Source organism: Vigna angularis, chromosome 1 (genome assembly GCF_016808095.1).
Source record: "Vigna angularis cultivar LongXiaoDou No.4 chromosome 1, ASM1680809v1, whole genome shotgun sequence".
Classification (NCBI taxonomy): domain Eukaryota; kingdom Viridiplantae; phylum Streptophyta; class Magnoliopsida; order Fabales; family Fabaceae; genus Vigna; species Vigna angularis.
This window is the reverse complement of record NC_068970.1, coordinates 14539951-14643419: the sequence shown is the minus strand read 5'-3', so window position 1 is coordinate 14643419 and position 103469 is coordinate 14539951. Positions and strand designations below refer to the sequence as shown.

General features: G+C 31.9%; 9 protein-coding genes, 1 long non-coding RNA gene and 1 pseudogene across 10 annotated transcripts; 4 read left to right on the top strand and 7 right to left on the bottom strand.

The window, feature by feature from the left end:
- The first annotated feature begins 3058 nt into the window (after positions 1 to 3058).
- On the top strand, positions 3059 to 5859 carry LOC108333675 (uncharacterized). The gene is made up of 8 exons (XM_017569156.2): positions 3059 to 3442; positions 3530 to 3589; positions 3686 to 3768; positions 3988 to 4052; positions 4151 to 4184; positions 5197 to 5267; positions 5420 to 5545; positions 5656 to 5859. Exons 1-7 carry the CDS (start codon positions 3151 to 3153, stop codon positions 5508 to 5510), a joined length of 696 nt encoding a protein of 231 aa, XP_017424645.1. The 5' UTR covers positions 3059 to 3150; the 3' UTR covers positions 5511 to 5545; positions 5656 to 5859.
- A 1604-nt stretch (positions 5860 to 7463) lies between these two features.
- LOC108337141 (uncharacterized) lies at positions 7464 to 8651 on the bottom strand. Its single transcript, XM_017573602.2, has 2 exons — positions 8393 to 8651; positions 7464 to 8311 (listed from the first exon to the last, which is right to left on the bottom strand). The coding sequence occupies exons 1-2, from the start codon at positions 8450 to 8452 to the stop codon at positions 7718 to 7720; spliced, it is 654 nt and encodes a 217-aa protein (XP_017429091.1). The 5' UTR covers positions 8453 to 8651; the 3' UTR covers positions 7464 to 7717.
- Positions 8652 to 24850: 16199 nt separating this feature from the next.
- On the bottom strand, positions 24851 to 27924 carry LOC108333484 (LRR receptor-like serine/threonine-protein kinase RGI5). The gene is made up of 4 exons (XM_017568951.2): positions 27181 to 27924; positions 26473 to 26733; positions 25515 to 26387; positions 24851 to 25431 (listed from the first exon to the last, which is right to left on the bottom strand). The coding sequence occupies exons 1-4, from the start codon at positions 27605 to 27607 to the stop codon at positions 24947 to 24949; spliced, it is 2046 nt and encodes a 681-aa protein (XP_017424440.1). The 5' UTR covers positions 27608 to 27924; the 3' UTR covers positions 24851 to 24946.
- A 9458-nt stretch (positions 27925 to 37382) lies between these two features.
- Positions 37383 to 40169, bottom strand: LOC128195205 (uncharacterized). The gene is made up of 2 exons (XR_008246773.1): positions 39888 to 40169; positions 37383 to 39804 (listed from the first exon to the last, which is right to left on the bottom strand). It is a non-coding gene; the product is annotated as an uncharacterized LOC128195205 (long non-coding RNA).
- Positions 40170 to 46478: 6309 nt separating this feature from the next.
- On the top strand, positions 46479 to 47120 carry LOC108341500 (probable calcium-binding protein CML13). The gene has a single exon (XM_017579178.2). It carries the CDS (start codon positions 46499 to 46501, stop codon positions 46940 to 46942), a length of 444 nt encoding a protein of 147 aa, XP_017434667.1. The 5' UTR covers positions 46479 to 46498; the 3' UTR covers positions 46943 to 47120.
- Positions 47121 to 52248: 5128 nt separating this feature from the next.
- LOC108333035 (40S ribosomal protein S13) lies at positions 52249 to 54131 on the top strand. Its single transcript, XM_017568357.2, has 5 exons — positions 52249 to 52403; positions 52494 to 52566; positions 52691 to 52829; positions 53097 to 53283; positions 53810 to 54131. Exons 1-5 carry the CDS (start codon positions 52381 to 52383, stop codon positions 53841 to 53843), a joined length of 456 nt encoding a protein of 151 aa, XP_017423846.1. The 5' UTR covers positions 52249 to 52380; the 3' UTR covers positions 53844 to 54131.
- A 1643-nt stretch (positions 54132 to 55774) lies between these two features.
- LOC108323899 (uncharacterized) lies at positions 55775 to 61334 on the bottom strand. Its single transcript, XM_017556713.2, has 8 exons — positions 61078 to 61334; positions 60812 to 60937; positions 59249 to 59347; positions 57920 to 58062; positions 57330 to 57438; positions 56990 to 57097; positions 56466 to 56606; positions 55775 to 56363 (listed from the first exon to the last, which is right to left on the bottom strand). The coding sequence occupies exons 1-8, from the start codon at positions 61147 to 61149 to the stop codon at positions 55950 to 55952; spliced, it is 1212 nt and encodes a 403-aa protein (XP_017412202.1). The 5' UTR covers positions 61150 to 61334; the 3' UTR covers positions 55775 to 55949.
- A 2026-nt stretch (positions 61335 to 63360) lies between these two features.
- LOC108323883 (UDP-glucuronate 4-epimerase 5) lies at positions 63361 to 65086 on the bottom strand. The gene has a single exon (XM_017556694.2). It carries the CDS (start codon positions 64957 to 64959, stop codon positions 63670 to 63672), a length of 1290 nt encoding a protein of 429 aa, XP_017412183.1. The 5' UTR covers positions 64960 to 65086; the 3' UTR covers positions 63361 to 63669.
- A 5906-nt stretch (positions 65087 to 70992) lies between these two features.
- On the top strand, positions 70993 to 71578 carry LOC108329191 (bZIP transcription factor 11-like; annotated as a pseudogene).
- A 1031-nt stretch (positions 71579 to 72609) lies between these two features.
- Positions 72610 to 76137, bottom strand: LOC108335612 (geraniol 8-hydroxylase). The gene is made up of 2 exons (XM_017571640.2): positions 75146 to 76137; positions 72610 to 73330 (listed from the first exon to the last, which is right to left on the bottom strand). The coding sequence occupies exons 1-2, from the start codon at positions 76049 to 76051 to the stop codon at positions 72704 to 72706; spliced, it is 1533 nt and encodes a 510-aa protein (XP_017427129.1). The 5' UTR covers positions 76052 to 76137; the 3' UTR covers positions 72610 to 72703.
- Positions 76138 to 86483: 10346 nt separating this feature from the next.
- LOC108331597 (geraniol 8-hydroxylase) lies at positions 86484 to 89432 on the bottom strand. Its single transcript, XM_017566401.2, has 2 exons — positions 88326 to 89432; positions 86484 to 87172 (listed from the first exon to the last, which is right to left on the bottom strand). Exons 1-2 carry the CDS (start codon positions 89298 to 89300, stop codon positions 86552 to 86554), a joined length of 1596 nt encoding a protein of 531 aa, XP_017421890.1. The 5' UTR covers positions 89301 to 89432; the 3' UTR covers positions 86484 to 86551.
- Positions 89433 to 103469: the final 14037 nt, after the last annotated feature.

Sequence of the window (103469 nt, the reverse complement as noted above, 5' to 3'; positions counted from 1 at the left end):
ACACTAAGTTCCAACTTTCATATTCCTCTAATGATTTTTTTCCCAAAACAAAGTTTATCATTGTTGTGTATTAATGAAATGTATGTTATCATTACGACTAATAAATTATTATGTTTCTACCATTTCAAAAAATTAATTACTATGTTAACTATCATTTGATCCTTAAAATATAAAAATTTTGCATCATTCAAATAGTTTATACATTTGTATTATGAAAAGTCAGAAGCATGAACTTAACAATGTGAACATGTACTATGTAAGTAATATGTTTTATTTATTTTTCTTACCAAACTTTTATAATTGATTTGTTATGTTCTAATCAAATGCAACTTAAAAATAATCGATGAATTATGAGCATGAAGGTATTGAACTATGAATTATGATGTTTTGGTGATTATCTCTTTCATTTTTAAGATTATTTCTTCAAGTTATATATGAGTTAGAAATAATCATGTATGAGTTAGAAAAATCTAACTTTATAAAAAGAAAAATCTAATAGGGAAAAAGTACTTCTCGTTACCCGTATTAACTATAATAAAACTTTAAATAAATTGTGTTTCGAATATGATTTCTCTAAATACATGTCAATCAATACACATTTGTAACTATCTCTACTATTAAATAGTATAGATTTTTCTCAAGATATTAATTTAATGTGTTTTGATGTTATACAAATATTTTTCATACTAAAAAAAATATTAGAGTTGGTGTACAAGATACAAATAATTAATTGGTTGAACTAGATGATAAATTTAGTTATTTCATGTATAGATCTTTTAATTTATTAAACTGGAATAACAATAATAGTAATAATAATGATGATAAATTTTGTAAGAATAACAACAATAATGTTGAAATGTTGTTATTTAATTAATCAAACATATTAGTTTTGCGTTTTGCTTTTTCAAATAGTTTAAAGTCTTGCCTTTTTAAATAAATAAGTTAAGAAATATATTAGACTATTTTGATTGAGAAGAAACAATTATGAAATATTTGTTGGCTTTGAACGGATATCACCGTATTATATTACTTTAAACAGTCCTAACCCTTTTGTATCAAGTATAATTGAAGAGGAAGGAAATGCACCAATGAATGTCATTTGGATAAATTGGTGAGTAAGGAAAGTGTAAAAAGAAGAAGATAAATTATAAATTAAACAAACATTCACTAAATTATATAATTGTGTAATGATTATTCATTATATATATATATATATATATATGTATATATATATATATATGTATATATATATATATATGTATATATATATATATGTGTGTGTGTGTGTAATAATAATAATAATAATAATAATAATAAAGTAGGAATAATTTAACTTTTAGTATTCCGTGAAATAATTTTAATTTGTTGTTGTAAAATATAATTTTTTTCTTAATATTTTACAATGATTTTTCTTTATTTTAATTATAATTTATATTTCTACATTAAATTATTTTATAAAGTTATGAACATTAACATATATAAATTATTACCATTTTTTTTTCTTTTCTTTCCTTTCTTTACTCCATCATTTCCATTCCTTAATCTAAATAAAACAATATATCTCCAATAGATGCATCTTAGTGAAATATCTGAAACTTAAAATTAGAATATATCGAATAAATTGTTTAACGCTTAAAAAGAATCTATTATTGGAGAGATTTTACATAACACACATCCAATTTCGTCGACCTAACAAAAGTTTAATATATAAGAAACAATTTTCTTAAGAGCAAGATTAAACAAATTCTTAAAAAACGATTTAAAACATGACTAAGTAAAAGCTAAAAATATGAATTTATTCAGATATGTAAATATATAGAAAATAGTTTAGAAGTAATAGAAATTTTAATGATAACATTCAATTATTTTATTAATAAAATATCAAATTATAAATAGAATTTATGATAATTAATTTTCATTTTATAAAATTACTATCTTTCTAAGTACTTTTTTTAAAATCATTATTTATCTTCTATACTCATTGTCTCATTCTTGATCTATTTGAAGATTTTAAAATTTAAGAGTAATCATTGTTTATAACTTTACAAATCCAATAAATTGGAGTTAAGAGAAAAGTAAGTTCATTTTTATTTTCTTTTCTAAGTTTGTCACTATTTTTAGTTGCATGTGTTGTTTAATGTATGTGATTCAAAATAGCTCAAAATGAATATCTGATTATCTATGGTCAGAGGGATGCGTTTAGATTTCTAATCACGATTTTATTTGCATAATTTAAGTATATTATGAGAACTATAATTTTGTGAGGAGAATTAAGTAAGGTGTTTTTTTTACGCGGTAAGAGAAATTAATAGTGTTATATGTATGATATTGTTTATGTGTTATAATATTAATGATTGAACCTGAGTAAATATATCTTTGGTTGATTACTAATCTAGTTTGGTTTTAAAGATTGAAATTTGTGTTAACAGTTTGTGAATGATAACGTTAATGTCACGTGTTAATATCTTATATTTAATTTATTTTTAATTTTCGTTAATTTTGTTCAATCTATATTAATTTTTATTAATTTTATTCAATTAAATCTCAATTCTATTCCTTTATAAATTCATATTAAATTTAATTTTTATTAAAATTTACATTTTTATTAAATATTTTTTTCATTGTTTTTAAACTAACTCTGGTTACATTATTAGAATATAATAATTATATTTATGTTTGATTTTTTATTTTTAAAAGTAGGGTTAGAGTTGGTTTAAAAATAATGGAGAATTTTTTTATCTAATTATAAAAATAATAAATAATTTTCATTCTAATTTTGAAAATAAATTATCATTTTCTTCTAATTTTAGATATAAATTAAAATTTTCCTTATAATTTTAAAAATATTATTTATAATTTAAAAAATAATGAAGAAATTTCTTTAAAAATGATGAAAAATTATCCTTTTAATTTTAAAAATATTTTTTTTAATTTTAAAAATAATAAAGAATTTTTTATCTAATTTTAAAAGTCATAGACAGTTAATAAATGTAAAATGAATGACATATAAGTCTCTTTTTCACTTACAATAAATAAATGTAAAAGGTCAAAAAAAAAAAAAAGCTGTAGCATAACGCAAATTGAAGAGCAAGAGCAACCACAATATGGGAAAGACAAAAACTGGGGAAGGTTAAGGTTGTGGTTTGATCTATGGCTACAGGCGCTACTAGAATGGTATTGGTGGTGAAGGAGATGTTGCAACTCTCTTCTTCCACACTTCCCTTTACATCACTTCGTCTTCGCGGGGTTTATCCTCCTTCGCACTTCTCACTATCACATCAATTAGGACGCTCGTTGAACCCTGCAATTCGATGCGCTTCCTCAGACTCCCATGGCGCCAACAGAGTTTCGGCTCGGCTGTCGCAGGTCAATCAACTTCTTCAACAAGCCGAACACCGTGCTCTCTCCGCCGACCAAACCCCTCCTCCTAAAATCACCATAGGTTCCTTATCCATTTGTCAATTTAAAACAAAAATAAGCAAAGAGATAGAAAGTTAATAGCTTTTGTCTTTTTTTTTTTTGGTTTCAGATCATGTTACAGTGAGCTTTGCTAGAAGTGGAGGACCCGGTGGTCAGAATGTCAATAAAGGTTGTGTTCCATGAATGTTTTGTTTGTTCCTATTTCGTTGTATTATATCTCTTTGTGCCACATTGGGGCTCATTAAGTTGATTATTGATTGGACAGTGAACACCAAGGTGGACATGCGCTTCAACGTTAAAAATGCACATTGGTTGAGTGACAGGGTTAGGGACAAGATTTTGCAAACGGTATTTTCTGCCGCAACATTTTCTCGTAATCTGTTTACAAAAGCCATAGATGTTGTGTATTAAAATTTGATGTGTACATCTAGTAGTGTACAAATTGCATACTGTGTATCTTGTCTGGTCACCTGTTTTTAGCCTTAAATATTGTTGTTCTACTCTTGGTTTGAATGATCATCTACCTTGTCTTTTTGAATAATTTTTAGTTTTGTTGGTTCTGGGTAGGAGAAGAACCGTATTAACAAGGATGGGGAGCTCGTGATTTCTTCAACCAAAACTAGAACGCAGAAGTTTGTTTCTTCCCTTTTCTAGTATGTGTTGGTTGCCTCTTTCCGTTTATGTTGCAAGATTGGTTTTCTTATTCTACCATTTTTGTTTTTCTCCTCAGGGGTAACATTGAGGATGCTTTGGCAAAGCTTCAGGTAACATAGGAAAGTTTAGATATAATTTTTTTATTGAAATTGTTAAAAAAATGTTTTGGCAAAGCATCAGGTGTTATTGTCAAAGTGTATTTTACTATAATTCCTTTCTGTTCTTCCCTATTACTTATTGGCTTTTTTCCCTTCATTGTTGAGTTTGTTGATTTTCATTTCCACATTTTGGAACTTTCATTCCAATTGTCACTTGTTTGTGACCCAAAATACCCATTGTAGCGAATAGCCTCGCAGTATTGAGGCCTTGTGGAACATAGGACAGTGTCTTTACTCTGCTTCTGCATATGTGAGGCTTCCTGCTTCTGTGTTTGGGAAGGCTCTGCAATCTGTATCCGAAGGAGTTGGCCACTAGGAGATACATAATAACTGGATGATTCTTTTAAAATAAAGTATGACTGATGCATTGTGCAAACAAAGTGCACAACATCACTTGAAGTCAGTGTTCAAATAATGTACCTAGTGCTAGCACAAAAACTTTCTTGCGTCATATGTTGTTAATTTTAGTATCTATTAACTTTAGTATGTATTAGTAGAGTTAAATTTAATGACTTGCACTTCCATATGAAATAGCAAACCAAATGGGTTTACCCCTCTGTTCCACATATCTAGAAAAGTCTCGTCCCACGTACCAAATTGTACTGCGAATCATGTATACCATTAGTCCATGGTATAATTATTTGCATCCAGTATAAAGACTAGTGAGGAACACGAAATGGGAAGAGAAATTTCTTAGTTTTATTGCAGTGTATGCAAAATATTTTGAGAGAACATGAATGCAAGTGTCTCCCTTTAAAAGTATTATTATGCTGGATCCCTCCTGGTTAGCGTCATCTTTGATATGATGTGCTTATTTGGATGTTAGACTTAAGTTATGTAATCTCCCCCTCCCCCTCTCCTTTTAAACAACACAGATTGATTCTATTCACATCTTTTCTTGTTCCTGAAAGCTGGGTTTTACTTAGCAATGGTGCTTTTCTGAATATTTACTGGCAAAAAATAGGAAATCATTGATGCAGCATCATATGTCCCGCCACCTCCCTCAGAAGAGCAAAAAAAGAAAATTGCCAAGATGTAATGCACTTCGCTTTCTATGTTTTCTATTTCTTCCGTTCAATACAATTTCTTATTTTGGGTACAATTTTGCTTGTCTTCTATTACACTAGAATCACTTGGTGGTGAAGAATATGTAACTGACCGCTGTTAATCAATTTGCAATTTTGAAGGGCTGCTATAGGTGAACAGAAACGCCTTAAAAGCAAGAAGGTGCTTTCAGATAAGAAAGCATTTAGGAGGAGTAAAAATAGCTGGGACTAGCATGACAAGAATCTTGAGACTGTTATATCAAATTAGTATGTTCTCCACTATTTTATGATTTAGATTCATTTGTCAAACATCATATTGTGAATTTCATTATGTCTATATCCTCAATTGGTACCATTTCTGAATCTCTGGGCTGCAGGTTGCTGAATCACAATCCTATTACACTATCATACTGGATACACACATTAGATTAATGGTTGAAATATAACCATGAATTCGCGGAACAATTGGAAAGACTTTACAAATGGTTTGTAGCTGCTTACTGGTAGTTAGCCAACATTGTGATGTAGCTAGGATTTGGACGGTTACTATTTTGAAATAGAAATACCATATATTGGTTGAATCCATAATGTTTTCTGTGAGCTTTTTGTCATTTTTGTTCGCCTTTGGCAAGTGTCATCTATTTACATTGAAAGTCAACCTTGGAAACGTGCTTCTCTTGAGAACATGTCATAAAGGTAAGCTGGAAGGTTGGTTCCTTCGAAGATTCGTTTTGATACATTTCCGTGACAGAATTCTTTATTTTATGGAAGTGGTTGGAAGAACAGGGCCATTTGTATTACATATGCAATTTGCTAAAGATTGGATGCATTGTTCTCAATTGGTTTAAAACAAATACACGGTAAACATCATATCGTTGTTTTTTTGTTGCTTTGAACCACAACTCGTAGCGGTCCTATAAACTACAAGATTCGGAATGTCGTTGCTAAAATGCGTTTAGGGGCTAGGCCCAATTGCCATGATCTGACAGGAAGTTGGATTCTCTCTTCCATTGCCATAGCCCAAAGACATTGTTAAAGTAAAAATTATGAAGCACAAAATAAGTAAATAACAGAGGAAAAATAATTAGAGAGATAGAGGATGCAGAGGGTATGCCGTAAATGATTCAAAAGATATATTGGGTGTTATCCTTCCCCTTCCGAAAATTTTGAACTTGTCAAAGCCAGTTTCTAGGAGAATAATTTTGAAATTTATTTAGTAAAAAAAGGTTAAAATTTTCTTATAAAATGAAACTATTGTGCCCATGTGCCAAAAGGCTTTTTGCTTGGAAAGTATAGTCGGTCTTATGGTTACATAAACAAAGAAAAACTGATTTTGAATTTAAATTCATGATTAACTACTAACCAAAACAAGTTTGTATAACTAGAGTTCACACTCATTAAATATCTATACTAACTCTCTTATTTAACTGTCTACTAGTAGAAACTTTGTTCATAGTTTTTTCATTGATACTTAAGATTATGTGATTATGTCATTGTAGATATTTTATCAACATGGATATTGTCAAATTCATACCTCTTCACACAATTGGACATTTGGACAATCACAAAATCTTGACATTTCACATGAGATTTATGGACCGCCCCACGTAAGTCTGATATTTAAGAACATGTGAATTATAACTCATTGAAAGATGTATCATTGTCAGCAAACACCTTTATGAAACAAACTTGGTTGTAAGTTCTTCATAGTGGTTTATTTTGCAAGACCATTATCTATACAAAATATCCTAACATAATCATTTTATTATAGAACTTATAAATAATTTTTAGACTTGTCTTTTGGGGATTTCACATTATAACTTTATGATTTGAGCCACAAACTTTTTGCTACAACATTTTGACAAGACCCATTATTCATAGAGAGAAATTGACATAAGTCTGGTAAAAATTATTTATAGATTATTGAGATCACCATTTGAAGATATCATATTGAATATTTTAAAGTATAAAGTTTTTTTTTACAAAACAATTTGATGAAGATAATATTTTCATACTTTCTTGATATATTAGAGAAGATAAATTAAATCTACTTATTGTTTAAAATTTGAGAAATAAAACTCAACGACCTTGACCACATTAGAGTGAAAAAATCAGGCTAAATCTGTTCTTTAAGAGTAGAATTTGAAAAAAAAAAACTTGGGTTAAAATAGGGGGCATTTACAAATATGAAAGTAACGTGTTACATAATGAAATATAAAATAAAAGAACACATAATTTGGTGGTGTATGCATGTATGTGTGAGTATATTTACAAAAGAAAAAGCAAAATTGAATACTGGGAACAGGCCCTTTTCATATTATCACAGAAAAAGAGAAGAGTAGGTATCTAGAGACCTATGCTAAGGTTTTTTGTGGTAGTTTGTATCCTAACGGTAAGAGCAGGCAAAACTAATAAGAAGATGAGCAGAGGGAGGCGAATTCATCGTCTAATAACGTGCATCTCCCCTGACAGTTGGTCAACATGTTTAATCCATTTCTTTGTAGCACCAGAACTTCCAATGGCGGACACGTGTGCTATGTCAAGTCCCTTCCCCACAGGAAGAAACACGGAACGTACAAGACGACGCGACCCTTCTTCCAGAACACTGCGCCATCGAAAACCAGCAGAAGGAATAGAGCTATTGCTCGTGTGGCACGCGTTCTTGCATATCAGCACTGCGCCTTTGTTGCTCAGCTTAGCCACCTTCAGTACCCTGGAGAAGTTGGAGCGCCTGGAGTCCACCACCATAAAGTCTATCCCCGCCAAACCCTCCATCACCTCCTCCGCATCCCCCACCACGATCTCCGGCCACATCCCCGCCTCTCCCATCCGCTCCGCGTATTCCGATCTCGACCTCTCATCCGGCACCACGCACACGTGCCTCCCGCACGTGTGACTCTTGGCCACGGCCAACCCTACGCTCGTCGCTATCATTCCCCCCTCCGACCAAGTCTCCACGATCAGCTGCGCGTTCCACCCCGCCGCCATCGCCGACACCAGCTCCGCCACCCCCGATTCCTGGAAAATTCGGCACTGCACACAATAAATAAACGGTTAGGGAGGGATAGAAGACGAAATTAGGTTGTGGCAAACACAAAGTGCATGCGTGCTCACTGATTTCACTGTCTCGATGTATGCCTTGGATGCCTTCTCTGGGGACCAAACAAGTTTCATTCTCGTTCCGGTTGGTCTGGGTCTCTGTCTGGGATTGTGAATAACTGAATATGGCAGAAAATGGGTCACGAGGGATTATTATATATGAATATCGGTGGCGTGACAAATTGATGGAGAAAGGAAGGCTTAGAGAGAGAGAGAAAAAGGAGAGCGTTGACATTTATTCCGCGCCAATCTGACGTGTGTTGTTAGATTCGGATAACTCCTGTTTTGTTTCACCAGTGTGTTTTTCTTGTCTCTCTGTCTGTCTTACCATTTACAATGTTTTCCCTGTCATGTCTTACGTGTACTGTGCCAAAGGAATTTTTAGTCGCACATTCCTAAACCATGAATGGACAGACATATACAAAATATTTTTCTACTTCAATATTGTTAACCTATAAACATACTTTTGAATCGTTCACACGACCATACGTTAATTTCACCACACATGCACTTCAAAAACAATTTCAATTTTGGACATATATTTCAAGTTTTAACAAGATAAAATATGATCCCAGTCATCTTTATCCAATAATTATTATTAGCTAATGATCTGAATGCATAAATTTAGAATAACTGTGCATCCTTCTATTGCTTTTTAGGAAAATTATTAATACATATTTACTTCTTATCCAATATTATCTATGGCAACGGAAGTTTTATATTATAAATAAAACAGTCTTATAATGGTAAATTAAAAACAAACTTATCCTGAAACAAGAATTATTTTCCTGTATGTTATAGTGGTTTAAACTGAACTGATATTTGAGTGGAGATTGTAAGACCCTGAAAAATTAAAGGAAAATGTGAATCTCGGGTCATTAGTAGAGTAAGAAAACCAAAAATGTATCAAGTTGTAACAAAAGTTAAAGTTTATATGCAAAATACAATGCTGTCAACTTTGACATGGTTTGGTATTTTAATTATAATTAATTGTACAAATTAGATATTAAGTTGATTCTTTTTCCATTAGAAAGTAGACTCGAATAGTTTCGATTCGAGTACTTATACGCGTAATTCCGACATCGGGAAGGGGTTCAACCGGACTGGCAAAGTTGTCAAAATCAGACTCACTCGCTGTACGCGTTTTGGACGCGTTTTGAACGCGTTTTGGACGCGTTTTGAACGCGTTTTGACTCAGTAAACGCGTTTTACTATTTAAACACGTTTTTCTGGTTATTTAAGAGGATTTTGGGGCTGAGAGAATTCCTAAGTTGAATCTGAGAACTGTTACCTAAAAGCATTGGACCAGAGAAGTTTTAGAGCTAAGTTTGGAGCCACGAGAAGGAATTCTAAGGCAGAGGAACGTCGGGGAACCGTTTGAAAGCAAGCTTAGGAGAAAACCGTAAGGGGAGCTAACCTTGAGTCTTTTTGTTTCTGTATGATTTTAAATTTGGTATATGTTTAGGATTTTGATTCTCTTTATGATTTTAGAATGAAATTCTACTTCTATTGTATCTTTTGAATTGATGTACGGTTTGGAATTGGGATATGTTTCTGTTTTGATGGTTTTGAAGAGATCTTGTTCATATTAAGCATTTTGAATCGGTGGAAGTTTTTAGGTATACGTATAGATCGAAGATTTTGAATCTGTTTATGGATTTAAAAGGAGACTAGGTCTTGATCGGAAATTTTGGATTGTACTAATTATCCGCTGCCTTTTTAATTATATGTTTAGTTTAGATGTTTATAAGATTTGGATGAATATGGGTTGTTGATGGGAGATAAGTTTTTGGATGTCTAGAAAATCTGTATGATGGAAGGAATAGTCGTTATAGTCCGGGAAGTGAATTTTCGTAATTTTGGAATAGTAAATTCGCTTGAGTGAATGAGTTAACTCGCTGAAGCGAGTTATGCGTAACAAATTTAGTGTTTTGATATTTTTGACGTTTTGGGAGTTTTGGATGTCCGTTTTAGACGTTCTTTAGGTCGATATGGGGGGTTTTTGACCCTTCCAGAGTCATTGGTGAGGGTATCCAAGCTGTTTGAACTACTTAATGGTTCAAATTAATAGACCATAAAGAGTTATGTGTTAATAAGTGATGTTTCTGTGAGGATGTGGAATGTCTGAGTATGTGAGAATTATTTTCTTGAGATATGACTAAAGATGATAATATGTTGACATGTGTATTTATGAATGGAAAGTGTATACTAGAGTTCCAAGGAGGAACTCCTTATTGATTTTGTGTCAAGTACTGTACGTATGAATATAGGAACTCCGACTTAGGGGTTCATTCTTATGCTCTCAATAGTCTCGATCTCACTTAGAGAGAAAGCTATGTGGTGGAGAGTGGAAAATCCTTACCGAAGATCCACAGTGTGAGTGGACAGAGTAGGAAGGATGTAGCTTCAGTGGTGATATTCATATCCGAAGATCCAGTTTGGAGGACAGAGTAGGATAGAATAATTGAGCTAGCGAATAAGTACATCCATGTCCGAAGATCCAGTTTGGGGACAGAGTAGGATAGGATGTAGTTGAGTAAAAGTACCACTGCAAGTGTAGAACTAGCTAAGAGTTCAATATTCATACGATTGTCCGAATGAATGGAGTTTACGAATGATAATGGTATGTTTATTATATTATTGAGTAATTTAACTTATAAGATGGAAGTTTGGTTATTAATTTAATTTACCATGATGTTTTGTATTGCATTAGCTCACCCTTGCTTTGTCTGTTGTTTGGTTGTTATTTGATGTTATGTATTTGATTGGCGATGATCATCCGGTGGATGGGAGCAGAAGTCGGTGATATGCCGGTGGAGCAAGCCTTAGATGGAGGATCGACTGAAGAATAGTTTTAATAATGAAACCTATGTTTTTATTTCTGTTTTAAGGTGTGGAGTGTAATTAGTTTGAATTAACAGTGAAGGTTTGTATAATAATGAGGAAAAACTCTTATTCCTCCTTCTATCAACTGTTCTATTGTATCAATGATGTAAGAACTCTATTATAGTTTGATGCTATAATTATGGGGATGTTACATTAATGGTATCAGAGCAGTTCTTTCACTAGGAATTTTGTAGGTGATGAAAATACCATGTCTTAGTTGTGTGATCTTAGTTGCGTATTCCTATTATAGGAATTGAATTTTAGACTAATGGTTCTTCTCTTTGGGCCAGAACCATGGCACGCAGATCACCTCCTCCTCCTCCTTCTCCTTCACCGGCACAGTCTGATGTTTCTAACTTGGTGAGAGTAATGGAATCTTTTGTGGTGGCGATGCAACAGCAGAATGCATCATTGATACAACAAAACACAGTTGCATTACAACAATTGGAGGCTGCTAGGGTGTCAGCTGAGGCACACCAGAGGCAATTTGTGGAACTAATAAACGGTGGTGCAAGAGCTCCCGCTGACCCATTCTATATTCCGCCCACTCCTATTCAAGAGTGGAGTCTAGAGAATTTTCTTCAACATCATCCAGCTAAATTTTGTGGCAATACCAGTGCCGACGAAGCAGACCAATGGTTTAGAGATATGGAGAGAATTTTCAATGCCAAAAACTGCCCAGACGATAATAGATTGGCTTATACTGAATATTTGTTGTCAGGAGAAGCCAGTCATTGGTGGACCAGTACGAGAACACTGTTGGAAAGGAGTGGTAAACCGATCACTTGGAACTTATTCCAGAATAAGTTCTATGCTGAGTACTTTCCGGACAGTGTAAGGTATACCAAGGAAGTAGAATTTCTCCAGTTAGTGCAAAGGGGAATGATTGTGACAGAATATGCCGATAAATTAAGCATCTTAGTCGCTTCCATACTCTGGATATGGATGAAGAATGGCAGTGTAGGAAGTTTGAAAATGGACTGAGAGGAGATATCAAATTGCTGGTCAAAGGTTTATGTATCAAGGAGTTTCCTACATTGGTGGAGAGAGCTAAAGTGTTAGAAAAGACAAAGAATGAAATGCAATTTCAGCAGAGACCACCCCAGAGGATTGGTGGACCATCTGGGTCCAAATTCCGGCATGGAGACAGGAGAAAGCCCTATTCTAAACCTCCTTTCCAGGGGCTTAAAGGACCTTCATTTCATCAATCTGGCCAAGCAGGACAACCTGGAGTGGTGAAGTGCTTTAATTGTGGAGGACCACATTATAGGTCCGTTTGCCCTCAGTTAGTTGGTCATATGAAGTGTAATGCCTGCGGGAAGGAGGGACACTTTGCCAGGAATTGTCCCACATCTGGAAGACCAAGGGTTCAGCAACCGACTACTCAGTCTCAACAGACGGCAGATGTCAAACCGCAGGCTGTGGGCAGAGTATATGCAATGACCGGAGCAGAGGCAACTGGGCCAGGTAATCTTATCATCGGCAATTGTTTATTGTTTGGGAAAGCTTGTTGTGTTTTGTTTGATTCTGGAGCTACACACTCCTTTGTGTCTGATGTTTGTGTGCGAGAGTTGGGATTGCCTGTGAGTGAGCTACAGTATGACCTAATAGTGTCTACTCCGGCTTCGGGTTTAGTTAAGACATCTCTAGCATGTACTAGATGTCCTGTAGTAGTAGAAGGACGTCAGTTTAAAGTTAATCTCATCTGCTTACCTCTACAAGGTTTAGAGGTAATTTTAGGAATGGATTGGCTAACTTCCAATCACATTCTCTTAGACTGTGGTGCAAAGAAATTGTTATTTCCTCAAGAGGAAGAATCGAAGATATTATCTTCGAGGAATCTGTTGCGCGAAGTACAGGAAGGGTCGTGTTGCTTCATTGTGTTGACACACATGGAGATTAACCAGAGTGGAAGGAGCATAGATCACTCAGTGGTAAGTGATTTCATGGATGTGTTTCCTGAAGAAGTACCGGGACTGCCTCCTCAAAGAGAGATCGAGTTCTCAATTGATCTCGTACCAGGCACAGGACCAGTATCAATTGCTCCGTATCGGATGGCTCCAGCTGAATTAGTAGAATTGAAAAAGCAGATAGAAGACTTGCTTGAAAAACAATTTATCAGACCAAGTGTTTCACCTTGGGGTGCGCCAGTGTTGTTGGTCAAGAAGAAGGATGGGAGTTCCAGATTGTGTGTGGATTACAGGCAGCTGAATAAGTTGACTATCAAGAACAAATATCCGTTGCCAAGAATCGACGACTTGATGGATCAGTTATATGGAGCAAAAGTGTTTTCGAAAATTGATCTACGATCAGGTTATCATCAGATTTTAGTAAAGGCAGAGGATGTACAAAAGACTGCTTTCAGGTCCAGATATGGACATTATGAATACGTGGTTATGCCTTTTGGTGTAACCAACGCTCCCGCTGTATTCATGGACTACATGAATAGGATATTCAGACCTTTCTTAGATAAGTTTGTCGTGGTCTTCATAGACGACATTCTTATATACTCCAAGACTCGGGAAGAACACGTGGATCACCTTCGATCAGTTCTTGAGGTGTTAAGAAATAAGAAGTTATACGCCAAGTTGTCCAAATGTGAGTTTTGGATGAAAGAGGTGCAATTTTTGGGACATGTCATATCAGCTGGTGGAATATCTATGGATCCGTCTAAGGTCGAAGCTGTGCTTCAATGGGAGAGACCCAAGTCCGTAACGGAGATTAGGAGCTTCGTAGGATTAGCAGGGTACTACCGTAGATTCATAGAAGGATTCTCCAAGATTGTGTCACCATTGACGCAATTAACTCGTAAAGATCGTCCCTTTGCTTGGACAGACCGATGTGAAGCTAGTTTTCAAGAACTAAAGCAGAGGTTGACAAGTGCTCCTGTATTAGTGATCCCTGACCCAAGAAGACCTTTCGAAGTATATTGTGATGCTTCATATCAAGGACTGGGATGTGTACTTATGCAGGAAAAGAAAGCGGTAGCTTATGCTTCGAGACAACTTAAGAATCATGAGAAGAATTACCCCACTCATGATTTAGAGTTGGCAGCCGTCGTTTTTGCTTTGAAGATTTGGAGGCATTACCTTTATGGCGCACAGTTCCAAGTGTTCAGCGATCATAAAAGTTTGAAATATCTTTTTGATCAAAAGGAATTGAACATGAGACAGAGAAGATGGATGGAGTTTTTGAAGGATTATGAGTTTGAACTTCTATATCATCCCGGTAAGGCTAATGTAGTAGCAGATGCTCTGAGTAGAAAGACGGTGCATGTATCCACTATGATGGTAAGGGAGTTAGAATTGATCGAGAAATTCAGGGATATGAAGTTGTATGTTGAGTTGAAGTCCGATTTCATCAGTTGTAATAACTTAGTGATATCAAGTGATTTGTTGAGTTTGGTCAGAGATAAACAATTATTAGATGTCGAGCTACAAAAGACGGTGGGTTTATTGGGTACAGATCAAGCCAGAGAATTTATGTTAGGAGCTGATGGTATTTTGAGATTTAGAGGTAGAGTCTGTATTCCAGATGATATTGAGCTGAAAAAGTTGATTCTCGAAGAAGGACATAAAAGTCGTCTTAGCATGCATCCTGGTATGACCAAGATGTATCAAGATCTCAAGGAGTCTTTCTGGTGGTCTGGAATGAAGAGAGATGTGGCACAATTTGTATCAACATGTTTGACATGTCAAAAGGCTAAAGTGGAACATCAACGACCTGGGGGTATATTGCAACCGCTTGAGGTACCTGAGTGGAAATGGGATAGTATTGCCATGGATTTTGTAACACATTTACCACGGACAGGAAAGGGGCATGATGCTATCTGGGTTGTGATAGATAGGTTGACAAAGAGCGCTCACTTCTTGGCGATGAATCTGAGGATGTCTATGGTGAAGCTTGCCCAACTGTATATAAAAGAAGTGGTGAGACTACATGGAATACCATCGAGCATAGTGTCAGACAGGGATCCGTGATTTACATCGAAATTCTGGCAGTCTTTACAACGTGAGTTGGGTAGCAAATTACACATGAGCTCTGCGTATCATCCACAAACTGATGGACAGTCTGAGAGGACGATTCAATCCTTAGAAGACCTGTTGAGGACTTGTGTTTTAGATCACTTGGGTATTTGGGATGAGGTCTTACCATTGATTGAATTCACTTACAACAACAGCTATCATGCAAGCATTGGCATGGCACCATATGAAGCACTGTATGGTAGGAGATGTAAGACACCCCTATGTTGGTACCAAGAAGGAGAAACAGTGATGTTAGGACCAGAATTGATTCAGCAAACAACAGAAAAGGTGAAACTGATACAGGAAAGGATGAAGGCATCACAAAGCAGACAGAAGTCTTATGCAGACCATAGGCGAAGGCCTCTTGAGTTTGAAGTGGGAAGTCACGTGTTTCTACGAGTTTCTCAGATGACTGGAGTAGGGAGAGCTATCAGATCCAAGAAGTTATCTCCGAAGTTTCTTGGTCCATTCCAAGTTATCAAGAGAATTGGACCGGTAGCATATGAGATTGCACTACCTCCTCAACTGGCAAACTTGCACAATGTATTTCACGTATCTCAATTGAGGAAATATGTGTCAAGTCCTGATCATGTACTCGAAGTGGATGACGTTCAAGTCAGAGAAGATTTGTCATTAGACGCAAAACCAGTACGGATTCTTGATGTTCAGGCGAAGCAACTAAGAGGAAAGGATATTCGTACAGTCAAAGTATTGTGGAATGAGAAGACCCAAGAAATGACTTGGGAATTGGAAGAAGAAATGAAGAACTTCTATCCTCATTTATTTGATTAAAGAGTGTATTTTTCGAGGACGAAAAATTTTAAAGGTGGGGAGAATGTAAGACCCTGAAAAATTAAAGGAAAATGTGAATCTCGGGTCATTAGTAGAGTAAGAAAACCAAAAATGTATCAAGTTGTAACAAAAGTTAAAGTTTATATGCAAAATACAATGCTGTCAACTTTGACATGGTTTGGTATTTTAATTATAATTAATTGTACAAATTAGATATTAAGTTGATTCTTTTTCCATTAGAAAGTAGACTCGAATAGTTTCGATTCGAGTACTTATACGCGTAATTCCGACATCGGGAAGGGGTTCAACCGGACTGGCAAAGTTGTCAAAATCAGACTCACTCGCTGTACTCGTTTTGGACGCGTTTTGAACGCGTTTTGGACGCGTTTTGAACGCGTTTTGACTCAGTAAACGCGTTTTACTATTTAAACACGTTTTTCTGGTTATTTAAGAGGATTTTGGGGCTGAGAGAATTCCTAAGTTGAATCTGAGAACTGTTACCTAAAAGCATTGGACCAGAGAAGTTTTAGAGCTAAGTTTGGAGCCACGAGAAGGAATTCTAAGGCAGAGGAACGTCGGGGAACCGTTTGAAAGCAAGCTTAGGAGAAAACCGTAAGGGGAGCTAACCTTGAGTCTTTTTGTTTCTGTATGATTTTAAATTTGGTATATGTTTAGGATTTTGATTCTCTTTATGATTTTAGAATGAAATTCTACTTCTATTGTATCTTTTGAATTGATGTACGGTTTGGAATTGGGATATGTTTCTGTTTTGATGGTTTTGAAGAGATCTTGTTCATATTAAGCATTTTGAATCAGTGGAAGTTTTTAGGTATACGTATAGATCGAAGATTTTGAATCTGTTTATGGATTTAAAAGGAGACTAGGTCTTGATCGGAAATTTTGGATTGTACTAATTATCCGCTGCCTTTTTAATTATATGTTTAGTTTAGATGTTTATAAGATTTGGATGAATATGGGTTGTTGATGGGAGATAAGTTTTTGGATGTCTAGAAAATCTGTATGATGGAAGGAATAGTCGTTATAGTCCGGGAAGTGAATTTTCGTAATTTTGGAATAGTAAATTCGCTTGAGTGAATGAGTTAACTCGCTGAAGCGAGTTATGCGTAACAAATTTAGTGTTTTGATATTTTTGACGTTTTGGGAGTTTTGGATGTCCGTTTTAGACGTTCTTTAGGTCGATATGGGGGGTTTTTGACCCTTCCAGAGCCATTGGTGAGGGTATCCAAGCTGTTTGAACTACTTAATGGTTCAAATTAATAGACCATAAAGAGTTATGTGTTAATAAGTGATGTTTCTGTGAGGATGTGGAATGTCTGAGTATGTGAGAATTATTTTCTTGAGATATGACTAAAGATGATAATATGTTGACATGTGTATTTATGAATGGAAAGTGTATACTAGAGTTCCAAGGAGGAACTCCTTATTGATTTTGTGTCAAGTACTGTACGTATGAATATAGGAACTCCGACTTAGGGGTTCATTCTTATGCTCTCAATAGTCTCGATCTCACTTAGAGAGAAAGCTATGTGGTGGAGAGTGGAAAATCCTTACCGAAGATCCACAGTGTGAGTGGACAGAGTAGGAAGGATGTAGCTTCAGTGGTGATATTCATATCCGAAGATCCAGTTTGGAGGACAGAGTAGGATAGAATAATTGAGCTAGCGAATAAGTACATCCATGTCCGAAGATCCAGTTTGGGGACAGAGTAGGATAGGATGTAGTTGAGTAAAAGTACCACTGCAAGTGTAGAACTAGCTAAGAGTTCAATATTCATACGATTGTCCGAATGAATGGAGTTTACGAATGATAATGGTATGTTTATTATATTATTGAGTAATTTAACTTATAAGATGGAAGTTTGGTTATTAATTTAATTTACCATGATGTTTTGTATTGCATTAGCTCACCCTTGCTTTGTCTGTTGTTTGGTTGTTATTTGATGTTATGTATTTGATTGGCGATGATCATCCGGTGGATGAGAGCAGAAGTCGGTGATATGCCGGTGGAGCAAGCCTTAGATGGAGGATCGACTGAAGAATAGTTTTAATAATGAAACCTATGTTTTTATTTCTGTTTTAAGGTGTGGAGTGTAATTAGTTTGAATTAACAGTGAGGGTTTGTATAATAATGAGGAAAAACTCTTATTCCTCCTTCTATCAACTGTTCTATTGTATCAATGATGTAAGAACTCTATTATAGTTTGATGCTATAATTATGGGGATGTTACATAGATACTCTTCTTATGTTTAGTGCTGTTCCTGCCCTTGGTTTCAACCTTAGGCTAGTGGCCGCCGCCCACTTGCTTAGGCCAGTGGCCCTTGTGAGTTACCAAATTATCATAGCCTTATAGGCCAACGACACCGAAAATAACATCTAACAATAATCAAATACCAATGTCGGAGCAGAAAATGCCTATTTTTCAATTACTTATATGTACATTCATATTCATAAAAATCTTTCATGATTATCTTTTATTAATATATTCAAACCAAAGTATCATGGAATAAATAGAATATCACAGTAAATGCGCAACGAGTATTTAAGAAGTGTTACTCATTTTTGTTTTCTGTACCATGTTTTTCCGTAATATCTGTAAACCTTAAAAAACATGACAGAGTTTGTTAATTATAACTAATCTTGGAATACTGAGAAAAACTTTTGAACGCGTGTCGGATATAACCAAGTTGGAAAACGACTGTAACTTGGGACGTTCTAGGTTTGTTTGAATAGAAAATATAGTAGAAAAGACAGAAAGAATACATAGAGGATGAAGGGTGGGAGTGAAAGGAAGATTAGAAAAAGAAGAATTGGAAAGGGTCATATGAAGACTTTTAGTCTTTGAGAATGAGAAGGTATTAGATTACTTCCAGAAGCATATATATATATATATATATATATATATATATATATATATTGTCTAAGGGGGGTTTCAAGGTCACCGCGTCCATAACTATGGATCTGATCTGAGTCTCATTAAAAATCACATTTTCTGAGTAAGCATGTATCCATGCTGACCAGGTGCTGATATGCTCGAATACTCCCCATGCTAGATTCATTCTCTTAAAAAAGTGCCACTTAGCTTCAATGTTACGCTCACAGTAACTCCACAATGCCAACCATAACATAAGAAATCACATTCCATGTGTTAATTAACGTCACCTAAGTTAGGTTCTTATCACTGTAATGGGACCACTTGGTTGCAGACACTATTTTTTAACGTCTTAAATTTATAACCATACGATATCATATTTCAATTAATAAACTTAACCATGTACTATAGTCAAATCATTCTTTTTTTGGCCATATAAATAATGGCCCACTTTCTGATTACGACCATCCAAACTTATAATCAGCACCAACAATCAATTCACCAGCTCCATTTAGTATATAAAGTATATTCCTTCGCGGATTCATACTTACATATATATTTCACTGTTGTTAATTTTCAACAGATTTTTTTTATCAACTTGTTAGATTTCACATTCTTTCTTTTAAACCCTTCAAACCAATCTTATATCTTCCCTTTCTTCCTTTCATTTAATCAATAACACTTTGACACATAAAGATTGCTATTTGTTTTACTATATATATAGACTTTCTCAACTACGGTTTGAAGTTACTTATCTAGATCATTCATGTACATTGTCTAAATTATGAAAACTAAAGTATAAATAGCAATACCATAAAAAAATAAGGGTATGTGGGCAAATGTTCCATATAAACTTTCTTAAAAAGTAAAATAAGAAACAAATATTTTTTCTATGAACTAACTAATTTATAAACATTAAAAAGTGAAAAATAAGATATATATATATATATAAATTAATTTTAGCTTAAGAAAAAAGTTATTTATTTATTTTACTGAAAGTAGATATGAAGATATTTTTTTATCAAAATGAGTTGCCAAAAGGAATTCGTGTTTCATGTTAGTCGTGGTTACTGACTGACCTGAGCTCAGACATCATTTATTCCTTTTCAAATAAAAATTTGAATAATACAACAATAATACTGATGCTCTTCGTTAAAGGGAACTTTTCCTCCCTCCTTTTGTTTCAAAATTGAAGAAATAAAATATATATTGCGTTAATTAAGAATATGGTCAAAATATTCCTTGTAGAATTAAATAAATATTTCTTTCTGAATGAAATTTTAAGAATAAGTTAGGTCAAGTCATTTTTTAAAACATCGTTCTTTTAGTTAAAGAAACAGGAAAAAATGAGGAGAAAACTTCCTTTCACTTGGTTCCGAATTTCTTTCATTCACATGTCACCAGGTTAAGAGAATTGATACTTTCAATAATTTTGTTAGAAAAAATATATTTTTACACAAATTTTGTTATAATAGTTTAATGTAATATATGTACCTTTTTTTATTAATGTATTATTTATTTGTTATTATACTGAGGTATTCTAAATTTAATAGAAAAATAATGTATATATTATATTAAAATGTTGTAAAAAATTTTGTATTAACCTATATATCATTTTCCATTTTGTTATTTTGAATCTTATTTTTATTTGTTCCCTTATAAATCAGCAATGACATACGATACACACATTTTAAAACTAGAGTAACTAAACAAATTGAGCACCTTCGACAATTTTTAGCATCTTTGGAACAATTAATTATATGCATCATTATTAATGTTTTAATTAATTATAATTAGTTTTATTTAGATAAATTTCCTAAAAAAGATTTTGAGATAATTAACTTTGTTTTGTTGTTTAAATCAGCTTTTGTATAAAAAGGAAAAAATATCAAAAAAGAATCATGAATTTAAAAATAAAACCATGGTAACACATTTATTATTATTATTATTTTTCTAAATATCAACTGCAACACATTAAACTTGTTTTATAAACGACATATTTTGCATTAAAAAAAACTGAAAATGAAAGCACTAAGACTATTAATGAGAAAAACAAACAGAACTTAAAAAATTTGATGCGCTGCAATCAACTTCTCAGTCCATATAAGATTTTGAACAAGCATCTCAATTACATTAATTTTTTTTAATATCATATCATTAATATTAATATTAAATTTACCATAAAATAATTTTTACGAAAGTTTAAATAAAATGGAAATAAACCCTGATTTTGAACCCAAGCACAGTATAATTTATGTAAAGCCATTTTTTTAACGTATGAAAGAAGTGTGAGATTTGTAGAAGGAAATAGCACAGAATGAATCGTAATGCATGGAATGGAAAAGCCATATTGAATTGTTCAATTCCATGAAAGCAGACCAGTCTTATTTATCAGCTTGAAGATTCGAAGTAAGAAAGTGATTAAGTATAAGAAGCTTCTGACTAAAACTAATATTAATGGACTACTGATTTTTAATAGCATTTACTAGTGTTAAAAAATATTAAAGGAATACAATCCTCTATTTTTCTCCATTGTGGCCTTTAAGCTACAACAAGAATATTTCCAATATTTTCTTTATCAAAAGCAAAAAAGATATTTAGCAAAAATAAACTCCATTGAATAAGGAAACTATAAGAAATTTCAACCCAAAAATACTAAAATAATTTTAAAAAAGTAATTACATGTCAAGATAAATCAAGTCATCATCCTGAAAGGGATAATTTATTTATTTATTTATTTTTAAATATATTTAGACACACACGTATGTCCAGACCAAATTTCAAAAGTAAGAAAAAATAAATCCATGACTTCTTTTACAAGCAATGTATAGATAATACGTACTATGTTTTCTTACTAGCACAAATATTTTGGCATTATTTTTGTATGACTGAAGATAAATTAAACTTTGTTCTTCTAATTATACAATCTTATTAAAATTTTCCTCTTGATTATTTTTTTTAATGACTATTGGTTAAAGATAATTCGATATTTAAATTAGTGTTCTGTTAAAATAAAACTTAATAAATTCAAAAGTATTAATTATATCTTACTTATATATTATAATTATAAGTCTTGGATGAGTTTTTACCTTAATGATGATCTGAAATGTTTCAATTATCTTTTGATCTCTTTTAACATAATAACTTATAATTAATTATTAAACTTGTTTTTTATTATAACCTATCACTCATGAAATTTCAAACCAGATGACTTGAAATTAAAAAGATCGATCGGTATAATTTACATCTCATTTATCGTGATCTTTCTTTTAGATAATAAAACAAAATATATTGATAAAAATAGAAGGTGTAATTACAAGTAGATTGTTGTGAATAACGTCCAGTGCATAATTTCATTACTACTCTCCCGTCATATAAAACAGATCAATTTCTTCTAATACTTATAATTTTAGTTCATTTAAGACGGTAAGGTTACGCGCTTTAAAACTAAAGCTACAAGGACTTTTAAATTCGAGTTTTGGTTCAATTATTATTTTATATATTGTAAATTGCAATACTTATTTATCTAGTAAAGGAAATTATCAATCTACATAATTTAACATATTTATATATAATTATTGAAAATTCTCTAATTTCATATTACATATATAGAAATAAAAAAAATTAAGTATCTTTTAAGAAAAAAACATATATCAATTCATTATTTTAAGGATTTGATTCACAAATTATGTTAAGTAGGGATTGAGTTAAGTTTTCATTCATGTTATATCACTTCACATGATTTTTTTTAAAGATCCATCAATAATAACACTAACCTTCATAAATTGTTATACATCCTACTATTGTATTTTTTTTATTGGTTCTCACTTGAAGGAAATAACTAAACCATATAACGTAAAAACAAATGAAAATAATAAGAACAATTAACACAAAGGAGAAAAAATAGGAAAAAAAAAATCAACAGTTTAAGATTTAAGAATAGATCCTATTTGAACCATCTTTTGAGTCATCTCTTTCATTTCCTTTAACTTTTTTCTTTTTAGTGTAATGACACAACATGCATTCATAACATGAACAAAATTCTCCCTCCTTTAATATGGTCATCGTGATTTAATATTTCAAATATACTTTTTCATGATCGCTTAATTATTGAGCAAGTTGCTTTAATAACTCAACAGAAGACTAAATTGACTTTTTTTTTTAATGTTTCTTCGCAAGCTTTTGATGTTGAATAGTTACAAAGACAGAAAATAATGTAAATCCCAAAATGTTACCGCAGATTAATTTCAAACATAAAGATCAATTAAATACATATATAATTGCATACTTCTTTTACATTAAATAAACCCCTTAATACTTCCGATCATAAGACATCTCTCATATAGAAACCTCGACATATATTATCCTATTAACACAAATATTGTTTTATTAGAGACACGAATAATCAAACAAGATCAAAGGCATTAAGATTACTTATCAAATAATGTAATTTGTTTTAAAATAATATTTTATGTATATATCTCAATTGTAACATAAAATTGTTTAAAATACACTTTATATCATTTTAAAGTTTATAAGAGTAGACACTCACATCACACATCATTAAACACATTCGTACTTATTAGAGACATTTAATTAGTAGTAAAAAATAGTTCAATTATACACATTAGTAGAAGATCACCTAATTTTAACTATAGACACGATTCAACAAATATTGTTTTAAGTTCTTCATTAGATGATCATAATTTAAAGTTATATTTAACATATTTTTTCTTTAATGTTTCTTCAACAACAAGAAATTATGATAAAGGTTTAAGAAAAATGGAAGGATTACAACAAGTCAACAAAATTGAAGTTTGGATTCTCATTTTCATCTCTTTTATTTATTTATTTATAATAAAATTCATCAAATAATTTAATCTAATCAGAATATAAAACTAAAATTTAGCATGTGATAATTACCCAAGTCATCATAGGTAAATAATGTAAAATTAGCGTTTAAATTGGAATTGTCTACTAATATTTGGACTAAAATCACCAATTTTGAAAAATTAAAAGATTGAATGTCTTTATTTAAAAATGGAGAAGAAATAGAAAAATTTTAAATTGAAAACTATAAGAGTATTTTTAATACAAACAACTCAGATTGTTTCATATATTGAAAAATGTTATTTATGATCTTCATATATTGAAAACTGTTATATATTGTCTTTATTATATCACATTATTATTAAACAATTTATACTCACATTATCATTAAACAGTTTTATAAAACTGTGGGAAAAATTTTCAAACAATTTACAATTTTTATATTTAATTTACATTTAATCATAAATTTTAATAAAATATTGTTTTATTCTTACGCAGAGGCAGTTTATTAAAGTAACTAAATTTATTTTAAACAATTCAAAATGTCATATCACAATTCTATAGTTAGAGGACGTTATTTTAAATCCTTCAAAATTTGCTTCACGTATCGGTCCTGGATATGTTAAACCAAAATTTTGTTCAAGTTATTTTTAGTTTTCTATGAAAGATTAGTATTTATAAAGTATTTTCTACTGTACTTTTTAATGTCTGTTCATTACGTATAAAAATATTTGGTTAAATGAGAAGTAAGATTAGCATAAATTTGTAGTCTCGAGAAATAAATTACAAAGCCATAAAGATTTTCAATTCAAGATAAATTATGAGTTGTGCTAGTTGTACAAAACGTGTCCGGACGTGCCACGTGTGTAAACGGATAGACGTGACAGTGAAGCGTTGGTTGACATTTTAACGGTGTAAAGTGAGAAAGACTATATTCAACTATTCATAAAATAGAAGACGAAAGAGAATCACGATTTCCAATTTTGCTTTATTTAATATTTTTATGATTTATGATGTAAAGTTAGCATTGGATTCCCCTGGATTTGTGGATTTACAGAGTAAAAGTATCAGTTGAACGAAATGAATGTCCAGAATAAACAATTATTTGGCAAAAGATATGTTAGGAATAAGACATAAAGTGGTAGATTATGAAGGATGGAGAGGAAGCATGACCAGCTCTTGAATCACCTCCACCATGGTTGGCCTTTGCTCTGGCACTTCATTGGTGCACATAATTGCAAGCTTTGAAAGAATTGCAGCTTCAGATTTAGAATAATTTCCCTTCAGATTTGTGTCAACAAAATCTTCAAATCTAAAAGCTTCAACTGCAACCCGGATTGAACCCCCCACCAATGCCTTTCCAGATAGAACTTGAAGGACAATGACCCCAAAAGCATATATGTCACTCTTCTCCGTAAATCGCCCAGTAGTAATATATTCTGGTGCAAGGTATCCCATGGCAGCACTTGCTTTAAGAGCTGAGAAAACTACATCCTCTGCAAGAAGCTTAGGGAGGCCAGCATCCATGATCAAGGGGTTAAATTCATGGTCTAGAATAACCTTTTCAACTGAAACGTTTTGGTGTACTATTGTAGGCTTGCTTGCTTCGTCGCTGTGCAAATAACCAATACCTGGTCGTGAAAGAAAAGTCAATATCAAACAGATATCCAGAGTTGCATCTGATGCAGAAACGGGAGAAAGGAGAAGAACTAACCTTTTGCAATACCCCTGATGATAGAAACCCTTTTCGACCATTCTAGTACACTGTCACTTCCATCTTCCTTGTCAAGATATTGAGACAGATTGCCCCTGGTGGCAAAGTCATAGACAAAATACCATTCACCTCTGCTCCTTGAGTAACAGAAACCTTTCATCTTAACAATATTTTCATGTCTCAGAGTGGTTAATAGGATCAATCCCTTCAAAAATTCATCTTCCTCAGTTTTGCAGCAAGTCGCGCTGATGCTTCTAATGGCCACAAGAGAACCGTCTCTATGAACACCTTTATAGACTGCTGAGAGTTTGCTCTTACCCAGTAGATTGGCCTCGGAAAGGTGTTGTGTTGCGGATTCTATCTCATCTATATTAAATCTAAAACGGTTCAGATATTCAAGGGATAATCCACTTGCATTTTGACCATCGGCCACTGAGTCCCAACCATTATAGTAATTCTCAAGATTAACAAGTGGTGATGAACTTCTGTAGAAATCTTTGGCCAGGTTAGGACTAGGTTGGCTTTCAGAACAATCTGACGTGTTCCTAACCCTCTGCCTATGGCGACGGTATCTGACAAACATGAAAATTCCAGAACTTAAGAATGTTATAATGGTAGTTGTCACACTTGCTGCAATGACAAGATGGAGAAACCTTCCTGATTTTGAGCAATGAATTTGGCTACAGTTCAAGTGGGTATTTGCAGGATTCGAGAAAGTTATCGAGGGATTATTATTTATGGATATATTTCCGGAACTAATCTGACCAACGCCATATATTGTATCATTGTTGCAAGTTTTCAAAGTAGAAAACCCAACTGCGCAGAGATCTGGGTTGTTTGCACCTTTGAATCCTTCCCCTAATCTCCGCAATGCTTCATTTTCATTTTAAAGTACTAATCAGTATATGTCCAAATGTATAAAAAATAGGTCAACAATAAAATAAGAATAATGGCATACCAGAAGGAACTGTCCCTGAAAGAGAATTGTTTTGAATATCTAGAACTTCCAAGTTTGCAATATCAGCTAGTGTTGCAGGGATTATGCCATTGAAGTTGTTAGAGCTCAAATATAGCTTCCTTAGGTTCTCCAAGCTACCCAAGGTTAGAGGAATCTGACCAGTTAATCTGTTATGTTGCAAAGACATAGCATTAAGCTGCTTCAACGAACCCAGTTCCTTGGGTATGTTCCCCTCTAACTGGTTATAGCCTAACTGCAGCACTAAAGTATGAAGAGCAGGAGAATTTGGATTAATATACAAAACTCTAACAAAAACCCCTCAAATTTGATACCAAATACAGGTAGGCTTGTTGAAAATCAATTAAAAGGGATTAATTGGATTCATTCAGTATCATTCATTTTTAACAAAATGGAAATGAATAATGCATACTAACAGATAAGCATGGAATGGAGAAGTACATTTACAGTTCTGGACACCCAACTTGGAAGCTGGACTTAGTCAAATCCATATCATAATAGTAGTAACGCAACTTAACTGACAGAGTGTTCAGATAATTCGCAAAATTCAAACTAATACAATTTCCTTCCCCCATTAAAGGTATTCAACTCAAAGCAGTTAATAGAATTTAAGATTAAGCAATGAGGCTTCGTTTCTGTAGATAACTTGATACAAACTAAAGATAAGCTACCACAAAACTATATACTAACCTTGGAGACTAATCATGTTCCCGATATCAGGGGGAATTGTTCCAGATAGATTATTAACGTTGAGATAGAGATCCATCAATTCTGTTAGATTTGCAATCTCTCTGGGTATGTCCCCAGAGAGGTGGTTGAAATGTAGGTATAGACCTGACAAGCATCTGAGTTCAGCCACAGCTGGAGAGACACGGCCAGAAAGACCTCTTCCTGGCAATGATATATTCGCCACTTTGTTATGCTCGTTGCACGCAACCCCCAAGAACGAACCACTGCACGGATCACCATCACTGGTCCACGAGGCAAGCACCGTGTCCTCTGGGTCCAGAGATATTTTCAGGTCCATCAGAGCTCTTAGCTCTGCATTTCCACGAACCAGGTGTGAACTGGAAAATGCAACCAACACACACAGAAGGAGGAAATGAAGGAAACTCATTTCCAATTCTGGACTGAAAATTCTCCAAAACTAAACAGAAAGAGAGACACACATATGAGCTTTTGTCTCAAAGATTTTAGCTTTGGTTTGGGGTTGTTGGTCAACAGTCACCCGGTTAGTCTTTGTTTTGGAGACTTCATCTAAGACACTGAATGTGGAGGTTTAGTTTGTGCTTGTGCATAGAGAATGAGGTGGAGAAACGAAGCGTCTTGAAAGAGAGAACATAGCAAATTAATTAACTTCGAGTTGCTGACAGACAGATCGGTTCACATTACATTTCCAATAGAGAATGAAGGTCAGCAAGGATGGTTGCCACTGTATAGAAAGCGTTTTTCTGTAGAATAATATTAAAGCCGCAATGAATGATTTTGGTATTGTGGACCACCTCAGTTTGACTGTGTTGTGTTTTTTCAACTTTCCCATTTGGCCATAAAAATTGAAAAGTAATGCTATAAATGAATTCCCTTATTATTGCGCAAGAGAAACATAAGGATGATGTTTGAAAAAGCATCACCGACCCCGAACCCATACGGCAAGGGAAGGATAAGGATGATGTGTGTTCAAAACCAGTTTGAATTGTGATGATACCAATTCTAATACTAAGGAAGAAACATTGCATTAGTTTTAACGTTTGAATGAATATGATGGTTAGAAAAAATAGTGTGAAAAAGGACAAACGTGTGGATGGCTTAAATTATGGCTTTAAAAAGGTATAGTTTGGGATGATAAAATTTTTTGAAGTGGAAAAAGGAAGGTAGTGATGATCCTTTTCAATGCTCTCCACTTTACCAAACACCATTTGGCATTTGGGCATTAGCATGAATAAATAAGGTTGTTTATTTGGCAGTGGAAAGAAAAAAAAAAGTAGTAATGGCGGTCTTTCCATTTTGTTTTTGTTTGTTTGTGGTGAAAGAGACTTTAGTTGTCGTTAAGTCAAGACTACATCGAAGTTAAAAATCATCTCGCCACTCAATCTCTGCCACCATTCTCGATATGATTGGGAAAAGGAAACATATACAAAACTATGATAAAATTCAGATTTTTATTTTCTTCAGAGGTGCGAGTGTTGACATTTTTTTATTCAAATTATTTTATTGTTTAAAAAGAGTTTTTAGTGTTATAACCAATATCAGTGGATGGTCGTTTCACTGCAACCTTAGATATGAACATGAAACAATTGAGATCTTTTTGTAAGACGTAAATTGTTTCTGAATTATGAGTAGAAATAAGTTCTAATCTGTTGAGCTAGTTGTGTTTTTTTGAATAATGATAATAAATATTATTACAAAACATTCTTATGTTTTTTTTTATATTATAAAAAATCTTGAGGACTCTAACAATTCAACAGATACAATATTATTAATATTTTTTAAATGTTGTTAACCACTGCTATGACTGCCTAATTTAAGATTATATTTATATCTCCTAAAACATAGCAATATAAGAGTTATAATGAATTTATTGAAACAGTTTATTTTACACAAAGAACCGAATTAGTTGTAATTTTTTAATTTATATTATTAATTAGTAAATAATTTATAATGTCTTGTATATCCAATCAATTTATGAAAAGAATAAGTTTTTCTTACAGTTCTTTTAGAGTCACTTAGGGTTTTGATTTACATGGGGATAATTAGATTATATGTGTGTTTTTGGGATCAATGAGCAATCTTTGTTCGATTAAAGATAAGTATGATTGTATAATTAATTTATATCTTCTTTATAGATATTTTGTATATCTTACTTGTTAGAAAGCTTAGTATTTATAGATACCGTTTACTAGTAAGTAAGGAAAGCTAATATATATATATATATATATATATATATATATATATAATTATCATGTGCTTTTTTATGAAATGGGTTGAATGGAATTGACTATGATAAATGCATGATTCTTTTTAAGGTGAATTGTTCTAAAAGATGAAGAATGAATTTGATTCAATTATCATTAGAGAATGAAGTAACGTGTGAAATGTCTTGGTTTTTGTCTGTTATGTTGAACACCTTTTTGTGAGACATTTGAATTGAACTGATTTGGGACTTTCTGATTTAAGAACATGAATTTTTAGGGATTGTGACGTTTTGTTAAATTAGGGAATGACTCAGAAAGTATCAAAATTACTTAATTAAAGTTCACACAGAGAGTTAGAATTTTGTTATATTATTGAGCGCCACTATTATGTTGTTAGGCATCACTTAAATAGTGAACCTTTGACTTGGTTGTCGTTGGACGAGTTAATCCATTTAACTCATGAGAGTTCTAGGATTACTCTTGTTAGGTGAATATTGAGCTCGCTAACTATCATCTAACTAGCGTTGGAAGAAATTCACCTATGTTTAAGTTGTATTGAGTGACAATCGTGGACGTTTGATAGAATTTAGATAGTTTTTCTTGTATGAATTAACTTGAATAATTGATTGATTATATATATATATATATATATATATATATATATATATATATATATATATATATATATATATATATATATATAAAACCTTTTGATGGCAATTGTTATTGAATTTTCTGTATGATGTGTAGAACTTAAAGAATGATCGTGTATAGTTAAAATATTGCTAATTTATTCTATAAATTTTTTTTTTCATCATTTGTATTCTTGCTTACCCTTGTTATATTTTTGTATGTTCTACTATGACGATGGATTTTAAATAAGTAAAAAATAACCGAGTGTCTATAATAACAGTTGTGCAAGTCCAGAGTAGACTTGATGATAGACTAACACTAACATATACTTTTAAGTTATTCTACTCTTTGTTCCTTAATGTTATTTTGACAAAGTAATTTATTTATTTTAAAATCTTGAATAATGATTATAAAGAAATTGTAATATGATATTATAACATTGTTTGGGACGAAACAATGTTATATAAAAAATTTGGAATGCTCTAAGTTAGTCGAGAATTTATATTAATTTGGAGTGTTACATTCTTAAATTAAAAATATATCAATTATTTCTACTATGAATGTGTTATTATCTTCAATAGTCATTAAATGGTTTTTTATTCTCTTAAAAATATTATAGTTACTTTTATACTATTGATTTTAAATTTAAATGAAATTAATCGTTGCTTTATAGTAAGTTGATTTTTAAAACAATACAAAAACTATTTTAATTTATATAAATAAACAATTATAATTTGTAGATATATAAAATACTTAAAGCATCTATGACTTGAATTCTGATGTACTTCAAAATTAGCATGAGTTAATTTCCAAAAAGGAAAGTGGACTGAGACAACTCATTCTCAATCATGGATAAGAAAACTAATTGGTTTAATGTCTCAATAGGTCCCTATTTTCGTCCCAAATTTACAATAGGTCCTTGTTATATTTGAAGTCTTAATTAGATCCTTATTTTTGTTAATTTGATGCAAATAAATCCTTTCCGTCAATTTCAGAAAACAGCGTTAAGGAGTGCGTGACGTGGCGTTTGTGAATTCAATTTTTTAAGGTTTAATGTCTCAATAGGTCCCTGTTATATTTGAAATAGGTCCCAAAATAGGTCCCAAATTTTGACGTGGCGTGTGTGAATTCAAATATAACAGGGACCTATTTCAAATTTGGGACGAAAATAGGGACCTATTGAGACATTAAACCTTAAAAAATTGAATTCACAAACGCCACGTCATGCACTCCTTAACGCCGTTCTCTGAAATTGACGGAAAGGATTTATTTGCATCAAATTAACAAAAATAAGGATCTAATTAAGACTTCAAATATAAGAGGGACCTATTTCAAATTTGAGACGAAAATAGGGACCTATTGAAACATTAAACCAAACTAATTTACTATTTTTATTATGCTTACCATTTCATGTTTCAGTAAGTTTCAATTTTTGGTAATTAAAGTAGGATGACAGACAAAAAGACCAAAATACCCCGAGTAGTGGACGAGTGTAAACTAACGAGATAAGGCTATAAGTGTAATTTTGTATACTGTTATTTTTTATATACACTAATTCTTTTCTTATATAGAATAATACAATACATAAACAAGTCGAATAATATATATAATGCAGGGAGATTATGAGTATAGCACAACATTGATCATAAAAAGATCTGAATAAAAGTGTTGTTATTTGAATTTGGGCATGCTACAATCAACCGTATATCCGTCTACATTCATTTTCGAGTGTTGTTCTCTCCACCACCCCATCTTCTCTTTATACCTTCTCAATTTTTTTTAAAATTTTAAATTTATCCTTTTTACTTTTTACTTTTATCAATTTTACTTTTTATTTTTTAAAACTCTAATTCCAACCCCTCTCACTTTCACTTTTCCTTTCACTCTCAGCGGCAAGCCCTCACACCCCTCCATTGTCACTTTCTCTTAATTTTCACTTCCGTTTAACACAACATTTTTCATTTCCTTTCAAATTTCACGAGATTCACTGAACACCATATGATAAACTGAACTAACTATTTTTTCTTGTATTAACTTTTTATTTTGTACTCAACAAACATACTTCTCTTTCATTGCACTATTGTAAGCACGAATGTAATTTTAAGCATAGATTTTCAAGTTTAGTTATTTAAAGACAAGGAAGTGAGAAAGAAATTTTTAGCAGATTATATTATGGAATCATGATGCTTAAAAACTCATCAGAAGTTATAAATGTTTCAAATTTATACTATGCAGAATTTGTTTTTTCTGTCAAATTTTGTATTAACAGAAGTGAAAATTAAGAGAAAGAGAGAAAATGACAGTGGAGGGTGGGGGCTTGCTGCTGAGAGTGAAAGGAAAAGTAAAAGTGAGAGGGAATTGAGATTAGTGTTTTAAAAAATAATGGTAAAAGTAAAAAATAAAAGAAATAAATTTAGAATTTTAAAAAAATTGAAAAAACTTAGAAAGAAAATGGGGTGGTGGAGGGAGCATCACTCTTCGTTTTCTCATACAATGCCTATTCTGATTTGAAATTGCAAAGTCCGATGTAATTATTTTTATAGTGAGAGATAATATGAGTCAATCATAATAAAAGGTTTAAAGAATAATTCTGATATATTATTTCAAAGAGTAGAGTACCATATATATACATTTAAGGATCCTATAATCCTTCATCTATTAAAGGAATGACAGGTGCACAAATCTGCACAAATTATAATAATATCTAAATTATAACTAACATAATATTTGATTGCCTAATATCCTTTAATAGAATATTTGGCATATCTTAACACCCCCACTTAAGTTGGTGCATGGATATCACACATTCCCAACTTGAATAGAGACTCATTAAACAATCTTCTTGATACTCCTTTGGTGAGAACATCAGCCAACTGCAATTCTGATCTTACAAAAGGAAATGAAATTATTCCAGCTTCAAGCTTCTCTTTGATGAAATGTCTATCAATCTCCACATGCTTTGTTCTATCATGTTGCACAGGATTGTGAGCAATTGCTATAGCCGAAGTATTGTCACAGTACAAACTCATAGGTTCATTTTGTGTAAAGCCCAAATCTGATAGCACATTTTTAATCCACAAAAGTTCACATACACCTAGTGCCATGCCTCTGAATTCTGCTTCAGCACTAGATCTTGCTACTACAGGTTGTTTTTTACTCCTCCAAGTTACAAGATTCCCTCCTACAAAAGTAAAGTATCCAGAGGTAGATCTTCTATCATCTTTTGAACCTGCCCAATCTGCATCAGTGTACCCTTCTACCTTTAAGTTTTCATGATTTGAGAACAAAATTCCTTTTCCAGGAGCGGACTTCAAATATCTCAAAATCCTTTCAACAGCATCCATATGAAGCTTCCGTGGGTCATGCATAAATTGACTAACAACATTCACTGCATAAGTGATATCTGGACGTGTATGGCACAAATAAATTAATTTTCCTACCAGCCTTTGGTATCTTCCTCTGTCTATGCTTGCTGAATTTGAGCATTGAAAAAGTTTATGATTTTGTTCAATTGGTGTATCAGCTGGTTTACTCCCAAGGAGCCCAGTTTCCGATAGTAAATCAATAGTATATTTTCTTTGGCATAGAAAAATACCATGTTTTGATCTAGCTACTTCAATACCTAAAAAATATTTAAGATTTCCAAGTTGTTTCATCTCAAATTCAGATGCAAGGTATTGTTGTAAACTAGAAATCTCATCTTGGTCATTTCTTGTAACAATCATGTCATCTACATATATAATCAAAGCTGTAATTTTTCCTTTTCCTCTCTTAAAAAATAAGGTGTGATCAGAGTTACTCGCTCTATAGCCAAAAGCCTTCATAGACTTGGTAAACCTTCCAAACCATGCTCTTGGGGATTGTTTTAATCCATATAGAGCCTTCTTTAATTTGCAAACCTTCATTCCAATTGAATCAGTCATGCTTGGTGGAGAATCCATATAAATTTCTTCTGAAATTTCTCCGTGTAGGAAAGCGTTTTTCACATCAAATTGTAGAAGAGGCCAATCTTGGTTTGCAGCTAGCGACAAAAGTATTCTCACAGTATTGAGTTTGGCTACTGGTGCGAACGTCTCTTGGTAATCTACACCATAAGACTGAGTGTAACCTTTAGCCACAAGTCGTGCTTTATACCTCTCAACAGTTCCATCAGCTTTATGTTTAATTATAAAGACCCATTTGCAGCCCACAATTTTCTTCCCTTTTGGTAAGGACACAAGATCCCAAGTGTTGTTTTTTTCTAAAGCTGCCATCTCCTCAACCATTGCTTCGGTCCATCTAGGATCTGCCAAAGCTTCCTGTACATTACTAGGAATAGAAGTTGAAGATAATTGAGATACAAATGATGCATATGACTAAGATAACCTGTGAGATGACACATATTTACTAATGGGATATTTAATTTTGGCTTGGAGGTCTGGTTCATATTTAACTGGAGGTTGACCACGGTTAGAACGAGGTGGAAGAATATATTGAACAGTAGTAGACTCAGTGTTTGGTGTGCTGGTGGTCTCATGCAGACAAGAATCAATTCCATGATCAATTTCATTAGTATTATCAGAGATAGTATCAGAAGGTACCTCTGAAGAGTCAAGTTGAACCTGTGGAGAAGATTGAGCCAATTGGTTATGATCAGAAGACATTGTATTATCCAGAAAAGAAGGGTCCATATTTAGGATTGGCTCACTTTCTGCAGAATGATCCTCACACAATAATTTATCTTCACAATCAAACATACCAACATCATGATTATGCACTTCACTTTCATTGCCTCCCTGAAGTGGAGAATCAACATAAAAAAATTCATGCTCATTAAATGTCACATCCATAGAAATATAAAATTTCCTTGATGGTGGATGGTAGGCACGATAACCTTTTTGAGTTGATCCATACCCAACAAAAACACATTTGATCGCTCGTTCTTCAAGCTTTGTACGTTGATGTGGGTGTAAGTGAACATATATAACACATCCAAAAATATGAGGTGGTAAATAAACTATGGGAGGAAGGATACAATGATCAGACAACACATCAAAAGGCCTTCGAAAGTTAAGCACACTAGAAGGAGTTCGATTAATTAAATAAACGGCAGAACTCACAGCCTCACCCCATAAATGAGATGGGACATTACCATCTATCAAAAGTGATCTTGTCACCTCTAATATATGTCTATTTTTCCTCTTAGCCACTCCATTTTGTTGTGGTGAATAAGGACATGTAGTTTGATGCAAGATGCCTTTAGAGTTCATGAACTCTATTAATTCAGTCTTAAAATATTCTCCTCCATTGTCTGATCGAATGACCTTAATAGATGTGTTAAATTGTGTAACAATCAAATGATAGAAGGAACGAACCACATCACACACATCACTTTTATATTTAAGCAAATATACCCAGGTTACCCGAGTACAATCATCAACAAAACTGATAAACCATTTTTTTCCATTATGTGTAGATTGCGGGGCAGGGCCCCAAACATCTGTGTGAATTAATGAAAAAGGAAAATTAGTTTTGTTATTGCTTAAAGGAAACACAACACGATGATTTTTTGCCAAAACACAAGTTTCACAGAAAAAATCAGAAATATTACATTTATGAAATAGTGATGGAAATAGTTTTTTTAAATAACCAAAAGAGGGATGTCCCAACCGTCTATGCCACAACCAAATTTCTTTTTTGTTTTTATCTTGTATGTGATCGTTCGCAAGACAAGTCAATCCTTTATTATGGTTTGATTGTGAGACATTTTCAAGATAATACAGTCCTTCACTCTCTCTACCACTAGCAATCTTCTCCTTGGAATGGATGTTCTGAAAAAGATAATGAGTTGGGTAAAATAAGGCAACACAAGAATGTGATTTGGTTAACTTGCTGACGGAGATAAGATTACAGTTTAATGTAGAAACAAATAAAACATCAGGAATCGACAAGGAGGGTGAGAGGGATATAGTACCTATACCTTCAATAGGAGATGAGACCCCATTGGCATTAATAATAACAGTTTTAGAACAATTAGAGGAAAAATTAGTAAATATATGAGGATCACAAGTCATATGATCAGTAGCACCCGAATCAATTATCCAATTACTATCCTTAGTACCAACAGAAAGATTAAGGGCAGAGTTAGATACACCTGACTTGGTCACAAATTCGACAGCAGTAGAAATATAACTCTTGGAAGGAGCGGAAGTTCCAGAATCATGTTTCTCCGATTGATTGTCATCGGAAGAAGCCATCAGAAATATTCAATGAAAAAAGGCACTGATTCCTATATCTTAGAGGATATCAGTGTTGGCTCTTGATACCATAATAAAAGGTTTAAAGAATAATTCAGATATATTATTTCAAAGAGTAGAGTACCATATATATACATTTAAGGATCCTATAATCCTTCATCTATTAAAGGAATGACAGGTGCACAAATCTGCACAAATTATAATAATATCTAAATTATAACTAACATAATATTTGATTGCCTAATATCCTTTAATAGAATATTTGGCATATCTTAACAAATCATTCTATTTAAAGTATTGGTTTTAAAGTTTAACTTTTTTTCTATGATTTTTTTAAGACGTAGTTCAAGAAATTAGAAAATAAAAATATAATTAAATTATCTTTGATTTTATTCTTATTAAAAAAAATGTGAGATTATTGATTATATTCAAACCATACACATATTAAGAAATTTAAAGAAAAATGTGAGATATTGACGCTCTTGCAATGAATTTCTTTTCTTTGTCAAAACTTTATTCCGATATACAGTGCTGATTCTGTATAAGAGATGAAAAATGTAAGATATTCATAAAACATTCTAGCTCTTAAATTCCTGTAATTCACCACTTTATTTAGTTATATGTACATAAAGTATATATATATATTCAGTATTTTATACATTTGAACTATATATATTATTTATATTTGTCTATAATATTTAAAAAAAATTGTAAATAAATAAATATATCACATTATTTTGTAAAATATTTAGTAGTATTTTAAATATAATTACATTATAACTGACAAAGATGGCTACTTATATCCTTTATTGTATATTTTTTATCTTAAGAAAAATATTAAGTTTGATGAAAGTTACGAAGAGCTATTTTAATTAACAAAACAAAGACATTTCATAATTTATATTATATATAATACAATACTAATTAAATAATAAATATAGAGTAGGCGGTTTGTGATGTAATGTTGAAACATGATCGATTTGAAAGTTTAAATAAGGTGTAGGATGAAAATAATAAAAATAATAACTTCTAAAATAAAATATATAAAATGTGTGTGTCTCTCTCCTTACATAATTGACAGAGTAATTATAAAAAAATATAAATTCAAGAATGTAAAAGTTATATATATTTATATATACATATGTGTGTGTGGCGCGCGCGCATAAACATAATTTACAATAAATTTGAGCGTTTACTATAAATTTTGTATGTTTATAATTTACAATGAATAATGATCACCGGGTGATAAAAATGGAGGTGATCTCGATACCGTGAAAGAAGGCACTGCAGAGAAGGCGGATACAGCAACCAAGAAAAAGGACTTCAAGGCACGCTGTCTTCTGCATCAGTGTGTGGATCTTGTTAACTTTAAAAAGATTGCCAAAGCCCAAACAACAAAGGAGGTTTGGGATATTCTGCAAAGGGCATATGGAGGTGCTGAAAAGACCAAGAAAGTGAAGCTACAGTGTCTTTGACGACAATACAAGCTGTTCTTTATGCTTGATCAAGAATCTGTGGCAGACTACTTCAACAGTATGCACTTGCTGACAAATTCCATATAGAACAGAATATGGTAGAAAAAGTCTTGTAGACATTATCCTCCAAGTTTGACTACATTGTTGTTGTAATAATCAAGAGTTTTCTTTACGTTACTGGCATGAAAGGTAACTAGCTAAATGTAGGACAACTAGTTGAGAAAGGCTTCTTAGTTACCAAAGGATGAGTTGCTGAAAGTTTATGATTCAAGACAGAAATTGGTGTTAAAGTCCCCTTTGTCAAAGAACATAACCTTTCAGATCAAGCTGCATCAGGTTGAAAAACAGTGCTTTGCAGCCACTGTTTTGGACGAATCAAATTAGATTTGGCACATAAGGTTTGGTCATTTTAATTGTCAGAGTTTAAACAAATTAGCTGATTAGAAAATGGTGATTGGATTACACAATATATCTCTGCCAGATAAAATGTGTGAAGAATGTTTACTTGGAAAACAACCATGAACTTCTTTCAAATCCCATATGCATGTGAGAGTCACTGATTTGTTGCATGTGACATATTCTGATGTGTGTGGTCCGTTTGAAGTACCTTCTCCAGGACAAAATAAGTATTGTGTCTTTTATAGATGAATGCAAGTTACAACAGAATGATGTGGGTGTATCTGATTAAAGCCAAGAGTGATGTTTTTGCAACATTCAAGAGATTCAAGGCTGCTGTTGAAAATTATAGTGGGAAAGCTATAAAAATTATAAGGACAAATGGAGGGGGAGAATATACTTCTAGAGTCTTTGAATATTTCTGTGCTAAGAATGACAGAACATGAAGTCACGACTCCAAACACTCCCCAAAACAATGGTTTTGACATAACTGTCCTGGATATGGCATGCAGTATGTTGAAGCAGAAGAATTTTCTTTCAATTGGTTCAAGAGCTCATACAATGCCCATTGACCGAAGAATAAGGTTACAACTTGAAATCTCATTAAAACTCACAATTGCATCAATTGCCACTTGCGTAGGGCAAAGAAAAAAAAATTGAATAATAAAAACGTACCAAACAAAATTGATGAGAAAATATAAGATTTAATTTTCTTAAAACATGTTTGATGGGGCAAACTTGAGTTCATTAACTGAGACACGATAAGAGAGGGCAATTTGTTTATTTTATTTAAGAGAGGTGTTTAACATGTGCAAACAAAAATGTTAAAATAATAAGTTTATCTTAATTTATTATTTTATTTTAAAAATATTTATGTGAAACCAAAAATTTATCCATCTTTTCTTTTCGTCGAAAAATAGAAAAAGGAACAAATGCAAACTCACATGAATACGTACATGCTTAATCAAATGATACCAGGAGTTAATTATGCAAAATCAAGTGTGAAGAAAACAGATTACCATTATTCGATCATGCGGTTTAAGAATTGCATTGTATACTGAAAAATTAGCTGGGTAACCAGATAATGGTTGAAGATAACATCCACACGAAATGCAGCCACTGCCTTTCTAGACATAGGGTTTCAAGCGCATCAATGTACTCATTGCCACCATAATACCATAACAGATGTATTCTCTAAAGTCTTGAAAATATGAAACAGAAAACAGATTCCAGAAAATGAATAAAAAATGTCTTTTAAGTAACTAGACCATTCATTACCTTTTACCCGTTATCCGTACTTGTTTGTTAGGCAGGAGCCAGGCGCTTCCATCACTGCTCAAGATGTATAAAAGAGATCATTATTATTCATAAATTCAAGTAACTGTATATAAACCAGCGTGACTATACAGAACATCAAAACACAAAAATGATATAACAGGGCGCATAAAAATCAAACTCTCAAATCGGATGCCACGACGAAAGACAAAGAGGTCGTGCTCGGAGTGACCAAACCTCCTTCTAACATTGAAGAACTTTAGTCGAGGTAAAACTCTGTTTTTATTCCCATACCCTTTTGCAGGGGAAATCACACCCTTGGTCCAAACAGGTTGTTGCAAAGAACCCATCATTACACTCTTTTACAAAATCTTTGTCTTCTCCTCCCTACATGGTACGATAGAGTACTATGTAAGATGACTAAACACCATGCTACACAAGTTGCTATAGGAAAAGAATGGAAATAATACATCAAAACAAGACACGATATTCTTTTCTTGAAAGTAGATACTATAGTTTTGAACACAAATCTGAAACCAAAATCAACCACCCAACCAATCAATCAATGTATAGTCACGGTGGATAACCACAGTAAACAAAAAAGAAGCTCCTAAACATTCTCGTGCGGGTCGGAAAGGAACAAAACAAGCGCGGCAAAGAGGAATAGTTAAACGGCAGTATTAAGTTGAGGTATTGGATAAAGAATCGAATCGGATAACAGGTAATCAGAGAGAGCAATTTATGGCGACGAAGAGAATGGTCAGAGGAGTTTGAGAAAATTCGCGGAGAGAGAGACTCTTATATAGAAAATCGGAAGGAACCGAATCGAAGTAAAACCAAATTGGACTAGAACGGACCGGACTAGATCCAACTGGACCGGAACTGAATGAACCGAATCGAACTTGACCGGACCGGACCGGACCGGTCTGAACCAAACAGAATCAAACCGAACTGAACCGAACAGAACCGGACCATACTAAATCGAACCGAACCGGACTCAACCTGATTGGACTGCACCAGTCGAGACCGATTTAAACCGAACTGAACCGAACCAAACCGAACAGAACTAAATCAAACCAGTCCCAACAGAAACGAACCAAACAAAACCGAAACGAACTAAATCGAACCAAACAGGACCGAACCCAACCGAACTAAACTGAAATGAACCCAACCTAACCAAACCTATCTCAACTCAACCCAACCCAACCCAACCCTACCCAACCCAACCTAAGCTAACCTAACCCAACCCAACTAAACCCAACCGAACCGAACCGAATCCAACCAAACTCAACCCAAACCAACACAACCGAACCCAACCCAACCCAACCGAACAAAACCGAACCGGACCTAACAAAACCGGACCACACCCGATCGGACTAGATCGAACCGGATCGGATATGACCAGACCGGGCAGAAGCAAACAGGACCGAACTGTACCGGATCGAAGCGTACCGGATCGAACCGAACCGAACCGAACCGGACCAAACCGAATCGAACCGGACCGGACCGGACCAAACCGCACCGAACCGAACTGGACTGGAATGTACCGGACCGAACCAAACCAGACCGGACCAGACTGAACCGAACCGGACTGGACCAAACCGAACCGGATCAGACCGAACTAGACTGGACTGAATCGAGCCGAACTGGACCGGACCAGACCAGACCGAACCAAACCAAACGAAACCAAACTCAAAATAATTGAACCCAACCAAACCGAATGAAACCCATCCTAACCGAACCCAACCCAACCAAACCAAACTGAACCCAACCAAACCCAACTCAACACAACCCAACTCAACACAACCCAATCCAACCGAACCCAATCCAACAAAACTCAACCGAAATGAACCGAACCGAAACGAACCTAACCTGACCCAACCCAACTTAACCGAACTGAACCCAATCCAACAAAACCCAACTAATCGAATTGAACCCAACCCAACCTAACCCAACCCAACCAAACTTAACCCAAACAAACCCAATCCAACCAAACCAACCCGAACCTAATCCAACTCAACTGAACCTAACCAAACCAAACCAAACCCAACCCAACCCAACCAAACCCATCCCAACCCAACTAAATTGAACCTAACTCAACGAACTGAACCGAACCAAACCAAACCCAACCCAACCTAACCCAACCCAACCCAGCCGAACTCAACCAAATCCAACCCAACCGAACTCAATCAAACCCAACAAAACCCAACCCAACCCAACTAAACAAAACCCAAATCAAACCAACCCTGACCCAACCCCAAACCAATCCTAATCCAAAACCAAACCAAACCCAAACCCTAACCAAACCCAACCCAACCCAACTAAATCCAATGCAACCCACCCAACCCAACCCATCCTAACCCAACTCAACCAAACTCAATCCAACTGAACCAAACCGAACACAACCGAACCCAACCCAACTGAACCCAACCTAACCAAACCGAACTCAACCGAACCTAACTAAACCCAACCCAACCCAACTGAATCAAACCGAACCGAATCGAACCCAACCCAACCTAACCCAGCCTAGCCCAATCGAACGCAACCAAACCTAATCCAATTAAACTGAACCAAACCCAACGAATCGAACCGAACTGAACCAAACCCAACTCAAGCCAAGTCAAGCTAACCCAATCCAAAGACATTTCATAATTTTATATATTTTAAATATATAAAAAAATACAATACTAATTAAATAATAAATATAGAGTAGGTGGCTTATGTAACGTTGAAACATGATGGATTTGAAAATTTAAATAAGGTGTAGGATGAAAATAATAAAAATAATAACTTCTAACATAAAATATATAAAATGTGTGTGTCTCTCTCCTTATATAATTCACAGAGTAATTATAAAAAAATATAAATTCAAGAATGTAAAAGTTATATATATATATATATATATATGTATATATATATATATGCATAAACATAATTTACAATCAATTTGAGCGTTTATTATAAATTTTGTATGTTTATAGTTTACAATGAATCATGACCACCGGGTGATAAAAATGGAGGTTATTCTTGATTATCAAGAAGTGCTTTATACTGTGAAAGAAGGCACTGCAGAGAAGGCGGATGCAGCAACCAAGAAAAAGGATTTGAAGGCACGCTGTCGTCTGCATCAGTGTGTGAATCTTGTTAACTTTGAGAAGATTGCCAAAGCCCAAACAACAAAGGAGGTTTAGGATATAGGGAGGTGCTGAAAAGACCAAGAAAGTGATGTTACAGTCTCTCAGACGACAATACAAGCTGTTCTTTATGCTTGATAAGAATCTGTGGCAGACTACTTCAATAGGCTGCACTTGCTGACAAACTCCATGAGAACATGTGGAGAAATGGTGACAGAACAGAATATAGTAGAAAAAGTCTTGCAGACATTATCCCCCAGGTTTGACTACATTGTTGTTGTAATAGAAGAGTCCAAGGATATTACAAAGATGAAGATAAAAGAGCTTCAGGGGTAGTTGGAGGCTCACGTGTTGTTGTCAAGAAATGTTGATAGGACTGGTGAAGAGCAGGCCCTGCAAACTGAAGTCTCCAAGAAGACTAGTTCATCACCCGGAAGATGAAAGAAAGGAAAGCAAAGAAGCAGATCTGGCAAAGAAGGGAGTTCTTTTAATCAAGAACAATCCAAACATGATGAGAAACTAGAATCCTCTGGTAGGAGCAGTCGAGGAGGTAGAAGTGGTAAGCGAAATCAAGATAGGAAGAAAATTCAATGCTTTAACTGTGAGAAATGGGGGCATTATGCAACTGATTGTTGGCATGGCAAAGGGAAGAAAAAGAAAGATTCAGATAATGATGCTTATGTGGCTCAAGATGAAACTGATGAGGAACCTGTGTTGCTCATGGTTACAGCACAGGATGATTTTGTCTCTGAAAACTGGTTCTTGGACACTGGTTGCTCCGATCACATGACTGGACACAAGGACTGGCTTACCAATCTTGATACCAGCAAACAAAGCAAAATGAGGTTGGCTAATGACAGCACCATAACAACAACTAGTGAAGGTGATATTGTGATCAGAAGAAATGGTAGCAATAATCAAGAGTTTTCTATACGTTACTGGCATGAAAGGTAACTTGCTAAATGTAGGACAACTAGTTGAGAAAAAAGGCTTCTTAGTTACCATGAAGGATGAGTTGCTGAAAGTTTATGACTCAAGACAGAAATTGGTGTTAAAGTCCTATTTGTCAAAGAGCATAACCTTTCAGATCAAGCTTCATCAGATTGAAAAACAGTGCTTTTTTGCAGCCACTGTTTTGGACAAATTAAATTAGATTTGGCACATAAGGTTTGGTCATTTTAATTGTAAGAGTTTAAATAAATTAGCTGATAAGAAAATGGTGATTGGATTACCCAATATATCTCTGCCAGATAAAATGTGTGAAGAATGTTTACTTGGAAAACAACCATGAACTTCTTTCAAATCCCATATGCATATGAGAGTCACTGATTTGTTGCATGTGACATATTCTGATGTGTGTGGTCCGTTTGAAGTACCTTCTCCAGGACAAAATAAGTATTGTGTCTTTTATAGATGAATGCAAGTTACAACAGAATGATGTGGGTGTATCTGATTAAAGCCAAGAGTGATGCTTTTTCAACATTCAAGAGATAGGCTGCTGTTGAAAGTTATAGTGGGAAAGTTATAAAATTTCTAAGGACAAATGGAGGGGGAGAATATACTTCTAGAGTTTTCGAATATTTCTGTGCTGAGAATGACATAGAACATGAAGTCACGACTCCATACACTCCCCAAAACAATGGTTTCGCAGAGAGAAGAAACAGAACTGTCCTGGATATGGCATGCAGTATGTTGAAGCAGAAAAATTTGCCACACGTATCTTGGGGAGAGGCAGTCTCTACTGCTGTATACGTGCTGAACAAGTGTCCTACAAAGAAGTTGGAAGATAAGATTCTAGAAGAGGTTTGGTCTGGCAACAAACCTGTGTTGAATCATCTTAGAGCATTTGGTTCATTGTGCTTCAATCATGTTCCAGATGCAAGAAGAAGAAAGTTGCAAGACAAAAGTGAGATTATGATGCTTGTGAGATATTATAATTCACGAGGTTATAGGTTGTATAATCCTATAACAAAGAATTGTGTATCAGTAGAGATGTAGTGGTGAATGAGGCAGAATTTTGGGAATGGAAGTCTAGTTGTAGCAGTCTCAAAGATAAACAAGTTCAAGTAATACTAGGTGATGTACAAAGTGATGAAGGTGAAGAATCTGCCTCTCAACATGAGTCTGTCCAGTAGCCTAGACAACAGTAGAGGCAGTCCAGGCAGAGAAGTCTCACACGTACATTGTTGGATTTTGAGTTGTATCCTGATAGTGCAGTGACATGAAGGTGATCTTGTGCACTTTGCTGTATTAGCAGAAGCCGAAACAATTGATTATGCAGAAGCATTGAATCAAGAGTTATGGAGAGCTGCTATGGTAGAAGAGTTAGAAGCAATTGAGAGAAATGAGACATGGTTTTTAACTTAATTACCCAATGACAGAAGACCGATTGATGTCAAATGGGTGTTCAAGATTAAACAAAATCCTAATGGATCTATCTCTAAACGAAAGGCCAAATTGGTTGCGAGGGATTTTTTTGCAGAAACGAAGATTGGTCTACTCAGAGGTGTTTGCTCCAGTTGCAAGGATTGAAAGCATAAGATTGGTTGTGGCATCAGCAAATGGAAGAGGGAGGCCCTTGTTTCAACTGGATGTGAAGTCTACATTTTTAAATGGTCCACTAGAAGAAGATATGTATGTTACACAACCACCAGAATTTGAGGTTCAAGACAATCCACACAAGGTTTATAAACTGAGAAAAGCTTTATATGGCTTGAAGCAGATCCCTAGAAGATCATCTTGAATCATTTATGCATAAACACGACTTCCAGAAATGTTCAGTTGAACATGGTGTGTATGTAAAGCACCAAAATGGAATTGATTTGTTGATAATGTGCATCTATGTAGATGATCTTTTGATCACAAGGAGTAGTGTTACTGAGATAGAAGTTTTTAAGGAGACTTTGATGGTTGAATTCAAGATGACATACTTCTTGGGAATGGAATTCATTGAAGATAGTAGAGAAATGATATTGCATCAGCATAAATATGCTATTGAAATATTGAAGAAATTTAAAATGGAGCTCTGCAACTACTCCAGCAGAGATGGAGTTCAAGATTGATGATTGCAGTAATGAGGAAGAGAATGTGAACAACACTTCATACAAACAGATGGTAGGATCCAAGGAAGGCACATTAAGTGAAATCATTGAACCATATATATTCAGCCAAGAATTTGTGGAGAAAATAGAGGTCAAACTCTTACATACAAATTGGATTTGTATATAGTATGCTTGGATTTAAATATTTGATAGTCACCACTTGTGACTTATTTATATCTATTTTAATTTACAGCACATGGAGAAGAATATTTCTGACACACGTATGCTACTATACTCTCTTTTTTTTCCCTGTTTTATTTACATATTTATCTTTCTAACTTCTTCTATATTTTTTTAAGCTTTTGTAGTTATTTATAATTTTTTTCAACGAACTCTACCAACTAAAAGGTGACTAAGAATATAATATTTCTAAGTAATATTCCGTTACCTTAAAAAAGTAATGTTTAGTTTTACATTTGAAACGGTGATGATATTAGAAGTATTGTATTAACTAAAATTTATCGTATTAACTAAAAATAAGATTGATTTACATTATATAAAAATTTTATCTTACAAAAAATTGATGTTGTGAGAATTAAGTTTAATATTCATTTATTAACAATTTAATTTGCTTATAGATAAAAATATTTTGGATAAATATTACATAGGAATTATACATATAATTACACAATAAAATGGATAAACTAAGTGCATTGGTTTTGATTTAGTAATTATTACATGTTACTTTAGTTGGTAACTGTTATAATACAATCTGGTATTGTAACTTGTATGAATGAAATGGAATTTATGATAGAATTATTAATTTAATTTGTTTTAAAGGGACACATTGGTGGAAAGAAGTTTCATTTTAGCATTGCATGAGAAAGGGTGTAAAGTTGAGAGAAAATGGGTAAAGAGTTAAGCGATGAACAAGTTGCAGCGATGAAGGAAGCTTTCACGTTGTTCGATACAAACCGTAATGGTCTGATCGCTCCATCGGAGCTTGGTGTGTTGATGCGATCTTTGGGCGGAAACCCAACCGAAGCCCAACTAAAGGCCATTGTGGCTGAAGAAAAGCTCAGCAGTCCGTTTGATTTCTCACGGTTTTTGGATCTGATGGGAAAACATTTGAAGGTTGAACCTTTTGATCGTCAGCTTCGTGATGCCTTCAAGGTGATCGACAAGGATAACACTGGCTTCGTCTCTGTCGCCGACCTTCGTCATATTCTCACCAGCATTGGCGAGAAACTCGAACCTTCTGAGTTTGACCAATGGATCAATGAGGCTAACGTCGTCTCTGATGGTAAGATCCGCTACGAAGATTTCATCACCAAAATGGTCGTTAAGTGAGATCAAATTGCCAATTTTATTTCTTTTTCACGTAACAAATCGTTAATTCAGTTGTGTTCATTTATTTTTTTTCATTTAGTAATTTGCTATTGCTATGGTTAGTGATTAATAAGGTTTTTACAGTGGTTATAATTGTTTGTTTTTTATAATTCATAACATGAAAGGAATTATTTGTGTTTGTCTCTGTATATCACGGTTGAAAGATAAATCATTTTGTAATGTGTATGAGGAGTGAAGATGATTGCTTCTTAAATTTAGATTCTTTTTCTAATTCGCGTTCTTGATCATGTCCTTTGCTTTTAGAAAATTTTTTCTAAACAACCCTTAAGTTTGGTCTTGGAAGATGTAAGACTGTTTATGTATTTATGTCTTGTAACAAACTTGGACGAGATCATACAAGATAATGTAGTTTGGACAAACACAAGTTGTTTAAATTTTTGTAATAATTTATTACAGCAATTAATTATGTAAAATACATATATAATGACAATTATCACAGAAAAATGGAAGAGTCACGGATGCTTTTAACAAGATATGGACCAAAAGAGTATGATTTATGGGTAGGTCTGTATATGTTTAATGATTTTGATTTGAGAGCACTAAGAATGAGATGTTAGCTTTATCAAATGAATGAGTTTACTGAAAAAACATAGTACTACTAATATTTGTCTTTAATCACATCAAGGATTGATCTCCCTCTCAAATAAACAAATGTAAATAAAAAATTAGAGATATGTTTTTCCATTCTAATTATTTTACAGTGTATTACTATATTGAAATTTTGTGAAAGTTTTTAACAGTGAATTTCTTCCTAACTTAACTTTCTTTTGATTTGCACTTCCGATCTTAATAAATAACTTTGTAATTCATTAGGTTTTATTATATTAAAATTACTTCTCTGTTCTTTACTATATGTAAAATTCTCATAAATAGCGAACTCAATTTTCTTTAAGTTTGTAAAATACAATGTATACTAAATAGCTTTGTAATTTATTTTTTTATAATATTTTAATAGATCCTTTAACGTTTAAAATAGTTAAATTATAATAAACAAACAGTTATGGTTTTACAAAAAAAAAAATAGAAGGTCTTACAAAACCTTAATGACCAACTATTCAAGGGTTCAATTTAAAAGGTTTCTGAGACTATATAAATATAAATAAATTACAAGAATACGATAAAAAAAAATGTGTAGGATGAAGTAGTCAAGCTTTGAAGTTGGTAAACCACATTTGTTTCTCCTAATATTTTGTACTTTTTTTCCCAAATCTATCCGTTTTTCAATATCTTCTTTATTTGTTTATTTATTTGAAAAACATTACATAATGAGAAAAATGTATTATACCTGTCTACACTATTAAGTCAAACTCAATCATATTTTAATTAGTTCAGTTAAAATATGTTAGAATATATTGGTTATGTTTTCCATTTTTTTTTCTTATCTGCATAGTTTGTATGACATTTTCTTTTTCTATCTTTTATATAAAGCATTGTGTGTTATTTCTGTAAAATACAACTTTTATCGTAATAAAATTTTTCATACATTTTTTTTCACATGGTATTTGAAGCTTGGTTGTCATAATTTATGAAAGTTCTTAAACCCTTTCCATCAATCAAATTTTTTTTACTCCATCATCCACCCTTGCACCCCATACTTTCACCACACCAATGATTACCAAATTAGATGATGAAAATTTTCTCCTATGTCGTCATCAGGTTCTCGCTCCAATCAAAGGTTTCAATTTTCTACATTTTCTTGATGGCATCAACATTTTGGTAGGATATAAATAAAGTTTCACATCAGATAATATAGGAGATGAACATGAGTTTATATATACATAAGATACATTCATTGGTAAAAGGTCTTTTGAAGTGGTACTAAAAGTAAATCTTTGAGGGCTTGACCTAGAGCGGATAATATCTTATCATTGTGAAGATCTATGTGTGTGTTGACCTTCCTTACAATTGGTATCAAACGCGCTGGTTCAAGTTTGGTGTTGGGGCTCAAACGAGTACATGATGTGACCATGGGTCTGCAGACCAGCCACCTTTCACATCGTTCCGGATATTAACAATGTCTTCCTGCATCACAATCATCATAAACTCGTGTACACGATCCTACCACTAGAATTTTCGACTAACTTCTCTCAAGTTGTCTCAACAAAGTTATTTACAGTCTCAAACAAGCACTTTGTGCTTGGCATTAAAAGCTAAGTAACACTTTAACACATCTTGACTTTACTTTGACAAAGAGTAATCCCTCTCTTTTCATTCGTTTTGATAAATCATCGGTATTATTTATTATAATCTACGATGATGTCATTCTTGTGATAAAGAATTCAAGATCTACCATCATTACCCTTATTGCAACCTTGAACAAAGCTTTCTCCTTAAAGGATTTGGGTCTTCTCCATTATTTCCTTAGGATAAAGGCAAATTGGCTACTTTATGGGTTCCTTCATCTCTCATAGACAAAATATATGCACAGTATATTGGCTAAAGCTCAAATGATAACAACTAAACCACAACATTCACTAATGATATATTTTCTTAAGCTCACGGATAACATTGTCGTTGATGTAATCAAATTAATATTACTAAAAACAATAACAACTTCAATATTGCTAAGATAGTAGCCAATAAATAGAAAGGGTAAAGTCAAATCTAAGTCATCTCCCAATGATTACATAATTAATTCCTAACAAATTAATTCTTATAAAAAATATACAAAAAAGGTTAGTCGAAAAAAATAATAAAAGTAATAAAAGAAGATTAAGATAAACAAATTAAATAAAAGATTAGATAATAAAATAAATAAAGAAACAAAAATGGAGAAAGATAAAGAGATAAAAAAACATTAATACATATCATTGCGAGGGTCTCATCTTATCATAGGAGGTATCTTATGTGTATATAAACTCATGTCCATCTTTTGTTTTATCCAATGTGGGACTTTGTGTGTATCCTAATACATTCTTGATTAATTCTTGCTAAAGTTTTCAACTTTAATAAAAATACATTATCAATTATTGACAAATCATTACTTTTATTTGATTAAGAGACAAAAAATATAGAAAAATATAAATCACAACAATACTTAAAAGAACAAATCAATTATTGCATTATAACCTTAGAATCCATTAAGAAATTACATCAAAATCAACCTATGAGGATGAGTACTCCATTTAATGTAGAAATAACAAAAAAAATAGGATGGAGAACATGAAAAATGAGAGAGGACAAAACTAGGCCCCCAAAGATGTTTTCTAAGTCTCTTTATATAAAAATTGGATTAAGCTTTGTTTTATTCTTTTATGTTATTGTAATATTCTTAATATCCTCTAAATATCTTATAAATAATTCAATATCTTCAAGATATATTTGATTATTGTAGAAATCTCAAAAGATTAAAAAAGATATTGCGAGATTAAAAAAGAATTGACAAATATTATCTTTTGATATAGTTAAATAAGGTAATTGTTTGAAAATGTCAAACAAAATATCTAAAAATATTTTTTTCTCATATTATCTTTTATCATAAACATTTATCAATTATCAATCTACTTTAAGAAAACAACAAGGTCCAATTTTTGTTGTCTGTTTCCTTTTCCTAACTTAGCCAAATTTTCTCATTTTTTCATGTTTTTCTTGCATTCTTTATGCAATGATTGACTTGATGTTTTGTGATGTTGATTATTTGTTATTTTTGGATTTATTTAAGGTGTTATGAAATTTTAACCAATTTATTTATACATTCATGAGCTCAACTTAGTTGTACATACACTAACACACCTAAAAATATCCAATAATATTTATGCAATTAAAAAGTTATTTTTAACATGTTTTTGTATCTTATGCTCAATAAATCCAACTACAAAAAATCATATTTAAAACATTTTTTTAAATCATAAAATCAATTAAGAATTCAATATTAAAAACTAAATGAAGGTATAAATTTGCAATCATCACTTACTAATTATGCATCCCTTATCTTCCAAGATTCTACTATATATATCGTCAGATAATAAGGTCTCTTCAATACTTCATAATCATCAAATCGACCATTACCTTTGTTGTTAACAAGATATGCCAGTATATGTAAACACTCAATCACACTACTGGAAAATGGTTAAAAGAATCTTACGCTACATTGCAGGTACAACAAGACATGACATAAGTCTTTCTCCCACTTTAGATAGTTCCATGAAAGGTTTCATTGATGTGGATAGGAGTTAAGATTCAATGATTGTAAATAAAATCTGGTTACTGCACGTCAAAGAAAGAAACAACTATATTTAAAAACAATACTAAAATCGAATATAAAAGCATTGCTTATGATATTGTTGAGATTTCGTAGTTGCAATTACTTGTTCAAGAATTGTGTCTTATCATAGTATTGTTATCATCTACTATACTCTGATAATCAGGAGGTTGTTTTGCTTGTTGCAAATCCAATTATGAGGTCGATGTTCATTATGTTCTTGATCATGTTAAAAACGTCTCAAACCTTGTAATTATTATTTCATTAATACAATTTTTTGATTATTGATTTAATGCACTTGTTTACTTTTTTTAAATTTTTTTACTAAATGTTATTTATTTATCAAAAATACTAATTATCTAAATTATAATGAAGTTTTTTTACACAATTTTTCTTTAAAATTTAATTGATACATTTTTTTAAATTATAAAAGTATTAAATTAATTAAAAAATATAAATCTATAATTATTGAAACCATCTCATTTATTAATATTTAAATTTGATTTAAAAATTAATCATATATTCATTTATTATTTTACATAATTTTGTTAAATACATGTTATTTTTTTAAAAAAAGTAATACTTATCTATAGCCATTTTTCTTTTAACACATTTTAGTATACATATTCTATTACCAATATTATATATATGAACAAAACTGAATTTATTATCTAAATTTTACAATTGCAAACACACTCAACTTTTATCGTTTTAGAAAATATCTTTATAAAAAGTTAAATAATTATATAGTTATTCTTGAGTTGAAGAATTAGGACTTTTTTGTCAAAATATTATAATTTACATATATTTTTAAGTAATACAATTATTTTAATTAAATAAAAGATAGAATAGTATAATTAAAAATGACCAAAAAAACATTTAAAAGGATATACTTTATATATATATTTTACTTAATTTGTAAAAGCCTGCTTAAAGTGGATATGTGTAATTATAGAATTGTAGAAGTTAATAAAAAAATACTTATTTTTATAATTACTTTTATACTAATATTTTTATAATTCTAATACAAATTTTAGTAATTATTTGGGGTGGCTGTTTCATTTATAAATAATAGACAAGGGCGCAGGTTCTAGGGTTTTTCAGAGTGGAGTGTGCCGAAGAGCGTCGCAACCCTAATCAGAAGAAGCAAAGCTTCAACTAAGTCACAACACCAGCCATGGGTCGTATGCACAGCCGCGGGTTCGTACAAATCTGTCAAATTCTTTCATCAATTTCGTTCTATTCTTTTCCATTATTCGAAATCAAAGCTTTTTTTTTTTTGGTTTGCAGTAAGGGTATATCCTCTTCTGCTTTGCCCTACAAAAGGACACCTCCCAGTTGGCTTAAGATCTCTTCGCAAGATGTAGCTTTCTATCTCTCTATTTATCTGTGCTCAAAGATTATGTTTGTATATCCTTGTTTCTTGTTTTCTTATCTTTTTTTTTTTTATTATGTAATCTGTTTTTCTCATCTTTTAATTTTTCTAGGTGGATGAAAACATCTGTAAGTTCGCGAAGAAGGGTTTAACCCCATCGCAGATAGGTGTCATTCTTCGAGATTCTCATGGTATTGCTCAGGTGAAGAGCGTCACTGGCAGCAAAATCCTTCGGATCCTCAAAGCTCATGGTTTGTGCTTACTCTCTGCGACAATGCTTACAATTTCTATTGATCTTTTATGCCATTGTAATATGGAAAATGCTAATGGACAGTTGTAAGGAAGAGAGATAGAAAGAAAAGAAAAAAATACGAGACCGAGTGATAAATGTGATGAGGGATGTGAATGATTAACGAAGTGAGTTAGTAAGAAAACTTAAAGTGGGATGATAAAATAAAAATATGTTTATAGTTACCTCACTAATAGTTATGATGAATTTTTTTGGTATTTGTTTTCAGGACTTGCGCCTGAAATTCCAGAGGATCTGTACCATTTGATTAAGAAGGCAGTTTCTATTAGGAAGCATCTGGAGAGAAACCGAAAGGACAAGGACTCGAAGTTTAGGTTGATTCTAGTGGAGAGCAGAATCCACCGTCTTGCTCGCTACTACAAGAAGACCAAGAAGCTCCCACCTGTCTGGAAGTAGTAAGTGCATTCAAACCCTTCACCTTTTTGTTGCACGGATGACTAATATGCTATTGTTTTATTGATGCTTTTATGATGTAAACAATGGAATGGAACTGAAAAGAAATGGTTAACTTCACCTTTTCTCTGCCTCTCCTGACACAGATTAGAGCATTTTTCTTGTATCATTCAGTTTAAGTTGTTAAACTTATGTGTAACAAATACTTTTATTATTTTCTGCAAGCACTTTTAAAGTATTTATTTGAGATGGGCGGTTTATATAGTTTTTCAGTTTATCATTTGTTTTTTAGATATGTTACCAAAAGGTCAAAACTGATAAAAGTGTCATGCTGATAGACATTTTCCTTGAAGTGTTGTGTGCATACTTGATATCATTTGGATGTTACATAGAAATGAATATTTCCAAATTGAATTTCTATTGTTGTTCATTGTTTATGTATTGGTAATCTGAAGTCCGATATTGTCTATTTTGTTTACCTGTTTGCACTGTCCCTGTCCTGCTATTGATCGCTTCTAATATTTGCAGTGAATCAACAACTGCTAGCACTCTGGTTGCTTAGAGAATGCATGCACCTTTCATGGTTTTTACTGCCTTGCAGTAGCTGTTGAGCTAGCAATTTGCCAGATCATTTTGATGTTTATTTAGGCTGGATAGGTAATGTGGTCTTAGATTCGCTAAGATCTTGTGGTTAGACTGAGAAAGATACTTCCAAGTAGTTAAGTCTATTTATCAATGTGGTGTTTTTATTTTGTTTTAGCTGTTGGAGGTTGTCTTTTTAAAGAGATGGCTGACTGCGGTTTTTGGTTTTAATTTCGAGTAATATATATGCTGAGAAGTTTTGACTTTTGATGGATCGCAATGTTTACTGCTTTAAGTACCATATATCTGTGCATTACAGTTAGCTTCCGATAGATCGTTACAAATGCAAGTGAAAGTGAGTTAGTCTTTGGTGGTTATTTTTTAATACTGAAGTTTTTGAAAAGTAGTCCCCAAATACTGTTGCTATGTCATGTTTTCGCTTGGCCAATCCTTATGTTCCAATAATTTGGAGTGTCAAGGATGTAGTTTAAAAATCGAAATAGTTGTCATTGATTTAGTACTTAAAATTTGAATACACAATTTGGGTTGTGAATATAATTTTGCATATTTTAATCAGTGTAAGGATTTGTTTTTTCTATTGGAACGTAAATAATATATCCTGACTTTGATGATTTGTTATAATTTAAAATATAACTTGGATATTTTATTGAATTTTATTTGTAATGTTTTTGTATTTATATTGAATCTCTTTTTTTGGTTACACGTGTTTTTTAATTATATAAAATAAATAAGATAAATAGAAGTATTTGTCGTGTGCTATTACGATGTCATTTACAAGAGTTCTTACCAAGAGATGCGCTGGGTTTATGCGAAATTCCGATATCGGTTACTAAACGAAGGGTATAGAATGATTTTCCCTTAAGAACATTGCTAGTTATGACAATTGACCACGACAGTCCCTGCTCTATAGAAGTTATGTAAGCACAGGTTTTGCGTCAAGAACTACCACTTTTGAAGAACGGGTTATAACAATTGCGGCAATATTTTTTACTCCTTTTTGTGCTGGTGTTTCAGTCATGGATTAGTAAGATAGAAGTTTAATGCGGTACTTAATCACAGTTATATAGCTTAATACAGAAGAGTCTTACGGATTCAGATATTATTTATGTTCTGCATAAGTCATGACAACTGATAAACCAACAAAAGATGTCAGTATCAGCCTTAACACCAAAATATAATGCACCAAACAAGTCAGATACTTGCCAAGAAATGTGAATCCAAGCTAATCAATCATATAGTAGCGGGTTTATGTCGAGAACTTTCAAGATGGGATCTTTGGTTATGTTAGATTTGTGGACTTTAGGCCAAGTGATCAGTATCATAACGTGGTAGATTAATATCTGGCGATACAAGTTAATAACAGTTCTTAAGCACATATTTGAGTCTACAATTTAACCACTTGGTTGAGAATCAATATTTTCTGATCATTCGCAGTTTAGCCATATTGTCTGCAGAAGCCTGTTGAATTACACAACTAAAGAATATTCTGCAATGGTTTGTACTGCGAACTATGTACCAACTAGGTAAATAATATCAGAATAACCAATTTCTGTCGAGAAACTTGAACTATTATTTTAAATAAGGTTTTCCATTTCATCATATTATCTTTTTATCTGTAATATTCGAATGCGAAACTTTGTCTAAGAAATTCAAAGGCAATATCATTTATACCACCAACATTGTCGTGGTTTATCATCAATCTTTCTAGCCTGTTATTTGATTTCAATACCTTATTTAAATAAAAAGGTAGAATGTTACGCGACCACTATCTGACTTCACAGATAAATAGAGGAAGAATGTCAAATTATATACACACACACACAGGAAAAATTTCACAAAACATTTCTTGGTCACGTAAATACTTGTAACATGAAATATAAAATTTGATGATTTATCAGTTTAAACACTACCTTCAAATTGCAAGTAATAACTTACAGCATCGCTCTATCTCAAGTTCATCCAGCTAAAGGAACTCAGACATCCAATCCACAATACGGTCAATCTCAATAGCTTTGTTTCACACCCTCGGTTCTCATGACACATTGAATCTCCAAAGAATTCCAACTTACACAACTTGACTAAATTCCAATGAATAGTTCCAGATAATGTACAGTGAACTGATGTAATTAAGAAGATGAAAAATAGCAATATGACACATGAAATGTACAGAAGTTCCTGGAGTGTTCGTTCTCCCTTTGAATCCACCAGGAAGGGCATATAAGGCGTGTTCATGATCCAAGTGGCAAAATTCTGAATTATCAAGTGGCTGCTTGTCTAAATTACCGGATCCCGAGCTTTCTGGGGTAGGATTTATGTCATAATCAGCAGGTGAATTCTCTGAGCCCCCTCTATCGTCTTCGTGGGACTTGTCATAGTCATCTTCGTCACTCTCTTTGCTAGGACTTCCTCCAAGATCACCCTTAGGTATGTTGTGAACCAAATCTGGCCGAGCTTCAACACCAACACGCCTGAGGTGTAACTGCCATGAGGATATAGACATGTTAAAAGATAAACCCATGAGCCCACGATTGTCAGAACAAATCCCATGTAAAATAAGAAAAGTGCGATACTACATATATACCTGAAGATGCAAGTTCACTTCATCAGGTCTAGAAAGAAATGGGAAATCTCCACCAGTTTTCAAATATGCGCGCCTTGCCTCTGGATATCTTTCGCCCAGTTGATCTTTAAGTTGTTGAGGAATTGCACAGTAGTCATTAGTCTTTAAGAAAGGAGAAAGGTCATGTACAAAAGGACGAAAGTGGAGTTATTAAAAAATTTGTACCATACTACCCTTCCATAATAATAATAATGATGATGATGATAAAGCAGTGAGACAATATTATCTTAAAATGTCACAAGCAAAATATATTGATGGTGCATTATAGAAATTACCGGTACCAGCAGAATTTAACATAACTAGAGTGGAATAGTATTACTAAAAAAAAAGCGCTTGTACACGGCACATCAAAACAATTAGATTACAATTGATCTAGAGATTCGACAATTAAGATTTTTTTAAGATAAAAAAGATCTATGCAAAAACAAATTCATTTGATATCAGCATTATACAGAAATAGGCAATTATATCTTGGGATGACATACATCCATTATAGTGATAAACGAATCTGAAAGAAGGAGAGGTCCCACTGAAGCATCATCTGTTGTCAGCGACAATCTGGAGGCCAAATCTTCTCTAGATAGGGTTTCCACCTGAATCAAGTAAATCAAAGAAAATATTTAACACAATAAACGGAAACTCTTCTAAAAAACAGGATGTATAGATTAAATTTTCAGGAAATGTAGTGCCTGATGATAGTTGATTAATCTCGCAGTCTAAAGTATAATGGAAACTCTTTATTTATTGTCTAAAAACAAATTCTTTCGTACTGAGGCAAAATTGCAGATTGCTCATAAGCATTTGATTACGCAAGAAAAAGATTACCTGAGAAACAACAAAGTCCACTGAATCTGCAATAAATGGTTCATGGGGACCGTCTCGAATTCCTGTCAGCACATACCGCTTCAGCAAAAAGGAAGGAGTCCAACTAACACTGTAAATGCAATAGAAAAGCTGAATCAGTAGGTGGAAAAAAGAATACATCTAATGAAGAACTATCAGGAAGTATACAACAAATTCCCAAGCGGGGACAGTGAGACATTTTTCTTGGACAAAAAGTTTAAGGGAAGGGGTTCATCATTCTAGGGTCGAGTATACCATTTAGCAAGTTCTCACTATAGTAATCATGGATGATGCTTAGTTTAATGGAATATTACAGGAATAAATATATAATTTTGAAGATATCATTCCAGTTTCCTTGTGACTACCTATCATAATTTCTTGGCAGAGCATATAATTGTCCAACGTGTATAAGTATCGGTAAAGTAATCATTGATGCTTTTATTTGCTACGAACTCCACTAGGTGACACACAAAGCAGTTTATCTTTCATGAATAAAAAGGGCACGACAGCACACAGTTTGCTAATTTCTAGCATATATATTATTACTCTTTACAATAATGAGAGAAAAGTACATTGGTGCCCATGGTATTGCAGCAGAGAAACTCCGGGTCTCCAAAAATGTGTTTGATAGAACTAAAGACCGTACTCTTCTAGGACGATGCTGTGCAAAGAGCTGGGCTAGGAAGCCTCCAAGTGATGTACCATAAAGATGTATCTGTAAGAAAGATTAAACTAATTTACTGAACATTTACTAAAGTTGTTAAAAGCTATTTCACAAGATTATAGATTCAAAAGATGACATTACATTGACAGACATCTACACATGTTGAGCAGTTAGTGAAGAGATTTGTTGTGTAAACTACTAAAACCATGCACTGTGTACAGCATATTTTATACTGAGCAATTTCATGAACAGATTACCATCATACATAATTTGTTTGTATATAGTTGATACTTGATAGATATAACTTCCAGAACAGATTAATCCAACGGGATACAAGCTATGAAAATATAATAGCACAAGAACTTGAGTTTTACCCAAACAAAAAATATATATTTCCAGTGGCAAACAACATCCACTGAAATTGTTGTGGTAAGAACATTTGGAATTTTATCCAAAAAAACCTAAATTTTAACTATATAAAAAACCAAGCATGATATTACAAGTAACAACGTCTCGATCAACCATGATAACATTAAAAGCAGGCTAGCTGGTATTTTACGTGGGGCTGGAATATATTTAGGCTCACATGCTGAGGCTTCAAATTTATTGCAAAAGAACTTCGCTTAAAAAATCTGGGAAGGAAGAAGATATATCAATTTAATTAATTATAAGCATTCGATTCCTTGCAATTAGTAATTTTCAGTGAGAAAGTTCAAAGAGGCTCGAACTGAGTGTTAAGCCTTAATATATACAGCTCTATATTTGGGCTGACGGTCCAAGACTGTTAGTTGGCTGGGGATAGGATTCAGCTTGGACTTGTAATGATTGGCCAAATAAAATCATTTATCATAAGACAAATTGTTGGAAATATCTAGGAGCCCTTTCCTCCTTACGGTACACAAATATAGACATCATACACAATATCCAAATTCCAAAGTAGTAACATATGACCGCTCCCAACAAAATTATAACTTTGCACAACCAAAGTAAATATGATTAAGGATGTGAAAAACTGAATTATAAGAACCTCGAGAGATTTTAAAAGAACTGTTTAATTGAAGACAAACTACGTAGGGCTTTCCATTAACTGGAATGATCAATGTCTCCAACATGGAATAAAGTTATCCAAATTTTTATACGAAAAAAGGTATATGCGGCTTCTAAAGCAAACAATTTATAGATTTAGCATCCGAGTAAGATGTTAGTAGTAGAAAGCAAGATGAGTTTGAGATCATACATGGTGTACATCAATAGCATCCAAGAACTTTTCAAATGCTTGAATCCATTCAGTATTATTCCATACACGAGGTATGTCAACAGATATGACCCGGTAACCCTGTACAAAATAAGGATTAATAAGAAGTAAAGACAAGAATACACCTAATCAATAAACAAAATTTAGCCCAATCCTGTTAGTAGGCAACACGCAACGAGATTTTATTGTATAGAGCTCAAATTGCATTGCTAATGCTCAATACACCCCTTCTCCCTTGTTATAAGAGAAGTATATATCAGTTACGAAGATAGAAAGCAAATAGAAATAGCAAAGAAATGAATCTGAAAATGGTATTCAATTAAAAGTCGGAATGCGAGTAATTCAATTCCCTAAAGAAAGGCTATCAATGCTGGAAAAAAAAGAAGGAAAAGAAGTAAAAATATATCTCTCAGCTCCCTGAGCCACGACCCCAAGCCTGTGGCCGGAAAAGATTCGTAGCTTGCACTGCCTTCCTTTTCATCATCAGGATACTCTATAAATCCCATTCTGACCCTACCATTCTTCCACTCAGGTAGCAACCTCTTCCTCTCTCTAACTTCCACGTGTTCCCCCTCTTTGCTCTTTTGTAGTAAAATCCCCATGTCTTTGGGCCATTAATGAATTGATCTAACATTTAGACTATACTTTTGGCATGTATTCTTGGGCTCCATCAACTGTGCATATAACAACTAGAATCTTTTGTGCATGATTTTCTAAAATTCAATCTTATCTATTAGAATTAAGCTTTCTTACAAGTTATGATTAATAAAAGATACCTAGCAAACCTTTTATATATTCAAAACAAGTTTTTCACTAACTATAAGGCATCCAGCAGTTAGATGATTCTAGGTTATTGCTCTCTTCTTTAGCAGCAGAATTGCAGAAAAGCACTTTTGAAGTTAACTACCCGTTGCCTAATGGCTTTGTGACAAGAAAGAGAACATATCAACTTAAAAGGAGAAGCTTGGATGTTGCCATTTCAACATGCAAAATATTGAAGTTAATATATGAAATGGAGTCTAACATTATGGAAAAATAGACAGGTTGGGTAATGAGAAAGATCCACATATCTATTTTCTTAAGTTTTTGGATTGAGATAGAGTTATGTTCTCTTGCTTTAAAGCTCGTGACCCATTTTGACTAACATAGATTGTTCTAAGGATTTGGGTCAAAGCTCACGTTATGTTATATGTCTTCCAATATTTCTCTCCTCGGATTTCCCAATGTCCACAAGTCAAATCTTAACAATTAAGTGCGCATTTGTAAAACTGTTATCACACATTCCAAAGCAGTTGCACGTGACTAGAGAGAAATGGTGAATAGGCATTGAATGAAAGTTAAAGCATCAAAACAAAACACAACTGTAATCTTCCACTTATGACTAAGATTAAAACATAAAGTCAAGAGAATCTTTCAAGAGTGCAGTCGATTTTAAATAAGATTCACTGAGAAGTAGAGTGAGTGAAGATTAGGTAATTTCAAAGCGCATCAGTGGAAACACATTAGATGTGATAATGTTTAGGCAATCAGAATATGCATGGGTACCTTCATGGATAATGACATGATCTGTTTATAATATACATCAGCGGTTCCAGCCGTTCCGGGAAGACATATAAGCGGAGGCACAGCTTTTGGTCCGAAATCGTAATATCGCCACTGTTTAGTGCCAATCTGTTAAGAATTTAAAAGCAAGAGATGAAAAGAAGAGTAGAAATTCCAATCTGTTGATTAGAAAAGCAACTATATCGGAATTTATGGGTAAAACCTAGAAGTGCAATTCGGAGAAAGAAAAGGGGAAAATAGAAACGTACTGGGATTTTGTGAAGAGGGACTTGGGACTTGAAGTGGACGTAATCACCGGGCGCCGAAAAGACGCTTTTCATTGTTAGCACGCTAATTTGCAACGCTAGGGTGGGTGCTTATGCCATGCCCATCCTTCAATATCACCTATCTCTCTGTCTATGCATTATTGGGATTGCAGGCACGCACATGCCATCTAACCTATGGCCCCTTTCTGTTGTGACGTGAAATTAAATGACCGTTCGCAAATGACGCTGTTTACAAAACAGAATTAAATATTACGTTCACTGTTTTCTTTCTTTCTCTTTTCCCTTCCTTTTAATTTCCAACCAAAACCAAATATCGTGTTGTATTATGACTTGGTCCAAAATTTTATTTCTTTACACAAAAATAATAATAAGGTCGTCTCCTTTCAGCTTACACAAAGCTTCAAATCTTCACGAACGAGTATTTCATTGAAAAGGAGATCAGCTATGTTCCGCGTCTGAATAATTATTATTCTTTTAAATATGCTTAAATTTTAATATTTAACATAATAGAGGACCAGTAGATTAACCTAATTACCGAATATTCTATATCCAGCTTTTTTTTTGGCTCCTTATATCCAGCTTAAATTTCTCAACTGATTTAAATATTTGCCATCGAAACAGTTCGTAAGTCCAGAGAATCGTAAAAAATGAACAAGAGGACAAATCTTAGTTGAAGTAAACTATTGCATCCTTCATAGTTGATGCAAACATTAACAGTTTTTTTAGTAGAACAATAGTTATATGAAGCATTTTCGAATTGGTAAGAGACAATATGACAAAGTAATTATTCTAACAAGTTCTTTTCTTACTATTTTTATGTATATTTTTCCTTACTTAAAGGAGCTTCCAACATGTTACTCAACCAACCACTTGATAGTCAAGAATCTAGAATCATAGGGAGAAAATGTCTAAGTGTTAGAAAAGATCAAAATTATTCAAGAGAAAATTGCATCAAGATAATCGCAAAGTCGAAAGGAGTTTGGTTTACTTAGGTTATGAGGAAATGAAATTGTTAAAAGAGAAACACAAGATGACCCTCCATTGAGGGTGATGAGTAAGCCAGCAGCTAACAAAATGAACAAAGCTTGATCAACAATTTATTATGCGTTGCTTATATGAATTGAATTTCAAGATTCACAAGTCATGATGTGCTATAAAGAACAACAGTATCGGTCAGCGATTGGTGAGGTCTGCTATTATTACTTCACCTCTTTCCTTTCGCTCCTCGCATAAAAATGGCTCGGAATTGCAAGTTAGAATCACCTAACTAGCAGAATATCATGTGGGGAGTTGGAATCTCTCAACAAGGCACATGATGATGAGAGGCGACCCGATGACCCACCCTTGTAGTAAAAGAAGCTTTTGTTTAATCTTTAGAAGAATCATCATTGAGTCGCCTAAAACGAGGAATGAAGACTTCACAATCCAACTTCACCGGTATGAAGCTTCTTCAATCACTGTCTGCCAACTACGCAACAGTTGCAGCAAGATAGCCTGTCGTAAATCAACTCTAGCTGACAAATGAAGTTTTACTTACCTTGAACTCGACAAACAGTTTAAAAAATAGTACAAAATAAAGTTAATAAAAGTCTCTGAATGCCAGAATTTTGAGCTACTACGTATCGCAACCCCTCATGGTATAACTACCTGATGAGGGCATTACGCAAGTCAAAGCGAATGCTGCAGCTCACTGCCTACTAAACCGATTCATCGGTAGGTTTAACAACTCGCAATTGAAATGTCAATTTACTCGCACATGCACTTGACCAAAGCTTATTTCGAAATCCAGAAGGTACATAGTCGAAACTGATAAAATTAAGGTCACAAAGCATCTGTATCTGGTTTAAGCTACTCTTGATCCTTCAGAAAAGACTAAACCCAGAAAAATATGAAAGAAACGTGTCAGGAAGCATTTGATTCAAATTGAAACCATCAAACTTCCTCGCATATCATCGCAAACCACCTGACTATAATGCCATATATGACCAAATATATATTTATCATTTTATCTTGGTTTCAATACCATTTCTTAAGTCAGTTGTTAATGAATCAGTCATCAACCCAAAATTGAATCCACAGAAGGCAGGAACGTTAAATCAAATAGCCTTCTGAATGACAGTTCAACAATCCTGATAATTCAGAGTCACCAAAACAGGTCTATACCTGCATTTACAACAATACCACACTCATCTAACATCAAGAATCTGCACCAAACATATGTAATACCCACAAGAATTAGCATTACATGCAGAACACACACAATTCATCAACCAAATAACAATCTAGTTTAAACCAAAATCAGAGCAAAGCAAGTCCATAAGCACAAATAAGTAAAATATCAATTCGATCTCTAGAGTCTCAACTAAAAAATGTACAATGGCTAACCTAAAAGGCAGGCCGGCATTCAAATGAAAATGAGAAAACCCAAAATTACAAGAAAAATGACAGAGCAGAACATGATGGTAGATCACCCTAAACCCCTAAACCCCCAAATACAATCATCAACAGGGCGCCAAAAGAATAGGGGCAGGGAACAATGACTTGTGCAGCAAAGCAAAAGAATCACATCACCATTCACCAAGAGCTCTTCTTGGAGTAAAATTCAAGGTACCACTTCACAAACTTCCTGAGGCCGGTCTCCAAATCAGTGGTAGGCCTGTATCCAAGGTCCCTGTAGGCCAAACTAATATTAGCATGAGTGAACTTCACATCTCCATTTGTTGGCATGGGAAGCACCTTCTTCTTAGCTTTCACCTTGAGAAGCTTCTCCAAAATCGCAACAAGCTCACTCACAGGCACAGGGGAAGTATTCCCCAAATTAAAAATCCTCAATTGCGCAGGCCCTTTCTTCTTCCCGCCACTCCCAGTACTCTTCTTGGCCGTATCCAAAGCCCCCAAACACCCCTTCACAATATCGTCAATGTAGGTGAAATCCCTCGCCACAGTTCCACCATCGGGGGACTCAAATATGGTAATCTGCTTTCCCTTGAGAATATCCTTCGTGAAGAAGAAATACGCCATGTCGGGCCTACCCCATGGCCCATAAACCGTGAAGAACCGAAGTCCAGTTATGGAAAGCCCATATATGTGGTTATAGCTGTGAGCGATTTCCTCGCCAGCCTTCTTCGTTGCCGCGTAGAGACTCGCCGGTTGATCTGTACGGTCCTTCTCCGAGAAAGGAACCTTCGAATTGAGCCCGTAGACAGAGCTGGAGGAGGCCCAAACCACCGAGGGCTGCGGGTTCGCGTTTTTGCAGGCCTCTAAAAGGTTCACGAAGCCTGCGATGTTGCTGTGAACGTAGGATCCAGGGTTCTGCATCGCGTAGCGGACCCCGGCCTGCGCGGCCAAGTGCATGACGTGCGTGAAGGGTACGACGTCGAAGAGCTTGCGGAGGAGCACGGCGTCGTTGATGTCGCCATCGACGATGAATACGCCGGCGCGGTCGAGGAGGCGCTGGCGCGCGCGCTTGAGGTTGGGGTCGTAGTAGCGGTTGAAGTTGTCGAGCCCGAGGACGCCGTCACCGCGGCGCTTGAGGGCAAGGGAGACGTGTGTGCCCACGAAGCCCGCGGCGCCGGTGACGAGCACAGTGAGGCTGGAGGAGGTGGAGCGGCGAGCGGATTTGGCGACGCGCTTCTCCCAGTGGGAACCACCCCAGGAGTCGCCAAGGGCGCGGCGGGGGGAGGCGGAGGGAGACGGCGGGGAGAGGATAAAGAGGAAGAGGATGAATGCGAGAAAGAAGGAGGACCAGAGAGTGAGCTTGGAGAGTGAGGAGTGGATGCGGAGGCGGTGGTGGATGTACGGGGATTTTTCTGGCTTCAATTTCCCTGGCGTTGAGGGCGCGTGGTGCTCATTCACCTGCGACATTTCATTCAACTACCACACCTTTCAATGAGCACTGCTTGAGTTTTTTTTTTATCTGATGAAGATGAGGAAGACGATGATGAGGGATACAAAAGGGTTTCTCTGATTACTTTTTCGTTTTTGCTTCTTTCCACCACCCAACTCAGATATCTGTTTTACTTATACCACGTTTCCATTAGGATGCTTCCAAAGTACACGTGGCATTTGTTTTTTAACTTAAGCTTCATTTCTTTATTTCTACATTGTACTCTTTCAAAATTATTATTACAAAATTGTATATATTTATTTTTTATAAATATTAAAATATATTTTTATTCAGAAACTAAAATCTAAAATTTTGTAAGGAAACCTATTCAATTTAATGTCTGGTTTTATTTTGAATAAAATTATTTCCTAAAATAAATACATGAAAGTAACGAAAAATTACATTAATATATTTAAATTTTAAATAATTAAAAATAATAAATGTAGATAAACAATGGAAGTTTAGTATGTTAAATTATTTCTCTTATTTTTATTTCATTTCCTCTGTTTAGTGTATTAAAGTGCATTTATTGCACTGTAGAAAGATGGTCCATACATAAATCCGTAGCAACTCGGCCCAGAAAATACAATCTTGAAGGATTTGAGTTTGGTTTCGAAAACTATTTTGGTAAATGCAATATATTTTTATTATATCTTCCATAAAACAACTAATGTATAAGGCAATAGTTTCAGGATCAGCTTGAGCAATAAACTCATTTGGGTAAGAAATCTCAGGGTATTGATAAATGATTCATTGCAATAGGTAACTGGTGATGAATTTCTAAATGCCACAAATCCACTTTCATAGATTATTATCACTGCTTCCTTTCCATATATTAAATATTAATGAATATGAATTTAAAATATGTCACAAATATAAATCTGGATAAAAAAGAGTTTTTAATATCCTCAAAGTAGCAACAGAGCTTTTATACATTCGAAAACAGCATTTTAACAGGTTGACAGATATCACATGGTAATGCTATATTAATTTGATTTTCTAAAATGTCATCAAATATTTTATTTTACATTTAATTGTAATCTTTTGTGCTAAACTCTTTTTGACACAATTTCTATATTATATTTGTCGTTCTTCTTCCAGGGATTAGGTAAAAAACATGTTTTCTAGCACCACTGAATACATTAAATTATAGATAATAGATATTTATTTATATTATATTATAATAAATTAAAAATGATAAGACCAATTTATGTAATATCTAAATAATAATATTTACACCCTAAATGTATATCTAGTTATCAATGAAACTAAATAATTTCAAAAGAAATATACATAATAATATAAACTTGACTACAAAATACTACAGAGACAATAAAATCTTCGTGACTATATTTCATCTCCTTTTTATTATTTGTGTTTTTGCCATTATCTACAAAATTATGAATAATGTCTTGTTTGTAAGGTGTAATCAAAAGCGGTCCTCCTCACATACACACATAAATAAATACCACTCTCAATGCAAATATTTTTGCCATTATCTACAAAGTTATGAATCATCTCTTGTTTGTCAAGTGGAATCCGTCTACGTCACATACACACATAAAGAAAATACCAATATCAATCCAAATATTTTTTTTAACTCGTTTAAATATATAGTATTTGATAGAACAACTACATCTAAAAACAACTCTCATGCATTTTCACCGTATAAAATAATTATGGCAGCTTATAATGAAATTCCATATTATATATATATATATATATATATATATATATATATATATATATATATATATATATATATATATTTTGCTTTTGGTGTATGGGATTCTCCCTTCAAATAATTTTGTTCATTTTCAATTTTATTTTTCTATGTGTTATTTAGTTGATTAAGTATACCATTTAGAAATACTCTTATACTCAAGTTAGTTTGATATTCAAATGATTTAGTAATTAATGTTTTAATAAATACATCACAAAAGTTTTTACAACATATTTTTATAGGTTTTTCTATAAGCTTCTAATTAGAGTTGGGTTAATCACGGTCTAATTTTGTTAAATTTAATCACTAATATGTTTGTCTTAATTGGATGACTAGTTATATCTGACCAACATTGATGTTTCATCCTAACATGGAGGATCAGTTTGGTGTAATTTGTTCAATATATATTAGAAAGTACATATACAATAAATAAATAAAAAATAGAAACAAACACTTGATTTAATAATAAGTACCATCTATAAAAATTATTCACAATTTCTTATGTTAAGGTGAATGTCTGTATTTGCAACAGAAAACCTTCACATACCTCATTCAACTTTTTCACCTTCGCATATCTTCACAATAAAACTATATATATTATCTACTTCTAATAAACCTAAACTAGCATATAATGATCCAACGAGCTCTTATCTCAAAAGAAAAATTGAGAAAAAAAAACTAAATATTTAATAAAAAGACTTACTTTAACACAAATTATAATCAATTCAAAATGTCTTAAATTTTATTTTCCTTTACAAATTCACTTCCCAGTGAACTAAAAATGTAAAATGGTATTAGTATTTTAAAGAAAAATATGAGAATACAAAGGAGTTTAGAAAGATGATGACGTTTTTATCAAATAACTATAATCTTAATATATATATATATATATATATATATATATATATATATATATATATATATATAACTTATATGAAAATATTTAAGTCCATTTTTTAAGTCATCTAATTAAATATAAGCTAATTAGGTCAAACAAAACCGTTTTTCTAAAAACACAAAAAAAAAATAGTGATGCGTACGAGAAGACATAAAATCATATTTATTTTAAAATATTATAACGATAGGTTATATACAGATAAAAAAAATATATTTTTCAATTAATTGAGTTATTGTTATGCTTTTGATGTAAAATTTTATTTATTCTATAATAACATATATTTTGTCATAGACATAAATTTATCCCATATTTGTTAGTCATGTAATTAATTATAAACTAATTAGGTGAGATAAAATTATCTTTTCAATACAATATTATCACTATAAAATAAATATTTATATTAATACAATATATATTTACTTACCTCTACTACATTGACGTTGAATTGATTGATATTTCTCTGCCAACCTCTCTGAAAATTATTTGACATTCAAATTCTCAAAAAAGTTCTCTCTCATGTCCTAAAATGCATATTTATTCTTTTATTAGCTATATATTGTTTACTTTTTTATAGCTAAATGCATATTTTTGTTTTCAGCAGAATTTTAAAAATGTTATTAATGTTTTTTAGACCTTTTTGTAAAAGTATTGCAGTAAGATGAAGAGATAAAAAAAGAAAAATAAATAAAAGATGTGATAATAGAGTAATGCACGTTTAGTTAGTTAAAGAAAAAGGTACAAGACTTAGCAAGGAAACAAGGTTTCCATATAGCAGGTGAAGTAGGTATCTTGTTTTATAATTTCAGTTAGATGAAGTACACTTTATTTATGGTTTTTCAACTGTTAATTCAGCAACAACACATCCAATTTTCTTTAGTGAGAATTAATGTAGCAGGATGATGTATGATGAAGATGCTACATTAGCCTTTGTAAATGTAGACTTTGGCCTCGTCAAAGTCTTTGTCTACTTGTGCTGACTTAATTATATTCACTTCAATATTAGAACTAAGGGGATGAACATATATTAATAGAATAATTAAAAGTGTATCATGTTTAATTAAGAAAAGTTATGATAATTTAAACATTTCAACACCATAAACAAATTTTTTTTTAAGCAGACAATTTTTATAAGAAAAGTTTGCTATATTTTCTCCAATTTTTTAACTTGTACATGGTAAGACCCGTTGAATTTGGCCTCCTTTTATTCTTTTTCTTTCTTTGCCATCGTTTTATTTTAAGAATAATCATTTTTTTCTATACAACTTTCTCTTTCTATTTTTTTATTGTACATAAGTTAACAAGTTATGGAAAAAAATTATTCGATGAAAACTTATTTTGGAATAAGTTTCTTTTTATTAGAAGATTTACTCATTTTTACTCTATTAGGTTTATTTGTGAGAATTTCATAGTTTTATTTATTTTTACTAGATATATGTCTTTACTCTACTAATTCATCATGTTGTAGTTATTTTAATCATTTCTATTATATTTATAGAAGTTTTGGTGTAGTTTTATTCATAAAGTTGCAATTAATTTATTGATATGAGAATATGACAATAATTATTGATGAAATTCTTATTTATGTGTTTGGATTGCATTAATTGATTTTAGTGCTTACATTAATTTTGAACTTGGACTAAAAAGAGTAAAAGTGATGATAGTAGTTAAAATAGGTAAAGAGTGAAACCATTTAGTTGAAAATTGTATTTTAAACTTGTCAAAAAGAATGAGTAGAAATTATTTTGAAATTTTTCGTTGTTTTTTTTTTTATAAAATTTGTGTTTTTTTTAGTATCTCATACGTGTTTTAAATTATCACTCACGTTAAGACCCTTAACTTCTTGAACAATCATGTGAACGTGAAAGTTATAATACTTTTAAGCCAAATTAATGGTTAAATTTTGTGACACAAATGCCACAATGCTATCTCTTCTATAAAATCTTTTTCACTTAACCTATAATTAGTCGTTCAGATGATGATATACTAATTAGTTGAATAAGCATTAGAAAAATATTATAATAATCAAAATAATGTACCACTCAAAGATATATATTTAACGAGAGCAAATAAATTAACATATCGTTCAAGTTCATTTGATGTCTAAACAATATGTCTTGAAATTCTTACATCAACTACAAATAAGACTCTTTTAAAGTATATAAACAAATGCAAATTTCATCTTAGTATTATGAAATTGAGATAGATTTAAAATTCACGATATTATTTTACTACACATTACTAATAAACTATTATGTACTTTTTTAATTTAATATAAAAAAATTCATATCAAAATATTATTATTTTCTATAATTCATTCATAGTGTCAATATCAACTCCGTGTAATATTTATTCTGTAGAAAGTTATATTATATAATATGTCTATACATTTTATTTTAATATAATATATAATTAAAATATTTAATTGATCATATAATCATTATACTGATAATACTTACTAAATCTCAAAAACATTAGTTTTTAATTACAACAAATATTTATTATATTTAACCATTTATTTCAACATTATAAAAAATATTACATAAATTTATGAATATCACCAATTTAATTATTATTATAAATTTTAGTATTAACAAATTTATTTATAATTAAATCTTATAATATATGTTACAATAAAAATTAATTAATTATTTATTTTTTATTTTATTAAACTCTATTTATATATTATATGTATAACTATATATAATTATAATATTTGAACATAATCATCTTAATATTTTTTTATTTAAATATAATAATAATTATTTAAATTTTTAATACAAGTTTTTTTAGAAAGAAATCAATATCCGTGCGTACATACGGTCTCAAACTAGTTATTTTTTTTAAATAAACAAAATGTTATTTTGAAAATATGAGGGTAAAGTTAGAAATTATGGGAATGCAAGAAGGAAAGACCAAAATATTATCAGGACCAAGGAAGTAATGGGCCCTATTGGGCATGGAAAACTGGGAGGAATTAATTAGGGAGAGTTGCTCCCTCCACCACCCCAAATGCTTCTTACACTTTCTCTTTATTATTTTTATTCTAAAAATACCCTACATTAATTTAACTTCTTCCGGTGTTATTCTTTAACGGATCCGTGGACGACATCCGTTTGTCGTTCCACGGATATCAACATCTGTGGAACACCGTGGAGCAGTGTATACATCCGAGGAGCAGTGTGTGGTGGTGGAGTAACTCGTATTGATATCCGTCCTTCTCGCCTTCCTTTATTGGCTCTACTACGTTTCATGATTTCTACCCAGAATCAATCATTTTATTTATAGTTCCTGTATTACTATTACTACTACTATTTTTCATCAGCGTTTTTCTTTTTTGGTTTTTTAAGTGTTTGGGTCCTGCATCCTCCAATCCAAGGTTTGATTTTTCTTGTGTGCTTACATTTTGATTGAGTGTTGGTCAGTTTGGATGGCTTCGTCGAGTGGAACATCTTTAGGGTCGTCTCTGCTTCAGAATTCGGGTTCAGAGGAGGATCTGCAGGGGTGATGGATGAGAGAAAGAGGAAGAGAATGATATTGAACTGCAAATCGACGAGGCGATCCCGAATGAGGAAGCAGAAGCACTTGGATGATCTGACATCATTGGTGACTTAGTTGAGGAACGAGAATCACCTGATTCTGACATCAGTGACCCTCACCACCCATAAGTACTTGGCGGTGGAGGCGGAGAACTCGGTGCTGAGAGCACAAGTAAGCGAGTTGAGCCAGAGGTTAGAGTCTTTGAACGAGATCAACCACTTCTTGAACACCACCAATGGTGTCTTTGGGCCTCCGGGCCCATCTCCAACCTCCTTCCTTGAATCCAGAGGGTAGTAGCACCTTCTTCAACAACCCTTTCAACATGGCATATCTCAGCCAATCGATCATGGCTTCTGCATATATGTTATACTTTAACGAATGTCGGTGCACGGATGTTGACATCAGTCTAAAAATCCAACGCATATTCAGATCCGTTTAAATATTATTGAAGGGTATAAGAGGAAGGGAGAAGTGCAAAACGAAATGTGCGGTGGTGGAGGGAGTAACTCTCTTAATTAGGCTAACCCGAAACAAGTATAAAAAATCAAACTTCGTAAAAATGCTGATGTAAAACTCATTTTTAATTTTATTCACATTTAGATTATCCGTCTTCATTTATCAACTAAATAATATCTTTAACACAAGCTTAGCAAAATTTAGAATATAAATAAAAATAATTTAATAATTCGAAATGTTTAAATTAAATAAATAACAGAGCGTTATATATATATATATATGAAATTCGATGGAAAGAGTTTTTTCTTTTTTAATTTGGTTTCTTTTCCTTTTTCTAAACTTATAATCAGCTATTCTTTCCCTCCAAAATCCTTGCTTGCTTGCCCTTATCGTGCCTTCATGAAAAAAGCAACTTTAGACAATCTAATCTATTGTCATTAGTTATAGTTCGTTCAATTATAATTATCAATTGAGTTCAATTAAAAAAAAAATCGAATCTATTAATCCATGTCTTGAAATAATTAGTAAATAACAATATTTTATTAAAAGTTAAGAGAAAATGTATTTAACTCATTACCAATTCATGCAAATAACTCCAAAATGAAAATATTACAGAGAAAAGAGAGCCAACGAAACATTATCCAAACAGTGCAACACACGGCACCCAATGGCAAAAAGGAAGAATGTAAACAAAACGAATTTAAAAATTAAAAAAAAATATTTTGACACAAAAATTTTGATAATATTTTTATATAATACACATGTAATTTTTTTATTGATTTATTATTATATTAACGTATTTGAAATCTAATATAAAAATAATATGTGTATTGTATTAAAATATTATAAAAAATAAAATCTATTAAAATATCAATAATCTTTAAAAATTGAAATATCTCTTTCATCCATCAGAACAAGCAATAGTTAAAGGCACCATCTCCATGGTGGTTAGATGGCGTACTTTCAACATACTCTAGCAAAATCTTGTAGTAAAAATATTGAGATAGAAAGAGATGATATTGGTGAAGTATCTGGAATATGTAAGAAAGAAGTAGAAATACATGTGGCATTGGTAATCAGGGATTACCGAGTGTTAAATACAAATATATTATATTAAATTGTAAAGGTGTGGGTTGGAGAATCGCGGGGTGGGGATGGCAACCAGAGGTGTTTTCTTTTTTAGAACAATACCAAATTTCTCTGATACATCTAACTCCTCTCCTTGTGGTATTGTCCAATCAAATAAGTGTACAAGTGTTGCCAGAAGATACAGAACTGTTCTCTCAGCCATTGCTATTCCTGCACAAATTCTTCTTCCAGATCCAAATGGGAAATAACTGAAGTCATTGCCACTGAAATCCCACTTTGCATCTAAGAATCTTGAAGGGTCAAATTCCAGTGGTCTTTCCCAAATGGAAGGATCTCTATGAATGGCCCAAACATTGACGAAGACTCGAGAACCCTTTGGGATGGTGTAGCCTCCCACATTGGTGGTTTGACTTGGGCTATGTGGGACTAGAAGTGGAAGTGCAGGATGCAATCGAAGAGTTTCTTTCATCACAGCTTGCAAGTAATGCAACTTACGAATGTCAGACTCTTCTACCATTTTATCTTTTCCAACCACAACTTCCAACTCTTCTTGGACTTTCTTCATTACTTCTGGCTTCTGCATTATTTCTGCCATTGCAAACTCAATTGTGTTGGACGATGTATCGGTTCCCCCTGTAACCATATCCTGTTTATGTTCATCAGAGATTTGCACAATATTAATCATGAAATTATCCAATCTTATCTTTTTTTTCTAACATTAATAAGATGCAGTGTACACGATTTTGTTAGGTTTTGAATACGGATATACTTACCATTGAATAACATTATTCAGTTAATTCATCACTTCCATTTTCTCCTCTCAAATAATGGTAAAATTTAGCATTTACAAATCATATTTTTCTTCACCTCAAATATATTAAGAAAGCGTTTATGTACAACTAATAAGAGTGTCAAACGAAACAGTATAAGGGTGGTTGTTAATTCCTTTAAAACCAAGTCTTATTTTTTTTATCTATTTAATATAATATTTTTTTCCATATAAATTGGATTACAATAAGATTAGAGTAGATACCTTTTCAAACTAAATTAATTTATTTTTAATTTTCTTTTTATTTGTTTTGTAAATTTTTATCTCACAGTTTTCGTATTATATTTATTAATATAATTTTTTTCTTCTTCAATCCAAATATATTTCTGCTATGTTGAATATTAAAAAAAATACATACATTTTAAAAATTTTATTACACCAGAATAGTTTTTTATTATATAATAGAAAAAGAGGCAGTTTTGGTAGAATTTATTCTATATAGATTTTGAAAAATAAAAGTTAATTTATATTTTCTTCTAATCTATTATTCTAAATAATATATAAATATTAGTTTTATAAGAAGTTATTCAAAATAATTTTTAACTGTAATCCTACTTTAGATGTATAATTTTATTATTTTAAAAAGTTAAAAATATAATATATGTTTATAAGTCCAGACATTACTTATATTTAGATGCAATTACAAAAACACATTTTTTGAATGTTTTTGTGTTTATGAAAGTTTCTGTAAATTTATTTTGATAAAATATTTTAAAAAAAGTATATATAAATAAGTTTTTAATTTATTTTTAGTTTTGACATCTAAAATATAATAGTTACATTTTAATTTAAAAAAAATGATTTTTTTCAAAATAATTATTCATTAAAAATCAAATATAAAACATTGCTAATATAACATAAACATTTTTGTGTATCAAAATTAAATAAAAATATACACAATTTTATAAAATTAAAAAATAAAAAACTATATGATTCTGACTAATAAATATAATTAAGTTACAACATAATATCTTAACTTAACTTAATAAACCTGATAAAAGAAAATTCATCAACTGACCTAATCCATAAGACTTTATAAATATTTGATTTGTGAATTTTTTTCAAATAATTTTCAACTTTAAAATTAGCACCAAATTTTATAAGCTGAATTAATTTGACAACTCTATAAATATATTAAAAAAACTCGTTGATGTACAACTAATACGAGTATCAAACGAAACAATATAAATATGCTATAAATTTAAAAAATATGTGGGTAGGCCTAAAATGATGGATAACTCACTTCAGAGTATCGTCTTAAATACTAAAATACTATAGTTAATACCAAATAAGATTACTAATACTAAAATAATCAATATTTCCGTTCTTTTTTCTAATTATTTTGATCTTAAACAATATTTTTGCTCTTTCATTCCCTTATTTATTTCTTCATTATCAAACGTCAGTTAAACCAAATTGTATATAACACATAATTAATTAGATTTTATAAATTAAAAATCCGACTGTATATGAGGTTAAAGTTAGTAATTAATGTGACAGAGATGGGGTCGTGGGTAGGTTTTTCAATTAATGATGTCTGGTGCAGTTGAGAGTTCGTAGAAGGAAAAAGACGTGAAAAAATCAAACGAGAAAATTGACCCAAAACAAGAATTGGAAAGTGTAGGAAAGTACCATGAGTAAGGCCTTGAGGTGGGTCATGGTGAATGGCGTCTTCGAATCAACGTCTTCGGAATCCTTAAGATCCAACAGAAACTGCAGAAAATCCTTCCTTTCTTTCTTCTTCCCATCTTTTTCTTCACCCACCTTCACTCGTTCACCAATCATCTTTTCAAATATCCCATCGAACCGTGACACCAACACGTTCATCTCTTTCTCCACACCTTGCAAATCGAACCGCGCCAACCTGGGAAAAAAATCCGACACATTCGGCTTCCCCAGAAGCTGCGTCGTCTCCGCCACCAACTCCCTGAACTCCGCCCCCAAAGTTTCCCTCTCCGCCCCTTCCACCGCCCCGCCCCACATCATACTAGTTATCACATTCATCACCGTCAGAAACCCCTGCTCCCCCACGTTCACCGCACTCCCCGCTCGACTGTACAAATACGACACCGTTTTACGCACCTCGTTGCGCCGGAGATCGTACACGGAGTCCAGGGTGGTGTTGCTCAGCATGTTCACAGTGCAGACTTTCCTCAGCATCCGCCATTCGGCTCCATAGGGTGTCCACGCTATGTCAAAACCGCCGTACGTGGCAACCCTCCCGGCGGCTGGGACGTCGCGGTTGGCGAAAACAGTGTCGTGGTCTTTGAAGATCTCGCGAGCCACGGCCGGTGAAGCTATGACGATGGCGAGCTTGCTCCCGAGTCGGAGCTTGTAGATTGGGCCGTGGATCTGGGCCAAGGCGGCGAAGTAAGTGTGAAGCTCCGGTTCAAGAGATAGAAGGTTCCCGAGGAAAGGGAGGCCCGATGGGCCCGGTGGAAGCCTCTGAGTGTTGGGTTTGAAGAAGTAAAGCCATGCGTAGCAAATAACAGTAGAAAGGACACAGAAAAGTAGAACCAATGTTGAGAGGGCGAACATGGTGATATTATTGTGTTGAAATCTTAGAGAGGATATTTGGAGCAATCAGAAGATGAGAATGGCGACTACAGAGGTAGTTACAGTACCGTTGCTCTTCTAATGCGAATTAATAAAGAAAAATCTTAGCATGGCAATAAAATCTACAAATGAAGACAAATATGAGTGTTGTCTGCCCTACAAGGATGGGCAGTGGTGGATAACGGAAGTAGCTGGAGGCTACAAAATGATCACATAAATATCATCTTTAATATATATTTTTTTTCCAAACCAGGCAAATTTGAAGCCTAAAACATGGAATTAGGCCTCGGTCACAACATAATAAGAACACGTTTTCTATTTTTTATATGATTTTGCTAAGTCGTGGGGACCGCACGATATTTTATTCAGATTGAAAATTGTGAGGGGATGCACAACTTTCATTGTCACAACACGTTGTCACGGCGATAAACGACTTTTAATTGGTCTCATTTGTGTGTGGACTATGGTTTTGTAATTGATTACAATATGTAGTAATCGAATCGATTACTAGATGATAATTATGCTTGTTTTGAGTTATTGGTCTTTCTTCATAGTTTCATAGTAAATTGAAAGTCAACTAGAAATAATATTGTTATGATATGAAGCTTAACTTTTTAGTGAAGTTGGGTCTAAAGAAGTTCAGGATTCCACTTTAGCATTTATTTAAGTTTATGAATCTTGGATTCCATTCGTATCAATTTATATTTCCCATTGATTTTTTGAAACAATATTTTATATTTTCTTAACTGTTCATTCTTATTCTTATATACTATAAATTTTTTAACCTAAAGTTTGTGTGGCAATCCTCGTGAACATATGGTATCTCGTTTCATATTATTTGAATTTGTATGCATTCTCCCTCCTCTAAAGTCTACATAGAATTTATATTAAGATGAATGTATAGTATGTTTATGTTACCAGTGACTTTTGATCACGATAGAAGCAAACGTGGTAGATGATGTTAAATGCAGTTTGTTCTTAAAAGTTAAACATTGGTAAAATTGTGGGACCTTCCCCTTTCTCATAATTTGTGCTACTATGGTAAATTTCATCATATTTAGGGCTTACTATCTTTATTTATTTTTTCATTTCTTTGTTATTTTATTTTATTATCTTCAGATCATGGAATTTTGGGTCAATATAAAATGTTTTTCAAAAATTTATTTCTTGTTCTTCAAAGTGTGTTCCAAATGTAAAAGGTTGACTTTTCTAAATTTAAATTCTGGAATTATGAAAAATAACTTGTAGAAATTAAAGTACGAAGTCAATTCTTTTACTCACTTCCATATTGTATTGGAATTTAATTTACAGAAAGGTGAAATAAATAATGTACAAAGATATCATTTGGCTAAAATAAAATCATAAAATGTTAATAAATAAAAATTATATGCAGAATAATATTATAATTTTATTTAAAATATAAACGAACATATTAAAAGTATAATATTAATAAAAGTAATAATAAATTAAGAAGAAGAAAAAAAAAAACCAGTTATAGGCAAAGTTCTTCTTAGGAAACATGACTTTTAGTTGGGTCTCAAAAAAACAATCTAGGAAACATGACTTTTACGAGAGGAATTCCGGTCGTAGAAGAGATCGATGATCGAGCATGCACTTCTCCAAAAAGAAAAAAGAGCTAATTACATATAGTTAATCCTTTGTTGAATTACATGTTGATGCATGAGTCTTGAATTGCATGTTTTTTCACATGAAGAAGAATATAAAAGTTTTATGATGAATTATATACAACAAAATTCATAAAAGAAAAGATGATATGTGTCTAACAAAACATTAGGCTTGTTAAACTGTTTATTTATAATATTGCTAACATATTGATTTGATGTAAGAATCATATGAAAATGCTATGGCCGAAAAATATGAGAAAGACAAGTAAAAATAACCTATAGTATATTTGGATAGAAACCAGTGGAGATAATAAGAAAGGTAGAATTTATGGCATTGGCTACAACTTGGATCTTGGTATTAATTAATCCATATGTTTCATCTTCAACCGTTGAAGGTCCCTTTTTCCAAAATCCAAATCCAACAACTGATGAGAAATCACTACATTGGCTACACAAGAAGAAATCACTACATTAGCTACACAGTTGCAAGCATAAATGAAGGCACAATGAGAAATACAAGCAGTTATGCAACAACAAATGCAAGAGCAATGCAATATTTTAAAACAGAATTATTGTTAGCTTTAAAGAAACAAAAATGAAAGTGTGCCTTAAAGAATCAAAAACTTTATTTCTATTTTAATTGTGTTGATACATTCTAATGTTTTTGTGTCCAAAATACTGGTGGAAAATTTTATATTATTTTTTATACTATTCGATATAATTGTTTGAAATATTTGATCATTGCAAGATTGATTATCTAATTTCCTTTTTGAATATGTATTACAAATATTGGAGTTGTTGGAAATACTTTGATGATTGTAAAAATTTTCATTTTCTTACTCTTCCTTCTCATTGTACGTACAAATTTAATAACATGACTTATTATGGATCAAAGAGTAAATAATTATGAAATAATTCTATTTAACAAAATATGAATATAACTTATCATGGATTAGAGAGTGAATAACTACGAAGTAATATTGTAATTAAGAAAATACAATTTGTGAGAAATGAGATATGCATTAGCAAGAATATAATTGCAACAAATTAGTTATGGACTAGCGAGAACTACAACAAATTAACTATGAATTAACGATACCAAAATTGTGAAAAATTAACTACAAATTAACAAGATTAGTGTTATGAAGGATTAGCTACAAACTCATGTGAACAAAGTTGCGAGAAAGTAGCTAAAAAATAGATAGAAATTATAAAACTTTATCACTCCAATTAGCCAAGGATTAACAATGAATTAGCTACAAAATAACGAGAGATTATGTCTCTACCTAATTACTTAGCTACCTCCTGGATTTATAGTCTCTTATGTCCTATTGTTTTTTACGAGTCCATTTAATATGATATTGTAGCTCCAAACATTAGGACTGAATCTCATTGGTACATCCCTTGAATTCTTTCTTCAACGAATGTTGACATCCGTTGAAGAAAAGAGGTTGGGGTGTAGGATATTTTAAAATATAAAGGATAGTTTTGGAATTTAAAAAAAATATGGTGGTGCAGGGAGCAAAGTGGGGTGGTGTAGGGAGTAACTCTCAAAACCAAAAAGGGGACGCAGGCTATAGGTCCATTCCATTTCTGTCAGCATTTTTTTGTTGAGTGTTTCATCTTACACCTCCAAGATCTCATCCTGCACTTCCAAAAATTTCACTTCTAACTTTCTGACATCTCATCCTGCACCTCCAACTTTTTTAAAACTCTTCATTTTTAACTTAAATAAATATTTTTCTATTTTCTTTTCTTTTTTACTAAAAACGATCTTCACCAGCTTAATAATAATTTAATTTAATTTAAAATTTAAATATTATTTAAAATAATTTTGTATTTTAATAATTATTAAAATATAATTTATATTATAATAATAGTTATATTAAAAACATAAAAATAAAATAATAAAAAAAATAATAATAAATTTGATTTAATATATTTAAATATATTAAATTATAATAGAATATTTAAATAAATTAAATAATTACTAAATTTTAAATAAAAATGAAAATTTTAAAAAACTTATTTATATATTAAAATCTGTAAAATATGTTAATACTTTTGCTTTTTATTTAAAATTTAATAAATACTAAACTTAAATAAAAATTATAATATTACTTATTATATTTTTATATTTTAATAATTAATAAAATATGATTTATATTTTTAAAATAGTTTTATTAAGAAAATTAAAAAATAACTAAAATAAAAATGAAAATAAAAATAATACTTAAAATCATATTTAATATATTTAAATATATTAAATTATATTAAAATATTAAATTAAATTTAATAATATTTAAAATTAAAAAAAATAAAATTTTGAAAAATTTGTTAATCGGATATATCCGATAAGTTATGAATCGATATTATCCATAAAGAATGGTTTTTAAAATTTTATTTTATATATAAATTTTAATAATTATTTAATTTAATTTAATATTTTAATATAATTTAGTATATTTAAATATTTTATTTAATATAATTTTATTTGTTATTTGATAAATAATTGTTTTAAAATTTATTTTTTATTTAAATTTTAATAATTATTTAATTTAATTTAATATTTTAATATAATTTAATATGTTTGAATATATTAAATATTTTATTTAATATAATTTTGTTTTTATTGTTTTTATTTTTATTTTAATTATTTTATTTTTATATTTTTAATATAACTATTATTATAACATAAATCATATTTTAATAATTATTAAAATATAAAATTATATTAAATAATATTTGAATTTTAAATTTAGTTATTATTAAGGTGGTGTAGAAAGAAAATAAAAGTATATTTATTAAAGTTAAAAGTAAATTTTTTTATAAAATTAAAGATGTAGGATAATGATGAGATTTCAGAAGATTAAAAGTTAATTTTTTGGAGGTATAGGATGAGATCTTGAAGGTGTAGGATGAAACACTATTTTTTATTTCCTTTTCTTGTGTTTGGATTCTGAATTTGGCTTGGACTGCATGCATATTTTTGTCTTTGTTTTTGTTTTTGATTTGGACTCTGTCCTTCTTTAGCACTTTTGTGTGAAAATTGGTTTGATAAAAAAAAAAATAGCATTCCGTACTTGTTTTGCATTTTTCATTTCATTAACTAAGCCATACATATGCATTAAAGAATGAAAGACATAAAAACCAAGTTTTAGGTAGGCTCTCATCATCATACCTAAGACAGTATTGGTGAGCATTCCATCCTTACCAAATCCATCAATGAGTATTATATGTATGAACATTTGGCCTCACGCCATTTGACTGCATTTCATTCCTGACCTATTCATCGAACAAAGACCATTAACTACAACCGTATAGGTAACAACATTACAATTAATTCCCCTGACAATCATTTTAGTGTACAAATCATAAGCTTTTTTGGAACGTTTATCTTTGAATAAAGAGTCAATAAGTGTAGTGTACATTAATACTATTGACCGATCTTTAATCATTCAGAATAATTTGATTGCAGCTTTAGTTTCCTCCCTCTCTGCATAATCCATTGATCAGAGTCCTGTGATTAATTTCGTCGACCAGAAACCCTAGTGCTACTATTTTATCATGCAGGATATGGGCTTTATTTATCTCACCCTTATTAGAGAGACCTCTCATTAGTGTAGTTAACGTAATAACATCTGGATGATAACCCCGTTTCAGAATATTTGCAAATATAGAGAAACCGAATCTGAGTTGGTCTAAGTGACATAAACAATTGATGAGGACAGTGAGAGTAACAACCACTACAGGAAAAACAATTATTATCGGCGGTGTATTACCGAAGGCCTTTTGGCCTTCGGTAAATGTAGTTTACCGAAGGCTTTTTTGAAGGCTTGTGTAGTAAGACTTTACCGAAGGATAATGACCGTCTATAATGGACACGAGTCATTACCGAAGGCAAACGACCGTCGGTAAGTGGATGGTGTATATGAAATTAGAAAGTGAGATATTTCCCTCCCCTCATTTCGCGAAAACTCCTTCTTTCCCAATATTCAGATTTCTCTACCCTAACTCCCTTTACGAACTCACTCTGTAGCTTGTGCAGACTGCTTCCCACCCTAACCACAATTGGGATACGCTTCTTCCCCACTCCTCCATTATAGGTGAAGTCTCCCATTCTCCCATCTCATTTTCTTTTCCTGTTACTCTTTTCGATTACGCGTCAGTGGTGGAACCTTTTTTCTTGTAGCGGTTTTGCAATGTCCTGAGCTGAGCAAGGTGGTGGGTGGTTGAGTTGAAGGCTACCATTGTCGCGAGGAAATTGTAGGTGGGGTTCTTGGTGGGTGACGACGGGGTTTTGGTTGCATGACGACGGGGTTCTAGGTGCGTGACGACGACTAACATTGTCGCGATGGAGGATATTCGACGAGGCGGCGTAGACGAGGCGACATAACCAGGGGAGTGTCGCTGCGTGACAAGGTCTTCCACTACCGCTTTAGAGGCTATTGAAGGGGCTACCGTCGAGGTAAGTTGTCATTTTGATTGATGAACTATAAAACCTAAGAAGAATTTGTTCCGACTTTGTCCAATGTATGCTCTGAATTAGTTTATGCAATATGATTTGTTATAGAACATGTCATTATTATTTTGTGTAGTGATGGTGTTCACTGTGTTTTGTTTCTTTTCTTTTCATTTAGAATAGAAGATGTTTTGTTCGGTTGATTTTAACAATTGATATAGTGGATTGTTCTATTTTGGGTGGCAATGATGTTATAAGAGTTGTGTTCTGTTATGAAATTTTCTCAATTGTCTTGTTGAGTTATAACAATGCTCAACCCTGTCATATATTTTCCTTTAATGATGAGATTTTAAACTATAAATGGTTGTTACCACCAGATGCATGCTTAGTATTTAATCTTACTGTAATCAACTATCTATTAACAAGCACATACTCCTCCCTGTAGATAACACTATTTGGCGCATTATGAGAGGTAATAAAAGGTTTGGCAAGTGGTTAAATGAACAAAAACTAGAAAAAAGCATTAGGGTGTTTTTGGGAGATGAAAGATACAATTTTTCTAAGTGAATTGTATAAGGGTTGATGTGAAAGTGATTAGATTAGAGAAGCAACAGTCCAACACTGATACTTTGAGGGGTCAGTTTCGTATTCACCTTTTTTGGTGTTTAGGTTTCGTCAATTATATGGGTCCATAAGAAGCAGGAATTGATTGTGATTTAACTCCAATACATCACATTGAGGTGATAACGTGTTGATTCTCAGATCTGAACTCATGTCTTTTGTTCAACACATAAATATAAAATACCACAAGCATTAGGAAGGAACATACTAATGACAGGTTTAAGCACTTAATTAATGTGTTCCTCCATAAACTTAATTAATTTTTTCCTCAGTTCCAAAACCTTTTGATTAGGAACAAACTTCCCATGATTTGAGCGGCCCTGTACAACATTCCCATTCACAAACTCTTTTAAATATTCTCGTACATTTGCATCTGATTGTCAGGTGAGAAAGGGCCTCAACTATATTTTAATACTAATAATCTAGTAATATTTTTAGCTTCCACTAGAGCAACAAATTACATTTTAGATACAGTACATGAGAAGCCATAATGTTTACATGTTATAACTAGCTAAGATAGGACGGTGAGGAAGCATGAAATTTTGTCCAATAAATTCCCAAGCAGCATCTATAAGGCCATTAGCAAGTACTCTAGTGCATCGAGCACTCTCAACTCTTAATGCATTACCCTATTGCAACACAAAGAAGCCACAAAATATTCGATCTTAAAACTATAACAACAGCAACATCACTAACATTGGCAACACAAAATCCATCTTTTGTTTTGAATTCTTTGGAAAAGATTACCAAATGTAGGAAGTTGAGTAATTAAGATTAGTCCAGAAAAATGTTTATACAGATTCTATGGACTCAAGTAGAGAAGATAACATGCAATGAGTAGATAGCAGATAACAGATTCTATGCACTCATGTTTCCCTTTTTTCCTAAAGTATCTTTGAATTAATTACTGTTTTACTAAAATAATTTTTAATCACTTCACAAATTTTATTAGCCAGTAAAAAAAAGCTAATATAAATTAATATAGAGTTAGCAATCAAGCTATATATGCCAACTCTATAGCCTGAATATGATACTCTGAATTGAAAGCTTCAATTATATATATATATATATATATATATATATATATATATATATATATATATATATATATATATATATTGAAAGGCAACTAGTTTACAAGACTTTGTTTTCTTGTTTGGATTTAGTGAAACTAGACATATGTATTCATAAGTAAAAATCTATGCAACCAGAGGAAGAGAAGTGATAACAGATTCTATGCACTCATGTTTCCCTTTTTTCCTAAAGTATCTTTGAATTAATTACTGTTTTACTAAAATAATTTTTAATCACTTCACAAATTTTATTAGCCAGTAAAAAAAAGCTAATATAAATTAATATAGAGTTAGCAATCAAGCTATATATGCCAACTCTATAGCCTGAATATGATACTCTGAATTGAAAGCTTCAATTATATATTGAAAGGCAACTAGTTTACAAGACTTTGTTTTCTTGTTTGGATTTAGTGAAACTAGACATATGTATTCATAAGTAAAAATCTATGCAACCAGAGGAAGAGAAGTGATAACAACTTGTCTGGTTTCATTGCTTTGGCAGAGATTAATTGATGCTTTCTTCATTCTCAAAGAAAGAATGTGAAAAAACTATGCAACACTTCACAGTAAACCATACTCATTTATGTTTTGAATTTAACTTTACCTTCAATAGTTGTATTTGACCAGAGATATTGACAATCCTTGGTGAAGTGGAGAGTTGGAGCAGAGGAAGAAGAGCTTTAGTTACTCTCTTTGCACCAAAGAAATCTGTTTCAACACATTCTTTGGCTAACTCATAATTGATTCTGATTTTTAATTGTCATTAATTATTTGAATTGTATGGCTTCAGAGCTTATGTTATTTTTAATTATTTAAAAGTTTTTATTAGAAATGAAGTTTGATATTGATTGAATGGTTTAAAAGTGTTGTTGAAGTTAACCCAACACCTCACTCTCTTCATACTTCTGACCTGTTAGTAGCACTCTTCAATCTTCCCATTTGAACTTTGTTCACACTTTTGAAAAGTTTAAAAAAGGAAAAAAGAATTAAAAGTAAAGTCTTATGCACCTCATTTGGTCATAGCTTGGTTTATATGAAGATTTTCTTTCTAAACCATCACTTTTTGAGTTAAAATGGAAGTGAAGTAGTGATTTTCAGTTGCAGGCTGTTTATAACTCATTTTAGAGTTTAAACACAATTAAAATCATCAAACAAAGTTGCTTGAACATTCTTTTGTGTGTTTAAATCTCTTCCATACTTGTTTTAGTATCAAACCACCCAACTAGGGACTTTCTCTAGTGCAATATTTTTTTTCCGCCTTCGGTAATTACCGAAGGCTTTTGTCCCTCGGTAATTACCGAAAGACAAAAGCCCTCAGTAAATATTACCAACAAGGGATTTACCAAGGGTTTTTTGGCCGTCGATAAACTATCTGTAATCACCTTGTACCGACGGTTTCTGGCGTTTTCCAAGAACTTTTAACTTTCGATAATGTTCTTCTTTTTTGTAGTGAAGGTTAGAGTGAATTCCCTTAGCTCCATTTGCTTAACAAAGAGAATAGTAATAGGTTACTGCTCCATTCTCACAAGGAATCCTAAAATCTTTCCAACTGCGAAGATGGAAGAAATTTCGCGATTATTAAATTGTGAAAAATTAACTATGAATTAACAAGATTAGTGTTATGACGGATTAACTACAAACTCATGTAAGCAAAGTTGCAATAAAGTAGTTAAAAAGTAGATAAAAATTATAAAACTTTATCTCTCCGGTTAGCCAGGGATTAAGAATGAATTAACTACAGAATAAAAAGAGGTTATATCTCTACCTAATTAATCAGTTACCTGATTTTACTATGAAAAATTTTGTAGCAATTTGATAGTTAAATAGGGACGAGATTGAAACTATATATGTATTAACATAAGTATGAGAATAGGAACTTGACATATATAAACAAACATACCTATTCTGGTCCTCGTACCCAACTAATATTTATATAATTATAAATTTTTTATTAATATTTAATATTAGAAAAATATACATTCTTTTTGCATTAATACTTGATCATATATTTTTTGTTTGTGATTTTAATTTTTATAAAAATATTCCTCAATTAATATTTGAAACAATAAAAAGAGAGTTACTTATGTATGAGTATATCCAATAAAAATAGAGAAGAGATAAAACTCCATACAAACTGATATAAAAATTGAGATGAACTTAATGTTTTACATATAACAATGAAACTTATACCGGTTCGGTTCTCATTCCCAAACTTTTAGAATTCATGTACGTGTATAATGGAAGTTACGGCAATTAAATGATGAAGATTTTATTAAATTTTGTATTAGTTAATACGGCAATGTTTCCTCTTCTGATAATAAGCAAAAGTTAAGCTCTTAGAATAATTATTTATGCCTAAAATTTGTCTTATCACGGATAAAAAATGTTGTCTATAATAATTATTCATGCATCTAATCAGTTTCATTTCTTAATGTTTAATTCATACCTTTTTGCCGGTAATTTGCTCATTTCATAAAGTTTGATTTTTTTTAAAAAAAAGGGTTTAACAATATAACTCCGACAATCTATACCTAAATGCATTTATATTAAGGTCTTGACTAGGCTAATATTTTGTAGACAACAGTGTTTTTTTGGTTGCATGATTGAAGTATTTAAAACAAAAGGCACATGGTGGGTACATAACTATTATTAGTATAGTGTACTCCCATGCTTGGTGCATGCATGACTAATATATTACATTCTACTTATAAAAGTTTGGGTTGGAGAAGCGTGGGGTGGGAATAGCAACTAGAGGAACATTCTTTCTTAGAACAATTCCAAATTTTTCTGCTGTTTCTAACTTGTCTCCTTGTGGTATTGTCCAGTCAAACAAGTGCACAAGTGTGGCAAGAAGATGCAGAACAGTCTTCTCAGCCATTGCTATTCCTGCACAGATTCTTCTTCCAGATCCAAAGGGAAAATAACTGAAGTCATTGCCACTGAAATCCCACTTATCATCCAAGAACCTTGTAGGATCAAATTCCAGAGGTTTCTCCCAAACGGAAGGGTCTCTATGAATGGCCCACACATTGATGAAGATTCGAGAACCCTTTGGGATGGTGTAGCCTCCGACGTTGCTGGTTTCACTGGGGCTATGTGGGACTAGAAGTGGAAGTGTAGGATGCAACCGAAGAGTTTCTTTCATCACTGCTTGCAAGTAATGCAACTTATGAATGTCAGACTCTTCTACCATTCTATCTTTTCCAACCACGACTTCCAACTCTTCTTGGACTTTCTTCATTACATTTGGCTTCTGCATCATTTCTGCCATTGCAAACTCAATCGTGTTCGAAGATGTATCGGTTCCACCCACAACCATATCCTGTTTGTGTTACTGTTAGTCACAACATTCTTCAAGGAATCGCCCTTGTAACAATTTTAAAATAGATCATTTACCATTTGATTAGCTAAAACTGTTTTCAAAATTAACCATGTAGTTACTTATCTCAAAACATAAACATAAATGATGTTATACTTATAAAACCTAACCTGTTTGTTTGCTAACCAAAATTACATGCGAAAACAATTGTAATTGAAGAAAATTACGAAAACAAGACTATAAAGTATTAAAAATATTAACAAAAAAAACAAAAACCATTATATATAATTTTTTACATTTAAAAATATTAACATAAAAAATAAATAATCTATCATTATGTAAAAAAATAATCGTTCACACGTTAAATCATAATATTAAATTGTAATATAATAACATTTACAAAATAATTAATTGTGAATATATGATCAATTATATTATAAATATTTTATTATATTTATATATAATCAGTAATATTTTAATATAATTATTTAATTATTTTCATATAATTATAATTATGCTATTAAAATAATAAATAAAATAAATTTATTATTTTATAAATTTATTTATTTTACTATATTTTTATTGAGTTATAGCTTTTTTATTTAATAAATTTTGATATTATTTTTTATTTTAATCTAAAATTTATTTTAGCTTTAGCTTATATTTTAAAAATTCATTTTACAACTTTTTTATTATATCAATCAAATTAACTATAAGATATTCAATTTCTTTATCTTAATTTAAATAATTATTTTTCATTGTCGGTATGCGGAATGTGTGAGGAAGACGCCAATAACTAATTGTGTTGAACACTCTTTAAATTTTAAAACTGTATTATTGAGATTTGGATCATGCATGAGGACATACTTTGAAAACGATAGACGACACTTATTTATAATATTTTTTATTTAAAAATTTAATTTATATTTTTTTATTAATGAGTATTTACAAGTGGAAACATAATGTTTCCTTCGTATACTGTTATCATTTCATAAACTTACCGAAATATATTATTATTTTATTTTAAAATTTAGTTTTAAGAAGAAGAGGTAAAGTTGAAGAAATAATTTTTATTAAGATTTTGGATAGAAATCCAAAATGAGATGCAAAGAAGATAAACCATAATTGAAGTTGGAAAGTGAGATAAGAAAGTTACCATGAGGAGGGCCTTAAGGTGGGTCATGGTGAATGGTGTCTTTGAATCATGGCCTTCAGAATCCTTAAGATCCAACAAAAACTGCAGAAAATCTTTTCTTTCTTTCTTTTTCCCATCTTCTTTTTCATTCACCTTCACTCGTTCACCAATCATCCTTTCAAATATCTCATCGAACCGGGGCACCAGAGCCTGCATCTCTTTCTCCACGCCCTGCAAATCGAACCGGGCCAACCCGGGAAAAAAGTCCGAAACATTGGGCTTCCCCAGCAGCTGCGTCATCTCCGCCACCAACTCCCTGAACTCCGCCCCCAAAATCTCCCTATCCACCCCTTCCACCTCCCCGCCCCACATCATACTGGTTATCACATTCATCACCGCTAGAAACACCTGCTCCCCCACGTTCACCGCACTCCCCGCTCGGTCGTACAAATACGACACCATCTTGCACACCTCGTTGCGCCGCAGATCGTAGACGGAATCTAGGGTGACGTTGCTCAACATCTTCACCACGCACACTTTCCTCAGCATCCGCCATTCGGCTCCGTACGGGGTCCATACTATGTCGGTGCCGCCATAGGTGGCAATCCTACCGGCTACGGGGACGTCGCGGTTGGCGAAAACAATATCGTTGTCTTTGAGGACCTCGCGAGCAAGGGTGGGTTTAGTTATGACGATGGCGAGCTTGCTCCCTAGTCGAAGTTTGAAAATTGGGCCGTGTATCTGGGCCAAGGCGGCGAAGTAAGTGTGAAGATCTGGGTGAAGAGATAAAAGGTTCCCGAAGAAGGGGAGGCCCGGTGGACCCGGCGGTAGGTTTCGGGGGTTGGGTTTGAGGAATAGGTAGGACGCAACTAGGAAGAAGAGGAAGAAGAGAATAAGGGTAGTTATGGGTTGATCAGAGAAATAGTGGGTTTGAGATAGAATTGAGGAGAGAGGCATGGTGGTGTATTGCTTGAGGATAGATGGTGAGGAAAACATATATGTATATATTTTTAACAAGTTGGAAGGTAGAGATAGCGAGTAATTCAAAGAAAACCAGAATAATACGACAGATACAAGTTTTGTCGGGATTCGATGTTAGAAGACAGCAAGGGAATCTTAGATAGTTTAGGTTTTTCATTGAGGGAATTTCAGACCCTTAAGAACATATTGAAATCTGAATGGAAAGTCTGATTCTTTTTATTAAAGGTTGAGATTGTAAATTTAATCAAAATAATGAATATGAATGGTTGGATGAGTGCATAAATAAATTAAATTAATAAAATTGTAAAACAATTAAATATTATATTTTTGTATTTATATTATTATTTTATAATTTTATGATGACGATTATTATTATTATTTTAATTTATTTGTATTAATATTTTTATTTTATTGTTATGATTTCATTATATTAATATATTACTTTTGTTAAATACCCACGTTATCGCGTATGTGTATGATTTTTTAAATATCTATAAATTATTTAAAAGTATTAATTAAAAGAGTAAAGTTTAAAAAAATGTATATAAATATGACAGATAAATTAAACTTTAGTTATTGAAATAAAAATATTATAAGTAATATTTTGTATATAATTTTTTGAGTAATTACTTAAATTTGAAAAAGTAGTTATTAAAATAATAAAAAAAGTAAATAATTTTTTTGTAATGAGTAATTATTTAAATAAAAAATAGTTATTAAAATGATAAAACTGAAAAATATTTTTTATTATGAATAATTATTTAAAATCAAAAGATAGATATTAAGATGGTAAAATTGGAAAAACAAAAGAAGATACCAAATATATACCTTCTTTTTAAAGGTGCAAAGTACACTACGAACATAACTATCATGTTTTGACTTCTCTTTATTCTCTTCTCTCACTTCAACATCTAATCTTTTCTCTTTCTTCTAGGTTAGGGTTGGCAGTACATCCACAAAAGGAGAGTTTTTTCACTCTATTGTCCTAATCCAACTCTAGGTAAGTACATCCCTTCCTTTCTATGAGTCTAATCTCTCTCACAATGTAAACTCTGTCTTTTTTTCCATGTGACCTTACTAGCTTTCCAAATTCTTTCTTATGGGATGTGAATCCAACACAACATTTGGATCACTATTCCAAGTTGTTTGTGTTTGTAGAGTTTTTAGGGTCTTTGTTTCTTATAACAGATTATGTTCAACTCAACAGGATGACTCAAGTTAGGGTTTTTTAGAAAACTGTATGTTGATTTTCTGTCATTTTGATTGTATGTATGTTGATTATGTTGTGTGAGTAAGAGTAATATGATGTATGATGAGTATTTTGGAGTCATGAACTGATTTGTATTTTGAGTCGTGGATTGAATATGTGCTTGTATTGTTTGAAAGTTATGTAAAACTTAATGTGTTATGTAAATTTAATGTGTTCGAAGCTGAAGTTGTGATATAGGAATACAATGAAATTGAAGATTTCTACTTAGACAATTGGTCAATTTTGTACAGTTAAAAGAATATTTTAAACTGAATTTGATAAGGAAAAGAATAAAAGGAAATAAATTTAATTTAATTTCATAAATTCACTAAGTAAAAGAGTATTTTCGTAACAGAACATTGAGAAGTAGTTTTTACCATTGAACGACACTTTAAAGAGAATCTGTTGACTTTGTCGCATTGAGCTCCAATTCCTGTCACTGGATGCTAGTTAGTTTCTTACCAGTTTTTTTCATAAAGTTTTCATATATTCGTTTATTGATAATTTTGATTTTGGTTGTTTGTTGGATAAAGTATGATGTCTACAAAACATAGGATCCTAAACTAAATATTTTTTATTTACTTTAAATATATTTTTAGAAAGCAACAATTTTAAATTTTGGAGAATTGGAAATAAAGAAAATATTTTGGAAAAACGAAAATGAAAATGTATTACTTTATAATGCTAAAAATAATAATTAATATTTCGAAGAATAAAAACATATTCTTTTTATAAAAAATAATTTATAGAAATTAAACGAAAATTGGATTCTATAATTAATAAATGCAATCCCTTGTTACTTCTTGATTTTAAAAAAAAATACTTACTGATATATATATATATATATATATATATATATATATATATATATATATATATATATATATATATATATATATATATATATATATATATATATGTAACAAGCATATATGTGGATTTCGTGTCTACAGTTTTATCATATTATATGCTTTTATTGAGGTTAAATTTTTGTTTTATTTTACTATTAATATGTATATTAATTTTTACATACTTTGTAAGACCCATGAAAAATATTTATAGTAGTAAATTTTAGCATTTTATTAGTAATAATAATTTTAGTGGATAGAAAAATGTAAATTTTGGATATAAAATTATAGTAATTTTAGAAGGAGAGGTTCAAATTTTTGGTAACTTATTTAGTAAATTTTTTAAATTGAATAGTAAAAAGTGAATAGTAAATAGTAAAAAGTGAATAGTAAATAGTAAAAAGTGAATAGTAAATAGTAAAAAGTGAATAGTAAAAATAAATTTTCAGCATGAGGATTTCTTAGCATGGAAGAAAGTAGTAGGTAGAAATTTGGATCAGATTTGGTGAGAAAATTATTGAAATATTATTTTTAAATAATATTAAAATAATAAATAATATTAAAATATTAAGGAATAGTAAAATTTTTTTACTATAAATAGCCATGGGAGGGAAGGGTATTTTGCACCAAGAAAAGAGGAATCAAGTGAGAGCTTGAGAAATAGAGAAGAAAGAGTTAGGGAGAAATTTTTTTAGTTGTAAGAAGAGTAGAGGTTCTGAAGGGTTTCGGGGAAACAAAGTCGGAGCAGGAGATTAAGTCTGGAATAGAGGTAAGGGGAGCTAATCCTTCTTGTATATGATTTTTATCCATGTTATGATAATGAATATGAGTTGTGAGTATGTTAAAATTTTGGTAATGGTAGTTATCTATTCACTTATATAAATTTAGTTTTTATGATTATAATTTTCTTATTTTCGAGTTAGTATGGTAAAACTTTTCTTTTAATTATTTTGACCGTTGGATTTAGCTACAATTTTAATATATGAATCCTAAGACCTATTTCTTCACTTTGACCGTTGGGATTTGTAATTAGAAGTCTATACTTAGAGAAATAAATCCTGCATGTTGGAGTAAATTAATTACACCTATAGATCTGTTACTGAGTCATCTCGGTAAAATATATATTACGACTTATTTGACCGTTAGATCAACTTGAAATTTTTATATATGATTCCTAAGATATATTAATACACTTTGACCGATCGGATTATAAATTGAAAGTCTATGTTTGGAGAAAATAATTTTTAAGTTTTTGAAAAATCTGATGAACACTATATTTCTGTTCTTAAGTTATCATGGTAAACATTTCATATATATTTTATTTACCGTTAGATTGAGCCCAAAATTTAGTATGTAGTTCATAAGACATATTAAGTCATTTTGACCGTTCAGATTTGTAATTAAATGTCTGTGCTTAGGGAAATTAGTTCCGCATTTTGAGTATAACCAAAAACCACTTAAAATTCTGCACCTGAGTTACCTCGGTAAAACCTCAATATCTATCTAGTTAACCGTTGGATCAACCTGAAATTTTAATATGTAGTTTATAACAAATAGTGAATTATTGTGACCATTCAGATTTGAAATCGGAATTACAGATTTATAGATATTAATTTTGTATCTTCTCAGGGATCTCAATATTGCTTAATTTCTATTTTTTTTTATATCTATATTAAATTTCGGTGTTAATATTATATGCTGTTGTTTTAAATCTGTAAATAAGAAATTTGTTAAAAACTAGTTGAGGAATGCTTTGGCTAAGGAAAGATTTGGTACTTAAGTTGTCCATTGTGACGCACCTCTCTTTCCTGGAAGTTTACTCGACAAGTTTTTAACTTAAATCCTATTGAACAGATTATGTACTGTTAAATTATTGTGCAATATATCTGGTTGGAATGGAAATGTCTGATGAATTCATGTTATTGTGGTAGATATGGAATTATGAATTATAATTGTGATGATTGCATTTTATTATATTGGATTTGAATTTATGCATCTGAACATGTATGAGTATTACGGGGAGATGTCGTAAGGGTATAATATGAGTTGAGGAATGTGAGTATGGTATGAGTCTCGCGGAGAGATTCTGTAATGTCATGGTATGTGTATGAGGATTGTGGTGAGATTTCGTAATGAGTTAAGGAATGTGAGCATGGTATGAGTTTCGTGGAGAGATTCAGTTATGGTATTTATGTATATGTTGATGTTGAGGGTCCCGTAGTTGGAGGTTATCCTGATACTCTAATAATGATTCAGTCTCAAGTAGAGAATGATGAATTATGTGGTGAGAGGGGCAGGAGGTCCTGGTCTATGTGCCGGTTTAGGACATAGTGAGGGGACTAACCTTGTGAATGGTATGGAGGGCAGAATGTCCTGGTCTATGTGCCGGTTTTGGACATAGTGAGAGGACTAAGAATGACATCACAAGTGCGGAACCTCCCGTGATCGCTCATCAACATATCGTTGGGATAAGTACCTATTGAATATCGTGGGGATAAGTGCCTATTGGGTATTATGGAATGAGTGTTTATTTGGGTATTGTGGGATGAGTGTTTATTGGGTATTGTGGAATGAGTGTTTATTGGTATTGAGGGATGAGTGTTTATTGGGTATTATGGAATGAATGTCTATTGAGTATTATGGTATTTATTGGGTATTGTGGGACGAATGTCTAATAGGAATTGTGGTACGATGGTATGAGGGTGTCTGACATAATTATTATATGATGTTTGTATCGAAGTAATTATGCATGTCTTATAAATGATTTGTTGCATGTTAGCTCACCCTACTTGTTTTTGTTTTGTGTTTGGGTATGTGCGATGATCGTATAATTCATTATACGGGAGCAGATGAAGGAATGTCGCCTCACATAGTACCAAGGAAAGGGAGGAGTAGAAGAACTATAATTAGAATCTTTTTACATGTATAGACTTATATCAACTAGGAAATTTTAAAGGGTGAGATTACGGAATGTTACCGTAAATGTAATGTTAATTATCAAGTGTGAAAATTTGGGATGTTACATTAATGTGAAAAGTTGGGATGTTACATTAATGTGAGAATTTGGGATGTTACATACTTTATATATATATTTATTGACATAACTTACTTGTTTTTATATTTCTTAAATTTTAAGATAAATATCATAAAAGAATGGAGAAAGTAGGACGAGCAAATATAATTCTGTGGTTATTTGAAAGAGAAGATAAAAGAAAAAGAAAATAAATGTAGAGATATTATGTAGGTTGAGGAGTAGGTTTGAAAGCAAAATATGAAAATAAACTAATTTAAAGATAAATATCATAAAAGAGTAGATAAAAGAAAAGAAAATAAATGTAGAGATATTATTATAGAAGTTTAGAGAGGAAAGAACTAGAGAGAACAGAAGAAAGAAAGAAGAGTAAAATGGAAGGAAAAAGAAAGAGAAGAGAAATGGGCATTAAATGAATGGTGATATAAATTATAGTATTTTATTATATGATTAATAAAATATGTTGGGCAGTACACTTTGGAATAATTTAATTGGTGGTCTTTTTGTAGGTGAGTAGTGGTGAAGAAGATGTTTGTGGTGAATATTAATTTGTTCAAGATCATCTCTATTTTGACTTTTGATGAGACGAGTAACAATATAAAATCTGAAATCATGCTAGTCTACAAACAAAATCATTTAGGGGTAGACAAATAGAACTGAACTATACTATATTACTAAAATCTGTACTGAACTAAAAATTAATTTGTCTAAACTGAATTGAGCTATAAAACAGTTCAGACAAACTAAACTGAACTGTTTTTTGTTTTATCAAACTGGACTGAACTGAACTATACTAAATTGTACTAAACTATAATATAAACTAAACTGAACTACTAACTATACTAATTTTAAACTAAATTATACTAATTTTAAACTGAATTGTACTAGTTTTTAAACTGAATTGTACTAATTTTTAAATTGAATAGTATAACAATACATGTTCTTTTTAATTGAAATTTATTTTAATATTTATTTTATTTTATTCATAAGTGACTTACAAATTAACTTTTTAATTATTTGATATTATTATTTTCTATTTTATTTATATTTCTTTTATTATTATATGTGTATGGAAATTATTTATTTATTTATTTTATTTATTTTATTTTTTATTTTATTATTTATATTTATTTTGTCATGAATATTATTTTACTTTTATATTTATTTTTTAATTTTTTATTTATATCTTTTTGTTTTATATGTGTATATAATTTATTTTATCTTTTTATCTACTTATTTTATTTTAAAATAATTTTTTATTTATATTTATTTTGTTCCCTCATAAAATTGTTTTATTAATCAATTATTTATTATTTATATTTTATTATGTAAAAATTAAACTAATATTTATTAATTATTATAATATAATAAAAGATGATACTAGAAAAATTATTCTTAATAAACGTTTGTTATTTTTTTTGTCATTTGATATTTCTATAATATTAATTTTTTTTGCTACATTACTATTTTTTTATGATATTTCATTATATATTCATTTAATAAAATTTAACGTTAAAAAATATTTTTTAGTTTTAGTATGTAAAATACTATCATTTAAAAATAATAATATTGATATTTATTTTAAAGTAAGTTGATTTTTAAAATAAATAGTTATTTTAGTGTGTGCGCTTACACACATTTTAATATCATTAAAAAAAAATTTAACATATTTTAACATATTTAATAATATGTTAAAGAATATAATATATTTAAAGTATTATTTTTTAATATAGTCTTTTTTTTATGATTTATATTACTTAATCATTTAATAAAATTAAATTTAAAAAAATATATTTTACTTGTATTACTTAAAATAATATTATTTAAAAAGTAATATATGTTTATTGATAAAAAAAATATAAAAATTTGTGATAAAAAAATTTTGTCTTAAAAAATTCATTATTAATTTTTTATTTGAACAGTTTCTTTTATTAATATTTTATTATTAAATAACGTTTTCCTAACAAAACGGAGCAATTGAACGGGAACTAGAGAAGAAAAAAGAATAGATACAGTTATCACAGTTAACTGACCGAAACTGTTATAAGTTCAGTTTTTAAAAACTAAACCATAAAATAGTATACTGAACTTTTAGTAAAAGTAAATCAGTTTTTTGAAGTATAATATAATATAGTTAACTATAGTACAGTACAGATCAGTTATTTTTGTCCAGCCCTAAATTTTTTTACGTCTATATTCATTTTGAGTGCTACCCACACATTAATGATAAAAAATTAATACAAATATTTAAATTTTAACTATATAAATTTAACATGTTTACTAATTTGTGATTAAATAATGTAAAAGCTGTTATACTGTTAATATGAGTGTTATATATGTGTGTGGTCAAAGGTTGAAAAAGACTTTTTTACTGATCTAGATTACTCTTTTTCAATGACTCTTTTATTGTTTAAGTACAGTTATTTTTTTTTTGTTAAATCATCATTCTTTTTAATCTTGCAGTTGTTTGTTAGTGGAATTCAGCAAATTTTTTTATAGATTTGTATATTTATTTATAATAAATTATTTTATTAAAAATTTATAATTTTTTATTTATTCATGTAAATATAAATTTAAAATATATTTAATTTAATATTTATAAATTAATTGAGAATAAAAAATTTAAAGAATGATTATAATAAATAAGATATTTTAAATATATAGTAATAATGGTAATAGAAAAATTATCTTAATAAAATATTATGATTATAGTTTTTTTTGTAAAATTAATTTTGTAAATGTAGGTCAAAATAATTTATGTAATAATTTTTTGTGTGATAAATTAAAAAAAATGAAATTAAATATAATATAATTGTAGGTAGAAATTAGGAATGTGTCATACCCTTAAAAACCCAATAAGAAACCCCATTTGAGTGGAAGCCAAGTGTCAAGAAGAGAGTTTAGAATTTCAGAGTGGAAATCAGGTGGCTGCAGAAGATTGGACGTTTGGTTTTGACGGTAGAAGTAAAACTCAAAGTTTTCAGAAATTCACGCCACTTCTGCATGCACCCTTCTTCTCTAAAGTTCTGAACTTTCATTTTCTCCTTCTTCTCTCTAGATTTCTTCATCTTCTCTCTAAGAAATCTTACTTTTTCTTCTTCCGATCATCAAACAGACCACACTTGAGCATTCCCGACGTCGAGGGTGTTCGTTTGAACCGATCAGTTTTTGATTCCGAGCTAGTAAGTTCATCTCTCCCTCAGCCGTGTGTTTTCTGTCGCATGCAAACCCAGATTTTTGGTTGCATGAGTTGATCCTCTCATTCTGAGTATTTCTGGTCTTGTGTTTGATTTAGTTTCTTAAAGCGTGATTGTAGAACGTTAAGGCCTCTGGTAGAGGAGAACCCTATTCTATATCTGTGAGCGTTCGACTACGTTAGAGGTAAGGGAAGCTTATATAATTTGATTTAGATTCTTGCATTGAATGGATGCATGTTCGTTGATTGCTGAATGAATATGAAATATGGTTGTTACTGCATTGTTGACTGTATGAGTATATGAATATAAGAGATGAGAAACTGGAATGATATTGTGTTTGATGATTTGGTTGATGATGAAATATTGTATGTTGTTTAAAAGTATTGATGATTAATGAAAGCCATGAAATGGGTAGGGATGTTGTCGAGAGTCAGTATTGACCATTCAGTTATACTTGAGTATTCGGTCTTGGACCAAGCGTTCGTTTTCAGTAGCGTTCGTTCTTAATAAGTGTTTGGTATTAGACCAGCGCTTGTTTGATATAGTGTTCGGTTTTCTTATGGACTTGGTTGGAACAAGATTCTTTCATTTGGAGAGAATTCCAGTTGAGGACGAGCGTTTTCGTTTTGTAACATTTGTAAATAAGCGTTCGACCGAGGGTAGTCGTTCCTTGGTATTTGGTTATAAACTTAAAATGGTATTCTATATTACCTAAATATACATGTATGTATTTGTATATTCGTTCTTCTTTGAAAAACTAGTTAAATTGTATCTTATTATATTTATCAAACCTTTATTCTATAAGTTTAGAAGTGCTCGGTCTTACACCAAGTGTTCGTACTAAGTGGTGCTCGGTCTTAAACCAAGTGCTCGACCTTGATTCTGTAATCTAATTTTTAACATAAGAGCATTCGGCTAAAACCCAATAGCGTTCGGTCTTTATAGTGCTCGGTCTTCGACTATCACTCGTTCTCCTTGATGTTGAACTCATCAATAAGCTAAGTATTTATAGCGTTCGGTTTCTTCATATAACCTCGTCACTTATTATTATTTGATGTCCTACAGTGTTAGTTTCTAATGGTGTTCGGCCTAGAGTCTTAGTACTCGGCCTAGGCTTATTTGCGTTCGGTCTAAACTCTCATGAGTCAGTTCATTAAATTGGCTCACCTTGTAAATAACGTTCGATTCTATTATTCTTTGAGAGGTATTATTGTAATCAGTCTCTTTCACAACCCCAATAGTAACTCTCTTGATCTTGATCTGTTTCGGAACTGGAGACCTCTCGGTCTCACTCCAAGTGTTCGGTCTCGTTCGGGGTTGAAGATTAACGTTCGATATTCGGTATCGTATGGGATCTGTATTCAAATTGGTTCGGTTTGAGGTTTTGAAAATGAAAGATGATGGAATATGATGTAGATGAAATGAGTATGAATATGAAAGAGTATTTCGGGGAGGAATGTCTCAAGATTGATTATTGAATGGTAAAGTATGAATATGGTCAGACTAAGCTGTCGTTCATCCTGACATTCTAATGGTCACCGAGTCTCAAGTAGAGAATGGTGGCACATGTGGTGAGAATAGCAGGAGGCCTGGTTGCATATAGCTTGGGGTTCCAGCTATCGGACTAAACTCATGTGTAGACTTGGGTTTCCAGCTACAGTGAGGGATGAAGGGCTAACCTCGTGTGGCGGCTTGGGTTTCCAACTATGGTAATTCTTATGGTTTTCCAGATTACCTTTCCACGAGTGCAAGAATGTCATAGCTACATAATTCATACAGTCCGGACAGTCAGAGTAAAAAGAACAGTCTTTGCATGCATTGTTGTATGATTATGGTTGGAAATGTATGATTTTTGTACATGATGGTTTTTATTAGACTTGTGTGAAATATATGTTGATACTTGAATTAAATTACATAAGCTTACCCTATTTCCTGTCTTGTCATGTATTCTCTTTCGTTCGTCCTTGTCATTGCGATGATCACCCTGTGGGTGGGAGCATAAGGAGAAGAGTTGCTGGAAGAAGCACTGGAAGAGGTGGAAGTGAAGACTGAACCTTAGGACATTCGGTCAATTGTTGGCCTCTTCTTTTGTAGGAACGTTCGGTATAAGTATTTTGTAAACCGTTCATTCTAGTTGTAGCCATTGTACAGTTTTAACTCTCTGCTATTTTTGTAAGGCCGTTCGGCCATAACCTTACGTCCTATCTTTTGAAGAACTGATCTGAAGTATTATGAATATGATGTTCCTATTATATAGTTTTACACTGTATTTTTGGGATGTTACAGAATAACAATAAAACAAGATTTTGTTATCTTATACTCATCTTCAAATTTGTAAATATTAACTAAACAAAGTTTAAAAAATTTAAAAGTATTTTTAAGAGATTAAAAAAAACAGAATTTAAAAATATTTTAAAATTTTCTTTACTTTTATTCTTTAAACGATGATGAAATATTTTTTTGTATACTAATAAAAATTATAATATATTACTAAAATAAAATCAAACAAAAAAATAAAATAAAAGTAAGATTAATAACGATTAAAATTTAATACAGAGTTTTCATTTTTTTTTTGACAAGTTTATATGATGAGATTGACAATGATATTAAATTATTATATTATATTAAATAAATTTTTATATTAAATTCTAGTGATATAATTATGCTTATGATAATAAGTTATTTAAAAAATATATTGATGAAAGAAAAAAAAAAGACTATTATCTATAATCAATCATTCTTTGCTAGTAAAAACCACTGATACTGAATTATAGATTATATAAAGTTCTAGATATTGATAGTATTTGCACCACTCTCCTGACACCAAATTATATATAGATTATATTGAATACACAAAAAATCTTATCATGACATTGATTGAATAATTGAAATTTATATATAACAAAATTACAATGTCAAAGATCTCACAACTTTTATTATATGTAAACAAAAGGAAATAAGATAACAATTCATAAGTTGGAGTGGTTCACAAGAACATGTATTTTCTTGTACATGACAGCAACACTGACCTTGTATCCCTTTCTGCCACCACCAATAATGGTTGCCTTCTTGATGTATACAGAGTTCGAAACATTTGGTACCAATTCCACAGTAAAATGAATATTTAAGCCATTTTTAATAATGTATTTATAACAAAATTAAAGAATATTATATATATATATATAAAAGTAAAATATATCATTTGTTTTATATAATTAAGAGCATTTATATACCTTTAAAGTTAAGATACACAGAAATATGACTACCTTATTATCCATTTCCATTTCATTGATAAATAAACATTTATTTAATTATATGTTCAGTACATAACAATTCCACTTCCTAAAATACAGTCAGATTTTGATAATTTTTGAAAAATAGACAATGTAGATTCCAAATACCATACTAAAAGTGGTTTGAATTTAGAAACATGCTCAATAGAATAGATTTAAAAGTTAGAAGAGCATTTATCGAAAACCATTTTAAATAATTAAATATCAGAAAATCATATTACATCTAAGCCCAACGCAAAAGCCCTTTCAAAATAGAATGCTTAGTATTAGAACTGATCACTTAGCATCAGATATGGTCATTCAACATAGAGCTCTTGTATTTTTGTTTGCTCAATGAGACACTCTCGTCGCTCAGTGAAAAAAAATGAGAAAATAATTATAGATTTGCAGTGATAACTAGCTCTCAATAGTATCCTGTCAGACCATTCACGTTTTGACCGCTCAGTGGTGGAAAACAACGAGCACCATAACAAAAATCTGTCATTGACAATTGTGATATGATAAACTAGAGACCAAATTGATATTCCTGGTAATTGGTCCAAAAAGTACTTCAATATTAAAGTGAATACCAATTTACTTAATCAACCAATACTTAGTCCATCAACTCAACACCAATTTCAATCAAATCAAGCAATTCAAACAACACTCTCATAATACCCAAAACATATTTCAAAAGTGATTCAATCAACTAAAACAAAAATTTCAATCTATCATAGACCATAAAAAAAAACTCATTCAACAAGCAATCACACATGAATTCTCCATACTAGACTATCAATCTCAAATCAAATTCAACATGAATCATAAACTAGAAATGTATCAATAACTTTAAAAAGTGATAGTTAACTTTCCTTACCTTTTTAAAGGACTAAATTGCTCTAAACTCCACATAACAAAATTCAAAATTAAATTTAAATGACATTTTTGAAATTTTAATCAACCATATTACCTCGGTCAAGCGCCAAACCGAAGTAGAAGAGTGTCATTACCTTGGTTCTTAGAAAACCGGTGCCTAAACCTATAAAAAAATATATTTTAATTATTTTTTAGAGTCGGGAATTACAAGTGACAGCAGGTTTATTACCTCGGTTTTTAGAGGAACCGAGGCCATAGACCCTACTGAGAAAAAAGTTGTCACTTCAAACATTAGAGTGCTTAGGGGGGAATGTCAGTGGGGCAGAGGGTTTTTGGCCTCAATTTTGAGAGCAACCGAGGCCATAGACCCCACCCAGAAAAAATTGTCACTTCAAACGTCAGAGTGCTTTAAGGGAATGTTAGTGGAGCAGAGGGTTTTTGGCCTCGGTTTTGAGAGCAACCAAGGCCAAAACCCTTGCACAGAGATTTTGTCAGGCTGTAGATAGAATTGTCAGTTGGAGTAGGGGGGTTTTGGCCTCGGTTCTGAGAACAACCGATGCCAAAACCCCTGCACAAATAATTTTTTTGGTGAAAAGTCTTTTGTTGGTAGGTTTCGCAGACTTTATGGCCTCAATTACCTTCATAACTGAGACAGTATGGACCCTATGGCTTCGGTTAACAAAGAACTGAGGCATATACATTAGCGAAAATTTCAAAAATGTCACCGCGCCATATTATGCTTCGATTTCTGATCAACCGAAGCATAATAGGCGCGTTAGTATCTTCTTTTTTTACTAGTGTAAGAGTGCTAAGATAGCTCCAACTACTTAAAGAAATTTATCTCTTCCTCCAAGCCATAAAAACATGATTATACTGTTAGTATCATGATCAGTAAAGAGTTCTATAGAGAACTCAGATAACACATGTAAGGAACAACAACTCACATACATGAAAAAACACATAAAATAGATAAAAAAGTAGAAACTAACTTACTCTAAACTAATCGGACATATTTGAAGATCTCACCTCAGTAATCACTCATGCGCTCTCTAATCTTCAAACAAATGAAGTATAAATTAGAAGACTTAGAGAAAGGGTATAAGACTCTTAGATAACAAGTTTTAGAGAGATAATATATTTCTTTATAATGAAACTCATATACTCAAATTATATTTATAAATTTGAATATTTAATATTAAAATAAACGAGTTTCATTATTTAAAATATACTATCACTTCTAATACATGATTTTCTAAGTTATTAAAATTTTACTTTTTACCTAATTGATTTCCTTTCCTATGTACACACCTTTTTTATTAATAATAATATTAATAATAATAATAACATTAATAATAATAATAACATTAATAATAACAATAATAATAATCTTATTAATAATAATAATAATTACAATATTAATAATTATAATATTACTACTACTACTAATAATAATAATTTGTATTTATTTAATTTTAAATTACAACTTCAAAATATGTATATAATTTTCTTTTCTTATATATATAAATAATTATTTTTTTATTATATATATAATAACAATAATTGTTATAATATAATATTTTTGTAATTTTAAATAACAATTTCAATTTTATTTAACATAATTTTTACTATTTGTATTTAACTTTATATCACATTTATTTGTAAGAATAAAATGATAATTATCTAATTTTATCAATTTCTTTTTAGTTTATCG

Bases quoted from the DNA above. Each gene is read 5' to 3' on its own strand.
- LOC108333675 (XM_017569156.2), top strand. From the start codon at position 3,151: ATGGCTACAGGCGCTACTAGAATGGTATTGGTGGTGAAGGAGATGTTG. The intron at 3,769-3,987 runs GTATTTTCTGCC...GGTTCTGGGTAG, and splicing joins GGGACAAGATTTTGCAAACG to GAGAAGAACCGTATTAACAA. The intron at 4,053-4,150 runs GTTTGTTTCTTC...TTTTCTCCTCAG, and splicing joins ACCAAAACTAGAACGCAGAA to GGGTAACATTGAGGATGCTT.
- LOC108323899 (XM_017556713.2), bottom strand. From the start codon at position 61,149: ATGAAAAGCGTCTTTTCGGCGCCCGGTGATTACGTCCACTTCAAGTCC. The intron at 60,938-61,077 runs GTACGTTTCTAT...AATTCTTAACAG, and splicing joins TCCCTCTTCACAAAATCCCA to ATTGGCACTAAACAGTGGCG. The intron at 56,607-56,989 runs GTATGTCATCCC...CCTTTCTTAAAG, and splicing joins CGTTTATCACTATAATGGAT to ACTAATGACTACTGTGCAAT.
- LOC108341500 (XM_017579178.2), top strand. From the start codon at position 46,499: ATGGGTAAAGAGTTAAGCGATGAACAAGTTGCAGCGATGAAGGAAGCT.
- LOC108333484 (XM_017568951.2), bottom strand. From the start codon at position 27,607: ATGAGTTTCCTTCATTTCCTCCTTCTGTGTGTGTTGGTTGCATTTTCC. The intron at 26,734-27,180 runs GTTAGTATATAG...TTCATACTTTAG, and splicing joins GAACATGATTAGTCTCCAAG to TGCTGCAGTTAGGCTATAAC. The intron at 26,388-26,472 runs GTATGCCATTAT...ATGAAAATGAAG, and splicing joins TTCAGGGACAGTTCCTTCTG to CATTGCGGAGATTAGGGGAA.
- LOC108337141 (XM_017573602.2), bottom strand. From the start codon at position 8,452: ATGAAACTTGTTTGGTCCCCAGAGAAGGCATCCAAGGCATACATCGAG. The intron at 8,312-8,392 runs GTGAGCACGCAT...TATTGTGTGCAG, and splicing joins ACATCGAGACAGTGAAATCA to TGCCGAATTTTCCAGGAATC.
- LOC108331597 (XM_017566401.2), bottom strand. From the start codon at position 89,300: ATGTTTTCCTCACCATCTATCCTCAAGCAATACACCACCATGCCTCTC. The intron at 87,173-88,325 runs GTAACTTTCTTA...TAACACAAACAG, and splicing joins ACCTTAAGGCCCTCCTCATG to GATATGGTTGTGGGTGGAAC.
- LOC108335612 (XM_017571640.2), bottom strand. From the start codon at position 76,051: ATGTTCGCCCTCTCAACATTGGTTCTACTTTTCTGTGTCCTTTCTACT. The intron at 73,331-75,145 runs GTACTTTCCTAC...GAACATAAACAG, and splicing joins ACCTCAAGGCCTTACTCATG to GATATGGTTACAGGGGGAAC.
- LOC108323883 (XM_017556694.2), bottom strand. From the start codon at position 64,959: ATGTCGCAGGTGAATGAGCACCACGCGCCCTCAACGCCAGGGAAATTG.
- LOC108333035 (XM_017568357.2), top strand. From the start codon at position 52,381: ATGGGTCGTATGCACAGCCGCGG. The intron at 52,404-52,493 runs GTTCGTACAAAT...TTTGGTTTGCAG, and splicing joins GGTCGTATGCACAGCCGCGG to TAAGGGTATATCCTCTTCTG. The intron at 52,567-52,690 runs GTAGCTTTCTAT...TAATTTTTCTAG, and splicing joins TTAAGATCTCTTCGCAAGAT to GTGGATGAAAACATCTGTAA.